The sequence below is a fragment of the Schistocerca piceifrons genome, chromosome 2 (assembly GCF_021461385.2).
Source record: "Schistocerca piceifrons isolate TAMUIC-IGC-003096 chromosome 2, iqSchPice1.1, whole genome shotgun sequence".
NCBI lineage: Eukaryota > Metazoa > Arthropoda > Insecta > Orthoptera > Acrididae > Schistocerca > Schistocerca piceifrons.
Genome location: NC_060139.1, coordinates 361,754,425 through 361,898,603, shown reverse-complemented (window position 1 = coordinate 361,898,603; position 144,179 = coordinate 361,754,425). Strand labels below are relative to the sequence as shown.

The window sequence follows — 144,179 nt, the reverse complement described above, 5'->3', positions numbered from 1 at the left end:
ATAAATGGTTTCATAAATTGACATACAGATTGTGAAGAATTTTTAAGAATTAATTATGTACCTCATTCAGTAAATTTATTCCAGAGAAGGAAAGATATTTTTGTTACTGAAATTATTGCAACATTAGGGATATTTATTCACGAGAATCATTGTATGCTGATGTATTTAACCTACAGAACGTTTCTTAGAATATAAAACTGAATTTACAAGCACTTTTTTCATAATTTAATTTCAAGTAACATTTATAATAATTATGATATACATCATATGAACAATAACTATTAAAACCAGTTGCATAAATTAACTCAGTTTTGAAATTCTCAAATAATTCCGAAATAAGGTCGTCTTATTAACTTCTATTTTATATCAAAATATACTATAACACTTTAAAAAAGCAATAACCATAATGTATATTATATTCACTATGAAACATGTTTAAATTTTCAATAACTGACCTCATTTGTGTATAGTATATTTTGTAGGTTAATTTTATTTTGTGGTAGCTAGAGCAGCTTTATAAAATGACTGTCTTTATCGATCCAATTATTATTTGTGTTATCAAATCCTAACCATAAACTCTATTATCTTTCTTTTTTCAAACGTTTTTCAAGAGGAAAAATTCGTTTTCAGTAGTTCTTGTTCCTAAAAATTTCCTGTTATTTCATCATTTAAGTGCTTTTATTTATGTGTGATTAGATTAGAAAGTGTAACATCTTCAATTTCAAAAATTTCTGTTGACAGATTTGCTATATATTCTTTTTTGAAAATTCTTTTAATTTACTTATTCTTACTTTCGCACCAAATATATATTTGGCATTAGTATCTAACAAAATTATACGTAAGAATTTTGAAATAGTTTTTCATTTTCTTTATTTATCTTTTGGTTTCAATTGTTATTGTTGAATGTTATGTGTTATTATATTCATCAACAAGATTTTTAACTGTTTAACCCATTTATATCTCCTTGTAAATAAAATTTCCAAGATCGTCCATCGCTACGATAAGTGCCTTAATTTAAATGGCAACTATGTAGAAAAGTAGTATTTAAGTGTGGCTTTCATCTGTATATAATAGAAAATTTTTCCAATACTTTATTTATTTTTAATTCCAAAACGCAATGTACTTTGTGGATAGTCCTCGTAGCAATGTGACTTGTGTATAAGATTGATAACATTGCTAGATGCGTTTGCAATGGGATGTAGCTACGCGCAGTGAAGTGCAAGTCAAATGTGACATATGGTCTGCTAGAACCGCTAAGAAGAAAGCAGGTTCTGCTATTGTGGAACAGAATTCTGCAGCGTTTTAGCCGGACCACAGTTAGAGTGAGGGTAGCGAGGAACGCCGAACACGCGTGGCTCTGCTTGGAGTGCGCACCCTGTAAATGAGCCCCCGGTCATTAACGGCGCCTACAAACAACTTCGGCCTGCATTCGGTTGCAGCTCGCGGTTGTGCTCCTGCCCGATCACGTCAGGACGTATGGGTAGGTGAACACGTATTTGGATAGGAATTTCTCAGGTGTTACGTATGAATGGGGGTGCCACCATCTCATGGTTGCGAGATCCTGGCGTGGGGCCTGTGTGGTTTGACTGCTGATGGCTTTGTCGACTGTACGTGTGATTGCATCATTATTGGTGTATAGCAGATAGGAATTTCTCATGTGTTGAGTACGAATGGAGATGCCGCCACCTCATGCTTGCGGAAACCGAGCAGGGGCTGTGCGCCGTTTGACATCTGATGGATGTGTGACTTATCGCTATCTCCTGTGTACTCTACTGGACAGGGGGCGGTGGACTGTGCTTGCACGTGTTGATTGCATTATTTCGCGAGTGGCTCTGTAGGCTCTGCTATGCACTATTTGGGCAGCTTATGAGCGTATCTACACATCAGCGTGAAGAATTATTTAGGAGCAGTTTGCTATTGTGCACTGAAATTACGAGTTGGTTGCATGTCTGTGGGCTATGCAATATGACCCCAGGCACATCAGGGTGGATGTCTTGTACGAGTGTGACAGATATACTCTATCCTTAAATAAGTTGTTTAAAAATAAATAGAGTGCACTCTATCCTTACTCTCCCCAGCAGCCCAGAGCAGGCTGAGTCGTTTTCCCACCATTTTCCCTCGTCATCTTGGTTTACATAACAAAAAGGACGACAGCGTCCTCTGCTGGTGGTACTGAGTACTAGACCTCATGGAGAACACACTGTTTCCTGCCATCATGGATAACTGTACTTGCGCCATCAGCTGGTGTCACGGAGGCGTCCTCTGACGACGCCGACATGTACTAAGACAGCTGGGGTCTAGAGCTTGTGGTGAACCCACTAGGTGGTGGCATCTTAGATTACAGCACTTGCATCATCACCTGACATCACTACCACATCCTCTAGTGGCATCAGTATGAACTACGTCAGTTGAGCTCTGGACTTTGTAGCGAATACACTGGGTGGTGGTGCTGCGTCTAATCCTTTAAATAAAGGCTGGTGTATCATTTCGACAGTTGACGTTTAGCAAGCAGAGTGTTTTAGATGGATTATTATATTGACATTTTTCGGGTTGTTTGATTGTCTTGACGTAAATGCATTGCATTATTTACGAGTGGTTCGCATGTCTCTAGGCTGTGCAGTGCATTATTTTTAAGTTTACAATATGCTGTGGGGGCATGTCAGAGCATGTGTTCTGTGATACATGTACTCCATCTGTAAATAAATCCCCCCCCCCCCCCCCCCAAATAAATAAAGTACACTCCTTCCTCTCTCCATCAGCCTAATGTGGGCTGAGTCCTTTTACCAGCAACCCCTAGGAAGAGGTTGTGCGCTGGAGCCTTAGGTTAGAGGTGGTGAGCTTCATTTGCAACAATTTTCTTAGGTTGGTAGCGAAAGCAGAAGTGACCTTTCTTTACAGCCAGAATTCAAACTCGGCACCGGTTCCTAGGAAGAGGTGGCGGTCTGGACCTTGAAAAGTAGTTGAAACTAGGTTGTTGAAAGTATAGTGAACCCCATTTCTTACCTGCTTGAAATTGGTTAAATAATAGAGTCAAGTACTTTTTCCCACCTTTTTCCTTGCTTCGTAGAAATAACAGGGTTGTGACGAATTATCCTGTTGGAATTTGAACTTGTCGCCATCTTGGATTTTGTCACAGATGAGAGCACCCTCTGGTGGTGGTGCTGTGTACTAAGTCAGTTGGAGTCCAGTCCCAGTGGAGAACACACCTGCTTGAAATTGGTTAAATAATAAAGACAAGTCCTTATTTCCCGCCATTTTCTTTGCTGAGTAGAGATAAGAATGGTGTGGTGCATTATCTTGCTGGAATTTGTACTTCGCACCATTTTTCTTGGGGGGGGGGTGTGGCACTTTCTCGCCAAAATTCAAACTTCCCCCCAAAATCCGCCATCTTGATTGACGTCACTTGGTTTGTGTCAGTGACATCACGGCCGCCATCTTGAATGACGTCACTGGGGTGTGTCTGTAACGTCACGGCCGCCATCTTGGATGACGTCAAGGGGGGGGGAGGTGTCTGTGTCGTCACGGCCGCCATCTAGGATAACCGTACTTTGGGGCACAATCGGTGTTTCTCTAATACTGACCACAACATGAACAACATGCAGTGTACCATTTTCAGCGTAATTTATTTTGCCTATGTTAGAAACATGATTGCCCACATTCTCCAGTAATAACCAGAAATTAAAGCGTTCGTCAGTTAGTCTCGTCCTCCTCACTAATAGTTGAGGCATATTAAGCGCTTTGGAGGAATCCATATTGTCATTTTCTGCTGCAACAGAATACAGAACGGATGTGGGTGTCAAGCCTGCTATTGTACTCTAAAGATCTAAGATGACGGCACTTCCGGTCACGTGATCTTTCGGTCATACATTCTTAAACTGGTTGTACTAGCAATCCAATTGTAAAAATCTAGCCCAATTGTGATAGTTTATGTGCAAAGTGTCCATGCTAGGGAGGGAGACATGCATATTGCTTCAAACACAGCGTGTGTCGAAATCTGGCTACCACTGGGATATATAAAATATCTGCATTTACTGTTCATAGCGCTGGTAAGTAGCCATATGTGGGAGTCCTGGTCGAAAAGAAGGATTGGCGCGTGTTTACTACATTAAAGGACGCACAAAAAACTTGTTTATAAAGCTTTAATAACAAGTATACTGTTTTTGTTCTACTGATTTTTCTTTATCTCGATACAATTTTCGGCTTATTAGGCCGTCTTTAGGGAACAAATGACTAGCGTCTGTGAGGGATACTGGTTCTTGGGTAACCAAACATTATAGATGAAGATATAAAATCACTTTCATAGAATGTTGTGCATCAAATTTGTTCCTTAATGTTGAAATTACGCATTACACACTGGACGATGTTAAGCACAATAAATAATTAATCTACACAATATTTCAGGTTAAATGGATTTTTTTCTGTGATATCGTTAAACTGAGTACTTTCCGTTTATATTGTGTAACAAACATTTTTTTCCCATTGCACACTAAACTCTAGGCAATGGACGCTATAATACACTGCTTACAAAGCTTCGTTCTCGCCTGGATCTACTTAAAAAGAATGGTTACACTGTATCTAAGAGTGCTGGACTAGATGTTGTGCATCTAGCAACAGTAGAACCGTTTGCAGTGCTTAAAACCTACTGCTTAGCAACATTTAATGACTAGACTTTTGCAAAAGTTGTAAATATAAAGTTCTATACTGAAATTCCACAAGAATGTGCAGCGGAGTAGCTGGTAGCGTACTCCCAGAAAGATGTGGAGTGTTACAACAGTAATGCTATGCAAGAAATAAGAGGTAAGATTAAAGTTACCGATGTTCTCGTCTAGAACTGCTGGAAGAAACAGAGATATCCGTTAAAGCCATACAAGAGATAGTTTACACGAGAAAACTCAGGTATGTACTTGAATTCGAGAACATACCTTCTTTATACCTGTCACATTACTAGCTGGAGAAAGAATTAGAAGAGTCCAGTGTAGATTTAACTTATAAGATAAAAATTAAGGTGGATGTTATTAAAACCACGCCAATCAAAATTAAAGAAAGCGTTGTTTTCTGTGAGCAGATGTATATGTAGAAAGTAATGAAGATTTTGTATAACAATATACATTTTCAGAGTCTCTCTACCCCACCAAAAACCCAAAAACAGACTCCTGTTTACAGTTATTTGCATGTATGGGAAGCAGATAATGACATTGACAAGTAGTTGAAACTAGATAGTTGAAGGCACGGCAACGCTCATGTTGTAGCTATATGAAGAGGGAGGTTGTCTACTGAGTCCACAGAAATTGAAGAAGCTGGTGTGGTAACCAGGAAGCTGGGATTATGTTGTGTGTTATATCGTTTGTTTGATTATCTTTTGTATGATTTTCGCACTACTGTGTAGCAGTTAAAACGTGCCTGTGTTGTGCTCGTTTGAATTACACAACAACAGTTAGTGTTGGACGACCACAACTGTTTCAAGTCTGTGCAAATGCATTGCCGCAAATATCACCATCCTCCATGGGAAAAATTGAGGGGTAGTAGGAGGAAATGGGAGCACAAGAACTTGAAGTGATTTGTGCATCAAATTCCGTGTTGACTGAGATCTAGGAAGCATTGTGTCAGGTACAGTTAAGGAGTTAAGATGGATCATAATGTTAACTGGTCTGTTATTGTGTAAGGTAAGGAAGCTGAAGTGTGGTTAGATAGCAGAATTCGGTTGTGAAAGTATTGTTGTCTTGTGATTGGTGTATATTATTTAGTTACTTGTTTCTTTCTGTGTTTATTGGATGGCAGACATTTCCAAAGGGGGGAGGGTGAATGACGGCAGCTGTTTGATCCCAGGCTGTCAGTTGTCTGTGGCCGCGATGAGGGGTATCCTAGTCGTGGCAGTGCTTCACTTCTTCACCAGAAGTAGCGAGGGGGTGCTGCAAGTGCAACCTTTGAAGACAAAGTTCTTTTCGCTACAAAAGAGGACATGATTCTCACCAGTCACCGAAAGATGCTGTAAGTAATTTTAAATGCATGGGAGATGTGTAAAAACATGAGAAGTTTGGAAGAAGTATTTGTGGGGCTATAGTGAGCAGTGGAATGCAAGAAGTTGTTAGAACAGATGTGGGGTGAGCACATTAAGTTGTGCAAATCCTGTGAGCTGTTATGGGACAGATGCCACATACCCCACGTTGCTCCTAGAGAGGTTGGCTTGATGGTAGAGGGAGCATATTAAAAACAATGTTCGGGACTGCAAACGTTGATAACGTCTGCGAGGTACATAGTACCATTGGAAGAATAAGGGATATGGCAAGAAGTAATAAAGCAGCTGTGGAATGGCATACTATGCAACTATCTGGCTTGGAGCAAGGAATTTAAATAACATATGCACATTACGAAACTTAACTACAGAGGTGACGCATTTCGTAAAGCCAGTGGTGGATGCCGTGAACTGGCACCTGGGTGTTGGGAGCATTGAACACGAAATTAACAGTCACGAGGCTGATAAAGTTATTACCCGATAGTATATGGGATGCAGAAGTAGTGGTGTCGGGTATGCAAGAAGCCATTCCCCATGTTGTGCATGGGCAACTGAGTCCAGCGTTGCTAGCAATGGATTAGTTCTCGTTAAGCTTATAGAAAGTACAGTTTGGGATACTACCAGAATTGGAACTCATTGCAGAATTGAGCAAGCAGAATCTATCGTTGTACTACCACAAAGCAAAATTTGAGGTTAAGACAGATGTGGCACTCCTTTAGGTGTTGATTCGATTTCTCATTACCCGTAGTCACACACTGTTTATGTTTTTCACATTTGTCCTTACTTGTTAAGATGTGAGATGTTAGGGAAGTTCGGGCCTTTGAAGCAGGGGAAGTACTGCTGATGTCAGAGGATGGAGACAGATACAAAATGATGTCACTGGGAGAACTTCAGGACTGTCAGAGAGAAAGGGTTACAATTTGCCTGAACAGGCAAGGGCACATGAGAAATTCAGTTGTGCATAGGTAAGACAGATGGCCAGGTTTGTCTGGGTGACATCCTAGAGCTGCGAAACTACTTACACCAAGATGGGGCTACACTGAGTTTATTCCGTAGTGGTAGTAGGTAACTGCTAAGAGCAAAGAAACTCGCAGAAGCAAATTAATTGGGGAACTGCATGGCAGTGAATTGGTAATTAACGGTTAATGGAACAGATTGCGACATTAAGGGCTGACATTTCATCTGTCAGTTATTGTTATAGAAGTGACCGAGTTAAACGTTGAGGAACCATAGTTGAACTATCCGGCTAAGCTGCTAAAAAAACGCTGTGGTCAAGGCACCCATTTCGTTTACGGTGGACAAGGACGTCGAGGAAGTTCAATGCATTAGACGAGTTTTTGGAACACCTCAATGGCATCAACAGTAATATCCAGTTCACCATGGAGGTGGAAAAAGATAATGCATTGAACTTCCTCGACGTCCTTGTCCACCGTAAACGAAATGGGTGTAGTTTTAACCAATTGACGCGGTTGGAAACCCGAGAACATTTTATTCAAATGAAAAATTGATTAGAGTTTTTTTGTATTTTTAATGGATCGTCTGTTCAAGAGAAGCAGCTTCACAACTGAACAAGTGAATAATGCGTTGATCACTCTCTGGTCCTTAGGTAAGCAGTCATTCGGCTTGGCGTTGCTTGATAGAGTTGTGCCGAGTTATTTGGAACTGGCGTGTTAGATTGACAAAATCTCGAGATGGTTGGTGGGCCCTACCCATAATGCTTCAAACTTTCCCAGTTGGGAGAGATCCGGCGATCTGTCCGGGCAAGGTAGGGTTGCAAACATGAAGAAAAGGAGCAGAAACTCTCGCGTTGTGCGTTTCAGCATTATCTTACTGAAGTATAAGCCCAGGATGGCTTGCCACGAAGGACTACAAAACGTGGTGTAGAATATCGTTGACGTACCGCTGTGCTGCAAGGATGCCGCAGATGACAACCAAAGGGGTACTGCTATGACAAGAGATGGCACCAAAGACCATAACTACTGTTTGTCTCGCCATATGGTAGGCGACAGTCAGGTTGACATGCCACTGTTGTCCGCAGTGTCTCCAGACTCATCTTCGCTGGTCATCGAGACTCATTTCGAAGGAGGACTCATCACTGAAGACAATTCTACTCCAGTCGACGTGATTACAGGTCGAATGTGCCTGACAGCACTGTAAACAGGTTTTTTGGTGTACGAAGATCAATGTCAGTCGCCGAAAGGGGCATTGTGAACTCAGCTCCCTTTCTGTTATCCGCCTGTTATTGGTTCTTGTGGTCACTGAATCACCAGTCAGATTGGTGATAATGGTGAATCCACAGCTCTGAGTGACTTTCTGACGATTGATGAGTCCTTACATTCTCTTGTCTTTCTAGACCGAATGCTTCCTTCTTGATGCTGTGTTCAGCCATGGTTCACACATTCCTGCCATTACCCTCGAATAGATGCATTCCTCCTATTCAGATGTCGAGTGACTCACAAAATTCTCCAACCAGCTTCTTTGAGCCCAATTACACATTTTCTCTAAATTCTGAATCTGCCTATATCTGTGAGGCATCGTTACTGTCCAGCTGAATACACGGAACGAAATTGACAAAGCCTTTATGCCCTGTTGTTGACGTGTACCATCCTTGCCAGCTGCAAGGTGAAATTGCTCTGCAGCTTAACACATTCATCAATCGGCTGTAAAAGTTTACAGTTTCTCATTTACCGTCGGTACCTGTATGAGTATCAAATTGTGACAGATTTGAATAACTTCTTCCTGATCTGTTTTTCTTTGTCTTAGCGTTTATAGCTAAAATAGATGTCTATTCTAGCATTAAAAGTGTGTGAAACTCAGAGGTCATGAGGACCTGAGGAAATTGTTGGTATGGGCACTGTTGGTTGCTTGAATGGAGAATCGATGTGATGGAACAGGGAGTGAGAAATGATGTTAGTAGTTGTTGTATCTTGTTATAAGGGATAATTTGTGGTTAGCAATAAGAGAGGAGGTTCTATGTAATGATGTATGAAAGGGTGAATGAGAATGGATGTGCAACAGCAATTGGGCTGGAACTGTAAACTGAATGTCTGGCATCTGAATCTTGTGGTTCAAGTCGGATAAATTTAAGAAGTGATCTATGAATAATGTATTATATTGCATTCATGTATGTGGAGTTTTTTGTTATATACGAGTTACAACTAGAGACCCAGCGGCCAGATTTTCCTAAAGGGGGGAGGTGTGTAGTACCACAGTTAAATTTTGAGCAGTATCATAGAAATAGCGGGCATGTGAATATTATAGGAAGCTGAGGGGTGTTAAAACAGTGATATGCCGATACCATCAAGATGGACCTAGCCACACTTTACAGTTCTTGCAGCGTAGCAGATGTGCAGTTCAATTCAGGATGGGACAGGGGTGTCTACATCACTGAGCCACAGGGATATTGATTCATATGTGTCTGGAAGCTGTGCATCGGTGTAACAAATATATCGTTATTCAATATGAGTACTCACTGATTTGTGATGACTGGGTGTTGTGTGGTGTCCTTAGGTTAGTTAGATTTAAGTAGTTCTAAGTTCTAGGGGACTGATGACCATAGATGTTAAGTCCCATAGTGCTCAGAGCCATTTGAACTTTTTTTTACTCACTGATTTAAGCAGAGAGAGAGAGAGAGAGAGAGAGAGAGAGAGAGAGAGATGTGTGCAGTCTGACAGAATGCACCACAACATGTGGGCCACACCAGTGATCAATAGGTTATGGGACAGCAAGCAGATGCCATCAGATGGGGTCACCACCTGCACCAGGCTAGCTCAAAGTGCTGTCTGTCCCATGCAGAATTGGTACCATGCAATGAATAAACGGTTCCCAGGTTTCTACAGCAGCAGCCGACTTTCTGCCGTGAAGGGCAATAGTTTGCAGGCATGGTGGTGTGGTGCTGCACACTCTGCCACTTGGACGTGCATTCCAGCATCTGACACCTTTACCCACAGGAGCAAGCTCTTCTTTGGGATCTTGACACCTCCACGAGAATGCTGGTAGATGGATGCACTACTGCCTCTTGCCACATGCCACCGCCCTGGAAACTGGGGAACATGTCGCTGAGCAGGCGAAACAAATATTAGCCAGTCACGCCACTGCCAATCAGCTTCCACAGGATCAATAGGGCCTCTACAACACACACACGAGAGGGCGTGACTGTGGCGTCACCACAGTACAAATATTGTATGACAGGTTGAATAAAGGTGTTTCACCTCCCATCTGCATTTTTCTAGCCTCCAATGGCCACACCACCGTCTCTACCCACTGCCACAACTCAGACTCTACACTGTAGTAGCCTCTCACCCCAGGGCTGTGGTACTCCTTAACTCTTTTCGCACACATGTTGTCAGGAGCTCCATTCTGAGATTACTGAATAAAAGAAAGGGATATATTTTGTCAGACATAATTGTGTAACATACTTATGTTGCAGCTACAGTTCTTTCAATTTCACTTCTTTGTCTTTGTCTCTTTGTTGGATGCAGCAGCTGCCTGTATTTGGAAATGATGTTGATGTTGCTACCACAGATTTCTCTTTGTTGGATGCAGCAGCTGCCTGTATTTGGAAATGATGTTGATGTTGCTACCACAGATTTCCTCTAACACAGTTTCAAAGTATCATACAGAGTATTGTAATCTTTCGGTACTTTTTAATTGTTTACACAATGTGTTACTGTGTGGCATTGTATTGTGTGTGGAGAGGCACGGCACTTCACTGCCCATCACTTGACTGGAACGTGGGTTCTCTGCTGGGAGTGAGGAAGAAGATGATGAGGATTGTGTATATTCCCGGCGGTGGAAAATGTGACCAGCAGATGCTCACATATGTGCCCACTGATGTGGTTTCTGGTGCGGTGGTGTAACAGGAATCTGCTGCATTGGCAGCAGCACTATGACCTTGTTGGATCATACCACAGCTGCTGGAACTGCATGCCGCAGACCTCTGTTGTGATCGCAACTTAGGGAGGGGGGGGGAGGGGGGGGGCGTGGCGGTTGAGGCAATGGGATAGGACCATGGCCTGTCCCAGCGACCATCACCGATGGCGGCTGTCGGCCGTCAGTGGGCAAAGGTCCCCAGCAGGTGATGAGTCCCATTACAGGTGGCTGTCTACTGACAGGGTGTGACAGTGATGACTACAGTAGCAGCTCACTCTGGAGCCTCCTAGGCGACGACCTGCATTACGACTGTGACTATTATGATGACTGCAAGACACTGATGACTCCGAACTGGTGGCACCGCTGAGTGGCACAGGCTCTGCATCACTCCAACACCTCACGACGCTCGATGATGACAAGCTGGCTGCCAGTCCTTAAATAAGGCTTTCTGCCTCTGATGTTTGCAGTTTGTTCTCCCCAGTAGGCGAGTGGAATATTCTAGTGTAAATGGCCAGACTACCGCCCTTAATGTTGACACCCTGGTGTGTATCGAGCTGCTTCTTGTCATGTCCTCCACTGGTTGGTGACACAGTTTTTTCCTTCGTGTTGCTTAACTTAGCGCTCTGCCAACCCACTCGCATCATGGTACCATACCACTGAGCTGTGCAACAGAGTGTAACACACATATGACTTCTGGCTCCCAGTATCCTTCACATTTTAACTAACGTTATTACTGCAAAACTCCCACCTTTAACTAACTTCATTGCTCTAATCATTCGACCCTCTACTCCCCCCCCCCCCCCCCCTCTACTGAAAGAATATGTCACCCATTCTGCCTCTATTTCCACTTGACTCTATTTACATGGTTTTGAACCCTCTACCAGTACTGGACTTGTAACATATTTGCACGGTTCACTTCCTCTGAAATTCTGTACTGTGGCTTGTTACTACTAATTACAGCACAGTTCTCCCTCCTATATACCACTGAAATGCCTGGGCTAGCAGGACAAAGCGGATTAGGTTATGGAAAGGGGCCAAAATAAGTTACTGTTCTGTTGCACTCAACATACAAACTTTATTCATCAACATACAGTATTACTACAAGGATACAAAACACTCAAACTTTAATCGACCTCCTTTGATTAACTTTAGATCGGCTGAAGGTCACGCTCAAAATCCAAGACACAAGGCCTAAGCATGAAATTGAAATACAAGGTTCTTCTGGAGGTTTTACCCAAGAATATTTTCTAAATCTTCAATCTAAACAGGCTGAAGAGCTTAGCAATTTAATTTTAATGGAACTTGGCTGGAGGCCACAAGTTAAGCAATAAGAAAAGTTTCAATCAAAAGGCAGAAGGCCTTGTCTTAAAACATGTCTCATGCCTTAAGGGCAAGACAAGAACATTAATTTAAGAGATATTGATACTCGGCTGAAGGCCACACATCAACCAAATAACTAAAACGCAAACAGGGAAATTACTATGTAACACACAAGGAACGCCGCTCAGAAGTTTCCAAGGGTCGGCCTGGGATTGTAACACTAACGCCCTTCTAGATGAGACAGGCAGCCTGTCCAACTACTTCTTAATCTGAAGGCAACCCAATCGACAGACAGCTGACTGACCAATCAACAAAATCAGTTTCGCTCCATGCAACCAGCAAAACGACCACAAGATTTTAATACAACGACACACAGAATATTGGCGACCACAATGGATATTGGCGCCCACAACGACCAACAACACCACAGCTGTCGAACTACACCCCGCGCTGGACAGCAACAACACGACGAGGAAAATACACTACCGAAAATTACGTCAACGACCAGGGCAGGTAACCGGAACGTCAACGGCCACAGGGCAGAAGATACCGCTGGTCAACTTCAATAACAGGGAAAATTAAGTTAAACTCCACAGGAAAACGGCTGGAATCTTGGCCGACTTGAATACACACACGTTGTTGCTCGCGGGAATGTCCCAAAAGCGACATCCAGGATCAAACGAAGAAATGTAAACAGTTGAGGCCCGATAGTAGGTTAAGTGAGGACTCAACTTTCATGTCCAAGATCGCTGGGCGACGAACTTTGTAGCACTCGCAAGCAGTACCTCACACTCTAACCGCGCGTGCACACTTCCATCGGCCCCGGCCAGAGTACGCGCGACGGAGACTTCCTTGCTGCTCCACGCCAACCGACCGACTGGTCGCACACTGCCCAGCCGGAAACTATATCCGCCACACCAAAGATAGTACGGCAGTACTAGTATCGGTACACGGTGCTGCTGCCACTCACGTAGAGGACAGCAACATTATTACGATAACCGCGGTAGAAATAAAAGCACAGGGCTGCAACCAAGGTTTAACCCAAGACAAGCATGACACGAGCAAGCCACGCCTCAACCATTGTCCATTATGGTCCTTGAGTACACTTGGTCTTTGGTCTCAGCCTTCATGACTGTTCACTCATGACACTCAACCATTTAAACGCGTAGGCTGAAGGTTGGAAGCGGTGCAATTTGGGCAGCTCTTCTCTTGAATGGGAAGTGTAGGACTCTTATCACCACAAGGAATGCATAAGTGGTTTACGTCGATGAACCAATGACTTCCAACTGCTCCTGCTGCATAGTTCTGTAGCTTTTCACGTGCTCTGAGAGATGTTTCATGCTAACACGACCATGTTTGGTGACGGTCATCTAGTCCAGTTATGAAAATATTTTATGTGGGGTCAAAATCCGTAACAACTCATCAGTGGTGCCATTAGGAAACTCTTGTCTTTCTAGATCGACTGCTTCCTTCTTGATGCTGCGTTCAGCCATGGTTCACACATTCCTGCCATTACCCTCGAATAGATGCATTGCTCCTATTCAGATGTCGAGCGACTCACAAAATTCTCCAACCAGCTTCTTTGAGCCCAATTACCCATTTTCTCTAAATTCTGAATCTGCCTATATCTGTGAGGCATCGTTGCTGTCCAGCTGAATACACGGAACAAAATTGACAAAGCCTTTATGCCCTGTTATTGACGTGTACCATCCTTGCCAGCTTGGACAGTATTGATGGACAGTTAATTATTGCTACATTACTGTGCACCCTTGCTGACAGCTTGATGGATGCTTGTATTGAAACTGTGGAGTTGCAGGAAGCACTGTTGCACTCCATGCAAGGGCACCTTACACTAGTTCTACCACCAACGCTACGATTGTAGGTCCGTTTGAGATAAATCCAGACTGTTGTGCCACCATCTTTGGGTCTTATTAAACAGGCAAGGAAGGAGTACTTGGTATGTACTATCGCTTGGCTACCATTACGAGCCATCAGTGGATACAGTACCGAAGTCAAGTTCACGTTGTTTCGTTCCGAGAAGGGGTCGTGGAATGTCCTAAGGAAGTAATGTCAGAGGAAGGAGAATACCTCCAGTGGGTAGGACAACACTTGCAGTGATAATGGATTACAGGAAGCTCGGAAGGAGGCGGTGAATTTGTACTCAACTTGGTCTGCCTGTTTAGAAAGCGATGAGTTGAGGACCACTCGGCAACGTGATTTCCCTAAATCACTCCAGGCAAATGCCGGGATGGTTCCTCTCAAAGGGCACGGCCGACTTCCTTCCCCATCCTTCCCTAATCCGATGAGACCGATGACCTCGCTGTCTGATCTCCTTCCCCAAACAACCCAAAACCCAAAACCACTCGGCAGCTTTGTGATTTGGCCACTACTTTAAGGTCGCATGTTAGGTCATCTGGGGGGCGAAACCGAGAAAGGGAAGTCAGGTATATAACTTAAGGAATGGACCATACTGACAGCTACGGTTCCCATTATCGTAGCTGGTAAGCAGAAAATCGATCCAGATATCTCACAACGAGTTCCACTGACTATTAAACCTTGCCATGCAGAAGCAACCATTGTGTGCCATCTAATTTGCCCTGCTTATAACGTGTACAAATAACGACTGCAAGTGTTGTCCTACCCACTGGAAGTATTCTCCTTCCTCTGACATTACTTCCTTAGGACATTCCACGACCCCTTCTCGGAACGAAACAACGTGAACTTGACTTCGGTACTGTATCCACCGATGGCTCGTAATGGTAGCCAAGCGACAGTACATACCAAGTACTCCTTCCTTGCCTGTTTAATAAGACCCAAAGATGGTGGCACAACAGTCTGGATTTATCTCAAACGGACCAACAATCGTACCGTTGGTGGTAGAACTAGTGTAAGGTGCCCTTGCATGGAGTGCAACAGTGCTTCCTGCAACTCCGCAGTTTCAATACAAGCATCCATCAAGCTGTCAGCAAGGGTGCACAGTAATGTAGCAATAATTAACTGTCCATCAATACTGTCCAAGCGATCACCAATAACACGCAAGTCCCGATTGGTGGGTTTGGCAGATGACCTAATATGCGACATTAAAGTAGTGGCCAATCCACGAAGCTGCCGAGTGTTGTTCAGCACATCGCTTTCGAAACTGGTGAGATGAGCTACGTGCAAACTCACTGCCTGCTGGTTGCTTTCCTCCTCCTTCCGAACTTCCTATAATGCCTTATTGACGTTAGCTATACCACACAAATCGGCTGTACCAAACACTGTCTTTAGAATCTTACCACCTGCGTCCAATCACCTCTTTTCCATCTGACCTCCTGGATCAACTCTGTAAGGTATCAGATAGATTATATAATGGTAAGACAGAGATTAAGGAACCAGGTTTTAAATTGTAAGACATTTCCAGGGGCAGATGTGGACTCTGGCGACAATCTATGGGTTATGAACTGTAGATTAAAACCGAAGAAACTGCAAAAACGTGGGAATTTAAGGAGATGGGACCTGGATAAACTGAAAGAACCAGGTTGTACAGTTTCAGGGAGAGCATAAGGGAACAATCCACAGGAATGGGGGAAAGAAGTACAGTAGAAGAAGAATGGGTAGCTTTGAGGGATGAAGTACTGAAGGCAGCAGAGGATCAAGTAGGTAAAAAGACGAGGACTACTAGAACTCCTTGGGTAACAGAAGAAATATTGAACTTAATTGACGAAAGGAGAAAATATAAAAATTGAGTAAATGAAGCAGGCAAAAATGAGATCGACAGGAAGTGCAAAATGGCTAAGCAGGGATGGCTAGAGGACAAATGTAAGGATGTAGAGGCTTATCTCACTAGGGGTAAGATAGATACTGCCTACAGGAAAATTAAAGAGACCTTTGGAGAAAAGAGAACCACTTGTATGAATATCAAGAGCTCAGATGGAAACCCAGTTCCAAGCAAAGAAAGGAGAGCAGAAAGGTGGAAGGAGTATATAGAGGGTCTATACAAGGGCGATGTACTTGAGGACAATATTATGGAAATGGAAGAGGATGTAGACGAAGATGAAATGGGAGATACGATACTGCGTGAAGAGTTTGACAGAGCACTGAAAGACCTGAGTCGAAACAAGGCCCCGGGAGTAGACAACATTCCATTAGAACTACTGATGGCCTTGGGAGAGTCAGTCCTGACAAAACTCTACCATCTGGTGAGCAAGATGTATGAGACAGGCGAAATACCCTCAGACTTCAAGAAGAATGTAATAATCCAATCCCAAAGAAAGCAGGTGTTGACAGATGTGAAAATTACCGAACTATCAGTTTAATAAGTCACAGGTGCAATATAGTTACGCGAATTCTTTACAGACGAATGGAAAAACTGGTAGAAGCCGACCTTGGGGAAGATCAGTTTGGATTCCGTAGAAATATTGGAATACGTGAAGCTTTGCAAACTCCAATATTAGACGATATTCTCCTTGTGTATAGTTATACCCTGACTGGTTATTCATCATGGTGTGCAATTTCCAAGATGTCTCATCCAGTCTCCGAATATCGTTCCTGAATGTCCAGTTGCTGCAATTCACCCTTAATGTCTACTGGTGATCCGACATAATCGCGTTCCTTTGCCTGGAAAAAATGACACCTCCCGACACAGAACGTACCTTAACTGCTTCGGCCACACGCGCGTAATACAGTAGGCCTAACACGATAATACTCCGTACTCTGTCCCTCCTCAATGGACCGAATGTGCTCCCGGATGGTGCTTCCATCTTCTTCCGTCCCGGCGTAGGAACGTGCATCCTGAGTTGAAACGAAGTGATAATGGATTACAGGAAGCTCGGAAGGAGGCGGTGAATTTGTACTCAATTTGGTCTGCCTGTTTAGAAAGCGATGAGTTGAGGATCACTCAGCAGCGTGATTTCCCTAAATCACTCCAGGCAAATGCCGGGATGGTTCCTCTCAAAGGGCACGGCCGACTTCCTTCCCCATCCTTCCCTAATCCGATGAGACCGATGACCTCGCTGTCTGGTCTCCTTCCCCAAACAACCCAAAACCCAAAACCACTCGGCAGCTTTGTGATTTGGCCGCTACTTTAAGGTGGCATATTAGGTCATCTGCCAAAAACTCTAATCAGGACTTGCGTGTTATTGATGATCGCTTGGACAATATTGATGTACAGTTAATGATTGCCACATTAGTACGCTGTCTTGCTGACAGCTTTATGGATGTACATATTGAAACTCCAGGGTTGCAGGAAGCACTGTTGAACGCCACACACTGGCACCTTACCATTTTCACTACCACTGGAATGATTGTTGACGTGTTTACAAGAAACCCAGGCTGTTGTGCCACCGCATTTGGGACTTATTAAACCGGCAGGGGAGGAGTACTTGACTGTGTACTATCGCTTGGCTACTATTAAGAGCTGGAAGTTAGCATACAAATACCACTGACTTGTAACGACTGCTATTTGGAGTGGAATGCGTTACACACATACCCAGAAGCATGGGAGACCATTTGGAAGTAAGTTCGACTAAAGATCTAAAGGTGCAAGAGATCTTACTAGTGGCACCAGAAAGACCCAGTCATGCATTAATGTTTACACAAGAGTTGTTATGCTGTCACACCGGACATGCCACTGCCAGCCAGCTTCCATGAGGCCAGTGGGGCCTCTACAGCACACATCCATGGGGGTGTGACTGTGGCGTCACCACAGTACCGGCCAGCACCATTATATCCCGCCGCCGCCCCCCTCCCCCCGCTACAATTCAACCTCTAACCTCTACACTTTAGTCGCCTCTCACCCCCTGGCTGCTGCAGTCCTCAACCCCTTTCTCACACATGTTGTCAGAAGGGCCGTTTTCAGCTTACTGAATGCAAGAAATGGACATATTTTGTCGGAAATAGTTGTGTAACATACTCATTTTGCACCTACAATTATTTGAATTTCACTTTTTTGACTTTGCCTCTTTGCAGGATGCAGCAACTGTCTGCTTTCGGAAACCGTGTTGATGATGCTACCCAGCTTAGCTCTATGGCACTTTAAAAGTGGACTACCCGGTGTTGTAATCTTTTGGTATGTTTTAATTGTTTGTTTAATATGTAAATGTGTGGCATGGCATTGTCAAGTATAAACAGCCAAAATCGAAATATTGTGTTATCTAATTTTTAGACAGATTCCTCAAGCTCGACTGGTCGTAGTACTCTAGTGAGATGCAAGCTCAATTTTCCCATGCAGCCTATTCTAAAAACGACTTTTTTCACAGTCCTTGATAATAAATTCCATCTCGTTATGGTAATACGCGGGACTTGCCAGTTCAGTAGCTTAATTAGCATTGCCGTTCGCAGAGAAAAACAACAAAGAATGCTGAATCTCACTTACGCCAACAAAAGAATCTAATATCTGTATTCTGACTTGTTGCTTGAACGAAAATCAGAGTCAAATTATGAGCATAAGAATGGTAAAAACAGGGATGTTTAGAGTGTTGTACCAGGAGAGTCTGTACGCCTGAATGACGACTACTTACAACAAAAGAATAATCACAGTTGTGGGAAGTTACTTTATCTGAATGAAACACAATACCGAGTAAAATTTCTCCAGCAAGCAAACTACAATACCTTTTTACACATTTACCCCAACACAGAACATATTAAGTGACTGTGAAATTGTTGAAATATATGTCTTGTCAGTGCTAACTGATACATCAATCAGTAGTAGTAATTTCCTTTCTTTCATGGTAACGGCAAAATGCAGCAAAGAGGGAAGTAAGTATTTTTAGAGTTGCTGTTTAAAACAATAACCCTGGAGATGCGATCACTAAGCGTAGCATTGAATTCAGGTATGAAATAAGACATCGGCTAAGTTCCTGGATTTGACGAGTCACTATGTTAGTCATGTTCACAAAATGCTAGCTCAAATGCACCCCAAAATGTAATGCAATTCACAGTTATGCTTTCTAACTAGGCGGGGGCGGGGTGGGGGGGGGGTGGATGCAAAGTTTTTAATGTTTTGCAAGATGAATGCCGATTTGTGAGTAGGCATAGAAAATTTGCAGTTCAATCCCTGTTAAAAACCTGTGTAATTCCGACATCATTTAAATAACTTTCTTGAAATAAAACACCTCACTACATTATGTTTCTTCGAGTGCATTTCACTGTCTATAAGGGCCTTACAGTTGCTAACTAGTTTTATGTTCCCTTAAAATAGTGTACTCTAGCTGTGCAGTCATAGGAGATTGGCAACGCCCATGTTTTCTTAATCATCTATGAAAAGTCTCCAAGACTGCCAAAACCTATTTATGTCCATGTCGTGAAGCATCCCGCACTCTTTCTTGGAAACGGAAACTACAGAAAACAGCACAATTTGTTTGTAATATCACCATCACCCAGTTTCTTTTGTTATACATTTGTGGACAGAGAGTTCTTACTATTTCTTTAATTTTGTCTCGAGTTTTCATCACTAACTTGGTTTTGGAAGTCCGTCTTCTAGGTCCTTAACATGGGGCTTATCTTCAAGGGAGAGTGAAGGAAAATCAGTTTCCCGAAGCATTTGCAATGAACGTCCGCACGATTTGCCTTCCTCTGTAGACCTAAGAAATGACAAATTCATACTCAGAGCTAAATCCTCCATCACATCACACAGTAAAAGCCAGTCACAAAATTGGCAACGTAATTGCAATAAATGAGAGATAACTCCTGTTTAAAGTTGCTTCTACTTCAGTTTCACAATATAAAAGGTTGTAAGGAAGAATAAATATGTTGTAATTCGCGAATATTGTAGATATTAATTTATTTATAAATCTACTAAAATCTGCTATCTATGTCTCATAGTCGCGGACTCGCGAAGAGGAACCGCATTATGGTGGGCTTCAACAGCAGGAAGGGGGGAGGGGGGAGGAAGATTTGACGGATGCACGCCTGATGATTACACCATGATTTCGCTAGGTGGTGCACTTAATTATTGGCTAACAAGAAGCTGGGTAGTTTGTATGCCAAAGCTCTCACATGGTGTAATACTTGGAGTGAGGGTGACAGGATTTCTGGGCTGCATCAGTGTATTTGTGCGCAAGCTGGCTGCTCTGCAACTTTTCTCAAACGAATTTAGAGAAAATATTGACGAGAAAAATTTGATTCACTCGTATTTCATAGCCTCATTCGTCAATTTCATGGTGAGCTGCATATTATTTAGTTAATGGTCGCAGCTACTGCGATGTTTCTAAATTATGTAACCATCTGCACGAAACTGGAATAGTCTGGAATGAGAAATAGTGGTCCCTATGTGTTTGCTTTTGGTTCATGTTAGGACACAAAGTTGTTGTTGTTGTGGTCTTCAGCCCTGAGACTGGTTTGATGCAGCTCTCCATGCTAACCAATCCTGTGCAAGCTTTTTCATCTCCCAGTTAAATCAATACTCGATGTTAACAAATGTTTCTTCTTCAGAAACGCTTTCCTTGCCATTGCCAGTCTACATATTATATCTTCTCTACTTCGACCATCATCAGTTATTTTGCTCCCCAAATAGCAAAACTCCTTTACTACTTTAAGTGTCTCGTTTCCTAATCTAATTCCCTCAGCATCACCCGACTTAATTCGACCACATTCCATTATCCTCGTTTTGCTTTTGTTGATGTTCATCTTATATCCTCCTTTCAAGACACTGTCCATTCCGTTCAACGGCTCTTCCAAGTCCTTTGCTGTCTCTGATAGAATTACAATGTCATCGGCGAACCCACATCCTTCTGAATCTGCTTAGTGTATTCACCTCTTGGTCTCCCTCTACGATTTTTACCCTCCACGCTGCCCTCCAATGCTAAATTTGTGATCTCTTGATGCCTCAAAACATGTCATACTAACCGGTCCCTTCTTTATGTCAAGTTGTGCCACATACTACTTTTCTCTCCAATTCTATTCAATACTTCATCATTAGTTATGTGATCTACCCATCTAATCTTCGACATTCTTCTGTAACACCACATTTCGAAAGCTTCTATTCTCTTCTTGTCTAAACTGTTTATCGTCCATGTTTCACTTCCATACATGGCTACACTCCATACAGATACTTTCAGAAACGACTTCCTTACACTTTAATCAATACTCGATGTTAACAAATTTCTCTTCTTCAGAAACGCTTTCCTTGCCATTGCCAGTCTACATTTTATATCTTCTCTACTTCGACCATCATCAGTTATTTTACTCCCCAAATAGCAAAACTCCTTTACTACTTTAAGTGTCTCATTTTCTAATCTAATTCCCTCATCATCACCCGACTTAATTCGACTACATTCCATTATCCTCCTTTTGCTTTTGTTGATGTTCATCCTATATCCTCCTTTCAAGACACTGTCCATTTCGTTCAACGGCTCTTCCAAGTCCCTTGCTGTCTCTGATAGAATTACAATGTCATCGGCGAACCTCAAAGTTTTTATTTCTTCTCCATGGATTTTAATACCTACTCCGAATTTTTCTTTTGCTTCCTTTACTGCTTGCTCAATATACAGATTGAATAACATCGGGGACAGGCTACAACCCTGTCTCACTCCCTTCCCAACCACTGCTTCTCTTTCATGCCCCTCGACTCTTATAACTGCCATCTGGTTTCTGTACAAATTGTAAATAGCCTTTCGCTCCCTGTATTTTACCCCTGCCACCTTTAGAATTTGAAAGAGAGTATTCCAGGTAACATTGTCAAAAGCTTTTTCTAAGTCTACAAATTCTAGAAATGTAGGTTTGCCTTTCCTTAACCTTTCTTCTAAGATAAGTCGTAAGGTCAGTATTGCCTCACGTGTTCCAATATTTCAAGGGAATCCAAACTGATCTTCCCCGAGGTCGGCTTCTACCAGTTTTTCCATTCGTCTGTAAAGAATTCGCGTAAGTATATTGCACCTGTGACTTATTAAACTGATAGTTCGGTAATTTTCACATCTGTCAACACCTGCTTTCTTTGGGATTGGATTATTACATTCTTCTTGAAGTCTGAGGGTATTTCGCCTGTCTCATACATCTTGCTCACCAGATGGTAGAGTTTTGTCAGGACTGACTCTCCCAAGGCCATCAGTAGTTCTAATGGAATGTTGTCTACTCCCGGGGCCTTGTTTCGACTCAGGTCTTTCAGTGCTCTGTCAAACTCTTCACGCAGTATCGTATCTCCCATTTCATCTTCATCTACATCCTCTTCCATTTCCATAATATTGTCCTCAAGTACATCGCCCTTGTATAGACCCTCTATATACTCCTTCCACCTTTCTGCTCTCCTTTCTTTGCTTGGAACTGGGTTTCCATCTGAGCTCTTGATATTCATACAAGTGGTTCTCTTTTCTCCAAAGGTCTCTTTAATTTTCCTGTAGGCAGTATCTATCTTACCCCTAGTGAGATAAGCCTCTACATCCTTACATTTGTCCTCTAGCCATCCCTGCTTAGCCATTTTGCACTTCCTGTCGATCTCATTTTTGCCTGCTTCATTTACTCAATTTTTATATTTTCTCCTTTCGTCAATTAAGTTCAATATTTCTTCTGTTACCCAAGGAGTTCTAGTAGTCCTCGTCTTTTTACCTACTTGATCCTCTGCTGCCTTCAGTACTTCATCCCTCAAAGCTACCCATTCTTCTTCTACTGTACTTCTTTCCCCCTTTCCTGTGAATTGTTCCCTTATGCTCTCCCTGAAACTGTACAACCTGGTTCTTTCAGTTTATCCAGGTCCCATCTCCTTAAATTCCCACGTTTTTGCAGTTTCTTCGGTTTTAATCTACAGTTCATAACCCTTAGATTGTCGCCAGAGTCCACATATGCCCATGGAAATGTCTTACAATTTAAAACCTGTTTCCTTAACCTCTGTCTTACCATTATGTAATCTATCTGATACCTTTTAGTATCTGCAGGTTTCTTCCATGTATACAACCTTCTTTCATGATTCTTAAACCAAGTGTTAGCTATGATTAAGTTATGCTCTGCGCAAAACTCTACCAGGCGGCTTCCTCTTTCATTCCTTAACCCCATTTCATATTCACCTACTACGTTTCCTTCTCTCCCTTTTCCTACTATTGAATTCCAGTCACCCATGACTATTAAACTTTCATCTCCCTTCATTATCTGAATAATTTCTTTTATCTCATCATATGTTTCATCAATTTCTTCATCATCTGCAGAGCTAGTTGGCATATAAACTTGTACTACTGTAGTAGGCGTGGGCTTCGTGTCTATCTTGGCCACAATAATGCGTTCACTATGCTGTTTGTAGTAGCTTACCCGCATCCCTATTTTTTTATTCATTATTAAACCTACTTCTGCATTATCCCTATTTGATTTTGTGTTTATAACCCTGTATTCACCTGACCAAAAGTCTTGTTCTTCCTGCCACCGAACTTCACTAATTCCCACTATATCTAACTTTAACCTATCCATTTCCGTTTTTAAATTTTCTAATCTACCTGCCCGGTTAAGGGATCTGACATTCCACGCTCCGATCCGTAGAACGCCAGTTTTCTTTTTCTTGATAATGACGTGCTGTTGAGTAGTCCCCGCCCGGAGATCCAAATGGGGGACTATTTTACCTCCGGAATATTTTACCCAAGAGGACGCCATCATCATTTATCCATACAGTAGAGCTGCATGCCCTCGGGAAAAATTACGGCTGTAGTTTCCCCTTGCTTTCAGCCGTTCGCAGTACCAGCACATCAAGGCCGTTTTGGCTAATGTTGCAAGGCCAGGTTAGTCAATCATCCAGACTGTTGCCCCTGCAACTACTGAAAAGGCTGCTGCCCCTCTTCAGGAACCACACATTTGTCTGGCCTCTCAACAGACACCCCTCTGTTGTGGTTGCACCTACGGTACGGCCATCTGTATCGCTGAGGCATGCAAGCCTCCCCACCAACGGCAAGGTCCATGGTTCATGGGGAAGTGGTCACAAAGTAATGCATACGAAATAAGGCTAAAATACCGAACTATTCTTTAAAATTAGGAGGGGATCTATATCTGTCACCAACGTTGAGGAAATGGATTGCCTGTAGCACACTCGGTTCTGCTCATGTGTGGAAAGTATTAAGCAAGAATGAAATATTCATAACAACCCTCGTATCTCATAAATGGCTTGAGATACAGAAACGTGGTTTTGGCAAGTGGTAGCACGCCATATGGTTAATACAAAACAATGCGTTATCTACCACAGTAAAAGAGGGACTTCAGATTTTTTCCATTGTAATTATGTAATTTTTAAGGACCACCGAGAGCCTGTGAAAGATAAATGCAGTGTGCTTTGCAACAACATAAATGAAGAAATTACACGATTATTTTTACACCAAGAATGGGATTTTCATAAACTTTTGACCTGTCCTGCTCTCAGTTGCTAGTTTAGTAATGTACTGTTTCAGAATTTCATTGCTGTTTTAACTTCAAGAGGATGTTAGGTGAATCTTTGTAAGCTCTGCTGTTCTTGGCCAAAGAAGGAAAGGTTTACGTGGTAGCAAAGGAAGTGTAGGTGTCACTCAGAGCACGTCATTGCTGGCACTTCCCTGAAGAAGAAAAAAGAGTAAGGAGTCTGGGGAATTTGAACTGAATCCTATTACCCAGTGCCTTTTTAATAATGAGTAAGTGGGACTGATGCTTGTCAAAGGATTTTATTTCTATATCATAATGCTCTGAGAAGAAATATGAAAGCAATTTAGAGCATGTAGCGTGCCATATTTTAATTCCTATCCCGATACAGAGTGAAGGACTGTAAGCTTTCACCTCCAATATCTCTTACTTCGTCAAAATTATTGATAGTCAACTTTTAAAAAGGAGCATAGTTCTTTCAGAAAAAATAGGGTTGCTTCCTTTTGTGTGGTACTTGCAACTACTCATCAAGATGAAAACAGTTCATATGTTTAACATATCAACAGCTGTTTAAGATGAAAGACGTAATAAGATCTCTTTCGATGGAGATAGCATGAGAAAGATGTTACACTATGTTCTGTGAATTTTTTACATGTTTATCAGATCAGTGAGATGTAGAAATAAAGTCCTTTGATAAGTTCCATTCCCAGACAATCACTATATAAAATAGTAACACCTGCACTTCTTTTGCTACCTAATTAAAATTACATTCTTTTTCCAAAACACTGCAGAGTTTACAAAGATTCATCTCACTAGCATTCTGATGCAACTGAAATTGCGACATAATCGTAAGCAGTGTATTATTAAACTATCAACTGAAGGCAAGACAGGCCAATAGTTTGTGAAAAAAAATCAGGTCTTGGCGTAAAAACAAACGTGTAGTTTCTTCACTTACGTTGTTCAAAATCCACAATAATTCTCGTTTCACCAGCTATCGATGGCCCTTAAAAATCACATTATTCCACTGAAGAAAATCTGTAGTTACTTGCCTGTTGTGGTAGGTAATGAAGTTCCACATATTAACGATGTGGTAAAATACTCTCCTTTTTCCACGCTATCATTTGCCAAAATCTCGGATAGATATCTAAAAATTTGATTGTGGTGGTGTTGGCCTGTGCAAGCCCTTGTGGCCTTAATCACGCTGTTTGCTACAATCATCACACCCATGTCAGTACACTGGCAAAATCACAAAGGTCAATGATGAAGGTACTGCCAAAAGCTGGGATGCTTTAACAGTATTGCGGCAAGTAGAATACATGACACCTGGGATTTCTGCTCAACAACAACACCGACTTGACATGTGTAAATACTGCCGTGTGGCTGGCAAATGATATTGTATTGATGACCGGCTGTCTCCACTTGCCATCCCATGGGAACACCTACTTGAGGCCTAGCTGTGGCACTGATGGGCTGAGGGTCAGTCTAATGCCATCTCAGCTGCCAGTCCACTAGGGCAACAGATGCCTCCACGTTCCTAGCGGTCTAGCTGGGTCAGACAGCTGCACCAGCATCTAACACAGTCATACACAGCCACCAAAGAAAGTCTGCCTTGCGAGGTCATCACATCACGAATCACATTGTTGAATCTTGTGCTCGTATTCTGGTAAACATACTGGTTAAAGTACATGTGGAATGGGTGACATGGATAACAATTACCTTACAGCTGTACAATCAGACAACATGTTGAGCATATTCTGTCACCTAACTGTGTTGTAACCAGCATATGGTTCAAAATGGCTCTGAGCACTATGGAACTTAACATCTATGGTCATCAGTCCCCTAGAACTTAGAACTACTTAAACCTAACTGACCTAAGGACATCACACAACACCCAGTCATCACGAGGCAGAGAAAATCCCTGACCCCGCCGGGAATCGAACCCGGGAACCCGCGAGCGGGAAGCGAGAACGCTACCGCACGACCACAAGCTGCGGACGTAACCAGCATATGTCTAGGTCTATACGAAATGCGATATAGGTCAGGAACGAATAAAATTGTGTCCAAATGAAAGATATCATTGTTTTTCTTGAATGGTTCCTATCTGTTTCGTATCTCATATGACCAACTTTCTATTTAAAAATTAAGAACTGAATACAGAATAGTGGCTTCCAAAGTGGCCATCATGCTGATAACATAGCCTCACAAGTTTTTCTCTTCTCCCATTTTTTACTAATTAATTTTAATTAATGTTTATCCACTTGTTTTTGGTTTAGAAAGGTGTCCTACACCTATGAACCATTCTATAAAACTGTCTAGAAAATGGTAAGATTGTTTTACGTGCTGATGGTGTACTTATCGGGTACTATAAATGAAGCTACGCATACCGATCGTTCCACACAAATCAACTAAGGAATAGAGAAGCTAGAGACATTACCTTCAAAGAACAACTTTCGTGTGGTTTTTGTCAGTTGTGTGACGATCTCAAAGCCCCTGTGGGAATGTGTGAGGCCAAACTCTGTTTGATAAAGGAACTGGCTTGGTTCAAATGGCTCTGAGCACTATGGTACTCAACTGCTGAGGTCATTAGTCCCCTAGAACTAGTTAAACCTAACTAACCTAAGGACATCACAAACATCCATGCCCGAGGCAGGATTCGAACCTGCGACCGTAGCGGTCTTGCGGTTCCAGACTGCAGCGCCTTTAACCACACGGCCACTTCGGCCGGCGATAAAGGAACTGTGTATAGATTAAATGTAGGTAGGAAACACGTTAAATCTCGAGAAAAATGAAGCACCATTGGATCGACCCTATTGAAGCTACTAGATGTAAACTAGAATTGTAGCGTATTAGGCCTGCAAGATTCTGTCAGTCCAGACTCTCACAAGATGTAATCAAATACTCTGTACCACTGAAAAAAAGATCATCCTTCAAAAGAGGAAGATAATAGCCCAAGTGTAGAAGGAAGGAAAGAGGGTGGGGTTTAATGCCATTAGATATGGAGCACCAGTTCAGCACTGGGGAAGAAAATCGACCACATCGTTTGAAAGCAACCATCCGTGTATTTACGTTCACTGAGTCATGGGAACCATGAGAAATCTACGTATTAATGGCCAGACTTAGGCTTGAGCCGCTCTCCTCCTGACTATGATCCCTGAACCTTACCAGTGTGCCACATCGTTTGGTCCCAGCTGAAGACAAATGAAGAGACTACAGAGAAGATGACCGTGTGAAATACATGGAAGAAATTCTTGTTGTATAAACTTATCATGAGAGAGAAATGGCCAGCATTATGATGGAATATCGTGTGAAATTCCTAGTGATTTCTTTACAAGTATCGCTAAAGGAAGGAAATAAAATGGGGTCCACAATGTCAAGAGTCTCGTTGCCAGTTATTATAAATATAATGATGATAAATGAAAGGTAAAAACATAGTAATGCGACTACGTGATGTAAATGTTCGATGAACCCAGAACATGTGCAGATCCAGAGCTCTGTTCTGGAGGGTGGAGTTGAGGTGGTGGGTGGGCGGTATACTTTGTTACTGTTTCCCTGCCCATAAATATAATTCACTGTCATCACAACTTTTAACATGTGACTGATGTCTAGTATTTTGATAAGAAAATATATAAAATGTTTTAATAGAATAATAATTATAAATTATGTACAATTATGTACAATATGACTTATGGAATGACTCTCAAATAAAAATAATAAAAATTATTTACTTCATTGATTAGTGTAGTGCTTTAACATAACGTCCAAGAAAATGCAGTTCGGAGAAATATAGCATTTGAAAAGCATTCATTTCAAAATTTGAGAAGTACATGTATCATGCAGTTTAAGAATTATGATAGCAACAAATCCTCACAACTTTGACAACATCATAGTTTACACGATGTAAAATCGAAAGATACCATTAATGTTATCAGTATTTCATTTAGCTCTATGACTGTAACAAGAGGAATGCAGACTACGGAAATGTGGGCAGATCAATGAGTGGAGTGTTGTTTCTTTCAGTAGATTCTGTCCACGTTCAGGAACTCAGCCATTCTGTTATTTATTTTTCTTACGTGGAGATTCTCCTCCCCTGTGTTGCCTTACTCGACCTCTTCTGGTCTGTCAGTTCTACCTGTGGACTCACGAACTGCATTAGATTTGCTGACAGCAGAGGCAGTAAGCCTATGGACGTGGTTAGAATCTTACCAGTGACACCGCATGAATATCCACGTGAGCCAGAACTTTAGTTTAAACTACTTAGATATTTTACTAAAAGAAGAGGATGACACTGTAATGTAGCTGTGCTACTCAATAGAAGGAGGAATAAGAAAATTAATAGTATTTTTGAGTCATATAATAGTGACTGTTGTTCTAATATTTAGTTTCACAGGCACCTTCTAAACGACGGCACTAAACCCAAACCTTATTTTACTTTAAACGTCAGTAAGTTTGCACGTTTCGCAACTCAGAGAAAGTGAAAAAAAAACTATGCAATGGGTCCAAGAAAACCATCAGTGAGGCTGAGAAACTTGCAGTAATGCTAGTTTTCTTCTCAGTCCCACAAATTTGTGTCTAAAATTGTTTAAAAAAGAAGTTTCCTCTTTCTCACTCAGAGTTTTAATAGTATGAATATAATTAATCACAACGTTTTTACACAGCAGAGGAGTTCGTGTAATTTCTCATCTGTCGTTAAGAGCCAATGTTTCCCAGTAGTAATCGAACCACTCTCTCTTGCACGTCGTATATCTGCTCTAAAATGAAGATAATGGCATGTTTTAAAGAATAACATTTATTGGCACTCTTACATATTATTTAGTAATGTAGTAATGCAGTAAAAATTATTTTATAGACACACAAAGAAAAAGTTTTGCATCACCTCGGTTCCGAGAGTTCTGGAACCTGTACAGAAAATTGGAATAGTGAAGTTTCGAGAACATACCTTCATCGAGGAGTCAAGCAGTATATTGCTCCCTCCTACGTATATCTCGCGAAGAGACCATGAGGATAAAATCAGAGAGATTAGAGCCCACACAGAGGCATACCGACATTCCTTCATTCCACGAACAATACGAGACTGGAATAGAAGGGAGAACCGATAGAGATACTCAAGGTACCCTCCGCCACACACCGTCAGGTGGCTTGCGGAGTATGGATGTAGACGTAGATGAGCATAAACATCATTTCCGCCCTTTTTATTTATTGCTCATGAAAACCACACATTGCATGTTGTATAACCGTACAGCGAGTCCTTCAGAGGTGGTGGTCCAGATTGCTGTACACAGCGGTACCTCTGATACCCAGCAGCACGTTCTCTTGCACTGATGCATGCCTGTACTCGTCGTGGCATACTATCTATAAATTCATCAAGGCACTGTTGGTCCAGGTTGTCCCTCTCCTAAACGGCGATTCGGCGTAGATCCCTCAGAGTAGTTGGTGGGTCACGTCGTCCATAAACAGCCCTTTTCAATCAATCCCAGGCTTTTTCGATAGGGTTTATGTCTGGAGAACATGCTGGCCACTCTAGTCGAGCGATGTCGTTATCCTGAAGGAAGATGTGCTCGAAGGGGGCGAGAATTGTCGTCCATGAGGACGAATGCCTTGCCAATATGCTGGCGATATGGTTGCACTGTCGGTCAGAGGATGCTATTCACATATCGTACAGCCGTTTGGGGCCTTCCATGATCACCAGTGGCGTACGTCGGCCTCACATATTGCCACCCCAAAACAACAAGTAACCTCCACCTTGCTGCACTCTATGGACAGTGTGTCTAAGGCGTTCAGCCTGACCGGGTTGCCTCCAAACACGTCTCTTACGATTGTTTGGTTGAAGGCATATGCGACACTCTTCGGTGAAGAGAACGTGATGCCAATCCTGAGCGGTCCATTCGGCATGTTGTTGGGCCCATCTGTACCGTGCAGCATGGTGTCATGGTTGTAATGATGGACCTAGCCATGGACGTTGGGAGTGAAGTTGCGCATCATGCAGCCTATTGCGTACAGTTTGAGTCGTAACACGACGTCTTGTGGCTGCACGAAAAGCATTATTCAACATGGTGGCGTTGCTGTCAGTGTTCCTCTGAATCATAATCCGTAGGTAGCGGTTATCCACTGCAGTAGTAGCCCTGAGCGAGGCATGTCATCGACAGTTCGTGTCACTCTGTATCTCCTTCATATCCAAAAAACATCGCTTTTGTTCACTACGAGACACCTGGACACTTTTCTCGTTGAGAGCCCTTCCTGTCACAAAGTAACAAAGCGAACGTGATCGAACCGCGGTATAGCCCTTCTAGGCATGGTTGAACTACAGACAACACGAGCCGTGTACCTCCTTCCTGGTGGAATGACTGGAACTGATCGGCTGTCGGACCCCTCCGTCTAATAGAGGCGCTGATAATGCATTGTTGTTTACATCTTTGGGTGGGTTTTGTGACATATCTGAGCAGTCAAGGGGACTGTGTCTGTGGTAGAATATACACAGTCATCGTCTATCTTCAGGAGTTCTGGGAACTGGGGTGATGCAAAACTTTTTTTGATGTGTGTATAAAAAAGAGGAACATCATGCTCCTAAGACTATCAGCCTCAGATAGAATAACTTCAGTTTGTTTTGACATAGTCTGAAACTTCTTGCTTTCCATGTTTTCCATTTGCATGACCATCACTAAATTCCATATTTTTATTCTTTTCACTCCCCTAAAATAGTAGGGTGGAATCTCAGAGTCATACCCGTGCTGCATGGGAATACATCATTGTCATTATCCTTCCCAGTTGCCTCTAGGTACTTCATTTTGCTTTCATCAAATACTCCTTCTCTTTCAGCCTATCGTTTTTTAGAGCAGGACGTGCATTTTATCCTTGGAACTCACCTTATTCCTCTGTGTAAATCTGTGGCCATGGGATGAGGATGTTGATTCATCCACACGGAAGCTGCATGGTCATTGCAGCTTTACCCGCAGTTACTTGAACTTAGGTAACTAGGCTATGCACGGCTCCGTTTAAAAGGAATTGATCAATGAAATCGTATGGTCGAGCTGCACATTTCTGCCTTCATGCCCAGCAGCTAGCTTGCTCCAAACAATAAACCTGTAGCTGTGATCCTACAGTCAAATAGTATACCAGTTGGCTGTAATTGCGAATTAATAAAATAACCAAAAATTATTACATAACAGACAAATGAATAATTAATAAAGGGGTTTCTATTATAAGCTCTCAAATTGATGTAGACGACATTAGCGAATTATGTTGAATAATGTTTAGTTAAATAAGCCAAATCAAATTAACAAAAAGTGGTCATACGATTACCAATTATAAAAATGCATAGAAGTTGTGCCAAGTGTGTTATAGGACTGATAGCTGAACCTCCAAGCTAAACAATCATCGTAGACCCATGAAAAACTAAGTCCGTATCCTGGTGACAATACATGAAAAATTTGCCCGCTCAAAATAATTCAAAGTTCAGTTTAACTAAATATCCATTAACACATGAGAGGTAAGAAGTTCAAACTCATTCTCTGCGTATTCTAAATTTCATAATGCAAGTGGAAAAGTTAAAATCAGAACTGGAGCACATTCCGACCTCGCAAAAGTTAGAGTCCCATTGAAAATCAAGTATCCTTCCTGCTGTTCAGCACCCAGAATTAATCATCCACAAGACCAAATCTCACACGCTACCTCAGGCAGGTGAGACTCCTTCCAGAACTCGACATAAAGTGTCTAGAATCGCTACCTTGAGCTTTCCACTCAAAAGTGTTTCTCTCCACTTGACTACGGTAGTGTTCTCCACTGGCTGAAGGCGTTCTTCACTAAAGATATATCGTTCTTATGTTTCACAGACATGATTTAACTCAACTCGACCACTTTCTGCATTAAACTAATACATTAGAAAAATATTAACGCAGAAATGTTATAAACATTCATTCACATTCAGACAAAATACAATAAATATAGAAAAATAATTGGTTCATAAATAAATAAACCTGCATTTTTGCACTTGTGGACTCATGTTAAATGACGTCGAAATTTTACTAAATGTTATTTAAACAGTTATTTATGCCTTCTTATTGAAGTGTCTTTTGGTTCGCTTTTCTAACACATGTGACTGGCCACTTTTAAATTATCACAGGTCTTAACATCGATTGTAATCTTATTAAAATAACGTTACTGGTAAAAGTGGTAACACATTTATTAAATAGTTACTCATTTGTGACAAGATATGAGATGTTCACACTGCATTCAGTTGCTGTGTCATGATGGAAGACACGATGTTTTGACAACTGCTTGCATGATGAAAAAGATATAAATACATAATAAATCAATAAATAAATTAGATACATATGAGTAGTTTTCAGGAATGCTATCATCTGAGAAATAGTTTGTTGAAATCGCATGAAGTGTTTAAGAATTGTTAATTCTAAAGTTCATTGTGAAAGTATTCACTGGCTGTAAAGTATTAAGTTTTGAAATTTGTACGATATTGAAAATATTATTGTTTCATTGAATGTGTCTCAATTTTCGAGACTGCATACGTATTCAGATTTGCTTTGCAGTGTAACTGTGATTCATTATTGAATTTTTAAGAGCTTTAAGTAGCCATATTTCAGATTGCCTTAATATCTCATGCGTGTATTCACACAGACCATATGACCACTGTCAGAACTTCGTGCTCTGGGATTTACCCATTTCCAAATACACACTGATCGCTTTTGTACCTGGGCTGCATGGCATCGGCCACTCAACCGAGCTGGCTAGTGCTGAGCCACACAAATTTACCTTATCTCAAACCAGCTGTTGACGGTCGAATCGCTCGCCAAAATATGTGGAATGTTATATCATCTAACGTAGGTTCCATATCTTTCGTCTCAGAGTTTTTATGATTAAGAGATTCAACTTACGTATTGCCTCCAGAACTTGTCACAGGGTACTGTTTGTCTTTTCTCCCAATTGAGATAGATCTGGAAAAAAATACTTCTTGTTGTACTTCGTTAAATGTATCGATGACGGACCAAATTTATTATTCCCAATCTCAATGACACGAAAATTATTGCCAGATAAAAACAGTACGCTTAATATGAACATGATATGTTGATATCGCCAAAATATGTATAATGTTATATCATCTAACGTAGGTTCCATATCTTTCGTCTCAGACTTTTTATGATTAAGAGATTCAACTTACGTATTGCCTCCAGAACTAGTCACAGGGTACTGTTTGTCTTTTCTCCCAGTTGAGATAGATCTGGAAAAAAATATTTCTTCTTGTACCTCGTTAAATGTATCGATGACGGACCAAATTTATTATTCCCAATCTCAATGACACGAAAATTATTGCCAGATAAAAACAGTATGTTCTTCTAATAATTTCCGGGTATGCAGCCGGATCCCGTCGACATTCTGCCACGATATTTCGGCCCAGAGACGTCCGGCCATCATCAGGTGAGTACACAACTACTGAAGAGCCCAGGTGCAGTCGACGTATTTATGCCGAATGTCGCGCTTGTGAAATGTACTGGCATCCTACAGCGCATGCGTCAGGTGTTGACATGCGCAGCATAGCCGAGTTGTACGTGCTGCCCTCGGTGGTGGAAATAAAGGTTCATCTAGTCATTGAGTATCGAATGACACTGTCGATTCCGCTGTGATTGTATAATTTTAATAACAGGATTCCAATTTTTATCCAGCTGAAAGCCGTTGTCACGATTTATAAGATTATTGGCAAGACGTATTTCCACTGATTCCTTGATTACGGAATCCCAAAAACCGGAAACCGGGGATAAAATTTTTGTTACATTGTATTCCATTGAATGTCCCAAAGAAATGCAGTGCTCTGCTACTGCCGATTTTGACGGTTGCTGCAGACGGGTGTATCTTTCATGTTCTATACATCGTTCATGGACAGTTCTTGTCGTCTGGCCAATATATGCAGCGCCACATTCACAGGGAATTTTGTAGACGCCTGCCTTCTTCAGTTGTAAATCGTCTTTAACGGATCCAACCAGGGCCCGGTTCTTTGCTGGTGGACGGAAGATAACCTTGATTTTATTTTTCTTCAGTAATCGGCCTATTTTCGACGACACATTCCCGGCGTATGGAAGGAACGCAGTTGATTTAAAGTCATCATCTGCGTCCTCAGTGCGTTGCTTCTTGTTATGATAGTTGCGCATGGCCTTCCTTATTTGGCGAGAAGTGTAGCCATTCTCTTTGAAAACCTTCTCCAAGTGTTCTAATTCTGCGTGGAGGTTTTCATCATCCGATATTATATGCGCTCGATGTACAGGGCGTTTCAAAAAGAAAGAGCAGATTTCAAACATTTATTTCTCAAAAACTACAAATGATAGAAACACAATTCAAACGTTTCTTGTCAGAGAAAGGTTCAAAGTTTTTCAATGGTCCGCGCAGAAGTTCCATGCAAATCCGCAGTGGCGCTGGCGTTTGTTTGTAGGAAAATGGCGACGACACCACAGGAACGATCATTTTGTGTGCTGCAATTTGCAAAGTTAGAGTCCATTGTTGGTGTGCAACGTGCATTCCGCCGTCAATTCAACAAACAGCCGCCTCGTCATAAGCAAATTTATGAGTGGCATCACAGATTCGTAGAAGATGGTTGCATCTGCAAGCGAAAAAGCACGGGTCGTCCACGCACATCGGATGAAAATGTCGAGCGTGTCCGTGCAGCTTACGAAAGGAGCCCTAGAAAATCCACGGCACGGGCAAGTCACGAACTAAACATGTCTAAAACAACGGTATGGCGCGTTCTGAGTAACCGTCTGCACATGAAGCCGTACAAACTGCAGTTATTGCAAGCATTGCGTCCTGACGACCACAACAAAAGGTTCGAATTTTCAACTGCAATTCTACAGGACATGGAAGAGGACAATTTTGCCGAACGATTAATTTTTTCAGATGAATCAACGTTTCACATTTCTGGTAAAGTTAATCGGCATAACGTACGAATTTGGGCGAGTGAAACTCCGAGGGACGTTATTCAACATGAAAGAGACTCACCAAAGGTTAACGTCTTTTGTGCAATTTCGGTAAACAAAGTTTATGGACCTTTCTTTTTCATGGAGAAAACTATCACAGGAACCATTTACCTGGACATGTTAGAAAACTGGCTATTTCCTCAACTTCAGGAAGATTCAAATCACTTCATCTTCATGCAAGATGGCGCCCCACCACACTTCTCTGAACCTGTACGACGGTACCTAAATAACACCATTCCAGGACGGTGGATTGGAAGAGCAGGAGCACAAGATCAATGTCATCGTCTGTGGCCTCCCAGGTCACCAGACCTTACTCCCTGCGATTTTTATTTGTGGGGGTACATAAAGGACTGTGTTTATGTCCCACCTATGCCCGCTACTCTTCAAGAGGTACGACATCGAATTGTTGCGGCCGTGAATTCGGTAACTAAAGACCAGTTGCGTCGTGTGTGGCAAGAAATGAGATACCGGTTTGATATTTGTCGTGTAACAAATGGTGCTCATATTGAGGTACAGTTTTGATATTTGTTGTGTAACATTTGGTACTCATATTGAGTGAAGGACCGTTGGAATTGTGTTTCTATCATTTGTAGTTTTTGAGAAATAAATGTTTGAAATCTGCTCTTTCTTTTTGAAACGCCCTGTATTAAGGTACTGAGAACACCGGCTGTTTGTGCTGGGTGATGGCAGCTTGACGCCTGGAGATACAGATCTGTGTGAGTCGCTTTCCTGTACACAGAATGTCCTAATGACCCATCATTTTTACGGCGTACTAGCACGTCTAGAAATGGTAAAGTGCCCTCTTTTTCAATCTCCATCGTAAATTTGATGTTCTCATGTAATGAGTTTAAGTGATGAAGGAATTTCTCCAGTTCCTGTCTGCCATGAGGCCATACAGCAAAAGTATCATCTACGTACCGCCAGAAGACCGTAGGCTTTAAAACAGCAGACTCAAGTGCTTTCTCCTCAAAGTCCTCCATAAAGAGATTAGCTACCACAGGCGACAAAGGGCTCCCCATGGCGACGCCGTCTGTTTGTTCAAAGAATTCGTCGTTGAATAAAAAGTACGTTGAGGATATTTCGCCCAGAGACGTCCGGCCATCATCAGGTGAGTACACAACTACTGAAGAGCCCAGGTGCAGTCGACGTATTTATGCCGAATCTCGCGCTTGTGAAATGTACTGGCATCCTACAGCGCATGCGTCAGGTGTTGACATGCGCAGCATAGCCGAGTTGTACGTGCTGCCCTCGGTGGTGGCCTCATTACTAAAGCCGTATGTGGGTAAGTGTTGCCACCATATACGTAATTCCGAGGATTTTGTCAGTCGCTTGAAGGAAGTTAAGCTTAGCAGCTCGGATTTATTAGTCAGCTTTGATGTGGTCTCACTTTTTACCAAAGTGCCTTTAATGGAATCATTACATCTTATTGGTAACTTATTCAGTGCAGAAATGACGGCCTATACTCTCCTCAACGTACTTTTTATTCAACGACGAATTCTTTGAACAAACAGACGGCGTCGCCATGGGGAGCCCTTTGTCGCCTGTGGTAGCTAATCTCTTTATGGAGGACTTTGAGGAGAAAGCACTTGAGTCTGCTGTTTTAAAGCCTACGGTCTTCTGGCGGTACGTAGATGATACTTTTGCTGTATGGCCTCATGGCAGACAGGAACTGGAGAAATTCCTTCATCACTTAAACTCATTACATGAGAACATCAAATTTACGATGGAGATTGAAAAAGAGGGCACTTTACCATTTCTAGACGTGCTAGTACGCCGTAAAAATGATGGGTCATTAGGACATTCTGTGTACAGGAAAGCGACTCACACAGATCTGTATCTCCAGGCGTCAAGCTGCCATCACCCAGCACAAACAGCCGGTGTTCTCAGTACCTTAATACATCGAGCGCATATAATATCGGATGATGAAAACCTCCACGCAGAATTAGAACACTTGGAGAAGGTTTTAAAAGAGAATGGCTACACTTCTCGCCAAATAAGGAAGGCCATGCGCAACTATCATAACAAGAAGCAACGCACTGAGGACGCAGATGATGACTTTAAATCAACTGCGTTCCTTCCATACGCCGGGAATGTGTCGTCGAAAATAGGCCGATTACTGAAGAAAAATAAAATCAAGGTTATCTTCCGTCCACCAGCAAAGAACCGGGCCCTGGTTGGATCCGTTAAAGACGATTTACAACTGAAGAAGGCAGGCGTCTACAAAATTCCCTGTGAATGTGGCGCTGCATATATTGGCCAGACGACAAGAACTGTCCATGAACGATGTATAGAACATGAAAGATACACCCGTCTGCAGCAACCGTCAAAATCGGCAGTAGCAGAGCACTGTATTTCTTTGGGACATTCAATGGAATACAATGTAACAAAAATTTTATCCCCGGTTTCCGGTTTTTGGGATTCCGTAATCAAGGAATCAGTGGAAATACGTCTTGCCAATAATCTTATAAATCGTGACAACGGCTTTCAGCTGGATAAAAATTGGAATCCTGTTATTAAAATTATACAATCACAGCGGAATCGACAGTGTCATTCGATACTCAATGACTAGATGAACCTTTATTTCCACCACCGAGGGCAGCACGTACAACTCGGCTATGCTGCGCATGTCAACACCTGACGCATGCGCTGTAGGATGCCAGTACATTTCACAAGCGCGAGATTCGGCATAAATACGTCGACTGCACCTGGGCTCTTCAGTAGTTGTGTACTCACCTGATGATGGCCGGACGTCTCTGGGCCGAAATATCGTGGCAGAATGTCGACGGGATCCGGCTGCATACCCGGAAATTATTAGAAGAAGAAATACGCCGGGAAAATTTCAGAAGTCACATCAAAAACAGTATGCTTAATATCAACAAATTTACTTAGTGCCTTCCACGTTGCACTGTCTCCAGGAAAGCCAAGTGTTTGGGCAGAATCCATTCTTTGGTTTTGCCGAGCATTTGAGCTTGTTCCATTTTTTCTTTCACCATTTATATCTCCGATGTGGGTCCAAATGTTTCTCCATCTGTTTTATCATATTTCACTTAAAATGCCATAAAAATATAAGTTTATTAAAAATAAAAGTATATAAGGTTAATAAATCTTTTTCAGGTTATTATCAACCGGAGATATTTACATATCTGTAGCATTTTCTTTCCGAATCTCTATGGGATACATTATTAGAATTGTGGAAGAAGTACTGTCTGCACTTGTCTACAGTCTTCTTCCAGCCTGTGTGTCACTTCCTTTAATAGAGAAACTTTTGAAACAAGACAAAATGGCAGTTTACCAACAGCGTCGGTGCTACAGGTGGCAAGAACTTAAGGATGATTCGGCCACATAATTCTGCCTCCACTCATTACAATCACCATAAGTACTTTTCTACAGTTCTCTCAGCGAGTTTCGATTCAAACTATAAGTCTGTAATGGTAAAAGTGGATTATATGGGAAAGATGGAGACAGCAGAATTTTTCAAAAATCAGAAATAGGCAGCTTACTTAGCCGAACGGCGTTTTATTCTCCGCCAAATAACCTTTCACATTCTTACATTCTGACGCCATACGTGACGCAGCATTCCATCTTGCCAAGCACATGGTGAAACCATACTCAAAGAGATTTTTCAATTACATATCGTGGCGCATCACAGGACTCTTGAAAAACTGTTTTGAACTTGTGGCCCAAGTTTTTAGAGTATTCTATCAACAAACTGATGCGAATTTGATTAATTAGTTATTACAGCAAGACGTTTACACAATCTGTTGAGGGACACCTACCTTGAAAGAAAATAACTAACCATATTGCACACAGCACAAAAAACTTGGCCCGCATCTCGTGGTCGTGCGGTAGCGTTCTCGCTTCCCACGCCCGGGTTCCCGGGTTCGATTCCCGGCGGGGTCAAGGATTTTCTCTGCCTCGTGATGGCTGGGTGTTGTGTGCTGTCCTTAGGTTAGTTAGGTTTAAGTAGTTCTAAGTTCTAGGGGACTGATGACCATAGATGTTAAGTCCCATAGCGCTCAGAGCCACCACCACCACCAAAAAACTTGTACAAACAACCAAAACTTCGTTGGTTTCACACCTGGTGGTGGTTTTCCACAGCTTTAAGGTTTCATTGTTAGATAGAAATTTACAGTTTACTTCAAAAACGAAGTTTCTATTCGCTGGCAATATTGATGTTTAAGTCAGACAAGCGTCTCAAGGTGCGCACCGAAGTTGTGAGGGATCGCAATGTGATTGTGTTGGCTTGTCGCTTCGAGAGTGGGGAGGTGCGCGCACTGCAGTGCGCCGTGCTGGGTGCGCAGTCGTCGAGTGAGCACATCAACAGCTGTGTGTCGCTGGTTGGCTTGAGAGAAAATGGAAACTCTGAGTGGCTTATGGAATTGCATTGAGGCTCGGTAACCCTAACACTCGGTGCACTTGCCTGCTGAAACGATCGCCAGAGCTACCGAACGATACAGAATAGGGCTGCTGGCATACCTGGCGTAATGTATGTTGTATCTGTTGCAGAAAAGATCGAAACAACTTTAATTTATGACCACGCTGCAACATAATTGGACGCTGCAGTTGCTCTTTATGCCGAACGTTTTGATGATAGGTCTCACGCAACTATTCGTCGTGTTGTGCAACAATTTACTACCAAAGGAAGTGTGACGCTTAGAAAACGAACTTGTCCAGCGATTGTAACGTGGAAGGTCAATAATAAAACTCAGTACTAGCTTCAGGGCTGATAATCCACTTGCAGGTACTTGAGATATTACAGCAGTCTGGAATTGCTCATGCAAGTATTTGGTGATCCTACTCCACCACAAATACCAGTCCTACCACACCTCCATGCATCAAGAACACCATGAAAATGATTTTCAGAATCGGATGCGATTTTGCAATTGGGCACTCATACAAATACAAAGAGAACTGCAATTCTTTTGTCAGGTAATGTTCTATGACGAATCAACATTTACGAACAACGGCGAAGCTAATCAGGCTACCACCCATAAGTGGTCTGTTGAACACTCACACTGAATAAGTGAAATTACTTGTCATTGTCCTTGGTTTGTTAACGTTTGTTGTGGTATCATGGCGACAAACTAATCGCCCCCTTTGTTATGGAGTGCACAATAAACGGAAAAAGATATTATAAGTTATTGCAAGATTAGAGTCCTATTTTGTTGAAACATGCACTCCTTGTAGTGTGGCAGAACATGTGATTGTAACGTGATGGCTGTCCAGCACAGTACTCCGCTCGAGCCAAAGAAGCATTGAATGGCGATTCCAATGGACACTGGATCAGCTGAAGTGGTCTGGTAACATGACCTGCCAGATCACCAGACCTTACGTCGCCGGATTTTTTCTTGTGGGGTTAGCTGAAGGACAAAGTGTATGCAGAAGTACCAAATACTCGACAAAACATGATAGAATGTATCAGAAATGCTTGTGCAAACATTCCACCAGACATGCTTTTAAGTTAGGTACGCGCATTCCACGTGCGAATTATTAAATGTATCTAAATGAAAGGTCGTCAGTTTGGGCATGTATTGTGAACTACAGATATGGAGGGAGGCAAGGGGACTTACAGAAATCAGCACCACTGTGATGAGAGGCAAGGGCAGTCACCGGTATCAAGCACCCCAATGGGAAGAGAAAACTGTTACATCCAGATTGTTTTTCCTGGGCCACGCTAGATGTAGTTTCTACCAGATATTGAAATGGCTTACCATATTGTACTGTATAGTCAAATTTGCGACACTAGATTTAGAACATGAATACCAACAGCTGGAACACAGGTTTATATTTAAATCGTATATGAAAGGTAGAATCAAAGGCGTCGGCTCGTAACTGCAAAAACAGAAACACTTGATATTTGTAGATTACAGCGCCATTTACTGAGAACGGAAAAAGTGGTTTGAGTGAACCTTACGTATATCTTGGTGCAGAATCCGAATATGCAATAAAAGTGGCGGATTCCCGTTTGAAAGTACAAAGGAGGGGTGGTTTGGAGGTGCTCAGCTGTAGCACAGACAGATGTCTCCTTTACTAATACTAACTTTTCACCTAGAATATTTTTGTCAAACGATGTGTCATTTTCGAGACATTTAGTTGTATAAAGTTAAGACGAACACCATGTATATTTAACTTACGTGACAGTTTCAACTGAGCACCAATTTCTTCCCAGATGTCCTTGTACTTAAGATCCCTTATATCGTAGCAGCACTGACGTTATGTCACTAACTCAAAGAGTATTACGCCCTATGAGTGGCTCATTTCCAGTTTTCTTTGCCCTGATACTTTCCAGCAATTCTACATGGCTCTGGGTCGCACCCTTTCCGTCGCAGTACTGGTCACTGGTGCAGTGCTGCGGCCGCAGCTGCAGCAGCTGCGCATCGCAGCCCAAACCCAAAAAAATGTTCAAATGTGTGTGAAATCTTATGGGACTTAGCTGCTAAGGTCATCAGTCCCTAAGCTTACACACTACTTAACCTAAATTATCCTAAGGACAAACTCACACACCCATGCCAGAATGAGGACTCGAACCTCCGCCAGGACCAGCCGCACAGTCCATGACTGCAGCGCCTAAGACCGCTCGGCTAATCCCGCGCGGCGCCCAAACTCAAACTAGGCAGGCATGACCAGGCACTACCAGACACACCAGGGTGTCTTGTTGCAGCCACAGGTAACAGTCGCATTTTGGACAACGCATCTTGAAACACACCACTGAGAAACGCCACAATTTGAAGACCTACGTTAGTACAGGATGATGATTAGGAGAACAGGAGGAAAGGAGGGAACAATTAAAGCTGCCCGAGGAAGACCCATTCATGGATAAAATTTATTTTTCATAAATAAAGCTCAAAAACTGTCTTCCTTTGTGATAAATAACACAATTTTACTAAAAAAGTGAGCTGACCGGTTTTGAAAATAAATCAAATGGGATGCATGTTTTCCATGAACCTAAATACATCCATATTCTCATGTGAAACTAGGATTTCCAGAGTTAAATTTATAATTTTAGGTGATTTTATCAGGATGGCAATTATGAAAAAAAGCATAACTGATCAGTACCAAAACACATTTATTTTTTTGACAATGCAAAACCTGAAATATTTCTCACAAGTTTTCGATATAAGATTTGAAGATGTCTTTGACATACCACACATACATTCTATGAAGTTTTCTAAGGCATATACGCCCCACTACATACAAATCATGTACAAACCAGCAGAACTGCTAAGGTGTGCAGTAATGTTTCAAAACAATATCTATGAAGTATAAGAAAACACTGTTAGTTGCTTCAGACATTCTTGGAGTGGAGAAGATGATGATGCGATCTGATTTTCATGAAAAAACTCAATGCTACCTACAGATACATTCTGCCCCATCTGATCGCTCACGTCCTCCTATATATCCATCCAATGCTCTGTAGTATTTTTCTCCAAGCTAGAAAGGCAACTCGCTATATGCTAGCACTAGACAGATATGAGATATAGACGTCCCAATGCTAAAAACTACGTGTTACTTTGGTGGGACATATGTATCCCGTTAACCACGAAAGGAAACCCTCATGTAAACAAGAATTCTGTTTACTGTTCAAGTTCAGAATTTGCCGACACGAGGGCGTACACTGTTATTCAGCTCTCTAGCACTATCTGTTAACTTGTGGCAGTCCATTATACCACAATTTTTAAAACCAATATCTGCATGTGTCACAATGTAGCCCATGTGGGTCTCTGATAAGGACCCACTTCGTCATGTGCTATCTACACTTTCCCACATCAACTAAAATGCTGTTTATTGTATTCACACCCTTTAGAGTAGTTAAAAGCCAGATTGATTAGTTGTAGCACCAATTCGATTACAAACCATCTTCATCCAGCAGTTTCTCTCTCTCTCTCTCTCTCTCTCTCTCTCTCTGTCTTTTGGAGCAATGAGAGTTAGATACACGCAATGTGGTATTCAGGAGTTAACGTGGCTATTGTGCTGTAGAAACTGACGAACTGATAAGTGTAGCCTTTAATGAATGACGTGCCCTATTCTACCTAATGTTCGTAGGTGTCTTAGAGGGTGATGACCTATGTACAGTAGCCAAAAGTGCATAAAATTTGATTTAAATTTCTCCAGATGTTCCGAGACCCTCATGGAACAGTTCCTCCCACTTTCACGTAAATCTTTTTTATGGATGCATATAGATGCTACACTAATTTATAAAGAAGGCCACAAAAAGAACCATTGAAAAAATACAGAGCAAATGCTACATATTTTATGAGCACTTAGCAATTACTTTTTGTATAAGAGATACCTTGTGCCCCGCTGGCCAGTAGGTGTAATTTACTAAGGGAACAGTCTGGATGATTGACTGATCTGGCTTTGTAACACTAACCAAAACGGCCTTGCTGTGCTGGTACTGCGAACTGCTGAAAGCAAGGGGAAACTACAGCCGTAATTTTTGCCGAGGGCATACAGCTTTACTGTATGGTTAAATGATGATGGCGTCCTCTTGGGTAAAATATTCCAGTGGTAAAGTAGTCCCCCAATCGGATCTCCGGGCAGGGACTACTCAGGAGGACGTCGTTATCAGGAGAAAGAAAACTGGCGTTCTTCGGAGCGGAGCGTGGAATGTCAGATCGCTAAATAGGGCAGGTAGGTTAGAAAATTTTAAAAGGGAAATGGATAGGTTAAAGTTAAATATAGTGGGAGATAGTGAAGTTCGGTGGCAGGAGGAACAAGACTTCTGGCAAGGTGAATACAGGGTTATAAATATAAAATCAAATAGGGATAATGCAGGAGTAGATTTAATAATGAATAAAAAAATAGGAATGCGGGTAAGCTACTACAAACAGCATAGTGAACGCATTATTGTGGCCAAGATAGACACGAAGCCCACGCCTACTACAGTAGTACAAGGTTATATGCCAACTAGCTCTGCAGATGATGAAGAAATTGAAGAAGTGTGTGATGAGATAAAAGAAATTATTCAGGTAGTGAAGGAAGACGAAAATTTAATAGTCATGGGTGACTGTAATTCGGTAGTACGAAAGGGAAGAGAAGGAAACGTAGTGGGTGAATACGGAATGGGGGTAAGGAATGAAAGAGGAAGCCACCTGGTAGAATTTTGCACAGATCATAACTTAATCATAGCTAACACTTGGTTCAAGAATCATGAAAGAAGGTTGTATAGATGGAAGAAGCCTGGAGATACTGGAAGGTTTCAGATAGATTATATAATGGTAAGACAGAGATTTAGGAACCAGGTTTTAAACTGTAACACATTTCCAGGAGCAGATGTGGAGCCTGGCCACAATCTATTGCTTATGAACTGTAGATTAAAACTAAGGAAACTGCAAAAAGTTGGGAATTTATGGAGATGAGACCTGGATAAACTGAAAGAACCAGAGGTTGTAGAGAGTTTCAGGGAGAGCTTTAGGGAACGATTGACAAGAATGGGGGAAAGAGATAAAGTAGATGAGGAATGGGTAGGTTTGAGAGATGAAATAGTGAAGGCACCAGAGGATCAAGTTGGTAAATAGACGAGGGCTAGTAGAAATCCTTGGGTAACAGAAGAAATATTGAATTTAAATGATGAAAGGAGAAAATATAATAATGCAGTAAATGAAGCAGGCAGAAAGGAATACAAACGTCTCAGAAATGAGATCGACAGGAAGTGCAAACTGGCTAAGCAGGGATGGCTAGAGGAGAAATGTAAGGATGAAGAGGCATATATCACTAGGGGTAAGGTAGATACTGCCTACAGGAAAATTAAAGAGACCTTTGGAAAAAAGAACCACTTGTATGAATATCAAGAGCTCAGATGGAAAACCAGTTCTAAGGAAAGAAGGGAAAGCAGAAAGGTGGAATGACTATATAGATGGTCTATACAAGGGCGATGTTCTTGAGGAAAATATTATGGAAATGAAAGAGGATGTAGATGAAGATGAAATGGGAGATATGATACTGCATGAAGAGTATGGTAGAGCACTGAAAGACCTAAGTTGAAACAAGGCCCCAGGAGTAGACAACATTCCATTAGGACTACTGATAGCCTTGCGAGAGCCACACCTGACAAAACTCTACCATCTGGTGAGCAAGATGTATGAGACAGGCGAAATACCGTCAGACTTCAAGAAGAATATAATAATTCCAATCCCAAAGAAAGCAGGTGTGACAGATGTGAGAATTACCGAACTATCAGTTTAATAAGTCACGGCTGCAAAATACTAACATGAATTCTTTACAGACGATTGGAAAAACTGGTAGAAACCAACCTCGGGGAAGATCAGTTTGGATTCCGTAGAAATGTTGGAACACATGCGGCAATAGTGACCCTACGACTTATCTTAGAAGATAGGTTTAGCAAAGGCAAACCTTCGTTTCTAGCATTTGTAGAATTAGAAAAAGCTTTTGACAATGTTGACTGGAATACTCTCTTTCAAATTCTGAAGGTGGCAGGGTAAAACACAGGGAGCGAAAGGCTATTTACAATTTGTACAGAAACCAGATGGCAGTTATAAGAGTCGAGGGGCATGAAAGGGAAGCAGTGGTGGGGAAGGGAGTGAGACAGGGTTGTAGCCTGTCCCCGATGTTATTCAATCTGTATATTGAGCAAGCAGTAAAGGAAGCAAAAGAAAAATTCGGAGTAGGAATTAAAATCCATGGAGAAGAAATAAAAACTTTGAGGTTCGCCGATGACATTGTAATTTTGTCAGAGACAGCAAAGGACCTGGAAGAGCAGATGGACAGAGTGTTGAAGGGAGGATATAAGATGAACATCGACAAAAGCAAAACCAGGATAATGGGATGAAGTCGAATTAAGTCGGGTGATACTGAGGGAATTAGACTATAAAATGAGACACTTAAAGCAGTAGATGAGTTTGCTATTTGGGGAGCAAAATATCCGGCGATGGTCGAAGTAGAGAGGATATAAAATGTAGATTGGCAATGGCCAGGAAAGCGTTTCTGAAGAAGTGACTTTGTTAACATCGAGTATAGATTTAAGTGTCAGGAAGTCGTTTCTGAAAGTATTTGTATGGAGTGTAGCCATGTATGGAAATGAAAAGTGGAAATACATGGTTTAGATAGGAAGAGAATAGAAGCTTTCGAAATGTGGTGCTCCAGAAGGATGTTGAAGTTTAGATGGGTAGTTCACATAACTAATGAGGAGGTATTGAATAGTGGTGGGGAGAAGAGAAATTTGTGGCACAACTTGTCTAGAAGAAGGGAGCGGTTGGTAGGACATGTTCCGAGGCATCAAGGGATCACCAAATTAGTATTGGAGGGCAGCGTGGAGGCTAAAAATCGTATAGGGAGCCCAAGAGATGAATACACTAAGCATATTAAGAAGGATGTAGGTTGCAGTAGGTACTGGGAGATGAAGAAGCTTGTACTGGATAGAGCAGCATGGAGAGCTGCATCAAACCAGTGTCTGGACTCAAGGCCACAACACCAACATAGGTTATTTTTATAGATATGCATTCATGTCTAAAAAGTTTATTAAATTAAAAACAGAGCTTAATGATGATGGTGTGCTGTGAGAGCAGATTAATCTGCTACTGACTCTAAATTAAAGGGTATTTGTTCGAATCATGGAGCTATAAGAAACTGACATCAACAGAGTTTGGTCACGAAGTCAGATGTGACAGCGTCCAGGTTTTACTCCCTTTCCCTGGGTGCACAGTAAAAAACAGCATATCGGATGAAATGTAGTCATATGATACTTTAGATAAGTAATATGATTTTTGAAAAGAATTTAAATTAATCGCTCAATTAGTATTACGATTTAATAAACACATATGCAAGTATCACTCAGTTTTATGAACTCATTGATTGAATTTTCGTCACTAGACTTCGAAGGAAATTAGAAATGAACGTGATTGCAATAGAAAATCAAATAGAAAGGCATTATATCAAGAAGTCCTCTATATCTACGCTCCCCAATCTAGTAGGTGAGAAAATGAAAGGCAGATTTGAAATGCTCGTTTTCAAGAAAGTTGACATTAAACACGTTTCTGTGAAATGAGAAATATGATCTGACCTCTCAGTCTACTCTCACTCTCTACAATATGCTGATTTATAGCTGTTCATTAGAGATCACGGGCCCTTATTTTTTATTTGAAGTTATATTTAGATGAACGATTGTACAAATTACTGTGTGATTGCCTCCAAGGAAATTTCAATCACCAACTTTCTAAATAATGTTTTGAATCCCACTACAGAGAGAGAAAAGACCATCATAAGAGAAATCCGTACTCGCATGGAATGATTTTGTTTTTCATGTTTCTCACTTACTATTCAAGGAGCAACAGCGGAGAAATAGTCTGAAAATGTTAGTATGAAACCTCTGCCAAACACTTACGTTTGAATTGCAGAGTAATCGTGTCGTTGTAGGTAAGCTGACTGAGTGCTTAACTTCTCTTTCCTTTGCTTCAGTGAGAAAGCTTTGATGCCCTGTGGTACTACTCTTGTCTGCTGATACTTAGCCTAATATTCCAGACCCACGAAGACCTCTTCTAGCCAGATTCCTAACCCTTCCTCTGCCCCCCCCCCCCCCCCCGCCTTCATTCCTTGGATTCTTGATTTATATATTTTATTATTCAGCGATAGCGAGGAATGTTGGCTCCCTCCTCATCCCTCCCAGTATAGTTAGTATATGGTAAATGCCACCCTCCTATGAGAATGTATCAGTTATGCTAGAACGTCATCTCGATTACAGCAAGAATTTTTCACCTAGCTTTCTGTAAGAAAGCAACAGTAACTTCATAAAATTTGTTCCGAAAACTCAGCTCACATGTAGGCTATTAAATATAGCTCTTGACGAATATTGATAAGTAGCAAGAGAGTCTAATGATAATAATGGTTGCTGACTTCTATAAATGTGATTGATGAACTCTGTGAATAAACTATCAGCAATGATATATTTAGCAGTGTGTACAGAGTCTATTCAGTTATATCCCGCTCTCGCCCTTTCCACCAATACGGTACAGCTAGCGCCCATCACAGAAGCCCCTTACTCTCGAAGTGACGGGTGATGTACTTCATGTAAGGCTGCGAGTACTCATTGTCATAGACGCCATAGAGCAAGTCCGGTGATATGTTGAGGTCATGCAGTGCCTGCGAGAACTTGTATCCGACACGTTCCCAGGAAAGCACGAACCCACTGAGGGTGGATGTGAACAGCGCGAAGGGCTGCAGGTCCTCTATATCCCTCAGGAGTTCGTCCAGCGGGTAGGTGTCCGCCGCAGCTGTCATCCCCAGCGCGCGCAGCGACGCCTGCAGCTGTGAGTGGTAAGTCTCCAGCAGCGAAGGTAGGCGCTCGTGCACGTCCACACCAGTGTTCGCGAACAGGAAGTACACCAGGTCGCGCGCAGGGCTGGACGCGTGGGTTAGCTGCGGATGTGGACACAACGTCAGTGCAACAGAACAATATGGAAAGTCTCACTACAGATTGAAGGTGTTGCTAAGATCACCATTCCCGCCACAAAACCTTCGTGAGTAACAACTCACTTGTAGCACTGATTCATCGCAGCAAGCGCGGCGCTGCCTGTACATAATGAGCAGGCATGTAAAGAAAATAGAATGAGAGACACTGGTGACCCCGGGAGGTAACTTCTAGAGAAGAAGTTGATATTGGACCATAAGAAGAACAACATAATGAGAAAATTTTTAAAATCAGCAATATAGCAATTTAAACAAAATGAAGAAATATCCATTGTTACTGGGTTATATAGAAAATATGGTAGCCAAACCGAAAATGGAAATGCTCTCTTCAAGGAAGAAGGATGAGAGGATCTGTATCTAGGACAAGGGGAAGGTGCTACGAAGCAATGATGACAAGAGACCCTGAGGAAGAAGGCTGGCTCAATAGAAAGAGATGGACAATGGTGTGAAAAAAGGGGTGACGGCCACGATACTTGTGATATGGTCATAATGTAAATAAAATAGTCTCTAAGTCAGAAAAAAAGACGCACCGCGAAGGTATTATCCGAATGTGACGGAAATCGATAGATACAATGAAGATGTACAGACAAACAAATGATAACAATTTCAGAAGACCTGGATGATTTATTCAAGATAGTAATATGTTGGTCCACCACTAGCCCTAATGCAAGCAGTTATTCAGCTTGGTACTGATTGAGAGAGTTGTTTGGTTCCTCCTGAAGGATATTATCCCAAATTCTGCCCAATTAGCGCGTTAGATCGTCGAAATCCCAAGTTGGATGAAGGGGCCTGCCATTAACGTTCCAAATGTTCTCAGTTGGGCAGATATCCAGCAATCTTGCTGGCCAAGATAGGTTTGGCAAACACAAGCAGTAGAAACACTCGCCGTGTGCGGGAGGAAATTATCTTGCTGAAATGTAAGCTCCTATGGTTTGCTATGAAAGGCGGCATAATGGACATAGAATATTTTCGACGTACCGCAGGGCCGTAGTGGTCCCGCGGATGACAACAAAAGTGGTCCTGCTACGGAAATTAGTGGCACACCAGACCATCACTCCTGCTTGTCGGGCCTTATGGTGAGCGACAGGTTGGTATTCCACAACTGTCAGGAACGTCTCCAGACACATCCTTATTGGTCACCACGATTGAATTTGAAGTGGGATTCGTGACTGAAGGCACTTCACTCAATGAAGTTCCAGGCCGAAGACGTGTGTGGATACATCCCAGACAGTAGTGCGACACGAACAATACTGTCACCCACCATAGAGCCTGACAACCAGGAGTGATCGTCTAGGGTGCCATTTCTTTTCATAGCAGAACCTCTTTGGTCGTCAACCGTGTCACTCTTACAGCACTGTGGTACGTCGATGATATTCTGCGCCTCGTTTTTTGCCCGGAATGGCAAGGCATCCTGCTTTTACATTTCAGGAAGATAATGCCTTGCTCACTTACGGCGAAAGTTTCTACTGCTTGTCTTCGTGCTCACCAGAACCTACCTCAATCCGTAAGGGCGCCATATCTCTCCCCAATTGCGAACGTTTGGAGCATCGAGGGCAGAACCCTCCATTCAGCTCGGGATTTTGACAATGTAACTCACCAGTGGACAGAATTTGGCACGCTATCCCTCAGGATGACATTCAACAACTCTGTCAATCAATGCCAAGCTGAATATCTACTTGCATAAGGCTCAGAGGTGGACCAACGCATTATTGAATACAAATATATACAATACATTATTGAATCCAAAAGTTGAAGATGAATAGCTCAGTTTGTGGAGCTCTTTCTCTTGAATAAATCATCCAGTTTTTCTGGAATTATAATAACGTACATTCGGATCGTCGTCCGTCGTCTTTTTAAATTAGAGTGCACTAAAGTGGGTCGCAAAACTGTGAAACAATCAGAAAGAGATAGAAGAACGAAAGAGAGAAGATGAGAAACGCTGAAAAGTTCTTCGGCGTTATTAATAAAGCTAAACTGATGAGAAGTAAATGAAAAATAAGGGATAACATCCTAACTGTGAATTAATTTCACGTTATGCTGTTACAAATGTGTACTGCATCAACACTAAACAATCACAGAAAGAAAAAATGATCTCCTACTACCATTATCAAAGTTTACCATTTACAGTTAAGTTTTTTATGTTTGAGTAGGTCACGCTAACTCAAGATGAAGACGAGAACAGTCTTAAGAGCCACTTAAGGCATCTACAATATAAACTGTATTATGACTATTCATATATTTCGTGTAACACAAACTTCATAGTGTTTGCATGTGTGTGTACACGTATGTGTATGTGTGTGTGTGTTTGCAAAATACAAGGGATCTGAGTAACTAAGTTAATTGGTTGAATTCGCTCATTAGCAGTGTCATTTCCAAAAACATAATTAACTGTAAGAATTATTCAAACGATACACTCCACACTTCACTCCATTACCAGTTTATGGATTTCTTGGTACTTCTGTATGTGTTCCACCAACCTATCTGTTCTTTTACTCAAGTTTTGTCGTTGTTTTTCGCCTCTAATTCCATTCAGTACTTCTTCATTGGTTATTTCATCCATCCCTCCAGCCTTCAGCATTGTTCTGCAAAAACACATTTCGAAAGCTTTTATCCTCTTCTTGTCCGTTTCTTTATCATCCACGTTCCACTTCAAAATAAGGCTGTACTCCATACAAATATTTTCAGAAAAAACCTGCTAACACTGAAACTTATATTTCATGTTAATATATCTCTCTTCAGCAGAATAGTTTTTCTTGGTATTGCCAGTATACATTTCATCTCCTCTTTTCTCCTGCTTTAGTCAATTATTTTTCTATCCAAATAGCGTAACTCGTATATTTCTTTCAGCTTCTCATTTCCTAATCCAATTAGTATTAATTTCTGCTATAACAACACTCTCTACGCAGAGATACAGGCGACATTGTCAACTCCTTTTAATACACTCCTGGAAATTGAAATAAGAACACCGTGAATTCATTGTCCCAGGAAGGGGAAACTTTATTGACACATTCCTGGGGTCAGATACATCACATGATCACACTGACAGAACCACAGGCACATAGACACAGGCAACAGAGCATGCACAATGTCGGCACTAGTACAGTGTATATCCACCTTTCGCAGCAATGCAGGCTGCTATTCTCCCATGGAGACGATCGTAGAGATGCTGGATGTAGTCCTGTGAAACGGCTTGCCATGCCATTTCCACCTGGCGCCTCAGTTGGACCAGCGTTCGTGCTGGACGTGCAGACCGCGTGAGACGACGCTTCATCCAGTCCCAAACATGCTCAATGGGGGACAGATCCGGAGATCTTGCTGGCCAGGGTAGTTGACTTACACCTTCTAGAGCACGTTGGGTGGCACGGGATACATGCGGACGTGCATTGTGCTGTTGGAACAGCAAATTCCCTTGCCGGTCTAGGAATGGTAGAACGATGGGTTCGATGACGGTTTGGATGTACCGTGCACTATTCAGTGTCCCCTCGACGATCACCAGTGGTGTACGGCCAGTGTAGGAGATCGCTCCCCACGCCATGATGCCGGGTGTTGGCCCTGTGTGTCTCGGTCGTATGCAGTACTGATTGTGGCACTCACCTGCACAGCGCCAAACACGCATACGACCATCATTGGCACCAAGGCAGAAGCGACTCTCATCGCTGAAGACGACACGTCTCCATTCGTCCCTCCATTCACGCCTGTCGCGACACCACTGGAGGCGGGCTGCACGATGTTGGGGCGTGAGCGGAAGACGGCCTAACGGTGTGCGGGACCGTAGCCCAGCTTCATGGAGACGGTTGTGAATGGTCCTCGCCGATACCCCAGGAGCAACAGTGTCCCTAATTTGCTGGGAAGTGGCGGTGCGGTCCCCTACGGCACTGCGTAGGGTCCTACGGTCTTGGCGTGCATCCGTGCGTCGCTGCGGTCCGGTCCCAGGTCGGCGGGCACGTGCACCTTCCGCCGACCACTGGCGACAACATCGATGTACTGTGGAGACCTCACGCCCCATGTGTTGAGCAATTCGGCGGTACGTCCACCCGGCCTCCCGCATGCCCACTATATACCCTCGCTCAAAGTCCGTCAACTGCACATACGGTTCACGTCCACGCTGTCGCGGCATGCTACCAGTGTTAAAGACTGCGATGGAGCTCCGTATGCCACGGCAAATTGGCTGACACTGACGGCGGCGGTGCACAAATGCTGCGCAGCTAGCGCCATTCGACGGCCAACACCGCGGTTCCTGGTGTGTCCGCTGTGCCGTGCGTGTGATCATTGCTTGTACAGCCCTCTCGCAGTGTCCGGAGCAAGTATGGTGGGTCTGACACACCGGTGTCAATGTGTTCTTTTTTCCATTTCCAGGAGTGTAGTATTCTATTTAAAGACTTTAAACGATTGTATATACACTACATTATGTGCGTTACTACCTTTAGTAATTATTTTTGAATAGGTTGTCAGTAAACTGTAAAAGAATGTTGTAAAAGTTGGGTAATGTAACTTCTCTGGTCATGAAATACTTTAAGTGTACAGCGTCTATAAAAACTGATATGTCACTGAGGGAAAATACAATAATTTTTTGATCGTGGTCTTCTACCACAAAATGAGGGAAACGCTACTGCTTGTGACATGTCCAGCCTTGGCCCTTGTGGATAGAGTCGGTCAAGGTTTAGCCGTCGTTGAGGACAGTCAGCTTCAAAAAGTTGCAGTGATAGAGAGCAGGGAAAATCTGAGTACAACTGTCCCTGAACTGCGAATATTAAACTACCTCAGTTGAAAGAATATGGAGACAAGCAGATCTCATCGAATCTCCATCCAGGATTTGGTGCTGAAAGGCCAAATTAAATATGATGGGAATGCTACAAGTTGGGAACCACCAAATAGTTGTGTTAAACTGGGACATGGTTTGTTTTGGAAAATTTAAAAATGCTCAGGTTTACTGACTAAACGCTGTACTTGTACACCATTTCTCTATAAGAAAATATCACTCATTGTTCCTTCTAATTTTGGAAAAGGGAGATTAATTTCTCATATTTTGTCTACGTTTGAAAAAGTCAATTAATATATCTGTTATAGTCTTCTCACTCTATTTGCAGTTACTGAAATCTGATTTCTTGTCATAATCATTTTCTCTTTAATATTGTTTTAAAAAACTTTATAGTATAAATGCATATTTGTCAAGTGTACTAGTGTCACTTCAATGTTCTGAGGTACAGGACTAATTTAAATGTGACAACTAATTTTCCAGAGCATGTGTTGTTAAGACTAAACTACGAGAGCCATAAGCCACAGCAATATTTTCTTGAATGCCTTAGTAAAATCAATTCTGATATCTACTGCTGCTTCACAAACGATTTTTGTAGAAAATTCGAAGGATATTGTAGCGGTACATAGAAAATTACCTAAGTTATGAAATAACGAAAGATACTCAATACAGATGTAAAGATAGGAAACTACTACTTGTTCCACTGTTGTGATCTTCACTAAAGTAGAGAAGCTGAACAAAGGAAAATATTTATAATTAATTGGTTAAAACAGGAAATAAAAAACCTTCCTATTAGAAGCAGTGTCTGATTTTAAATTTCACTTGGGAATTCACAAGGTGAGCTGTGAAGGACCTTGCCCAAGATTTAAATACTGGCACTGTAGCTCTTAGAAAAAAGCATGCAGTTAAATAATTATACAGGTAAGCAGTAAAAATATCAGTGTTCATGTGCATCAGATACAGCCACGCAGCTGTGTATTAAATTCTTTGGAATTACAAAAGCTTTGAAAGTAACAAATGTAATAGCATTGTGTCTTTATATATATTAAATACTATACATTGATATTTCAATACAACAGTACTGAGTTGTGTGCATGCGTTCATATCGATTCTTTAGCATAGGGAAACTCTTTAGGTTTCATTACCTAGCTTTGTCTTTTCTGGCGTCTCGGCAGGTTGCAGACTTGCGGCGCCCCGAGCAGTTTTAAGTGCTAACTTCAAAGACTTTTTTAAAAGTTTATAGTGATATTCATGTTGTGCTTGTAGTAACATTGATTTTCAAGCAGCCAAATAATTGCGTCCATTGAGTGATTCTGGGGGGCGATTTTCTATATTTATCAAGTTCAAAGGTTTTGCTTTGGCACGAATTGAAAAAAGGAATGCCCTGTAGTATTCAAAGGACAGTGACTTAAAGTTTTACTAACTTACTGAGATGTATTGTGGTGTCCCCTTTAGCTTAATTGTTCATCATTGCTTCTGTTGCTAATAAATACTGCTCGTCATTGTTCATTTTAAATTTGGCCCCTGTGGCAAATAAAAATGTTGAAAATGACAAAACATGATCCGTTGCTTTCAACTGATCATTGCCGTATTTGCAAAATTGCCAACATCGACAAACCTTAAAATTTGCATTTCTTCTCTCTGAACTTTAATCCTCTTTCCTAATTCCTCCTTAATTTCTTTTGCTGATTGCTCCATGAACAGATGAAATAATGTGGCGAATAGGCTACACCTATGTCTCATGCCGTTCTGAATTATTACTTTCCTCTCACGTCCTTCGACTTTCATAAATGCAGACCGGATTTTCTATAAGACGTAGACAGCTGTTCGCATCCTGTATTTTACCCCTCCTACCTTCAGAACCTCAAACAGTGTTTTCCACTCGACTTACACGAGAGCTTTTTCTAAATTGAGAAATTCTATAAATGTCAGTTTAACATTCTTCAGTCTGTCTTCTGAGGTATGTCACAGGTTCAGTATTGCCTCATCTGTTCTCACATTTTCGTGGAACCCAAACTGATTTCCCCCGGGTCAGTATTCACGCAGATCTGGAGGATTTCTGACACTGACTGTAGGTTTCACATCTAAATGATTCGCTATTTTAGCAATTTTCATCATTGCCCCTCTGTTTCTTCATGCCCCGCTGACTCAGTCGTTTAGGAAAATTGATGTCAATTTGGACGACCAACTAACTTAATTTTAACCATGTTAACCTCCATATATTTTATTTTTATTTTGGGGCCAGTATTTTGACAAAACTGTCTCTTATCGTTTTATGAATGACTTTGAGGAATACGTCCATGAATCTGTGGAATGTATGGTGAGTGAATAACACCTTTATTATCAGGCCTTATCACACTGAGAACTTGCAGATTGTTTTTCAACGTTTTAAGTCTATCTACCTAAAATTTCTCGTTGCTGCGGAAGTGGAAAAGGGCGCTACCTTCCATACCATAACGTGTAGATCTGGAAGAAGCATTATAACTCGCTAGGGCATTTTGTTTATAGGTAGCCAAATTACACGGTTTTGAACCTTAGTGCCGATAGTGTTTTCTTTCCTTCTGGTTCAATGCAGAGGAGTACTGTTGGATCCTGAAAAGCTGCCAAGTCAGTTGACACAATTCGAGTGTAATTTTCACCAGAACCGTTATAGAGGGAGACAAACTGGACATACCACACACTTCCTAACCACTGTCCAGAGTGTGAGGAGACTGAAGAAGAGGTTCCACGACTTAAAAAAATGGATTGCATCCTGAGGAAATATGATGTGAAGCGTGCTTTTCCCATTCTCCCTCTAAGACAGCGAAGTATCGTTCATATTAACAAAAGGCAGGAATTTGTTAAATATCCTATCTTTCTGACTTGGAAGAAATCCACCATACCACCAGAACTACTGAAGACAGTTGTGTAGAAAATAAGGGAGAGAAGTCTACAATAACCAAACAAACTGCAGTTCTTGAATACTGTTTGGACGCTGGACATTCCTTGAGTTCAAAGATTTTGGCCTTACGTTACAAATACTGAGACCATTTTCCAAAAGAATCCATCGAAATATAATTTGTGGATAGTCTTATAAATACGGTGAGAGAGTTCCCATTAAGTTCTGCATGATGTCTAACAAAGGGACGGGCTTGAGTTGGGATCTTCCCTCTGTATTTCAGTGTTTACTATATACGACGTAGCTGGTTCTGGTTGGCTGGTGGTACTAATGTGTAACATATTAATCTTGGCCTCCTGCATACTCTATTATACTATCAGGAAACATACAGCATAACACATAAAAGAGTTTGTCATATTTTATCTACGTGGCTTGCTGCAGTTCTTCCTTTAGACTGACAGGGAGATTACCTATGGAAAAGTTAGCTTCTCTTTTTAACGATTCTGATGAAGTGTTTGAACTGTCGGAAGGTCACAAAACGTTTAGGGTTAACGTATTTTGTAGAATTTTGAAACACGTGTTATGTTCGAGTATAATGACTTTTCTGGAGACTAGAAATCTACTCTGTAGGAATCAGCATGGGTTTCGCAAATGACGATCGTGTGAAACCGAGCTCGCGCTATTCGTCCACGAGACTCAGAGGGCCATAGACACGGGTTCCCAGGTAGATGCCGTGTTTCTGGACTTCTGCAAGGCGTTCGATACAGTTCCTCACAGTCGTTTAATGAACAAAGTAAGAGCATATGGACTATCAGACCAATTGTGTGATTGGATTGAAGAGTTCCTAGATAACAGAACGCAGCATGTCATTCTCAATGGAGAGAAGTCTTCCGAAGTAAGAGTGATTTCAGGTGTGCCGCAGGGGATTGTCGTAGGACCGTTGCTATTCACAATATACGTAAATGACCTTGTGGATAACATCGGAAGTTCACTGAGGCTTTTTGCGGATGATGCTGTGGTATATCGAGAGGTTGTAACAATGGAAAATTGTACTGAAATGCAGGAGGATTTGCAGCGAATTGACGCATGGTGCAGGGAATGGCAATTGAATCTCAATGTAGACATGTGCTGCGAATACATAGAAAGAAAGATCCCTTTACATTTAGCTACAATATAGCAGGTCAGCAACTGGAAGCAGTTAATTCCATAAATTATCTGGGAGTACGCATTAGGAGTGATTTAAAATGGAATGATCATATAAAGTTGATCGTCGGTAAAGCAGATGCCAGACTGAGATTCATTGGAAGAATCCTAAGGATATGCAATCCGAAAAAAGGAAGTAGGTTACAGTACGCTTGTTCGCCCACTGCTTGAATACTGCTCAGCAGTGTGGGATCCGTGCCAGATGGGGTTGATAGAAGAGATAGACAAGATCCAACGGAGAGCAGCGCGCTTCGTTACAGGATCATTTAATAATCTCGAAAGCGTTACGGAGATGATAGATAAACTCCAGTGGAAGACTCTGCAGGAGAGACGCTCAGTAGCTCGGCACGGGCTTTTGTTGAAGTTTCGAGAACATACTTCAGCGAGGAGTCAAGCAGTATATTGCTCCCTCCTACGTTTATCTCGCGAAGAGACCATGAGGATAAAATCAGAGAGATTAGAGCCCACACAGAGGCATACCGACAATCTTTTCATTCCACAAACAATACGAGACTGGAATAGAAGGGAGAACTGATAGAGGTACTCAAGGTACCCTCCATCACACACCGCGGAGTATGGATGTAGATGTACTCATGAAGCTGTATATGTTTGTATTACCTCATTATTCATTACTACATACAGACACTTTCCAGTCCCATTAATGTTACAACCTGGCTGAGAAACCGCCTTTTGCAGCGCGGTGCTTCTTGGGAGAGGGTCAGTGAGGTTCTGGAAGATATCGACAGAGATGTGGAGCCATGTCGACTAAAGTACCGTGGCCAGCTGCGCTACGTTTCTCGGCTGAGGATCTATGGCGCGAACAGCCCGATCGAGGTGGTCCCACAAGCTCGCAATTGGCTTTTAATCCGAGGAATTTAGTGTCCAGGGCAGTACGGTAATTTATCCTGGTGCCCTTCGAATCGTGCACGTACACTACGAGTTGTGTGACATGCTGCACTGCTAGACGCCATCACGCTGAGGAAAATCAAACTGCATGTTAAAAAAAATGGTTCAAATGGCTCTGAGCACTATATGACTTAACATCCGAGGTCATCAGTCCCCTAGAACTTAGAACTACTTAAACCTAACTAACCTAAGGACATCACACAGATCCATGCCCAAAGCAGGATTCGAACCTGCGACCGTAGCAGTCGCGCGGTTCCGGAGTGAAGCGCCTGGAACCGCTCGTCCACCGCGGCCGGCTAAACTGCAAGTAAGGGTGGATACAATGCCGAGGACAGATGCATACTTGTGTTGTCCTATTATGACATCCATAATTACGAGCTCACCCAACCAATGTCACAAAAATATTCCTCAGACCCTAATACTCTGTGTTGGTTGTAGGGCGTTTGATTTCAGACATTTCACGCCTTACATGCCAACAGATGTCCAGTGTAGCATTAAACGTGATTCATCCGAAATGGCCACCTGTCGCCACTCAATGAGCGTCCAGTTGCGATACTGGGGTGCAAATTCCAGCCTTCCTCATCAATAAATATCGGTCAGCATAGGTGCTTGAACTAGGTGCCTGCTTATGTGCCCAGACACGTCTCCACAGGCATCGGCTAATCATTGTTGTTTATGGCGCGTGGTGAACCACAGTTGCCTCGGTGTAGTGTTTTGGATAGTGCCATTTGCCATGGGCTATGTCCTTCAAGCATGGAGATGCGCGAGCGGTTTACAAACTTCGCCATTTTGGAAATGCATCCACCCTTGGCAAAAAAAAGCCGGTGATCATGCCCTTTTGGACGACAGATAAACCGCTCCGCTTCGACATTCCGACGACGACTGCACTGTTTGCCTTGTCACACCAGCACACTTTATATAACATCCACTGCTACTGTTGCTGCCCGCCGTTTGTCATCGGTTATTGCACGCTGATGTCCAACACAGTCTGTGGTCATGTTAACGTGACTGGCCAATGCCGAGTAATTTATATGGTCTTCATCAGCGTAGAACAAGCTCAGTGCTTTTCTGAATTCATTATGTGCAAGTAGACCAAGATTCCAAATAAACAGAGAGAAAAAAATGTTCAAATGTGTGTGAATTCCTAAGGGATCAAACTGCTGAGGTTATCAGTCCCTAGACTTACATAGCACTTAAACTAACTTATGCTGAGAACAACACATACATCCATGCCTGAGGGAGAACTCGAATCTCTGGAGGAAGAGGCCGCTCATTCCGCGACATGGCACCTCAAACCACACGGCCACTCCACGCAGCGAATAGAAAGAACTGATAAGTGGTAGAACCACTCATTTACATACCTGGAAATCTACAAACCGCACATCAGCAACCTTCTCTTCTGAGTACTTGAACATCATATTGTTCTTCCAGCAATCAGCGTGAACCAAAACCTTCAGCTTGGTATCTTGCATTTTACGGATCAATGAGTCTTTCACTCGTGGCATTATGGTGTTCGCAAGGTCGACGTACTTCGGTGCATATTCTTCCCAGCCGGGTACCCTTTTTATGAAATCTGCAATAGCAGAGCACGTGCAGCGTATCATCTGACGAAACAAATCCTCCATGGTCTCAGCTGCAAACATGTCCATATTCAGTTGGACGCCGTGGTCAGGGCGCTTGCTGAGGACGTGGGCAGTGCCGGCGTGGAGGCGCGCGTAAGCTCGCATCACCACCTCGCAGTGCTGGTAATCGAGCGGTCGATCGGCGTCTGCCAGTCGATAGCCGGCGGCCACCAGGTCGTCCAGCACGAGGAAGGCCCTGGGCGTGGCGCCGTGGTGCAGGCACGTGGCCGCCAGCGGACGGAACGACGCGCCCTCCACCCCCCGCAGAGCCTCGTGCGCTGTGGGCATCACCTCCCCTAGTATTAGCGACTCCGTATCGAACGCCTCCAGCTGTGAAATAAAGTATTTTGTTAGTGGCACCATCCAGTTTTCTACATTAAAAAATTTTCCAAGATTTTCCACATATAAGTGTGCACATGCTCTATTATTTACCTTTACAACTACGAGATACCTACACTTGAGTAGTTTGGACCTTCCTTCTTTCCAACTTGACAGACACCAAAGTCTGCACTAGGCTAACATTGACTCACTTCTGTCATCTGATCCAGGAATTCACACCAGAATCTGTTCTTTCTATCACATACAGTTCCTCCATTCCATATTCTCTCCACAAAGCAAGACTCCATTACCTACACTTTCATCACCCAAGTTGTGAAATCTAACTACCAAGCAACAATCTTTACAACAAATGATAATTAACTGAAAACCATCAGCTGCCGACAGGTGTTGCTGATTTACCTCGATGTGGACAGCTGAAAATGTGTGCCCCAACTGGGACTTGAACACGGGATCTCCTGCTTATATGGCAGACGCTCTGTCCATCTGAGCCACCGAGGGCACATATGAACAGCGCGACTGCAGGGACTTATTCCTCGCACGCTTCCCGTGAGACCCACATTCCCAACTGTCCACAATTCTACATATGCAATGTACTTTATAGATATTTGCCAATCCACTCATTACTCGCGCACACTTGGGCGATTACCATAAGAGTTTGGGCAACCTGTGCGCATTCGCACAGACGAAGGTCAATGGCTGGGTAGCCTTTAACTATATATATAGAAACAGTAACTGTTCTCGAAAGAACAGATACTGTTGATGACCGTGCAGCTTTTCCCTGTAATACATATAAAGTGTATTACATATGTGGAATTGTGAACAGTTGGGAATGTGGGACTCACAGGAAGCGTGCAAGGGATAAGTCCCTGCAGTCGCGCTATTCATCTGTGTCCTTGGTGGCTCAGATGGATAGAGCGTCTGCCATATAAGCAGGAGATCCTGGGTTCGAGTCCCGATCGGGGCACACATTTTCAGCTGTCCACATCGAGGTAAACCAACAACACCTGTTGGCAGCTGATGGTTTTCAGTTAATCATCATTTATTCCAGGGAAAAGCTGCACGATCATCAACAGTATCTGTTCTTTCGAGAACAGTTACTGTTTCCATATACATAATCTTTACAACATTCCCACAAGTTTTACATCAAACTCTCGATTAGTTCTCTTCATTTCCAAGCATCTACCCAACAACTCATTAACTTATACTGGTATCACTCAATCATCAGAATTACGAAGTGCCACATCACTATGAAAAGTGTCCTAATTTTAATCTCTCTAAGTATAAAAAATATTCACATTAGAGAAGAAAATTAAGTGGAATGAAGAGTGCCGATGTGGCTATTAACAGCTCTCCCACCTGAGGATTATATTATTCAATTAAGCAGTAATTTGATAACAAATGTTAGCAGATTTCAAAGAGATTGTTATTTTGTGCTAAGTATTTACACACCTATACTACATTAAAAATAAATTTAAGAGTAAAAAATTGTCATCAAGGACTATTTTTTTCGGCTTATGTCACTTATTTCATTTGGTATGTGATTCCCTACATTTCTGTTGGAGAACTTCTGATATCATGACATTCATTTTGCAGAAGATGACAGTAGTTGTAAATGACTGAAGCAGTTTAGAAATTAAAACTGATGTTCCACAGGGTTTAACCATCAGAAATCTGCTTCTAGCAGGATGTGAATGTTCTGCCTTGTGTGAAAGAAGAAGCAGGAATATTTATTCCTATTGGTAGCACAAATAATATTGATAAGCAAAAGTAAGATGAAGAAGGACAGTTGTAAGTTTCTTTTTACAGATCTCCTTGTGCTGATTTAGAAAAGGATGCAGTTTATTAATCTTGCATTGAGAAAAGTGTAACATGTTGTTCAAACTAGGATCAGTAGCAACATAATATATTCTAAGTTTTTATGGCAAATAATGAGAAAGGTTAAATTAATATAATGGGCCTTTAAAGCTACTGCCCTCAGATTGTTTTACTATAAGGAAAAGTGTAAATGTTGGAGACATATATATAATGTAATTTCCCTATTTACAGTGATTAAGTGTTACTATCATGTAAATGTAATTAAAATGATATTTAAGGTTAATGTACATACATCACATACACATCAAAATCATCTCACAGGTTATTGGTAAAAGATATCTTCACTGTCTGCCGATTTTAGAGGAGAATCTTTAATAAACAAGCGTGGAATGGTAAGATAGACATCACCTAACATAATTACTGCTTTTGAAAAAGATTTCATTTATAGAACTGGGAATATGAACAGACCAATCGAAAATGAATGCACGAAACGCCCTATGCACTGGCTGATGTATCTACAACAAAAAATGGAGAGACACTTCTGTGTTTTTTTTAGGCTGAAGACTTCTGACTAACTCTGCTACATAAATACTCTCTTACATTTTGGTATTTAACATTGAATATCATCAGAACAATTAATATAACCTCTATAATTCTCTCTGAAATTCTCATTTAAATATTCACGTTGAGCTATATAATTGATCTTGCCGTTGATGGGAGGCTTGCGTGCCTCAACGATACAGATAGTCGTACTGTAGGTGCAACCACAACAGAGGGGTATCTGTTGAGAGGCCAGATAAACTTGTGGTTCCTGAAGAGGGGCAGCAGCCTTTTCAGTAGCTGCAGGGGCAACAGTCTGGATGATTGACTGATCTGACCCTGTAACACTAACCAAAGTGGCCTTGCTGTTGTGGTACTGCGAAAGGCTGAAAGCAAGGGGAAACTACAGCCGTAATTTTTCTCGAGGGCATGCAGCTTTACTGTATGGCATGGAGAGCTGCATCAAACCAGTCTCGGGACTGAAGACCACAACAACAACAACAACAATTAAAGTAATCGAAGCAAATTTCGCCTTAAATGCTCTCAGAGACTGAAGCTCCAAAATTCTCGTGTTTCATTTCTTTGTGCCAGCTTGTGCTACCATTAGAGATTTACCTTGTATTTTTTTTTTTGTGCTTCAGACTAACGTAATCGAGTCGGACTCTAACGCAGTAGAGTCGGATTTTACCTCATACACTCTCAGTACAAAGCACGAATTCCAACAACCTCCAAGAACATTCGAAAACACTGCTATAATTTCTTAGACATTTGAGAACATTCAAGAACTACTTCTGCTCCTTCCCCTTCTTCTATTCAGGTATTAGGCAAAATTGCCTGTTACAGTACCTATCTTTGCTGGGGTCTTAATCTATCTCTTCTTCCTTGGCACTTATAATTTCTGACATTTAAGGGAAGTCTTTCACTCCCATTCCTTCTGTGTGTTCATTCCATTTTCTCCTGACTTGACATTTTTAGTTCTTCTCTAATATCTTGATACATTAGTCTGAATTCTACTGTGAAACCTTTAAAATACGGCTTCCTTGCTTTTTGAAAATTACTCAGGTCATGCTTCCACAGAGCAGTGAGCGGAATGCAACAATTTGATAGAATTTAATTTGAGTACCTCCCCTAGGTTTGTTCTTAAGATTTAAGGAACTGTTGCACCTAAAATTTACAGAAAACTAGAGAACAGTCCTGGAATATAGCAAAGTAGTGCACCAGGACATAATCTGCGTATATAATAACCGGATTTTAAGGGGACAACTACTTGGAAATCACAGATATTTAAATACTGTACACAAACATGTTAAATGTCAAGCACTGGCCAACAACAAAAATGATATTGTCTCTAAAAATATACTGTGGGAGAGGATATTTCAATAGGAGAAGGGCAGATCCAGAGAGAAATGATTACATAATGTTACAAAGAACTTGAAAGTAACGAATGTAGTGCCTATATAACTGGGAGAGGAAGAAGGAAGGGGAGTGGTAAATAAATATGAACCTATTGAAACGGCTGTAACACCCTTAGATTTTATAAGTACTCGGGGATACGAGTTCTAGCAGTCTCTATCCTTAAATATTTGCCACTTTGACGGGAAGGAGACTGTTTCATTTCGCCTTTTGCCTGAACATAGTATTTAACCATGAAAGAGCAAGAGGCGGTAGAAGATAGAAAGTGGAAAACAGAAAGAGAAAGAGAGAAGGCTAGAGTGGGTAGGTGGCATGAGATGGAAATGATGGTGTGTATTTATTTTTGAGCCAGAGGAAATTTTGTTCAGTGTTTCTTGTGAGACTGTTAAGAGAACCATTAGAGAATACAGAAAGTAATCTGTTATGTTGAATATCTGTCTGTTCTTTCAGCGCCGGCCGCGGTGGTCTCGCGGTTCTAGGCGCGCAGTCCGGAACCGTGTGACTGCTACGGTCGCAGGTTCGAATCCTGCCTCGGGCATAGATGTGTGTGATGTCCTTAGGTTAGTTAGGTTTAAGTAGTTCTAAGTTCTAGGGGACTAATGACCACAGCAGTTGAGTCCCATAGTGCTCAGAGCCATTTTGTTCTTTCAGCATATGATTGGGCTCCAGATCTGTTGTGGGTATATTTCAAGTGCTTCTAGTAAACTAAATATTGTAACTGAAGGTTGTTTATGACAAATTGTAAGACATTTATTGATGCCTGGACCGTTGTGTTTGCTGTCATAAAGGTGAGTTGTCACTGCAGATTTGAGATGTACATTTAGCCAAAGAGCTGATATTTGTTCATTATTTTGTATGGAAAATGATCTGTCTCTCCTACTTATGTACAAAAACTGGGATAGTCTTGATATGTAATCTTGCAAACTCCTGGTTGTTTACGTTTGTCATATTTCGTACAACTGTGAGGCAGGACATGCTTTATCTTATGAAATGTGTCATAGCTCATTTTGTTGCCGTATCTTTTGAACTCAGTGACAATTTTATAAGAAGCTCTTCCAATGAATAGAATACTGAAATACTTTATGTTTTTTGTATCTGTTGATAATAAGTCTGTTGTCACCTTTCTATTGTCTTTGTTTTTGTATGTGATTAAAGAGGTGATCAGTTGTGGATAGTGAATACCAGTTATTAGTGGCTATTTGTTTCATTAATGCAGTTTCATTACCAAGTTGATGTGGTACCATTGGATGGTCACTGCCCTATTAATCACACTTCTGTATGCTGCCAGCATGGAGTGAAACTGACTGAAAGGGTTGCATAACTGTTCTACTTCAGTTTTGTTGCCCTGCAAAAGTATGGCGATGTCATCAACATATCTGTAATAGTAAATTATTTTACTAGCTAATGCATAATTAGAACAAAGAATTTGGGTTTTTAAGTGATCAGTATAAATGTCAACTAAGAAGCCAAAGAAACTTGACCTCATGGCTAACCCATCTGGCTGTTCATAAAATTTGTTGTTAAGCTACAAGTAACTATGTTTCAGTACATGTTCAAGGATATTCTAAAACTCTTTAATTTTTGTTGCTGTAACAGGTTTAAATTAATTGAAATTTTTATAAATGATGTCTACTGTTGTCATGATTAACACACTGGCATACAAACTTACAAATCATCAGTCTTCTTGAGGATGATGAACAATTTCTTGTTTAGTTGCAATGCTGGGCTTTTCCTTGGGTTAACAACAGACATGACAAGGACGTTTTCTCTGTGGACCTAAGGCTGGACTCTTAAAACATGTGCTAAGGGTTCACCATGATTATGTCTTAAGTTTCTTGAACTCTGAAGAGGAAATGCTGCTGTTCATTGTTTCTTTGATCTGTCTCTGGAAACAGAATGTGGAATGTTCCCTAATTCCTTAATGTTTTGGTAAAACGCTCCTCTTTTCCATACAGTAGTAGGACAACAAGAGCACCAGTGTGTTTTGTTAGTGTGGGTTGCCTACATAAGGGCAAGCATGCACTCAGGAGCAAACCTATTTGTCTCTTTTAATTGACAGGTAATGACTCCTTCCTTTTGATTGACAGGTCTTTAACATGGTGTTCCCTCACCCCTCCCTCTCTTTCTCCTCCTCCCAATCACTCAGGAAACCTCCAACCCATCCCCCTATTCCTCATTGATAAAGGTACACTTTCAGGCCTGAGTTATTCGAATAGCCCCGTCACTCTTATATCAATTTGGTTGGCTACTTAATTAAGTTGATCAATTAATTAACTCCTCCCCCTCTGGTAAACCCCTCAACACTCACCATCCCCTCTCCCCTCCCAACCCCAACCTGGGCATTGGCGGCACTGTGCTGGAGAGGATCTAATCATAGGTAATTCAATACATAGCAGAGGATATATTGTTTATTTATAAAAAATTCAGTTTGCAGGGGTTGAATTTCTCTTGCTCATCATTTTCTGCTGATGGGAAGATGCAGGCCTTGTAAGAAATAATTACACTGATCGCGTTTTTCTTATTCCGATCCCACAAGGAATACCGTCATGAAACACCCATCACACGTAATTATGCTGTTAAAAGTCTTTCGATCGTGAAGTACGCACCGTCCGCCACCTCCTGTCCGCTGGACCACACCCAATGCCACCTCATACCACCGCATATGCAGCTCACTGGGGGTTCTGCGAAGCGCAGAGGCACCATGCATCTATCTGTGCAAGAGTGACCGCTTGGGGTCCGCGACTGACACACAGGATGTCACACTAATACTGAATCAAAAGAATATGACAAAATCCAGTGAAACACATGTTCTTTCTCGGTTTTCCTCATGTCCTGCTGGGCCTGCATGCACCGTCAATCACAGTCGGACCACCCTGCAAACAAAGCAGTGTTACAGTGTTTACCTGGTAAACCCCTGCAGACTACTGATGCAACTGAGATGCCTTCCTTCCAAGGCAAATTCTTGACTGAGGATGGATACTGCCATCGGCTCTAAGCTGCCATTTGTGCTGGACAGAAAGGAACTCACTATAAGAAATTCAATTATATAGCATAGGATATACTGTTTATTTATAAAATTCGATTTGCAGGGGCTAATCTCACTTTCGTTTTGTGGGAATACCTCACATCAGCAACTACATGTCCTAATTACACAATTACACTGTAGCAGACTGATGCTGTTGTATTACTGGAAAATTTTCCTTCGTGTGCTCATCTTGACATGCAGGGATCGACTGAGCTAGTGCACAGTGCCAACACCAGTGGAGGTTCCACCTCCTGTACCCCTCGCCCCCTTATTTCCCACCACTCCCAGAAAAATTGATAGAGTGACGACTCACTCTGTGCTGGAGAAGAAGGATCTCATGACACGAAATTCAAATCAAAGTCAATAATATATTGATAGATATTCTTTATTTAATAACTTTGTGGTAGATGGGGTTCCCCCACTTGGGCAGACATCGTGACAGCACCCCCCCTCCCCCCCCCCACACGCTTGCTCTCCATGACATAATAACTGTAATCACAAGGGAATGGAATGAAATGCGATATAGTAACCACCGTTTGGGCTCTCTCCCGCGCATGTGTCTATCGTCCGGGCGTCGCACGAAAGTCCTAATTACGGATCATGTCACTAACTACCACAGAGCACAGACCGTATATCGGCCGCCTTTGATCTCGTGGCCCCCAAACAAAGCATCAAGTGGCAGCATTCTGTTGATCAGCAAATTCTAGACTCGCTTCCGTCTCTGTCGCTCCCAAGACGCCACTCCATGCTTGTCTGCTTGTCTGCGTGAACCAACGTCTCCAAACACGAAGATGGAGGTTTTCATCTTTCCTCAGTGTACTGTATTCTCATTATCTATGCTGGAAACAAAGGGAAAGCTGATGAAATTTCGACATCAAAAATAATCCGCCGCGCATTATATCCAGAGCGATGTTGGGATGCAGATCTACAATATACCATATCCAGGATAGGATTTGAAGGTTGATCTGCCACACATAATATCCGGAATGAGGTTCAGAGGCGGATCCAGACTCGAAAAACTCGAACCTGCTCCAGGTCATGGGAGCCATCCAGGTCACATGCACGGACACAGAAATACAGCAACATAGCAAATGCGCTGCAACTGTAGAATATATGGTTGGAGGTGACTGGATGCATTCGAGTACAGTGATATACTATGCCGACCAACCGGAAAATAGTGCATTTGCGGTAGGTGTTGGCAGCTGTACAACTTTTACAAGCAATTTTACAATACGGAACGAGAACTGATGTCATGATCGCATGGGTAGAAATGATATAAAATTTATAAAATTACGAGAAATAATAGAAAATTCGTATAAATTGAGGAAGAATACAACAAAATGCGTGGGAGTTGAGGGAGTACTTGCATGTCTTCTGCTTGATGCAAAACAATCCTTGTACATGAGAACGATTATGTGACAGTAAGAGGAATGCAAGAAAACGGTGACATGGATGCACTGGGAACCAGGGAAAGAGTCTTTTTTGTCGAGGCAATGTTCTAATGTATGTCTATTGAGGTAATAGTGATACACGCGAGTTGACTGCTGTCTCTGATGCTTTCCTGGAAAAAGGAGGACCATCTACCTCTAACCATACTCGCATCTGGGTTAAATGATTATCGAGAGTGGATGAAGAGATCGGTTGAGATGGAGAAATAACGAGGTATGATTTAATGGTAGAGTAATTAGGAGATAGAGGGCGATGTTGCACCAGATCATTTGATCATTTTTTTCCGTTGTTCTGTCATGGTGCATGTTGTGTGACATAACCTGCGTTCGACTCGTATAAAACTGCATATTCTGTGTGTGACTTACAGCACTGTCAACTTGCAGTCCTTAACAGTAAACCTCTCAGTCATCAGAGGACTTCCATCTCATGAGTGTGAAAGGTGTGCATCCTGTTTCGACACATTCCTCTAGAAGAACGATGATTTATGCGACGTTCTCCATCCCCCTGCCGCATCTTAGGCATAAAATCGAGTATTCAGTTTCATAACTGCAGTGATTCTAAGTTAACGATAAGTGTTTGTGAGGTACTGCACTCACTGTGTATACATCTGCTTGACAGATGTCCTGTTTACGGAGTTAGTGGCGGCATGACGTATAATTTCACATGTCAAACACCGTTGCTACGCGTTTAGTTCTTTCTTTGTAGGAGGTACTCTCCGTTACTAATGATTATTTTACATAGGACTGACGCGAGCATAGTACAATTTCTGAACCGTGATCGGATGTGAACAGTGGGGGCTATACACCTCTGGAAAGCTATATTGAGTTTGTATCATAAAGAATCGATGTTTTACAGAAACAGGTATTTCATTTCACAGTTTCTCTCCATAGTTTGTCATACAGAAACCTACAAAAAATGTTTTGCATCACCCCAGTTCCCAGAACTCCTGAAGATAGACGTTGACTGTGTATATTCCACCACAGACACAGTCCCCTTGACTGTTCAGATATGTCACTAAACCCACCCAAAGATGTAAACAACCATGCATGAGCAACGCCTATTAGATGGAGGGGGTCTGACAGCCGAACAGTCGCAGTCATTCCACCAAGAAGGAGGTACACTGCTCGTGTTGTCTGTAGTTCAACCACGTCTAGAAGGTCAATTTCGCGGTTCGATCGCGTCTGCATTGTTACTTTGTGCCAGGAAGGGCTCTCAACAAGGGAAGTGTCCAGGCGTCTCGGAGTGAACCAAAGCGATGTTGTTTGGACATGGAGGAGATACAAAGAGATAGGAACTGTCGATGATATGCCTCTTTGAGGCTATCCAAGGGCTACTACTGCAGCGCATGACCGCTACCTACGGTTTATCGCTAGGAGGAAGCAACGCCACCATGTTGAATAATGATTTTTATGTAGCCACATGACGTCGTGTTACGACTCAAACGGTGTGCAATAGGTTACATGATGCGCAACTTCACTCCCAACATCCATGGTGGGGTCCATCTTTGCAACCACAACACCATGCAGCGCGGTACAGATGGGCACAACGACATGCCTAATGGACGGCTCCGGATTGGCATCATGTCCTCTTCCCCGATGAGTGTCGCATATGCCTTCAACCAGCCAATCATCAGAGACATGTTTGGAGGCAACCTGGTCAGGCTGAACGCCTTAGACACACTGTCCAGCGGGTGCAGCAAGGTGGAGGTTCCCTTCTGTTTTGGGGTCGCATTATGTGGGGCTGACGTACGCCGCTGGTAGTCATAGAAGGTGCCGAAACGACTGTGCGATACGTGAATGCCATCCTCTGAACGATACTGCAACCATGTCGGCAGCATATTGACGAGGCATTCGTCTTCATGGACGACAATTCGCGCTCCCATCGTACACATCTCATGAATGACTTCCTTCAGGATAACGACATCGCTTGACTAGAGTGGCCAGGTGGCCAGCATGTTCTCCAGACATGAACCCTATCGAACATGCTTGTGATAGATTGAAACGGGTTGTTTATGTGCGACGTGACCCACCAACCCCTCGGAGGGATCTACGCCGAATCGCCGTTTAGGAGTGGGACAATCTGGACCAACAGTGCCTTGCTGAACTTGTGGATAGTATGCCACGACGAATACAGGTATGCATCAGTGCAAGAAGACGTGCTACTCGGTATTTGAGGTACTGGTGTGTACAGAAATCTGGACCACCACCTCTGAAGGTCTTGCTGTATGGTGGTACAACATGCAATATGTGGTTTCCATGAGCAATAATTCCAATTTTCTGTACAGGTTTTGGAACTCTCGGAACCGATGCGATGCAAAACTTTTTTGATGTGTGTACGTTTATTACATTTGGATAGTAGCAGCGTTGCATTCCACACGACTGATAGGTCAGAAACCACACCACTTTAATTTTATAGCCTGTTTTAAGTGCAGAACAAAGTATCTTTAGAAGTGTATGTGTTTATGTTCTCTCTTACCAACACCTTTTTCGACTGACCCCAGACACTAGAAGAATACTAGGAACTGAAGGGCAGTCATAAGGAGTCGGCAACCGGAAGTACCGGATTAGCTCAGCCTTCGACGTATACAAAGGATGCAACTACCTGTCTGAACTTGCACGCAGCAACAAGTACTGGCGAAGAGACCAGTGTGATGGGTGAGCGCGACAGAAGCGGACATGTGTGTGTTACATGAGCGAAGATTCAGAATGATGGACGTTTGTGCTGGACGTATTGATAACATACGAATTCCTGCCACTCCAATCATCCCAGGATACCCTCCGTGGCCGGGGGTGGTGCACTCTGACCTACACACACGTCCACGACTGCGACTGCAGCCCGTAAGGTAGCGTTCTCGCTTCCCGTGCACGGGGTCCCGGGTTCGATTCCCGGCGGGGTCAGGGATTTTTCCTGCCTCGATATGACTGGGTGTTGTGTCGTCTTCATCATCATCATTCATCCCCATTAGGGTCGGAGGAAGGCAATGGCAAACCACCCCCACTAGGACCTTGCCTAGTACGGCGCTGCGGTTCTCCCGCATCGTCCCCAACGCTCCTCGGAGTATGGGACATCATCATCATCATTATCATCTTTACGTTGGCGCTGGCAGTGTACATGTGAATGATTGCCGCGTGGGGCGCGTAGCGTATGGACCTTGGGACAGGAGCGCCCGGGATGTGTGAGTGCTTCCAGCTGTCTGCGGCATGAAGCCCAGACAGCTTATTGCTGCGGACTGGATCATAGTTTAAGTGTGTCGTGTTTAGTGCTTCTGAATACATCGCAGTGGACACTGTCTTACAGTGGTATTTGCTGTTGTCTATTCTATCACGCTGTAGAGCCTTCCTCTGTCCTTCCGAGAGTAGCAGAGAGAATCAATTTAGGAAACTTCTAAAAATCCAATCGCAATGTTAAATTCACGATTGATCAATTTATTATTTTCGATAGTTGCAATGCGTGCAAGCGTGCATCCAGTGCGGGCAGGCATGGTCGGCGGGCGACAGGAAACAAGAGGGGTTCTCAGAAGCAAGTGGCACGTGCTTCATGATTGCGAATTTGGGTGATCATAAAGATATTTTCAACAGATACGTTTAGTGGAAATGTTGTGGTGGATGAGATTGCGTATAACACTTCGGATATGTTTAATGCTACAATTTATTTGTGGCGCAAATTTCATTACGTGATTTACATAATGTTTGCATGTGATACTCAAACGTTGAAAATATGTTTTATTACGAAGTAGGATCATTATAAGGTGGAAGTGAGCGTTTTAAGCCATCTATTTGACTCTGGTAAATTGTTGAACAATTAATTTGACAGGGTAGTGCAAATAGATTATTTCACTCTATTTTTGATATCGAAATTTCGTCAGCTTTCTCTCTGTCTCCAGCATGAGCCAATAGAGGTACAGTATTCTGGGGAGAGATGAAAACCTCCATCTTCGTGTCTGGAGACGTTCGTTGACGCAGACAAGCATGGAGTGGCTTCTTGGGAGTGATGCTTTGTATGGGAGACTCGAGATCCAATCCATGGTCGGTGATATTTAGTAACATGATCTGTAATTAGGAAACTGGACTGTTTTGACTTTCGTGGCGGTGCCCTGACGATAGACACAAACGCAGGAGAGCTTAAACAGTGGCTAATATATTGCACTTCATTCCATCCTCTTGTGATTGCAGTTATTATGTTATGGAGAGCAAGTTTGGGGGGGGGGGGGGAGTGCAGTCACGCATCTCCCACAAAGTGATTAAATAAAGAATATGTATCAATATATTATTGACTTTGATTTGAATTTAGTGTCGTGAGATCCTGCTTCTGAGTCGTTTTCCTACCAATTTTTTCTGGGAGTGGTGGGGAGTGAGGAGGCGGGGGTATGAGGTGTGGAGCGTCCCCTGGTGGTAGCATTGTGCACTAGCTCAGTCAATCCCTGCATTTCAAGGTGAGCGCAGTGTAATTATGTAATTAGAACATGTAGTTGCTGGATGAGAACTTTTCCTACCAAATAAAAGTGAGATCCAGCCCCTGCAAATTGAAATTTATACATAAAAAGTATATCTTGTGTTATATAATTGAATTTCTTGTAGTGAGATCCTTTCGCTCCAGCACAGGCGGCAGCTTAGAGCCTGTGACGGAATATATTCTCAGCCAGGAATTTGCCTCGGTTGGAAGGCATCTCGTGTGCGTCAGTATTGTGCAGGGGTTACTGGGTAAATACTGCTTTGTTTTCGGTGCCATCCGACCTTGATTAACGGCGCATGCAGGCCCAGCAGGACATGAGGAAAACAGAGAAAGAACATCTGTTTCTATTGGAATTTGTCATATGCTTTTGTTTCAGGATTAGTGAGACATCCTGTGTGTCAGTCGCGAGGCTCGAGCGGTCACTCCTGGAGAGATGCATGGCGCGGCCGCTCTTCGCAGAACACCCAGTGAGCTGCATGTGCGGTGGTATATGGTGGCATTGGGTGTGGTCCAGTGGACAGGTGGTAGCGGACAGTGCGTGCCTTGCTATCGAGACTTTTAACAGTATAATTACGTGTGATGGGTGTTTCATGACGGTATTCCTCGTGCGATCGGACTAAAAAGACACAATCGATGTAATTACTTCTAACAAGACCTGCATCTTCCCAAACGGCAGAGAATGATGAACAAGAGAAATCCAACCCCTGAAAACAGAATTTTTTTTATAAACAATATATCCCCTACTATGTACTGAATTACCTATGATTAGATTCTTCCTCCCCAACACAGAGCCGCCAATGCCCAGGTAGGGGTGGGGATGGGAAGAGGGGAGGGGGAGTGTTGGCAGGTTTACCAGAGATTAATTGATCAACTTAATTACGAAGCCAATCAAATTGATAAGAGTGAGGGGTCTATTCGAATAACTAAGGCCTGAAAGTGTACCTTTATCGGTGAGGGGGAGGAGGAAGGGTTAGAGGTTTCTTGAGGGGTTGGGAGGAGGCGAAAGAAGGGGACAGGTGGGGGAACAACAGGTTAAGGACCTGTCAGTCAAAAGGAAGGATTATCCAAAGGGAGTCATTACCTGCTCCTGAGTGCATACTTGCCCCAGATGTAGGCAGTCCACACAAACAATACATGCTGATGTTCTTGTTTCCCTACTACTGTAGCCATCTAATTTCGTTATGACAAGACATTTCCTTAATCAGACTCGACTGCAATGGGTTACCATTAAATTATAGGCAAGCAGTCTGTGCAAGTGCTTCTTCAATTGATATTTCGGCCTGGTATTATCCAGCCATCCTCAGAGTGATAAGACAGTGCTAAGTGCGTCCGTTTGTGTTGCACTGCAGTGGTATTACGCATACGGGTCACAGATGCCGGTCGGCGGCAAAGAGGTACACATACACATGCGTTACCGGAGGTAAAAGCGTTCCGACATTCGATTTGTTTGTCGACGCATATTCAGCGGCAGTAACACCTTGACGACTTCTCTGCAGTTTAATTACACCAAGAGCCAGATTCTATGCCTGACCCTAATTTCTGTTTATTAAATTACGTTTATTAAATTATCAGTTAATCTGATTTCTATGGCTTCCTTGAAAATAGAATCCCAAAAGTAAGAGGTGGATGTTAAAATCTTCATGTGACTGTAGTCATGACCTGTATCTATGCAACGTTCAGCCACAGCTGACATATCTGGCTGTAGTAAGCGTGTGTACCTTCGGTATTCCACGCACCGCTCATGAGCGATGCGTGTTGTCTGACCTTCATATGATTTATTAGAATTTCTGCATGGGATCTGATATATATCCGCCTTACGAAGCAATAAATCATCTTTCACAGAACCGAGTAAGGCTGCAGTCTCCGTAGGAGGCTGAAAGATCACCTTAACACGACGTTCCTCGAGAATATGGCTTTTCTTCGATGAAAGAGCACCCACGTAAAGTAAAAACGCTTTTGATCTGAAAGTAAAACTTTCTTCTTCCAAGGCATGTACTTGCATTCTAGGGTTCACATTGAATGCTCTGTGGATTTGTTTCTGAGAGTATCCATTTGCTTTAAAAATGCTTTGAGACGTGTGAGCTCTTCCTGCAAATTATCATTATCGGATATACAATGTGGTCTGCGCGCTATGGTCTTAAAGGACACCTATGATGTGTGATGGGTGATGTCAGCTATTGGCATTTAAATATAGATTCGTATGAGTTGCTTGACGATATACAGCATGTGCTGTCAATTTTACGACGAACGAGAGCACCCAAAAAAGGGAGTCAGCCATCTTTTTCTATTTACATAGTAAAATTTAATGCTGCATAGAAAGAATTCAAATGCTCAAGAAAAATGTAATTCATCCTGCCCTTGAGGCCATACTACAAAGATGTTGTCCACGTACATCCAGAAGACTGGTGGTTTAAAACTTGACATGTCCGGTGTCTTGTCCTCGAAGTCTTCCATAAAAAAATTAACTACCAGAAGAAAGAGGGGGCTTCTCACAGCATCTCCATCAGTCTACTCATAAAATTCACCATTGAACGAGAAATAAGACGACAGGAGTAAATGTTCAAATAAGGTTGTGATGCTTTCGTCGAAATGCTGGCCGATAAGAGACAAAGAATCCCTTAAAGGTATGAACGCTTTCACCACTATTCGGGCGTGTGTAAGTTTACCTCTTTGCAACCGACCGGCATCTGTGATCCGCATGCGCAATATCGCCGCATGGAGTAACTACACTAACGCCATGCTTGGCATCTTGTCGTCAGTCTTGTGATTCGCTCTGGTAGCGGCCGGACGATACGCGGTCGAAATATGAGTTGAAGGAACGGTATTTGCGCTGCAGCATGCCCAAAAATGGTTTACTCATTATGCCATGAGAAGTTATTTTCTTTCAATTTTTGACTGATATTACTGGCTGTTTACGTCTCTTTAAATGTGACAGTCTGTTGCTGGTCTTCCTGAAGTGCTTAAGTGATAAGTTTGCCTTATGAGTCACTATTACCTGTTTTAATGTTACGACTCAGGCCTTTGTCAAGAAGACAGACTTCATCCTTTTCAAAGTGGATGTCTCTTGTGTTGTTGACTGAAGGCTGAAACTACCCTATGGCAACTTTTACATGAAATGTTAATGGATTTTGTTATGTTTCTTGGAATGGGCTTCTTCTACTTTTTTCATTGTTTCCAACCCAGTTACACGCTGAATGAGAAGACATATAATGAAGTCTCAAGAGATTCCGAGATATATTAACATTTACATTTACACGAACTATTTTATCACGGTCATTGTTTAGTGACATCTCTCACCTGTTCTGTCAGCTCCTTGATCCCACCACGATCGTGATCAGCCTTCACGATCAGCGACTGGTGCTCGACATCCCCACTCTCGCCAAGTGTGAAGCTGACCTGCACCCTGTACATCTGACTACCGTAGCCAGCACCAGTTTTGCACGCTAGTTCCACTGAAATGGACTGCACTGTTACAGCTTCGCACGACCGATGTTTCTTCAGCGCCGTCTCTATCATGGGGTTGTCGATCCATTTGGCCGATGCTGACGTAGTGCTTCCTGATGCATCCATTCACCTTCTGTAAACAGACTGAATATGGACTGAAGATATGAAGTAGCAGTGAGCTTTTCTTTATTGCCAAACATCTGTACCAATAAATGAACAATATATGAGATGTCTTCCAGAACGCACATTTCGTTGGTAACTCTAAGAAAGACTATATTGCAGTTAACATTCTATGTGTGCACCACAAAAGGTGGCTTCCTTGGTATTGGTCACGGTTTTTGTATTTTGTTGAAGGCACTTATAAAAATAAAATCATGAACATTGTGTGAACTTCCTGCAATGTTTCCTTTTCTGAAGACATGTAACACGGTAGCAGGAGACAGTGTGTGGTATTTATATTGCCAAGACAAGAACTGAATCATTATTAATTAGTTAGTGGGTACATTCACTTCTGGTGGGTGGGGTTAGTCAAAACCGAAATTTTTAAATCAAATACTGGTTAGTAATGGTTACTTAAATGTGTACATGAGTGTGACAGTAGCAAATCGACAAATAGAAACAACTAGGTAAGCCAACTGCAGGGATGGATTGGTGATCTATTGCAGTTAATTTCATTCTGTGTGAGGTATTGACTTTCGAGTTAAGACTGAAGTTCTTTTTATCTCTGTTGCCCGTTTGAAGAGCTCCACTAACATAGACAAACGCTTTTGAAAACATTTAAAAAATTAAAATGTTGCCAGAATTAATTAACATTTAATCAGTTCTTTTTCGATACTGGCTACTGTGAAGTCTGGCTGCAGGAAGTTGGTTCAAGCCGATGTAGGTTGAGGTAGTCATGCAGTGATAAAGAGCCTTGAACAGGACAGATTAGCGTGAAGTGCTTCAGTCTCTGGACTGAAAGCAACAAAATCATGTTGAATTACCTGGATTTTCATTTATTATCGATTTTAGATAAGACTGAAGCATTAGCAGGCTGAGATAGTGTATTATGACTGGGCTGCAGAGCATGTGTAAAATAACATGGGGAATGTGGATTCTGCAAAACAAGTACAGCACATTGATATCAGGACTGGTGTTACCTATCAGCTGCGGACTCCCATTCTAGAAATAGCTTTCCAACAGGTGGCGGTAATATTTAGATCCCATTATCACAGACGTGAACTAAGACTCTTCATAAAATGAAGCTTCAACCAGAAATCTCGAATACAAGTAGAAACCAAAACATTTTTCACATGTATTTCCAACCGTTAGTTGTAAAAGAACCGTCACATTAGGTGACTCACTCTCCCAATCCATGCTGTATTATAAGACATTCTTCTTTGAATGCTTCCTACAGCAACAATCCATTTCAGCAGTATCATTTTTGCCATCCACGTCGCTTCGTCAGGGATGTGGTCAAACGCTAATAAATATTTGAATTTCAGCTGGTTTCTTGACTACAGGCTTCCAGTGTCTCAGCTAGTTTAGAACGGATATAATCCTCATATAACTTCTTTCCTCCTTTCGATTTTCAACAACGTAGATTGTTGTCAGTCAGTCTAGGTAAACTGGAGTGCAATAAACGTTCCATTGAAACAAGTTGTCTGATATTATGTGGCCAGATGCAGAGCCTCAGTGCTCTCTTGACCTTCCATATCGTACAGTTCCCACAGAGAGAAAATGTAGCATGTTCCTTCTCTACTAATTCCTCGACTTTTTTTTTATATTGTCATCCTCAGGTTCACCTGTTAAAGGAAGCCGAAGTTTCGGCTACAGCACTTAATTTCATGAGGACGACGAAGTGAAAGACACTGTTATTAGGTTGCTCTGGTTGAAGACAGAAAATTTCCACATTGATTATAGACGTAAATTAGTCACAAGGAGGACCACTAATCTAAACAATCCGAGTATTGATGGTATAGATAGCCACAATAAGAATATTTTCAATTTACCATAAAGTAGATATACTGTCAAGACTGATCTGTAAAACCCCGCGAATGGGGAATAGGAGGGTTGTCCAGAAAGTAAGTTCCGATCGCTCGCGAAATAGAAACCACAGTGAAAACCAGAAACGCTTTATTAGCAACAGTCAGGTACACCTTCCACCTAGTTCCCTACATAGTCGCTGCTCCAACTTCATGTTTTGTCGTAGTGTTGTATCAGCTTGCCAATATCCTAGTCATAGAAAGCAGCCGCCTGTGCTTTCGGCCAGTTATCTGCACTGGCCTGCAGCTTGTTGTCTGTGGAAAATTTTTGTCTCCATAGCCAGCGGTTCTTGTGAGCAGAGATGAGACTCGGGGGCAGCCAATTACGGACTGTATTGTGGGTGATCAAACACTTCTCAACGGAAACGCCGCAGGAGCGTCTTCATTGCCCCTGCACTGTGCGGCCGAGAATTGGCATGAAGAAGGAACTGCTCGACAGTTGTGTTATGTGGGCTGCATGACACAGGCGAAATCTCTAACCAGGCCCTCATACTTGGTGGGAGGCGCTATTCCCTACGCAGCTTTACGTGCTCACCGTTCACTCAAAACTGAAAAGAGCGACGCGACACGATCGACGGGCATACTAGAGACATTGCCCAACACATCTGTGCGAAGCTTTACCGGATTTTCCCAGTGGTTTCCATTTCGCGACCGATCGGAACTTACTTTCTGGACAACCCTCGTAATTTAAAAGTCTTCTGTACCTGTTCCATAGTAGTGATAAGGCAGTTTCAATACAAAGGAAACGAATTCCCAGTAGTTATTGTAGTCAGACCATGAGATGGTGAGCTGAGAACCACCACACCTGATTAGGCTTGGCAAGCTCATACTGGGTGGTTATAACTAAAGTTCAGCTATTCACTGAGGTCCAGCGTGGGCTCTAAGTATCCTATGGCAGCAATACGTGGTAATGAGCTAATGCATTAATGTGGAACCGACTTACACTAAAAAACAGGTTCCAATTTTGGTCGCCAGGTGCAAATCTGGCGCTGTACGCTGTATGACGGTATGACATCCACGTTATCATTTGACAAGCCATACAGTGATGAACAGAGTAGCTGTGAATAAGAGAGACTGTGCTCTGTTAGTGAAGCTATTTTATGTGAACAGCAGCAATTACATCAACATCTACATACATCTACATGACTGTTCTGCAATTCACAGTTGAGCTCCTGACAGATGCTGGTTCAACAGCAAAGTAAAATGTCTCAACTGTATGAGAATGTACATAATGGATGTACGAGTACAGGTAGCAGATTCATGGATGATAGCCAAGTGGGAAGGCTACAGCTCGCGATAAGCGAGAAGTCCAGGTTCGAGACACGGTCTGCCACAAATTTTCATCGACGTCATTCCATTCCACAGCTGTTGGTTCTCTAACCTTAACGTAAAACACACTTAGGTTGATTACCACAACACATCAAGTCACTTTACTGTGGTGTTGGGTTAGTGCGACGTACTATGTCACGCGCCTCCATCTTTCTTTTAAAAAAATTGCAGTCTATAGTGTCTTTATAGGCAGAAGAATACGGGGGACGGCGCCATTGCCCTATAAATAATAAAGCGAGAATGGTGGGTGCTGTGTAATACAGAGCACATATATGTGACTAAAAAAAAACCAGAAAAACAAAAAACAGGCAGCTACTCATTAAGCTCTTAAGCGCAGTTGGAGTACATTGACCCAAACATTACGTATTAACCAGGTCGAGGTGATCACGCATTGACAGTTGCCTCAGTAGCTATAACCATGCAAAACAGTCATAGGGTTGATAGACAAGTATGCTACAGATCTCCGACTGCGAATCGCAAGCATCGAAAACACTTCAGACAGACTTGCTTTTGTGATGTGTACTTGTTTATGGGGTTCAAATGGTTCAAATGGCTCTGAGCACTATGGGACTTAGCATCTGAGGTCATCAGTCCTCTAGAACTTAGAACTACTTAAACCTAACCAACCTAAGGACATCACACACAGCCATGCCCGAGGCAGGATTCGAACCTGCGACCGTAGCGGTCGCGCAGCTCCAGACTGAAGCGCCTAGAAGCGCTAGGCCACACAGGGCGGCTGTTTATTGGGCAATGATGCAATGTAGCTGTAGCTTCAGTAAATACATAATGCTAGATTTACTGCCTAAGTACGTGTTTTTGGGAGGATAGTAATGGCATGTGTACCAAAAGACAGGTATGCTGCTTATAGCAGCGCTGGTAGAGTGTAGCGATCGGGAGAGGGTCGATGATTAGTACAGAGACTGGGAGTGGTAGAAGGATGTAAATACATGTGACATAACGTCTACATGGAGGTCGTTTATTTGTAAAAGAAGTTACCATTTCACTTGTTTTCTTTTGTCCGACTTATTGTGCAGATCAGTTAGATTACTTCTCACAATTTGTCCGTCTCTAATGACGAGATGTTAAACCCAGTCTTCCTTCCTTATCACATTTTTTGTGTAACTGTATACCGGAGACCATCAATTGTAGAAGGGGGGGTGGGATATGTCAGGATGTTGGCTTGTTAATAGCGACGTTTCATTCCTAACACACTGGCTTGGGGTTTGTGTACAGGAGTAGACTTTCCAACTAATTTGGAGAATGCTGTATCGAATAGGCACATAATGTTCACGTTTAAATTATTTGGGTCGTTTGTCAGCTTAGCGCGAGAGTTTATGTGTGTGTGTGTGTGTGTGTGTGTGTGTTTGTGTGTGCGTATGTGTGTGTTTGTGAGTGAAGAAACGTAGAATATTTCACCATCACCACCACTTAGTTCTGTATGTGAACTACCATTGCTGAGATCCAATGCGTATAATGAACACAAATAACATTATGCTGATAAATCGTACAGCTTCTTCCTCGAGTGTCCGAAAAAAACTTATAATATTTCATAACCGTCGCTTAGTTGTGCATGGAGTTGAAAGTTGTCAAGACATCATTGTACAATAAGGGTATATAGTGTTTTGCCAAAGTATCATGCAATCTTTTTTTCACATGGAACCATAACGTGAAGCTGCTAGTGCGCGCCACGGGCTGCTAGCTGATATCCAATGACACCACTCTTGTCCATTGCTGACAGAAGGACTGTGCTGTGGGCCCCGTCGGAAAAGGCGGTTCGTGAGGCAGAGCGTTTCAGATCGTGGTAGTCTCATGTCAGCCATCCAAGATACTAGTAAACGGTAATGGAGGGATGTGATCGTTTGTCAGTGCGCTTACAGAAGGTATACGCAGTGCTGTATTTGTCGTTATATTTGTCCCAATAGGTCTGCTGGTGATTCGGTATAGTTCACTTGTAAGGGAATAAATCAGTTTCGTCCCTGGAATCGCAACGCTTCACTCCCGCACATGTTTCCTACAGGTTAACATTACCGGGGTGACGAACGCAGAAAAGAATTCTGCGGACGTGTTTCCTTGAAGCAATAATTAATTTGCTGTACAGTGTCGTACTCAGAGCGGATTTCTGCAGAGTGCTTACAGAAAGATGCCGAATACTTCGCTGCACAGGACTCGCAGCATAATTTTCCCCAAAACAGGGATATTTATGTTTTTGTACATTCGTCCCTTATTCGTCATCGAAGCGCAAATGTGGTGCCTTAATAAAGTGATTATGAAACACAGTGCAAATGAACAATGTGGTCACATTAACATGGACACGTTAACATGGACATGTTAACGTCATTTTTGGTGTACCTGCACTGCAGGAGTATAATATGAAAAAAGCCACAGGGGTAACATTACCCAGTTAATGTTAACTGAAATGTTCGTTTTGACTAATTACAGTCTTAACTGCAACTTGACTGCTAAACAGTTACACTAATCTTTGCTTTTAATTGTGTGAAACAAACAGTACGCCTTACTTTTGACGAAAGTATGAAGTAGGTCTTTGGTGCAGACAAAAACTTAAAACTGAAATAAAATACCAGAAATTCTTAGATGCTTTGGAGTTTAGAATAAAGTGCCAGGTGGTTATAACTGTGCAGCTACTCAGAGAGGTCCAATGTAGGCTATAATTATTGTATGGCAGCGGAACTTGGTAGATATGCTAGTGTGTTAATGCAGCCAATGTAGGCTATAATTATTGTATGGCAGCGGAACTTGGTAGATATGCTAGTGTGTTAATGCAGAACCAATTTAAGTTAGGAAAAAATTAATTCCAACTTTGGCTATCAGGTGCAAATCTGGTGCTGTGAATGCAAGAGAGACATAAAGAAACGTTTCCGTATGTGATGGATTAAGAATGGGACATGATCAGAAAAGGTCAAAACAAGGGAGAAATGCATAATATTGACTTTTTTATTAAATGCCGTTTATACAGTTTGGTCAATATGAAAATGGAAGATGTCGACGAGATGCTGAATCGATAAAACGACGTAATCAACACTTGCCCACAGTAGTTCCGGTGGAATTTGGTAAACGTGTGAGTTAAGGAGCATTTCGCTCTCATTTAAATATATGGCCGAAAGAGTCTGCCTTCAGGAATTGTGAAAAGAACCCTGTCGTCCAGGACCGTGTGCCACAAAGGGCGCAGATTCGGCACGAGATGGGGAAATTCACAGCTGTCTGTTGTGCTGAATGAGGCCTAGGCACTGTAGTGTGCGAGTGAGGCAGACGAGAACCTGTGTCATAGGGAAACCCCATAGAAGCCGTTTGCGGCTAGGGAGATGTAGCAGCTGTAAATATGGCGGACCTAAGATCGCCCACAAAGAAAAACATTTATGAAAACTTTAATTCTGTAGTAGTTCAGGGAATAGAGCCACAGTAACTTCAATCTACCATTCCTTATAAATTTTCATGGTGATCCCAATAGAACTTGAATATTGATCATATCTATAATAGTTTAGGATTTCTGTTAAAGTGAAATTAACAAGTTTTGTAACAAAGACCTGAATGCTAACATCTGAATGTTTTGGTCCATCTTAACGATCGACATTTCCTGTAGAAGCGCACCATTAAAATGACAAATGTTGTAAATACCAACTCTGCAACTTTATTTGTTTAAAAGATATAGTAAATTTAAATGAACAGTATTTTCAGTTAAGCATGAGATCATCATTTCCCCCACACTAAACACATTGAACGATGACAACATGACACCTTATTGAATCATTAGGTAATAGAATGTTTGTTGTAAAGCTTAGTGCATAATAATTACTTTTGTTCTTTATATAGAACTGGATCAACAGTAGGGGGCGTACGGCTGTATCGTCGTCTTAGCCCTTTCACATCTGGACACTTCTCTCAGAAACACCTTTGTCAACACAATTCTTGCTGTTGAAAGAAACCCTTATAAGCAATCACACAAATGGAGTTCTGTTTTACACATACGAGTAGAATGCATGGACTGTAGTAGAATGACTGATGCTCTTTTTCCTCCACCCTTATCACCTTGCCATCAATTTCCCTCTATAAATCACAGCTGTTGCATCCTGATCAATCTACAGTTATATGTCTACGATATCAGAACTCCACATTCTTGGCTGGATATATGTCTGGCGCTAATTTGACCTGAGTCGGAAATGTATGAAACTACTGTTTTTCCAATATGCATCTAAAGCTGTAAAGCAGTTTGCTGAGTTTTAAAACCGACGGAATTACTATATTTAATAATCAGCCGTTTGCTAAAGGTGGTTAACCTGTATGTAAACTACGTGGGTTCTGACAGCATTTCACATTCCGACAACCATCACCACCAGAGCTCTTTCAGGATCTCATCTAACAAAGGTGACATCTATTTTACTTACCCCTGGACCGAGTGTGTGCGTGGCGTGTGTGTGTGTGTGTGTGTGTGTGTGTGTGTGTGTGAGTGAGTGTGTGTGTAAACGGATACCCTATAACACTGTTCGTTTTTTGCGTAAGTGTATTTAAAATCGGCATACCCGTAGTGGAACTTTTCCCACCTTAATCACCTTATCTCACACATCTCCCTATAAATGACGGCTACCGCATTCCAGCACAGCGTTACTCTACACGCCAAAACACCTTCTTTGGGAGAAAACTCCATTGTATGCTCATTCTCCATTGCTATTTACAGTAACCACAGATTTTTCCAAACATGGTGTGTGAAGTAATTTGCAAGTTTTTCTGCCATTGCAGGCTGGTTCACATTGAACAGACCTACCGTTGCTTGCAATAACGTTACCGTCTCGCAGGACAAACACGTCATGGCTCCCTGTTAGTTAGTCACACACATCCATTTCATAATTCCTTGCATTTGACAATATTGTGACGAACAGTGCTTTGAAATGAGAAAAAAATATGTTTCTTCAGCTATAACACATCCTCACTGCTAGCATTTAATACGTGTATATTTCAACATGCCTCCACAGCGTCAGACACATAATTCATTCCATAAATAGAAATCATAGTCCGTAGTACGACAATACCATGATTATTAGCCAAGGAAGATGTAACAGTGTCAGAGGTCTTTACAATAACATTACCGCCTGTCTTGGCAGTTTTCCTCTTGCACACGGAAGTTTAGGCTTGATATTAGATAGTCACACATTCACAACGTTTTTATAAAAATTGCCGGCCAGTGTGGCCGAACGGTTCTAGGCGCTTCAGTCTGGAACCGCGCGACCGCTACGGTCGCAAGTTCGAATCCTGCCTCGGGCATGGATGTGTGTGATGTTCTTAGGTTGTTAGGTTTAAGTAGTTCTAAGTTCTATGGGACTGATGACCTCAAATGTTAAGTCCTATAGTGCTCGGAGCCATCCGAACCATTTTTAATAAAAATACCACCAAAGTCTTGCTTTATATCTACATCCGTAAAGTGACGACAGTCGGCATGAAGCTGTTTCTGTAGTCCAGGCACTTGATCCACTAGAACATGTAACTGAACGCCCGGCAACCTCTCTTTATATAACACAGCCACAAGCTTTTCATATTCCCTCGAAATGATTTCTAGAACTTCCCTGCTGAAAAGCTTTTTTTTTTTTTGTATATATATTCACCTATTGCTGATGTATTGGCCACATGTAAGGGAATATAGCACTTTCGTCTTGACACTGCGTCACCAGAATGCGACGTCACCAGAGTTGTGACGAAGGGTAAAATATTCATTAGTAAAATATTAAGCTTAAGCAGGGGCGGTGGCAAGGGGGGTGCTATGGGGGTTATAGCCCCCCTCTCCGCCCCCACGGAGTATCATATTACACCGGATAAAATGATGTCAGAAATCAGCGAATATCTTACTCCAACGGATTCAATGTTTTTTTTTAATAATTATGTAGTAATATAGGTTACAATGTATTTCAAACAAATTTTAACAAATGAATAAGAGTGGAAAATAGCTTGCTATCTAAACCAATAAATATCATTTAACTTAAAATAGGCGTCTTATTATTTATTAAAACACATTTTTTACCCTGAACTCCAAAACAGTTACCATAAACTACTTTAAGCAACACTAAATTTTACCAATTTGTCGCCAGAGGACCCAAACTCTCCTTTTGTTAAGCGATATTCCATTCCCCCAATCCCCCCCCCCCCTCCCCCATTAGCGGCGCCCCACCGCCCCGCAACCCCTTGCCCCCCTCCCCACATGACTAACTTATAGAATCGCCCCTGAGCTTAAGATAGTAATAAAGTTGGGAAATCGTCTCTTGGCAAGAGGAAATGAAATATTTGTGTGACGAGTTAGATGCAGCTAACAAGAAGGGACATTGGAACGTCACAAGGCTAACAGCGAGCTAAGCAACTTGACCCTTGAACGGTACAGGCACCAGCGCCGACAAGTATACGACGGAAAAGTACGGCGGACGACATGCGGCAACCGCATGACTGTCGCAGTCGACACAATCATCTTGGAACACGCCAGAAGGCTGGTGAAGTGTGCAACGGCTCCTTACAAATAGGCCAACCACCGACTGGAGTGGAAGAGCAAATCGGAAGTTGTCTGGGACACTACCTCTGTGTCGCTCTGTGTCAAGGGCTGGACGTGTATTATTTGGAACAGGCAGTACTTAGAAAGATTCACTAGCCTCCACTTGTACTTTGAAGACAAAAGTAGTACGATCTAATATGAACTGATCTGCATACTTGTAAATAGTAATCTGTGCGCAGGGAATGTTTTGGGGTGTGCTTTCAGGGAATGAATTCCTTCCTACCAATATATGATTTACATCCAGTTCCCGACCGATCCCTACCAATTCCCACCACTCAATAGTCTACTTTCAGCCAAGGCCGGGGCAACAGTACGCGGCCCACAAGCAGTTCCTCACCGAAGTCTTTGAACGAGGTAAGTTTCCGTGTAGCGGTTTGTGCGTTCTTTCTAACTCCCTCTTCCACTAGTAAAGCACATGTATGTGGTGTCATTCCTCTCCTACATCTAATGCATACGCTGAAGTCCTACAGCTAACGACACAAATCAGATTTCGATTACTGTCTCTACAGCTTGACAACGAATTTGGCATCAAATAAAACTACTGATACACACTCCAGTGACACACCTGGGTTGAATTTCCCGAAACTCTCTTACACTTAGCATTTTCTCCAGTACAGAATTACAATTTTTATTTTCTTGATGCTAAGTAAAATATAATTACACAGGGCTATTCTCACATTCACAATGTTGCCAGAAATAATTAACATTTAAGCAGTTCTTTTTCGATACTGACTACTGTGAAGTCTGGCTGCTGGAAGTTGGTTCAAGCCGATGTAGGTTGAGGTAGTCATGCAGTGATAAAGAGCCTTGAACAGGACAGATTAGCGTGAAGTGCTTCAGTCTCTGGACTGAAAGCAACAAAAACATGTTGAATTACCTGGATTTTCATTTATTATCGATTTTAGATAAGACTGAAGCATTAGCAGGCTGAGATAGTGTATTATGACTGGGCTGCAGAGCATGTGTAAAATAACATGGGGAATGTGGATTCTGCAAACAAGTACAGCACATTGATATCAGGACTGGGGTTACCTATCAGCTGCGGACTCCCATTCTAGAAATAGCTTTCCAACAGGTGACGGTAATATTTAGATCCCATTATCACAGTCGTGAACTAAGACTCTTCATAAAATGAAGCTTCAACCAGAAATCTCGAATACAAGTAGAAACCAAAACATTTTTCACATGTATTTCCAACCGTTAGTTGTAAAAGAACCGTCACATTAGGTGACTCACTCTCCCAATCCATGCTGTATTATAAGACATTCTTCTCTGAATGCTTCCTACAGCAACATTCCATTTCAGCAGTATCATTTTTGCCATCCACGTCGCTTCGTCAGGGATGTGGTCAAACGCTAATAAATATTTGAATTTCAGCTGGTTTCTTGACTACAGGCTTCCAGTGTCTCAGCTAGTTTAGAACGGATATAATCCTCATATAACTTCTTTCCTCCTTTCGATTTTCAACAACGTAGATTGTTGTCAGTCAGTGTAGGTAAACTGGAGTGCAATAAACGTTCCATTGAAACAAGTTGTCTGATATTATGTGGCCAGATGCAGAGCCTCAGTGCTCTCTTGACCTTCCATATCGTACAGTTCCCACAGAGAGAAAATGTAGCATGTTCCTTCTCTACTAATTCCTCGACTTTTTTTTGATATTGTCATCCTCAGGTTCACCTGTTAAAGGAAGCCGAAGTTTCGGCTACAGCACTTAATTTCATGAGGACGACGAAGTGGAAGACGCTGTTATTAGGTTGCTCTGGTTGAAGACAGAAAATTTCCACATTGATTATAGACGTAAATTAGTCACAAGGAGGACCACTAATCTAAACAACCCGAGTATTGATGGTATAGATAGCCACACTAAGAATATTTTCAATTTACCATAAAGTAGATATACTGTCAAGACTGCTCAGTAAAACCCCGCGAATGAGGAATAGGAGGGTTGTCCAGAAAGTAAGTTCCGATCGCTAGCGAAATGGAAACCACAGTGAAAACCAGAAACGTTTTATTAGCAACAGTCAGGTACACCTTCCACCTAGTTCCCTACATAGTCGCTGCTCCAACTTCATGTTTTGTCGTAGTGTTGTATCAGCTTGCCAATATCCTAGTCATAGAAAGCAGCCGCCTGTGCTTTCGGCCAGTTATCTGCACTGGCCTGCAGCTTGTTGTCTGTGGAAAATTTTTGTCTCCATAGCCAGCGGTTCTTGTGAGCAGAGATGAGACTCGGGGGGAGCCAATTACGGACTGTATTGTGGGTGATCAAACACTTCTCAACGGAAACGCCGCAGGAGCGTCTTCATTGCCCCTGCACTGTGCGGCCGAGAATTGGCATGAAGAAGGAACTGCTCGACAGTTGTGTTATGCGGGCTGCATGACACAGGCGAAATCTCTAACCAGGCCCTCATACTTGGTGGGAGGCGCTATTCCCTACGCAGCTTTACGTGCTCACCGTTCACTCAAAACTGAAAAGAGCGACGCGACACGATCGACGGGCATACTAGAGACATTGCCCAACACATCTGTGCGAAGCTTTACCGGATTTTCCCAGTGGTTTCCATTTCGCGACCGATCGGAACTTACTTTCTGGACAACCCTCGTAATTTAAAAGTCCTCTGTACCTGTTCCATAGTAGTGATAAGGCAGTTCCAATACAGAGTATAAGGAAACGAATTCCCAGTAGTTATTGTGGTCAGATCATGGGATGGTGAGCTGAGAACCACCACATCTGATTAGGCTTGGCAAGCTCATACTGGATGGTTATAACTAAAGTTCAGCTATTCACTGAGGTCCAGCGTGGGCTCTAATTATCCTATGGCAGCAATACGTGGTAATGTGCTAATGCATTAATGTGGAACCGACTTACACTAAAAACAGCCTCCAATTTTGGTCGCCAGGTGCAAATCTGGCGCTGTACGCTGTATGACGGTATGACATCCACGTTATCATTTGACAAGCCATACAGTGATGAACAGAGTAGCTGTGAATAAGAGAGACTGTGCTCTGTTAGTGAAGCTATTTTATGTGAACAGCAGCAATTACATCAACATCTACATACATCTACATGACTGTTCTGCAATTCACAGTTGAGTTCCTGACAGATGCTGGTTCAACAGCAAAGTAAAATGTCTCACCTGTATGAGAATGTACATAATGGATGTACGAGTACAGGTAGCAGATTCATGGATGATAGCCAAGTGGGAAGGCTACAGCTCGCGATAAGCGAGAAGTCCAGGTTCGAGACACGGTCTGCCACAAATTTTCATCGACGTCATTCCATTCTACAGCTGTTGGTTCTCTAACCTTAACGTAAAACACACTTAGGTTGATTACCACAACACATCAAGTCACTTTACTGTGGTGTTGGGTTAGTGCGACGTATTATGTCACGTGCCTCCATCTTTCTTTTAAAAAAATTGCAGTCTATAGTGTCTTTATAGGCAGAAGAATACGGGGGATGGCGCCATTGCCCTATAAATAATAAAGCGAGAATGGTGGGTGCTGTGTAGCACAGAGCACATAATATGTGACTAAAAAAAAGCAAACAAAAGACAGGCAGCTTCTCATTAAGCTCTTAAGCGCAGTTGGATTACATTAACCCAAACATTACGTATTAACCAGGTCGAGGTGATCACGCATTGACAGTTGCCTCAGTAGCTATAACCATGCAAAACAGTCATAGGGTTGATAGACAAGTATGCTTACAGATCTCCGACTGCGAATCGCAAGCATCGAAAACGCTTCAGACAGACTTGCTTTTGTGATGTGTACTTGTTTATGGGGCTCAAATGGTTCAAATGGTTCAAATGGCTCTAAGCACTATGGGACTTAACATCTGAGGTCATCAGTCCCCTAGAACTTAGAACTACTTAAACCTAACCAACCTAAGGACATCACACACAGCCATACCCGAGGCAGGATTCGAACCTGCGAACGTAGCGGTCGCGCGGCTCCAGACTGAAGCGCCTAGAAGCGCTAGGCCACACAGGGCGGCTGTTTTTTAGGCAATGATGCAATGTAGCTGTAGCTTCAGTAAATACATAATACTAGATTTACTGCCTAAGTACGTGTTTTTGGGAGGATAGTAATGGCATGTGTACCAAAAGACAGGTATGCTGCTTATAGCAGTGCTGGTAGAGTGTAGCGATCGGGAGAGGATCAATGATTAGTACAGAGACTGGGAGTGGTAGAAGGATGTAAATACATGGGACATAACGTCTACATGGGGGTCGTTTATTTGTAAAAGAAGTTACCATTTCACTTGTTTTCTTTTGTCCGACTTATTGTGCAGATCAGTTAGATTACTTCTCACAATTTGTCCGTCTCTAATGACGAGATGTTAAACATAGTATTCCTTCCTTATCACATTTTTTGTGTAACTGTATACCGGAGACCCTCAATTGTAGAAGGGGGGTGTGATATGTCAGGATGTTGGCTTGTTAATAGCGACGTTTCATTCCTAACACACTGGCTTGGGGTTTATGTACAGGGGTAGACTTTCCAACTAATTTGGAGAATGCTGTATCGAATAGGCACATAAAGTTCACGTTTAAATTAGTTGGGTCGTTTGTCAGCTTAGCGGGTGAGTTTGTGTGTGTGTGTGTGTGTGTGTGTGTGTGTGTGTTTGTGTGTGCGTATGTGTGTGTTTGTGAGTGAAGAAACGTAGAATATTTCACCATCACCAGCACTTAGTTCTGTATGTGAACTACCATTGCTGAGATCCAATGCGTATAATGAACACAAATAACATTATGCTGATAAATCGTACAGCTTCTTCCTCGAGTGTCCGAAAAAAACTTATAATATTTCATAGCCGTCGCTTAGTTGTGCATGGAGTTGAAAGTTGTCAAGACATCATTGTACAATAAGGGTATATAGTGTTTTGCCAAAGTATCATGCAATCTTTTTTTCACATGGAACCATAACGAGAAGCTGCTAGTGCGCGCCACGGGCTGCTAGCTGATATCCAATGACACCACTCTTGTCCATTGCTGACAGAAGGACTGTGCTGTGGGCCCCGTCGGAAAAGGCGGTTCGTGAGGCAGAGCGTTTCAGATCGTGGTAGTCTCATGTCAGCCATCCAAGATACTAGTAAACGGTAATGGAGGGATGTGATCGTTTGTCAGTGCGCTTACAGAAGGTATACGCAGTGCTATATTTGTCGTTATATTTGTCCCAATAGGTCTGCTGGTGATTCGGTATAGTTCACTTGTAAGGGAATAAATCAGTTTCGTCCCTGGAATCGCAACGCTTCACTCCCGCACATGTTTCCTACAGGTTAACATTACCGGGGTGACGAACGCAGAAAAGAATTCTGCGGACGTGCTTCCTTGAAGCAATAATTTATTTGCCGTACAGTGTCGTACTCAGAGCGGATTTCTGCAGAGTGCTTACAGAAAGATGCCGAATACTTCGCTGCACAGGACTCGCAGCATAATTTTCCCCAAAACAGGGATATTTATGTTTTTGTACATTCGTCCCTTATTCGTCATCGAAGCGCAAATGTGGTGCCTTAATAAAGTGATTATGAAACACAGTGCAAATGAACAATGTGGTCACATTAACATGGACACGTTAACATGGACATGTTAACGTCATTTTTGGTGTACCTGCACTGCAGGAGTATAATATGAAAAAAGCCACAGGGGTAACATTACCCAGTTAATGTTAACTGAAATGTTCGTTTTGACTAATTACAGTCTTAACTGCAACTTGACTGCTAAACAGTTACACTAATCTTTGCTTTTAATTGTGTGAAACAAACAGTACGCCTTACTTTTGACGAAAGTATGAAGTAGGTCTTTGGTGCAGACAAAAACTTAAAACTGCAATAAAATACCAGAAATTCTTAGATGCTTTGGAGTTTAGAATAAAGTGCCAGGTGGTTATAACTGTGCAGCTACTCAGAGAGGTCCAATGTAGGCTATAATTATTGTATGGCAGCGGAACTTGGTAGATATGCTAGTGTGTTAATGCAGAACCAATTTAAGTTAGGAAAAAATTAATTCCAACTTTGGTTATCAGGTGCAAATCTGGTGCTGTGAATGCAAGAGAGACATAAAGAAACGTTTCCGTATGTGATGGATTAAGAATGGGACATGATCAGAAAAGGTCAAAACAAGGGAGAAATGCATAATATTGACTTTATTATTAAATGCCGTTTATACAATTTGGTCAATATGAAAACGGAAGATGTCGACGAGATGCTGAATCGATAAAACGACGTAATCAACACTTGCCCACAGTAGTTCCGGTGGAATTTGGTCAACGTGTGAGTTAAGGAGCATTTCGCTCTCATTTAAATATATGGCCGAAAGAGTCTGCCTTCAGGAATTGTGAAAAGAACCCTGTCGTCCAGGACCGTGTGCCACAAAGGGCGCAGATTCGGCACGAGATGGGGAAATTCACAGCTGTCTGTTGTGCTGAATGAGGCCTAGGCACTGTAGTGTGCGAGTGAGGCAGACGAGAACCTGTGTCATAGAGAAACCCCATAGAAGCCGTTTGCGGCTAGGGAGATGTAGCAGCTGTAAATATGGCGGACCTAAGATCGCCCACAAAGAAAAACATTTATGAAAACTTTAATTCTGTAATAGTTCAGGGAATAGAGCCACAGTAACTTCAATCTACCATTCCTTATAAATTTTCATGGTGATCCCAATAGAACTTGAATATTGATCATATCTATAATAGTTTAGGGTTTCTGTTAAAGTGAAATTAACAAGTTTTGTAACAAAGACCTGAATGCTAACATCTGAATGTTTTGGTCTATCTTAACGATCGACATTTCCTGTAGAAGCGCACCATTAAAATGACAGATGTTGTAAATACCAACTCTGCAACTTTATTTGTTTAAAAGATATAGTAAATTTAAATGAACAGTATTTTCAGTTAAGCATGAGATCATCATTTCCCCCACACTAAACACATTGAACGATGACAACATGACACCTTATTGAATCATTAGGTAATAGAATGTTTGTTGTAAAGCTTAGTGCATAATAATTACTTTTGTTCTTTATATAGAACTGGTTCAACAGTAGGGGGCGTACGGCTGTATCGTCGTCTTAGCCCTTTCACATCTGGACACTTCTCTCAGAAACACCTTTGTCAACACAATTCTTGCTGTTGAAAGAAACCCTTATAAGCAATCACACAAATGGAGTTCTGTTTTACACATACGAGTAGAATACATGGATTGTAGTAGAATGACTGATGCTCTTTTTCCTCCACCCTTATCACCTTGCCATCAATTTCCCTTTATAAATCACAGCTGTTGCATCCCGATCAATCTACAGTTATATGTCTACGATATCAGAACTTCACATTCTTGGCTGGATATATGTCTGGCGCTAATTTGACCTGAGTCGGAAATGTATGAAACTACTGTTTTTCCAATATGCATCTAAAGCTGTAAATCAGTTTGCTGAGTTTTAAAACCGACGGAATTACTATATTTAATAATCAGCCGTTTGCTAAAGGTGGTTAACCTGTATGTAAACTACGTGGGTTCTGACAGCATTTCACATTCCGACAACCATCACCACCAGAGCTCTTTCAGGGTCTCATCTAACAAAGGTGACATCTATTTTACTTACCCCTGGACCGAGTGTGTGCGTGTGTGTGTGTGTGTGCGTGTGTGTGTGTGTGTGTGTGTGTGAGTGAGTGAGTGTGTGTGTAAACGGATACCCTATAACACTGTTCGTTTTTTGCGTAAGTGTATTTAAAATCGGCATACCCGTAGTGGAACTTTTCCCACCTTAATCACCTTATCTCACACATCTCCCTATAAATGACGGCTACCGCATTCCAGCACAGCGTTACTCTACACGCCAAAACACCTTCTTTGGGAGAAAACTCCATTGTATGCTCATTCTCCATTGCTATTTACAGTAACCACAGATTTTTCCAAACATGGTGTGTGAAGTAATTTGCAAGTTTTTCTGCCATTGCAGGCTGGTTCACATTGAACAGACTTACCGTTGCTTGCAATAACGTTACCGTCTCGCAGGACAAACACGTCATGGCTCCCTGTTAGTTAGTCACACACATCCATTTCATAATTCCTTGCATTTGACAATATTGTGACGAACAGTGCTTTGAAATGAGAAAAAAATATGTTTCTTCAGCTATAACACATCCTCACTGCTAGCATTTAATACGTGTATATTTCAACATGCCTCCACAGCGTCAGACACATAATTCATTCCATAAATAGAAATCATAGTCCGTAGTACGACAATACCATGATTATTAGCCAAGGAAGATGTAACAGTGTCAGAGGTCTTTACAATAACATTACCGCCTGTCTTGGTAGTTTTCCTCTTGCACACGGAAGTTTAGGCTTGATATTAGATAGTCACACATTCACAACGTTTTTATAAAAATTGCCGGCCAGTGTGGCCGAACGGTTCTAGGCGCTTCAGTCTGGAACCGCGCGACCGCTACGGTCGCAAGTTCGAATCCTGCCTCGGGCATGGATGTGTGTGATGTTCTTAGGTTGTTAGGTTTAAGTAGTTCTAAGTTCTATGGGACTGATGACCTCAAATGTTAAGTCCTATAGAGCTCGGAGCCATCCGAACCATTTTTAATAAAAATACCACCAAAGTCTTGCTTTATATCTACATCCGTAAAGTGACGACAGTCGGCATGAAGCTGTTTCTGTAGTCCAGGCACTTGATCCACTAGAACATGTAACTGAACGCCCGGCAACCTCTCTTTATATAACACAGCCACAAGCTTTTCATATTCCCTCGAAATGATTTCTAGAACTTCCCTGCTGAAAAGCTTTTTTTTTTTTGTATATATATTCACCTATTGCTGATGTATTGGCCACATGTAAGGGAATATAGCACTTTCGTCTTGACACTGCGTCACCAGAATGCGACGTCACCAGAGTTGTGACGAAGGGTAAAATATTCATTAGTAAAATATTAAGCTTAAGCAGGGGCGGTGGCAAGGGGGGTGCTATGGGGGTTATAGCCCCCCTCTCCGCCCCCACGGAGTATCATATTACACCGGATAAAATGATGTCAGAAATCAGCGAATATCTTACTCCAACGGATTCAATGTTTTTTTTTAATAATTATGTAGTAATATAGGTTACAATGTATTTCAAACAAATTTTAACAAATGAATAAGAGTGGAAAATAGCTTGCTATCTAAACCAATAAATATCATTTAACTTAAAATAGGCGTCTTATTATTTATTAAAACACATTTTTTACCCTGAACTCCAAAACAGTTACCATAAACTACTTTAAGCAACACTAAATTTTACCAATTTGTCGCCAGAGGACCCAAACTCTCCTTTTGTTAAGCGATATTCCATTCCCCCAATCCCCCCCCCCCCCTCCACCATTAGCGGCGCCCCACCGCCCCGCAACCCCTTGCCCCCCTCCCCACATGACTAACTTATAGAATCGCCCCTGAGCTTAAGATAGTAATAAAGTTGGGAAATCGTCTCTTGGCAAGAGGAAATGAAATATTTGTGTGACGAGTTAGATGCAGCTAACAAGAAGGGACATTGGAACGTCACAAGGCTAACAGCGAGCTAAGCAACTTGACCCTTGAACGGTACAGGCACCAGCGCCGACAAGTATACGACGGAAAAGTACGGCGGACGACATGCGGCAACCGCATGACTGTCGCAGTCGACACAATCATCTTGGAACACGCCAGAAGGCTGGTGAAGTGTGCAACGGCTCCTTACAAATAGGCCAACCACCGACTGGAGTGGAAGAGCAAATCGGAAGTTGTCTGGGACACTACCTCTGTGTCGCTCTGTGTCAAGGGCTGGACGTGTATTATTTGGAACAGGCAGTACTTAGAAAGATTCACTAGCCTCCACTTGTACTTTGAAGACAAAAGTAGTACGATCTAATATGAACTGATCTGCATACTTGTAAATAGTAATCTGTGCGCAGGGAATGTTTTGGGGTGTGCTTTCAGGGAATGAATTCCTTCCTACCAATATATGATTTACATCCAGTTCCCGACCGATCCCTACCAATTCCCACCACTCAATAGTCTACTTTCAGCCAAGGCCGGGGCAACAGTACGCGGCCCACAAGCAGTTCCTCACCGAAGTCTTTGAACGAGGTAAGTTTCCGTGTAGCGGTTTGTGCGTTCTTTCTAACTCCCTCTTCCACTAGTAAAGCACATGTATGTGGTGTCATTCCTCTCCTACATCTAATGCATACGCTGAAGTCCTACAGCTAACGACACAAATCAGATTTCGATTACTGTCTCTACAGCTTGACAACGAATTTGGCATCAAATAAAACTACTGATACACACTCCAGTGACACACCTGGGTTGAATTTCCCGAAACTCTCTTACACTTAGCATTTTCTCCAGTACAGAATTACAATTTTTATTTTCTTGATGCTAAGTAAAATATAATTACACAGGGCTATTCTCACATTCACAATGTTGCCAGAAATAATTAACATTTAAGCAGTTCTTTTTCGATACTGACTACTGTGAAGTCTGGCTGCTGGAAGTTGGTTCAAGCCGATGTAGGTTGAGGTAGTCATGCAGTGATAAAGAGCCTTGAACAGGACAGATTAGCGTGAAGTGCTTCAGTCTCTGGACTGAAAGCAACAAAAACATGTTGAATTACCTGGATTTTCATTTATTATCGATTTTAGATAAGACTGAAGCATTAGCAGGCTGAGATAGTGTATTATGACTGGGCTGCAGAGCATGTGTAAAATAACATGGGGAATGTGGATTCTGCAAACAAGTACAGCACATTGATATCAGGACTGGGGTTACCTATCAGCTGCGGACTCCCATTCTAGAAATAGCTTTCCAACAGGTGACGGTAATATTTAGATCCCATTATCACAGTCGTGAACTAAGACTCTTCATAAAATGAAGCTTCAACCAGAAATCTCGAATACAAGTAGAAACCAAAACATTTTTCACATGTATTTCCAACCGTTAGTTGTAAAAGAACCGTCACATTAGGTGACTCACTCTCCCAATCCATGCTGTATTATAAGACATTCTTCTCTGAATGCTTCCTTCAGCAACATTCCATTTCAGCAGTATCATTTTTGCCATCCACGTCGCTTCGTCAGGGATGTGGTCAAACGCTAATAAATATTTGAATTTCAGCTGGTTTCTTGACTACAGGCTTCCAGTGTCTCAGCTAGTTTAGAACGGATATAATCCTCATATAACTTCTTTCCTCCTTTCGATTTTCAACAACGTAGATTGTTGTCAGTCAGTGTAGGTAAACTGGAGTGCAATAAACGTTCCATTTAAACAAGTTGTCTGATATTATGTGGCCAGATGCAGAGCCTCAGTGCTCTCTTGACCTTCCATATCGTACAGTTCCCACAGAGAGAAAATGTAGCATGTTCCTTCTCTACTAATTCCTCGACTTTTTTTTGATATTGTCATCCTCAGGTTCACCTGTTGAAGGAAGCCGAAGTTTCGGCTACAGCACTTAATTTCATGAGGACGACGAAGTGGAAGACGCTGTTATTAGGTTGCTCTGGTTGAAGACAGAAAATTTCCACATTGATTATAGACGTAAATTAGTCACAAGGAGGACCACTAATCTAAACAACCCGAGTATTGATGGTATAGATAGCCACACTAAGAATATTTTCAATTTACCATAAAGTAGATATACTGTCAAGACTGCTCAGTAAAACCCCGCGAATGAGGAATAGGAGGGTTGTCCAGAAAGTAAGTTCCGATCGCTAGCGAAATGGAAACCACAGTGAAAACCAGAAACGTTTTATTAGCAACAGTCAGGTACACCTTCCACCTAGTTCCCTACACAGTCGCTGCTCCAACTTCATGTTTTGTCGTAGTGTTGTATCAGCTTGCCAATATCCTAGTCATAGAAAGCAGCCGCCTGTGCTTTCGGCCAGTTATCTGCACTGGCCTGCAGCTTGTTGTCTGTGGAAAATTTTTGTCTCCATAGCCAGCGGTTCTTGTGAGCAGAGATGAGACTCGGGGGGAGCCAATTACGGACTGTATTGTGGGTGATCAAACACTTCTCAACGGAAACGCCGCAGGAGCGTCTTCATTGCCCCTGCACTGTGCGGCCGAGAATTGGCATGAAGAAGGAACTGCTCGACAGTTGTGTTATGCGGGCTGCATGACACAGGCGAAATCTCTAACCAGGCCCTCATACTTGGTGGGAGGCGCTATTCCCTACGCAGCTTTACGTGCTCACCGTTCACTCAAAACTGAAAAGAGCGACGCGACACGATCGACGGGCATACTAGAGACATTGCCCAACACATCTGTGCGAAGCTTTACCGGATTTTCCCAGTGGTTTCCATTTCGCGACCGATCGGAACTTACTTTCTGGGCAACCCTCGTAGTTTAAAAGTCCTCTGTACCTGTTCCATAGTAGTGATAAGGCAGTTCCAATACAGAGTATAAGGAAACGAATTCCCAGTAGTTATTGTAGTCAGATCATGGGATGGTGAGCTGAGAACCACCACACCTGATTAGGCTTGGCAAGCTCATACTGGATGGTTATAACTAAAGTTCAGCTATTCACTGAGGTCCAGCGTGGGCTCTAATTATCCTATGGCAGCAATACGTGGTAATGTGCTAATGCATTAATGTGGAACCGACTTACACTAAAAACAGCCTCCAATTTTGGTCGCCAGGTGCAAATCTGGCGCTGTACGCTGTATGACGGTATGACATCCACGTTATCATTTGACAAGCCATACAGTGATGAACAGAGTAGCTGTGAATAAGAGAGACTGTGCTCTGTTAGTGAAGCTATTTTATGTGAACAGCAGCAATTACATCAACATCTACATACATCTACATGACTGTTCTGCAATTCACAGTTGAGTTCCTGACAGATGCTGGTTCAACAGCAAAGTAAAATGTCTCACCTGTATGAGAATGTACATAATGGATGTACGAGTACAGGTAGCAGATTCATGGATGATAGCCAAGTGGGAAGGCTACAGCTCGCGATAAGCGAGAAGTCCAGGTTCGAGACACGGTCTGCCACAAATTTTCATCGACGTCATTCCATTCTACAGCTGTTGGTTCTCTAACCTTAACGTAAAACACACTTAGGTTGATTACCACAACACATCAAGTCACTTTACTGTGGTGTTGGGTTAGTGCGACGTATTATGTCACGTGCCTCCATCTTTCTTTTAAAAAAATTGCAGTCTATAGTGTCTTTATAGGCAGAAGAATACGGGGGATGGCGCCATTGCCCTATAAATAATAAAGCGAGAATGGTGGGTGCTGTGTAGCACAGAGCACATAATATGTGACTAAAAAAAAGCAAACAAAAAACAGGCAGCTTCCCATTAAGCTCTTAAGCGCAGTTGGATTACATTAACCCAAACATTACGTATTAACCAGGTCGAGGTGATCACGCATTGACAGTTGCCTCAGTAGCTATAACCATGCAAAACAGTCATAGGGTTGATAGACAAGTATGCTTACAGATCTCCGACTGCGAATCGCAAGCATCGAAAACGCTTCAGACAGACTTGCTTTTGTGATGTGTACTTGTTTATGGGGCTCAAATGGTTCAAATGGTTCAAATGGCTCTAAGCACTATGGGACTTAACATCTGAGGTCATCAGTCCCCTAGAACTTAGAACTACTTAAACCTAACCAACCTAAGGACATCACACACAGCCATGCCCGAGGCAGGATTCGAACCTGCGAACGTAGCGGTCGCGCGGCTCCAGACTGAAGCGCCTAGAAGCGCTAGGCCACACAGGGCGGCTGTTTTTTAGGGAATGATGCAATGTAGCTGTAGCTTCAGTAAATACATAAAACTAGATTTACTGCCTAAGTACGTGTTTTTGGGAGGATAGTAATGGCATGTGTACCAAAAGACAGGTATGCTGCTTATAGCAGTGCTGGTAGAGTGTAGCGATCGGGAGAGGATCAATGATTAGTACAGAGACTGGGAGTGGTAGAAGGATGTAAATACATGGGACATAACGTCTACATGGGGGTCGTTTATTTGTAAAAGAAGTTACCATTTCACTTGTTTTCTTTTGTCCGACTTATTGTGCAGATCAGTTAGATTACTTCTCACAATTTGTCCGTCTCTAATGACGAGATGTTAAACCCAGTCTTCCTTCCTTATCACATTTTTTGTGTAACTGTATACCGGAGACCCTCAATTGTAGAAGGGGGGTGTGATATGTCAGGATGTTGGCTTGTTAATAGCGACGTTTCATTCCTAACACACTGGCTTGGGGTTTATGTACAGGGGTAGACTTTCCAACTAATTTGGAGAATGCTGTATCGAATAGGCACATAAAGTTCACGTTTAAATTATTTGGGTCGTTTGTCAGCTTAGCGGGTGAGTTTGTGTGTGTGTGTGTGTGTGTGTGTGTGTTTGTGTGTGCGTATGTGTGTGTTTGTGAGTGAAGAAACGTAGAATATTTCACCATCACCACCACTTAGTTCTGTATGTGAACTACCATTGCTGAGATCCAATGCGTATAATGAACACAAATAACATTATGCTGATAAATCGTGCAGCTTCTTCCTCGAGTGTCCGAAAAAAAAAACATATAATATTTCACAACCGTCTATTAGTTGTGCATGGAGTTGAAAGTTGTCAAGACATCATTGTACAATAAGGGTATATAGTGTTTTGCTAAAGTATCATGCAATCTTTTTTTCACATGGAACCATAACGTGAAGCTGCTAGTGCGCGCCACGGGCTGCTAGCTGATATCCAATGACACCACTCTTGTCCATTGCTGACAGAAGGACTGTGCTGTGGACCCCGTCGGAAAAGGCGGTTCGTGAGGCAGAGCGTTTCAGATCGTGGTAGTCTCATGTCAGCCATCCAAGATACTAGTAAACGGTAATGGAGGGATGTGATCGTTTGTCAGTGCGCTTACAGAAGGTATACGCAGTGCTGTATTTGTCGTTATATTTGTCCCAATAGGTCTGCTGGTGATTCGGTATAGTTCACTTGTAAGGGAATAAATCAGTTTCGTCCCTGGAATCGCAACGCTTCACTCCCGCACATGTTTCCTACAGGTTAACATTACCGGGGTGACGAACGCAGAAAAGAATTCTGCGGACGTGCTTCCTTGAAGCAATAATTTATTTGCCGTACAGTGTCGTACTCAGAGCGGATTTCTGCAGAGTGCTTACAGAAAGATGCCGAATACTTCGCTGCACAGGACTCGCAGCATCATTTTCCCCAAAACAGGGATATTTATGTTTTTGTACATTCGTCCCTTATTCGTCATCGAAGCGCAAATGTGGTGCCTTAATAAAGTGATTATGAAACACAGTGCAAATGAACAATGTAGTCACATTAACATGGACACGTTAACATGGACATGTTAACGTCATTTTTGGTGTACCTGCACTGCAGGAGTATAATATGAAAAAAGCCACAGGGGTAACATTACCCAGTTAATGTTAACTGAAATGTTCGTTTTGACTAATTACAGTCTTAACTGCAACTTGACTGCTAAACAGTTACACTAATCTTTGCTTTTAACTGTGTGAAACAAACAGTACGCCTTACTTTTGACGAAAGTATGAAGTAGGTCTTTGGTGCAGACAAAAACTTAAAACTGAAATAAAATACCAGAAATTCTTAGATGCTTTGGAGTTTAGAATAAAGTGCCAGGTGGTTATAACTGTGCAGCTACTCAGAGAGGTCCAATGTAGGCTATAATTATTGTATGGCAGCGGAACTTGGTAGATATGCTAGTGTGTTAATGCAGAACCAATTTAAGTTAGGAAAAAATTAATTCCAACTTTGGTTATCAGGTGCAAATCTGGTGCTGTGAATGCAAGAGAGACATAAAGAAACGTTTCCGTATGTGATGGATTAAGAATGGGACATGATCAGAAAAGGTCAAAACAAGGGAGAAATGCATAATATTGACTTTATTATTAAATGCCGTTTATACAATTTGGTCAATATGAAAACGGAAGATGTCGACGAGATGCTGAATCGATAAAACGACGTAATCAACACTTGCCCACAGTAGTTCCGGTGGAATTTGGTCAACGTGTGAGTTAAGGAGCATTTCACTCTCATTTAAATATATGGCCGAAAGAGTCTGCCTTCAGGAATTGTGAAAAGAACCCTGTCGTCCAGGACCGTGTGCCACAAAGGGCGCAGATTCGGCACGAGATGGGGAAATTCACAGCTGTCTGTTGTGCTGAATGAGGCCTAGGCACTGTAGTGTGCGAGTGAGGCAGACGAGAACCTGTGTCATAGAGAAACCCCATAGAAGCCGTTTGCGGCTAGGGAGATGTAGCAGCTTTAAATATGGCGGACCTAAGATCGCCCACAAAGAAAAACATTTATGAAAACTTTAATTCTGTAGTAGTTCAGGGAATAGAGCCACAGTAACTTCAATCTACCATTCCTGATAAATTTTCATGGTGATCCCAACAGAACTTGAATATTGATCATATCTATAATAGTTTAGGATTTCTGTTAAAGTGAAATTAACAAGTTTTGTAACAAAGACCTGAATGCTAACATCTGAATGTTTTGGTCTATCTTAACGATCGACATTTCCTGTAGAAGCGCACCATTAAAATGACAAATGTTGTAAATACCAACTCTGCAACTTTATTTGTTTAAAAGATATAGTAAATTTAAATGAACAGTATTTTCAGTTAAGCATGAGATCATCATTTCCCCCACACTAAACACATTGAACGATGACAACATGACACCTTAATGAATCATTAGGTAATAGAATGTTTGTTGTAAAGCTTAGTGCATAATAATTACTTTTGTTCTTTATATAGAACTGGTTCAACAGTAGGGGGCGTACGGCTGTATCGTCGTCTTAGCCCTTTCACATCTGGACACTTCTCTCAGAAACACCTTTGTCAACACAATTCTTGCTGTTGAAAGAAACCCTTATAAGCAATCACACAAATGGAGTTCTGTTTTACACATACGAGTAGAATGCATGGATTGTAGTAGAATGACTGATGCTCTTTTTCCTCCACCCTTATCACCTTGCCATCAATTTCCCTCTATAAATCACAGCTGTTGCATCCCGATCAATCTACAGTTATATGTCTACGATATCAGAACTTCACATTCTTGGCTGGATATATGTCTGGCGCTAATTTGACCTGAGTCGGAAATGTATGAAACTACTGTTTTTCCAATATGCATCTAAAGCTGTAAAGCAGTTTGCTGAGTTTTAAAACCGACGGAATTACTATATTTAATAATCAGCCGTTTGCTAAAGGTGGTTAACCTGTATGTAAACTACGTGGGTTCTGACAGCATTTCACATTCCGACAACCATCACCACCAGAGCTCTTTCAGGGTCTCATCTAACAAAGGTGACATCTATTTTACTTACCCCTGGACCGAGTGTGTGCGTGTGTGTGTGTGTGTGTGTGTGTGTGTGTGTGTGTGTGAGTGAGTGTGTGTGTAAACGGATACCCTATAACACTGTTCGTTTTTTGCGTAAGTGTATTTAAAATCGGCATACCCGTAGTGGAACTTTTCCCACCTTAATCACCTTATCTCACACATCTCCCTATAAATGACGGCTACCGCATTCCAGCACAGCGTTACTCTACACGCCAAAACACCTTCTTTGGGAGAAAACTCCATTGTATGCTCATTCTCCATTGCTATTTACAGTAACCACAGATTTTTCCAAACATGGTGTGTGAAGTAATTTGCAAGTTTTTCTGCCATTGCAGGCTGGTTCACATTGAACAGACTTACCGTTGCTTGCAATAACGTTACCGTCTCGCAGGACAAACACGTCATGGCTCCCTGTTAGTTAGTCACACACATCCATTTCATAATTCCTTGCATTTGACAATATTGTGACGAACAGTGCTTTGAAATGAGAAAAAAAGATGTTTCTTCAGCTATAACACATCCTCACTGCTAGCATTTAATACGTGTATATTTCAACATGCCTCCACAGCGTCAGACACATAATTCATTCCATAAATAGAAATCATAGTCCGTAGTACGACAATACCATGATTATTAGCCAAGGAAGATGTAACAGTGTCAGAGGTCTTTACAATAACATTACCGCCTGTCTTGGTAGTTTTCCTCTTGCACACGGAAGTTTAGGCTTGCTATTAGATAGTCACACATTCACAACTTTATTATAAAAATTGCCGGCCAGTGTGGCCGAACGGTTCTAGGCGCTTCAGTCTGGAACCGCGCGACCGCTACGGTCGCAAGTTCGAATCCTGCCTCGGGCATAGATGTGTGTGATGTTCTTAGGTTGTTAGGTTTAAGTAGTTCTAAGTTCTATGGGACTGATGACCTCAAATGTTAAGTCCCATAGTGCTCGGAGCCATCCGAACCATTTTTTATAAAAATACCACCAAAGTCTTGCTTTATATCTACATCCGTAAAGTGACGACAGTCGGCATGAAGCTGTTTCTGTAGTCCAGGCACTTGATCCACTAGAACATGTAACTGAACGCCCGGCAACCTCTCTTTATATAACACAGCCACAAGCTTTTCATATTCCCTCGAAATGATTTCTAGAACTTCCTTGCTGAATAGATTTTTTTTTTGTATATATATTCACCTATTGCTGATGTATTGGCCACATGTAAGGGAATATAGCACTTTCGTCTTGACACCGCGTCACCAGAATGCGACGTCACCAGAGTTGTGACGAAGGGTAAAATATTCATTAGTAAAATATTAAGCTTAAGCGGGGGCGGTGGCAAGGGGGGTGCTATGGGGGTTATAGTCCCCCCCCCTCCGCCCCCACGGAGTATCATATTACACCGGATAAAATGATGTCAGAAATCAGCGAATATCTTACTCCAACGGATTCAATGTTTTTTTTAATAATTATGTAGTAATATAGGTTACAATGTATTTCAAACAAATTTTAACAAATGAATAAGAGTGGAAAATAGCTTGCTATCTAAACCAATAAATATCATTTAACTTAAAATAGGCGTCTTATTATTTAATAAAAACACATTTTTTACCCTGAACTCCAAAACTTTTACCATAAACTACTTTAAGCAACACTAAATTTTACCAATTTGTCGCCAGAGGACCCAAACTCTCCTTTTGTTAAGCGATATTCCATTCCCCCAATCCCCCCCTCCACCATTAGCGGCGCCCCACCGCCCCGCAACCCCCTGCCCCCCTCCCCCCTTCCCCACATGACTAACTTATAGAATCGCCCCTGAGCTTAAGATAGTAATAAAGTTGGGAAATCGTCTCTTGGCAAGAGGAAATGAAATATTTGTGTGACGAGTTAGATGCAGCTAACAAGAAGGGACATTGGAACGTCACAAGGCTAACAGTGAGCTAAGCAACTTGACCCTTGAACGGTACAGGCACCAGCGCCGACAAGTATACGACGGAAAAGTACGGCGGACGACATGCGGCAACCGCATGACTGTCGCAGTCGACACAATCATCTTGGAACACGCCAGAAGGCTGGTGAAGTGTGCAACGGCTCCTTACAAATAGGCCAACCACCGACTGGAGTGGAAGAGCAAATCGGAAGTTGTCTGGGACACTACCTCTGTGTCGCTCTGTGTCAAGGGCTGGACGTGTATTATTTGGAACAGGCAGTACTTAGAAAGATTCACTAGCCTCCACTTGTACTTTGAAGACAAAAGTAGTACGATCTAATATGAACTGATCTGCATACTTGTAAATAGTAATCTGTGCGCAGGGAATGTTTTGGGGTATGCTTTCAGGGAATGAATTCCTTCCTACCAATATATGATTTACATCCAGTTCCCGACCGATCCCTACCAATTCCCACCACTCAATAGTCTACTTTCAGCCAAGGCCGGGGCAACAGTACGCGGCCCACAAGCAGTTCCTCACCGAAGTCTTTGAACGAGGTAAGTTTCCGTGTAGCGGTTTGTGCGTTCTTTCTAACTCCCTCTTCCACTAGTAAAGCACATGTATGTGGTGTCATTCCTCTCCTACATCTAATCCATACGCTGAAGTCCTACAGCTAACGACACAAATCAGATTTCGATTACTGTCTCTACAGCTTGACAACGAATTTGGCATCAAATAAAACTACTGATACACACTCCAGTGACACACCTGGGTTGAATTTCCCGAAACTCTCTTACACTTAGCATTTTCTCCAGTACAGAATTACAATTTTTATTTTCTTGATGCTAAGTAAAATATAATTACACAGGGCTATTCTCACATTCACAATGTTGCCAGAAATAATTAACATTTAAGCAGTTCTTTTTCGATACTGACTACTGTGAAGTCTGGCTGCTGGAAGTTGGTTCAAGCCGATGTAGGTTGAGGTAGTCATGCAGTGATAAAGAGCCTTGAACAGGACAGATTAGCGTGAAGTGCTTCAGTCTCTGGACTGAAAGCAACAAAAACATGTTGAATTACCTGGATTTTCATTTATTATCGATTTTAGATAAGACTGAAGCATTAGCAGGCTGAGATAGTGTATTATGACTGGGCTGCAGAGCATGTGTAAAATAACATGGGGAATGTGGATTCTGCAAACAAGTACAGCACATTGATATCAGGACTGGGGTTACCTATCAGCTGCGGACTCCCATTCTAGAAATAGCTTTCCAACAGGTGACGGTAATATTTAGATCCCATTATCACAGTCGTGAACTAAGACTCTTCATAAAATGAAGCTTCAACCAGAAATCTCGAATACAAGTAGAAACCAAAACATTTTTCACATGTATTTCCAACCGTTAGTTGTAAAAGAACCGTCACATTAGGTGACTCACTCTCCCAATCCATGCTGTATTATAAGACATTCTTCTCTGAATGCTTCCTACAGCAACATTCCATTTCAGCAGTATCATTTTTGCCATCCACGTCGCTTCGTCAGGGATGTGGTCAAACGCTAATAAATATTTGAATTTCAGCTGGTTTCTTGACTACAGGCTTCCAGTGTCTCAGCTAGTTTAGAACGGATATAATCCTCATATAACTTCTTTCCTCCTTTCGATTTTCAACAACGTAGATTGTTGGCAGTCAGTGTAGGTAAACTGGAGTGCAATAAACGTTCCATTGAAACAAGTTGTCTGATATTATGTGGCCAGATGCAGAGCCTCAGTGCTCTCTTGACCTTCCATATCGTACAGTTCCCACAGAGAGAAAATGTAGCATGTTCCTTCTCTACTAATTCCTCGACTTTTTTTTGATATTGTCATCCTCAGGTTCACCTGTTAAAGGAAGCCGAAGTTTCGGCTACAGCACTTAATTTCATGAGGACGACGAAGTGGAAGACGCTGTTATTAGGTTGCTCTGGTTGAAGACAGAAAATTTCCACATTGATTATAGACGTAAATTAGTCACAAGGAGGACCACTAATCTAAACAACCCGAGTATTGATGGTATAGATAGCCACACTAAGAATATTTTCAATTTACCATAAAGTAGATATACTGTCAAGACTGCTCAGTAAAACCCCGCGAATGAGGAATAGGAGGGTTGTCCAGAAAGTAAGTTCCGATCGCTAGCGAAATGGAAACCACAGTGAAAACCAGAAACGTTTTATTAGCAACAGTCAGGTACACCTTCCACCTAGTTCCCTACATAGTCGCTGCTCCAACTTCATGTTTTGTCGTAGTGTTGTATCAGCTTGCCAATATCCTAGTCATAGAAAGCAGCCGCCTGTGCTTTCGGCCAGTTATCTGCACTGGCCTGCAGCTTGTTGTCTGTGGAAAATTTTTGTCTCTATAGCCAGCGGTTCTTGTGAGCAGAGATGAGACTCGGGGGCAGCCAATTACGGACTGTATTGTGGGTGATCAAACACTTCTCAACGGAAACGCCGCAGGAGCGTCTTCATTGCCCCTGCACTGTGCGGCCGAGAATTGGCATGAAGAAGGAACTGCTCGACAGTTGTGTTATGTGGGCTGCATGACACAGGCGAAATCTCTAACCAGGCCCTCATACTTGGTGGGAGGCGCTATTCCCTACGCAGCTTTACGTGCTCACCGTTCACTCAAAACTGAAAAGAGCGACGCGACACGATCGACGGGCATACTAGAGACATTGCCCAACACATCTGTGCGAAGCTTTACCGGATTTTCCCAGTGGTTTCCATTTCGCGACCGATCGGAACTTACTTTCTGGACAACCCTCGTAATTTAAAAGTCTTCTGTACCTGTTCCATAGTAGTGATAAGGCAGTTTCAATACAGAGTATAAGGAAACGAATTCCCAGTAGTTATTGTAGTCAGACCATGAGATGGCGAGCTGAGAACCACCACACCTGATTAGGCTTGGCAAGCTCATACTGGGTGGTTATAACTAAAGTTCAGCTATTCACTGAGGTCCGGCGTGGGCTCTAAGTATCCTATGGCAGCAATACGTCGTAATGTGCTAATGAATTAATGTGGAACCGACTTACACTAAAAAACAGGTTCCAATTTTGGTCGCCAGGTGCAAATCTGGCGCTGTACGCTGTATGACGGTATGACATCCACGTTATCATTTGACAAGCCATACAGTGATGAACAGAGTAGCTGTGAATAAGAGAGACTGTGCTCTGTTAGTGAAGCTATTTTATGTGAACAGCAACAATTACATCAACATCTACATACATCTACATGACTGTTCTGCAATTCACAGTTGAGTTCCTGACAGATGCTGGTTCAACAGCAAAGTAAAATGTCTCAACTGTATGAGAATGTACATAATGGATGTACGAGTACAGGTAGCAGATTCATGGATGATAGCCAAGTGGGAAGGCTACAGCTCGCGATAAGCGAGAAGTCCAGGTTCGAGACACGGTCTGCCACAAATTTTCATCGACGTCATTCCATTCTACAGCTGTTGGTTCTCTAACCTTAACGTAAAACACACTTAGGTTGATTACCACAACACATCAAGTCACTTTACTGTGGTGTTGGGTTAGTGCGACGTACTATGTCACGCGCCTCCATCTTTCTTTTAAAAAAATTGCAGTCTATAGTGTCTTTATAGGCAGAAGAATACGGGGGATGGCGCCATTGCCCTATAAATAATAAAGCGAGAATGGTGGGTGCTGTGTAATACAGAGCACATATATGTGACTAAAAAAAAAAAACAGAAAAACAAAAAACAGGCAGCTACTCATTAAGCTCTTAAGCGCAGTTGGAGTACATTGACCCAAACATTACGTATTAACCAGGTCGAGGTGATCACGCATTGACAGTTGCCTCAGTAGCTATAACCATGCAAAACAGTCATAGGGTTGATAGACAAGTATGCTACAGATCTCCGACTGCGAATCGCAAGCATCGAAAACACTTCAGACAGACTTGCTTTTGTGATGTGTACTTGTTTATGGGGTTCAAATGGCTCTGAGCACTATGGGACTTAACATCTGAGGTCATCAGTCCTCTAGAACTTAGAACTACTTAAGCCTAACCAACCTAAGGACATCACACACAGCCATGCCCGAGGCAGGATTCGAACCTGCGACCGTAGCGGTCGCGCGGCTCCAGACTGAAGCGCCTAGAAGCGCTAGGCCACACAGGGCGGCTGTTTATTGGGCAATGATGCAATGTAGCTGTAGCTTCAGTAAATACATAATGCTAGATTTACTGCCTAAGTACGTGTTTTTGGGAGGATAGTAATGGCATGTGTACCAAAAGACAGGTATGCTGCTTATAGCAGCGCTGGTAGAGTGTAGCGATCGGGAGAGGATCAATGATTAGTACAGAGACTGGGAGTGGTAGAAGGATGTAAATACATGTGACATAACGTCTACATGGAGGTAGTTTATATGTAAAAGAAGTTACCATTTCACTTGTTTTCTTTTGTCCGACTTATTGTGCAGATCAGTTAGATTACTTCTCACAATTTGTCCGTCTCTAATGACGAGATGTTAAACCCAGTCTTCCTTCCTTATCACATTTTTTGTGTAACTGTATACCGGAGACCATCAATTGTAGAAGGGGGGGTGGGATATGTCAGGATGTTGGCTTGTTAATAGCGACGTTTCATTCCTAACACACTGGCTTGGGGTTTGTGTACAGGGGTAGACTTTCCAACTAATTTGGAGAATGCTGTATCGAATAGGCACATAATGTTCACGTTTAAATTATTTGGGTCGTTTGTCAGCTTAGCGCGAGAGTTTGTGTGTGTGTGTGTGTGTGTGTGTGTGTGTGTGTGTGTGTGTGTGTCTGTTTGTGTGTGCGTATGTGTGTGTTTGTGAGTGAAGAAACGTAGAATATTTCACCATCACCACCACTTAGTTCTGTATGTGAACTACCATTGCTGAGATCCAATGCGTATAATGAACACAAATAACATTATGCTGATAAATCGTGCAGCTTCTTCCTCGAGTGTCCGAAAAAAACATATAATATTTCACAACCGTCGCTTAGTTGTGCATGGAGTTGAAAGTTGTCAAGACATCATTGTACAATAAGGGTATATAGTGTTTTGCCAAAGTATCATGCAATCTTTTTTTCACATGGAACCATAACGTGAAGCTGCTAGTGCGCGCCACGGGCTGCTAGCTGATATCCAATGACACCACTCTTGTCCATTGCTGACAGAAGGACTGTGCTGTGGACCCCGTCGGAAAAGGCGGTTCGTGAGGCAGAGCGTTTCAGATCGTGGTAGTCTCATGTCAGCCATCCAAGATACTAGTAAACGGTAATGGAGGGATGTGATCGTTTGTCAGTGCGCTTACAGAAGGTATACGCAGTGCTGTATTTGTCGTTATATTTGTCCCAATAGGTCTGCTGGTGATTCGGTATAGTTCACTTGTAAGGGAATAAATCAGTTTCGTCCCTGGAATCGCAATGCTTCACTCCCGCACATGTTTCCTACAGGTTAGCATTACCGGGGTGACGAACGCAGAAAAGAATTCTGCGGACGTGTTTCCTTGAAGCAATAATTTATTTGCCGTACAGTGTCGTACTCAGAGCGGATTTCTGCAGAGTGCTTACAGAAAGATGCCGAATACTTCGCTGCACAGGACTCGCAGCATCATTTTCCCCAAAACAGGGATATTTATGTTTTTGTACATTCGTCCCTTATTCGTCATCGAAGCGCAAATGTGGTGCCTTAATAAAGTGATTATGAAACACAGTGCAAATGAACAATGTGGTCACATTAACATGGACACGTTAACATGGACATGTTAACGTCATTTTTGGTGTACCTGCACTGCAGGAGTATAATATGAAAAAAGCCACAGGGGTAACATTACCCAGTTAATGTTAACTGAAATGTTCGTTTTGACTAATTACAGTCTTAACTGCAACTTGACTGCTAAACAGTTACACTAATCTTTGCTTTTAATTGTGTGAAACAAACAGTACGCCTTACTTTTGACGAAAGTATGAAGTAGGTCTTTGGTGCAGACAAAAACTTAAAACTGAAATAAAATACCAGAAATTCTTAGATGCTTTGGAGTTTAGAATAAAGTGCAGGTGGTTATAACTGTGCAGCTACTCAGAGAGGTCCAATGTAGGCTATAATTATTGTATGGCAGCGGAACTTGGTAGATATGCTAGTGTGTTAATGCAGAACCAATTTAAGTTAGGAAAAAATTAATTCCAACTTTGGCTATCAGGTGCAAATCTGGTGCTGTGAATGCAAGAGAGACATAAAGAAACGTTTCCGTATGTGATGGATTAAGAATGGGACATGATCAGAAAAGGTCAAAACAAGGGAGAAATGCATAATATTGACTTTATTATTAAATGCCGTTTATACAATTTGGTCAATATGAAAACGGAAGATGTCGACGAGATGCTGAATCCATAAAACGACGTAATCAACACTTGCCCACAGTAGTTCCGGTGGAATTTGGTCAACGTGTTGTAACCTCCCCCCTCACTTATCGAGCTTAATGACAGTGAAAAATTAAACCGCGTGTACCTAATGGAAATTTGGGAAAAGCAATCGTCACCGAAGTTAATCTATCGGTAAAGAGGGAGGAAAGGGTCACATCTATATGAAAGGAAAAATGCAAATGAAACTGGTGGAAATTAATTTTGAAAAGGGGTAAAGTTAATAAGGAAAGTAAATGTGCGGCCGTTACGTTAACAATTAACTAGCGGTAATTAGATATTTGAGATTTGGGGGAAATCACGGTCGCCAGTCCTAAGGACAACTACTATAGTAACTGAAAAAGAAAGGTTATTACACATATAATTAACACTAGAAGCGTGGCAACTGAAGGTTGACACGTGTAGTGTGAAAACTGAAAGTTTGTCAGAAGTAATAAATTTCGCTACACTCTGACTTAATTTAGCATAAGAATTAATAAAACCGGAAAACCGAAAGTTAATTTAGTGACTGAAGTTAATAGTGAGCTTTCTTTCTGAAGCACATCGAAATCCAGTAAAATACGGTTAGTCTTGGACTACCTCAACAATCATTTCAAAAGCAACTTGACTCTACGCAATTTAGAAACAAGAGATTTAACTTTGAACTTGAATTAAATGATTCTGAACTATTAACAATAGTAAAATTTAGTACGTACCAAGCTGAGCTGCAGTCACAGGTAAGCTAAAATATGCTAACAAAACTCGCACTCTAAATTTGTGCTCGTGTAACCTAAATATTGTAGCCAGCTACTGAACTTTGAAATTAAAGCAGTGAAATCTAATTATATTATTTTAATGCTGGCGTTTGAATTTCAACGACACTCGGGTTCATTTCGGAAAAGGAAGGGACCCTGCTTGGCAATGCAATTGGGACAATGAGCAACAAAGGTTCATGCTAAGTTGCTGTAATTTTGCGAGGCAAATGGAACAATTTGAAAAGCTGAGGTCTGCCATACAGTTCTGAAACTTTACGTGCTTTTAGTCTTCCTTGTTGGTTGATTGAAGGTTTGAAGCCGTCGATCGAGGAGGTGGCGACAGTCACTCATTGTCAGCCGTCGCTGTTGCAGAAGCTGGATGTTGGCGCGCCTTCTTCTCGACACGGTCACCAGGCGAAACGGGCTCTTGATGTGCGCCAGCTAATGCTTCCCGTCCGCGACACCATGTCAGAAACTACCATCGCGAGTCGAGCGCAATTACATGCTACCAAACCCCGAAAGCGCGGCAACTCGCGGGAGCGTCACACAACACCTGGTCCACTCGCTACTCCCGCCAGACTCCCACTGTTCTGCCCGCGCTCCACGCGGCAGAGTTAACACTACCAAAGATCCTACACACTTTGATTCGTCACACGACCTATCGACGTAATCGTTCGATAGCAGTTTTCCCTAGGCAAGACCCAGCGTAAAAATACAAATAATATTTACGAAACAAACCAATTATACATTGACATGAGTGCATAAATATATATATACAAACAGTAAAACAATTACAATATATAAAGAGACAGAAATGTCATATCTTGAGGTAACAAAACAAGGAAAAAAAATAATAGTACAATAGATGGAAATAGGAGTATATGCATTTCCGGCGTTACACGTGCCCCACATTGTCTGAGGATGTTCGTGTAACGTAAACAGACTCAGAAAATGTCCCAAAAAAGAAACAGCGGAAATGCATATGCTCAAAACATCAACAAAATTTAGCATTCGTCTAATTAATCATAAATCAATTTTTTAGACCATAATAATTGAGTGGGGACACTCCTAATCTTATTCCACTCTGTCATCTTGCACAAAATAAAACAGGTTGACAACATATTAAAATTCATAGAAGATATAGAAAATGGTTTAGCTATTCCAAAATCATTAAAATTCGTAACACTATGAGAAATGGAATACTATTTGCAAAATTAATCAGAGTACATGGTCATAAAAACAGGTAGATCAAAATACGCAAATTAATAATTAATTACATAGAATACACATTTTTACATAACCTTTTCATAATTAATATCTCGTCATGAGATTCCACTTAACGCTAAACAAGAAAATAATATTCAGTAGATCGAAAAAAACATAAATATTGACAGCAGAATTCTTTCACATCAGCTGTCCGGGAAGAAAAACTATTCCGCCTTTCGTACTCGCAAGTACAAAGAATGCCGACAGCGGCACAAGAGCCAACAGCGGCACAAGAGCCGACAGCGGCTCGCCTCGCCAGTATTGTTGCGCCCGCGTGTGCGGCACGCTTGATCTCACTCGCCCTTGTGACGGCGTTTCCAGAACGTCCGTTTCACTGAATTCTTTAGGAAAAACTCACTCCCGAGTAATCTCAAGGAGTCCCTTAATACTATCACAGTGGATAACTCAACACTGTCCATCATCACACGCATGTACTAGCCTGAAACTTAAAACAGCGTCTAAGTACATCGGCAATGACTAGTAAAACACATATTCATGAAATCTTACAGCTAGTTACAAAATCATATTTACGTTGCTTAATCTACTGTGACTCAGCTGAAAACTTAAATTAGCAGCTTGGATTTTTCAGATGATTACTAATCAGTTACTCTTAAATCATTTAATCAACATAAATTACTTATTAATTACAACTTCTTTAATGACCTCTAGGTCAGGCAAAAGCCTCGCCACATGGCACATCCTTAAATCTTACACTCTATATCTACATACTGTACAAATTACCCTATCTGTGGTACTAATCAATCCTTGGTTGGTACAATTTCAGGTCTACAATGGTCCATTATAAACAAACTTAAATTTAGAGATTTCATTGTCTATCTCGCTCGATTTCTCATGAGCTTTTACAAGTACTACGTCTCCGATTGCAAACTTAGCAAAACGCGCTTTAGCGTCATGACGACGTATGCGAGCATCGGCTTTTAGCTTCACTACTTCTCGCAAACGATCTTTTTTCACACCAATACTAATGTTAATCCGTGGAGGGAATTTGATTATCTCTTCCAATTTACTTTCTACACTTTTGTCAATGCCGAAATTCCTCATGTTATGGCAGTTCAAACTCATACCTACGTCAATACCATTCGGCCAGTTAACAATGTGTATAGGCTGGTATTGCCTATGCACACCGTCTCCTGCCTCGTCAAAACTAACTACTATTGTTTTATCTTGGGACGTACATGTCAACGTTTTGCTTTCGCAGTTAATCACTGCACGGTACTTTAACAGCCAATCTAACCCGATAATTACTTCCGTAGTTAAGTCTGGCACGACGACAAACTCTTGTTCAAATCGTGCCCCACATATCTCGAAGTTGACAAAAATCTGTTTTGTGACCGGTTTACTGGCCTTCCCAGTAGCACCGATAATTTTCACTCCTGTTACTGGCATAACTACGATGCCAGGTCTGTCTTTCAGTAACTCAAATATTTTCCCAGATACAGCACTCAATTCTGCACCGGTGTCAATCAACACGTTTAGTTGTAGGTCGTGCATATTAACAGACACTACTATCTGTCTACACTTGTCCTCGACTGTTTCTTTATTTTCCCACAGTAAATCCTCGTCTATATCCAGGTCATTCCAGAAAAAACCATCCGGCTTTGATCCTAAATCCGGTTTATCTGGCGGCTTTTTCAGCCTCTGTTTACATACAGTTTTAATTTCAACACGTTTGTCCTGAGGCTTAGACTCTAGCTTCGCCTCCAATACCGAAACCTTTTCCTGTAACTCGTCAACTAGTGAGTGTTGCTTTGCTATCAATTCACTAATTGTCACCTTCGTTGATTCCACTTTGGTCAGATTGATCTCATCTGCCAATCTACCTGGAGGAATGTGCCCAGTAGCATCTGAAATTACTTCCTCTGGATCTGCGCAACCCACACTGCTACCGTCTGACCGCATAACGTCAGCTCTAACCTCATACACGCTGAAATCTATGTGCTTTTCTACCAATTGTGTCCGGCTATCACTAAAATTTTCGTAATCTTTCCCCTTAATACTCTCGCAATGTTTAAACTGGAGGTTTGCGTCGGATGGGTCGGCTACTTCTACCACTATAACTTTCGGTAAAGTCTGCCCGTTAGGGCCAGAACTTTCCGTTACTCCTTCAACATCTAACTCCTGCGGGACGAAACACGACGAATCTTGCTCGTGCTCCCCATTAACATCAACTATTTCTGGTAAAGTCTGCCGGTTAGGGCCAGAACTTTCAATCACTTCACAAATACTATCTTCCTGTGGGACGAGACGCGGCAAATACTACACGCGCTCCCCATAAACACTTTTCCCATACAGACCCCTATAATCTCTTAGTTCGTCGTATAAGCGACCGAACTGCCTTAACCAGACCTCATCCCTCTCTGCATCCCCTCGCTCGATGACGGACGTTTTATCCGACATCTGATCTTCTCTCAACAATTGCGAATCATTCTTAAACTCAATCTCCAGTTCCGCTGTGGGTATTACAGCTGGCACCTTATAATCGATTTCCGGAACACTACTTAAATTGTTCTCACTGACAGTGAATGTACCTTCTACTGCCGTGTATACAGCTGATCTACTACTTGTGGGCGCACTCCTTTCTCTTAACACTGGCACACTCTCCCGCCGTTGATTATTCCACACGGAATTTTCATACCGACGACACCTGGGTTTTCTCCTGCTATTGGGCCGCCAAAATTTCTCCACGCCCGGTCGGCCCCTCACCGGCGCGGCTAATGGTTTCCCTGTCTCGTCCCAGCAGATACGCTCCCCGGATGCTGCTGAGGCGGCTGATCACACCCTCTGGCGTTATTACTATTCTGTGAAGCCCGTATCACGTTAGTATGATACTGGTTTCCGTCATTCCTGTTATTATTTGCATTGTACCGATTGTTATTACGGTCCGAACCATTATTGTTATTGCTGCCATGGTTGCAGTATGCATTATTCCCGTGGTTATCGTTGTTGTGGTTGCTGTGGTACCCGTTGTTGTTACCACGGCCTCTGCCACTGTCGCGATTATTGCGCCAATTGTCCTCGTCCTCCACTCTTTCCAGGAAATCATTGATTGTCCTGTAATTGCTTCCTACGTATCGTTTTGTATCATCTGGAAGCTTCTTGTAGAGTTCCCAGACTATTTCGGATTCCGAGCGGCGGTCACGCAAATATTCCAACTTGCGGATCCAGCCCTCACAAAACTCCTTCATTGAACCGCGCGAATTCGCATCGAAAGGCCTCGATACGACAAATTCGCGCCAGACACTTTGCTGTTTTTGCTCTGACCAGTATTCAGCCAGAAACAAATTTTTAAATTCGTCAAAAGTCAGGTTCGTAATGTTGAGGTTTAAGCCCCAACGCTTGGCATCACCAGCCAACACATCAATAATCGCATTAATTTTTCTCTCATCAGTCCATGATCTGGGTAAAACTCTTTCACAATTTTTAATGAAATCCGTCGGGTGTATACCGCCTTTTTTCAAGGGGTCGAACCGCTCCTCTTTCGTCAACAACTCCGAACTATGTGCACAGATTGGCACATAGCTCTGTTTTTCGTCAAGTTTCCTTTCTAACTCCGACACCCTCGTAATCACTTGGCAAGTGGTTGTCGCAAGCGTTTCCACTTCCCTCTTTTTCTCTTCGCAGGTGTTAGCCTGCTTCGTCACTTTGGTATCTACTTCGGATACTAAAGCCTTTAAAGTTTCCACCTTCTGTTGATCCTCTTTTTTCACTAATTGAATTTGTTCCATCACCTTATTCTCGATGATCGGAGCAACTGCGTCTCCTACACTTTTCTCGATTCTGCTAATTTCGGAATCAAAACGAGTGTTTATGCTAGCAATTTCCGCCTGAACGCCTATCATTTCCTGTTTAAGGTTGCCGATTTCGGTATTAATCACGACAATATCGTCTTTGATTTTATCAACTTTTGTGTTAACAACTTCAACATTGTTGTTAACAACATTAAGAGCTTTGTTCTGATTGTCTAGCATTCGTTCAATTTTTTCAGACTGAGCTACTTGCTTGGCAGCCTGAGCTGCTTGCTCGGCAGCCTGAGCTTCTTGCTTGGCAGCCTGATCTTTAATTTCTGCCGATTGACTCTTGATTTCGTTAATCAAAACATTCAATAAATCAGTTAAATTCCCGGAAACCACCGGTTTTACTTCCGTAGCGGCTTCCTCTTTCATTGTCCCCCCGTATTCGTCATCAAGGGATTCAGATTTGATTTTCACTTCCGATTCCGAAACATTTTCTAACGTCTGGAATTCCATTTCTGCTCTTTGTTGCGTTTCGGCGGTCGCATCTTTCATGCTAGCCGCCTGCCCCGGAACAATGGGTACCGCTGTGCGCGTTTCCCACTGTTCGACCGATTGTTCCGTATCTAAGTCTACCAAATTTTGGTAATTGTTGCCTTCACTCATTTTAATAATTTTCAATATAAATGCAAAATCTCAACTCTAATTACGATTCCTCACACGAATATTCTCGCCGACGTATCGACCATTTCGTAACCAGTACTTTGTTACGAGATTTGCACAATGCAAAATTCGTGTCCAGAACAACCTCAAATTTGAAGATTGTCCTGTCACGGTCGCCACGTGTAACCTCCCCCCTCACTTATCGAGCTTAATGACAGTGAAAAATTAAACCGCGTGTACCTAATGGAAATTTGGGAAAAGCAATCGTCACCGAAGTTAATCTATCGGTAAAGAGGGAGGAAAGGGTCACATCTATATGAAAGGAAAAATGCAAATGAAACTGGTGGAAATTAATTTTGAAAAGGGGTAAAGTTAATAAGGAAAGTAAATGTGCGGCCGTTACGTTAACAATTAACTAGCGGTAATTAGATATTTGAGATTTGGGGGAAATCACGGTCGCCAGTCCTAAGGACAACTACTATAGTAACTGAAAAAGAAAGGTTATTACACATATAATTAACACTAGAAGCGTGGCAACTGAAGGTTGACACGTGTAGTGTGAAAACTGAAAGTTTGTCAGAAGTAATAAATTTCGCTACACTCTGACTTAATTTAGCATAAGAATTAATAAAACCGGAAAACCGAAAGTTAATTTAGTGACTGAAGTTAATAGTGAGCTTTCTTTCTGAAGCACATCGAAATCCAGTAAAATACGGTTAGTCTTGGACTACCTCAACAATCATTTCAAAAGCAACTTGACTCTATGCAATTTAGAAACAAGAGATTTAACTTTGAACTTGAATTAAATGATTCTGAACTATTAACAATAGTAAAATTTAGTACGTACCAAGCTGAGCTGCAGTCACAGGTAAGCTAAAATATGCTAACAAAACTCGCACTCTAAATTTGTGCTCGTGTGACCTAAATATTGTAGCCAGCTACTGAACTTTGAAATTAAAGCAGTGAAATCTAATTATATTATTTTAATGCTGGCGTTTGAATTTCAACGACACTCGGGTTCATTTCGGAAAAGGAAGGGACCCTGCTTGGCAATGCAATTGGGACAATGAGCAACAAAGGTTCATGCTAAGTTGCTGTAATTTTGCGAGGCAAATGGAACAATTTGAAAAGCTGAGGTCTGCCATACAGTTCTGAAACTTTACGTGCTTTTAGTCTTCCTTGTTGGTTGATTGAAGGTTTGAAGCCGTCGATCGAGGAGGTGGCGACAGTCACTCATTGTCAGCCGTCGCTGTTGCAGAAGCTGGATGTTGGCGCGCCTTCTTCTCGACACGGTCACCAGGCGAAACGGGCTCTTGATGTGCGCCAGCTAATGCTTCCCGTCCGCGACACCATGTCAGAAACTACCATCGCGAGTCGAGCGCAATTACATGCTACCAAACCCCGAAAGCGCGGCAACTCGCGGGAGCGTCACACAACACCTGGTCCACTCGCTACTCCCGCCAGACTCCCACTGTTCTGCCCGCGCTCCACGCGGCAGAGTTAACACTACCAAAGATCCTACACACTTTGATTCGTCACACGACCTATCGACGTAATCGTTCGATAGCAGTTTTCCCTAGGCAAGACCCAGCGTAAAAATACAAATAATATTTACGAAACAAACCAATTATACATTGACATGAGTGCATAAATATATATATACAAACAGTAAAACAATTACAATATATAAAGAGACAGAAATGTCATATCTTGAGGTAACAAAACAAGGAAAAAAAATAATAGTACAATAGATGGAAATAGGAGTATATGCATTTCCGGCGTTACAGTGTGAGTTAACGAGCATTTCGCTCTCATTTAAATATATGGCCGAAAGAGTCTGCCTTCAGGAATTGTGAAAAGAACCCTGTCGTCCAGGACCGTGTGCCACAAAGGGCGCAGATTCGGCACGAGATGGGGAAATTCACAGCTGTCTGTTGTGCTGAATGAGGCCTAGGCACTGTAGTGTGCGAGTGAGGCAGACGAGAACCTGTGTCATAGGGAAACCCCATAGAAGCCGTTTGCGGCTAGGGAGATGTAGCAGCTTTAAATATGGCGGACCTAAGATCGCTCACAAAGAAAAACATTTATGAAAACTTTAATTCTGTAGTAGTTCAGGGAATAGAGCCACAGTAACTTCAATCTACCATTCCTTATAAATTTTCATGGTGATCCCAATAGAACTTGAATATTGATCATATCTATAATAGTTTAGGATTTCTGTTAAAGTGAAATTAACAAGTTTTGTAACAAAGACCTGAATGCTAACATCTGAATGTTTTGGTCTATCTTAACGATCGACATTTCATGTAGAAGCGCACCATTAAAATGACAAATGTTGTAAATACCAACTCTGCAACTTTATTTGTTTAAAAGATATAGTAAATTTAAATGAACAGTATTTTCAGTTAAGCATGAGATCATCATTTCCCCCACACTAAACACATTGAACGATGACAACATGACACCTTATTGAATCATTAGGTAATAGAATGTTTGTTGTAAAGCTTAGTGCATAATAATTACTTTTGTTCTTTATATAGAACTGGTTCAACAGTAGGGGGCGTACGGCTGTATCGTCGTCTTAGCCCTTTCACATCTGGACACTTCTCTCAGAAACACCTTTGTCAACACAATTCTTGCTGTTGAAAGAAACCCTTATAAGCAATCACACAAATGGAGTTCTGTTTTACACATACGAGTAGAATGCATGGATTGTAGTAGAATGACTGATGCTCTTTTTCCTCCACCCTTATCACCTTGCCATCAATTTCCCTCTATAAATCACAGCTGTTGCATCCCGATCAATCTACAGTTATATGTCTACGATATCAGAACTTCACATTCTTGGCTGGATATATGTCTGGCGCTAATTTGACCTGAGTCGGAAATGTATGAAACTACTGTTTTTCCAATATGCATCTATAGCTGTAAAGCAGTTTGCTGAGTTTTAAAACCGACGGAATTACTATATTTAATAATCAGCCGTTTGCTAAAGGTGGTTAACCTGTATGTAAACTACGTGGGTTCTGACAGCATTTCACATTCCGACAACCATCACCACCAGAGCTCTTTCAGGGTCTCATCTAACAAAGGTGACATCTATTTTACTTACCCCTGGACCGAGTGTGTGCGTGTGCGTGTGTGTGTGTGTGTGTGTGTGTGTGTGTGTGTGTGTGTGTGTGAGTGAGTGTGTGTGTAAACGGATACCCTATAATACTGTTCGTTTTTTGCGTAAGTGTATTTAAAATCGGCATACCCGTAGTGAAACTTTTCCCACCTTAATCACCTTATCTCACACATCTCCCTATAAATGACGGCTACCGCATTCCAGCACAGCGTTACTCTACACGCCAAAACACCTTCTTTGGGAGAAAACTCCATTGTATGCTCATTCTCCATTGCTATTTACAGTAACCACAGATTTTTCCAAACATGGTGTGTGAAGTAATTTGCAAGTTTTTCTGCCATTGCAGGCTGGTTCACATTGAACAGACTTACCGTTGCTTGCAATAACGTTACCGTCTCCCAGGACAAACACGTCATGGCTCCCTGTTAGTTAGTCACACATATCCGTTTCATAATTCCTTGCATTTGACAATATTGTGACGAACAGTGCTTTGAAATGAGAAAAAAATATGTTTCTTCAGCTATAACACATCCTCACTGCTAGCATTTAATACGTGTATATTTCAACATGCCTCCACAGCGTCAGACACATAATTCATTCCATAAATAGAAATCATAGTCCGTAGTACGACAATACCATGATTATTAGCCAAGGAAGATGTAACAGTGTCAGAGGTCTTTACAATAACATTACCGCCTGTCTTGGTAGTTTTCCTCTTGCACACGGAAGTTTAGGCTTGCTATTAGATAGTCACACATGCACAACTTTATTATAAAAATTGCCGGCCAGTGTGGCCGAACGGTTCTAGGCGCTTCAGTCTGGAACCGCGCGACCGCTACGGTCGCAAGTTCGAATCCTGCCTCGGGCATGGATGTGTGTGATGTCCTTAGGTTGTTAGGTTTAAGTAGTTCTAAGTTCTATGGGACTGATGACCTCAAATGTTAAGTCCCATAGTGCTCGGAGCCATCCGAACCATTTTTTATAAAAATACCACCAAAGTCTAGCTTTAAATCTACATCCGTAAAGTGACGACAGTCGGCATGAAGCTGTTTCTGTAGTCCAGGCACCTGATCCACTAGAACAAGTAACTGAACGCCCGGCAACCTCTCTTTATATAACACAGCCACAAGCTTTTCATATTCCCTCGAAATGATTTCTAGAACTTCCTTGCTGAATAGATTTTTTTTTTTTGTATATATATTCACCTATTGCTGATGTATTGGCCACATGTAAGGGAATATAGCACATTCGTCTTGACACCACGTCACCAGAATGCGACGTCACCAGAGTTGTGACGAAGGGTAAAATATTCATTAGTAAAATATTAAGCTTAAGCAGGGGCGGTGGCAAGCGGGGTGCTATGGGGGTTATAGCCCCCCCCCCCCCTCCGCCCCCACGGAGTATCATATTACACCGGATAAAATGATGTCAGAAATCAGCGAATATCTTACTCCAACGGATTCAATGTTTCTTTTAATAATTATGTAGTAATATAGGTTACAATGTATTTCAAACAAATTTTAACAAATGAATAAGAGTGGAAAATAGCTTGCTATCTAAACCAATAAATATCATTTAACTTGAAATAGGCGTCTTATTATTTATTAAAACACATTTTTTACCCTGAACTCCAAAACAGTTACCATAAACTACTTTAAGCAACACTAAATTTTACCAATTTGTCGCCAGAGGACCCAAACTCTCCTTTTGTTAAGCGATATTCCATTCCCCCAATCCCCCCCCTCCCCCATTAGCGGCGCCCCACCGCCCCGCAATCCCCTGCCCCCCTCCCCCCTTCCCCACATGACTAACTTATAGAATCGCCCCTGAGCTTAAGATAGTAATAAAGTTGGGAAATCGTCTCTTGGCAAGAGGAAATGAAATATTTGTGTGACGAGTTAGATGCAGCTAACAAGAAGGGACATTGGAACGTCACAAGGCTAACAGCGAGCTAAGCAACTTGACCCTTGAACGGTACAGGCACCAGCGCCGACAAGTATACGACGGAAAAGTACGGCGGACGACATGCGGCAACCGCATGACTGTCGCAGTCGACACAATCATCTTGGAACACGCCAGAAGGGTGGTGAAGTGTGCAACGGCTCCTTACAAATAGGCCAACCACCGACTGGAGTGGAAGAGCAAATCGGAAGTTGTCTGGGACACTACCTCTGTGTCGCTCTGTGTCAAGGGCTGGACGTGTATTATTTGGAACAGGCAGTACTTAGAAAGATTCACTAGCCTCCACTTGTACTTTGAAGACAAGAGTAGTGCGATCTAATATGAACTGATCTGCATAATTGTAAATAGTAATCTGTGCGTAGGGAATGTGTCGGGGTGTGCTTTCAGGGAATGAATTCCTTCCTAACAATATATGATTTACATCCAGTTCCCGACCGATCCCTACCAATTCCCACCATTCAATAGTCTACTTTCAGCCAAGGTCGGGGCAACAGTACGCGGCCCACAAGCAGTTCCTCACCGAAGTCTTCGAACGAGGTAAGTTTCCGTGCAGCGGTTTGTGCGTTCCTTCTGACTCCCTCTTCCACTAGTAAAGCACATGTATGTGGTGTCATTCCTCTCCTACATCTAAGGCGTACACTGAAGTCCTACAGCTAACGACACAAATCAGATTTTGATAAAACTCTCTACAGCTTGACAACGAATTTGGCATCAAATAAAACTACTGATACACACTCCAGTGACAGGCTGGCTCTTGTATACACCTGGGTTGAATTTCCCGAAACTCTCTTACACTTAGCATTTTCTCCAGTACAGAATTTTTTTGATGCTAAGTAAAATATAATTACACAGGGGTATTCTCACATTCTCTGACATTGTAATTCTGTCAGAGACAGCAAAGGACTTGGAAGAGCAGTTGAACGGAATGGACAGTGTCTTGAAAGGAGGGTATAAGGTGAACATAAACAAAAGCAAAACGAGGATAATGGAATGTAGTCGAATTAATCGGGTGATGCTGAGGGAATTAGATTAGGAAGTGAGACACTTAAAGTAGTAAAGAAGTTTTGCTATTTGGGGAGCAAAATAAGTGATGATGGTCGAAGTAGAGAGGATATAAAATGTAGACTGGCAATGGCAAGGAAAACGTTTCTGAAGAAGAAAAATTTTATAACATCTAGTATAGATTTAAATGTCAGGAAGTCGTTTTTGAAAGTATTTCTATGGAGTGTAGCCGTGTATGGAAGTGAAACGAGGATGATAAATAGTTTAGACAAGAAGAGAATAGAAGCTTTCGAAATGTGGTGCTACAGAAGAATGCTTAAGATTAAACGGGTAGATCACATAACTAATGAGGAGGTATTGAATAGAATTGGGGAGAAGAGGAGCTTGTGGCACAACTCGACTAGAAGAAGGGATCGGTTGGTAGGACATGTTCTGAGACATCGAAGGATCACCAATTTAGTATTGGAGGGCAGCGTGGAGGGTAAAAATCGAAGAGGGAGGCCAAGAGATGAATACACTAAGCAGATTCAGAAGGAGGTAGGCTGCAGTAGGTACTGGGAGATGAAGAAGCTTGCACAGGATAGAGTAGCTGGAGCAATAAGCTGTATGATGGATGGTTCACTTACAATCAATAAAAATATATTTAGCTTGATTTTAGAGAAATATTAATAGTGCCTCAAATTTACTAGTGACGAAGTAAGTGGCACAACACTCGAATACAAAATTATCTTCCCTTTCTGCTGATACAGTCAGTTTTCTCGGAAATTTTGTGGAATTTAAGTTACAGGTTATTTTAGTTACTAAAACTTGATTGGCAAAAATATCTTAATAAAAATGTGAAATGTTTAATATACAAATAGCGTGTGGCGTGTAGGACTGTATCATAGCAGATGCTACCTTGCTATTCCGTGAAGTTGTGTTCTTGTATTAATTAAGTAGACTTCTGATTAAATTTATGTAAAATGTATTTCATAAGAGAAATGTGACATCGCTGACAAAAGTGATTATCTCAGCAAATGGGTCGCGCCACGCTCTTTAATCTTGAACCTTCATTGTTACTGTATCCTGTTGGTTATATACGGTATAATGGGTATAAGTTCAGATATTTGTATATGTGGTATCTTAATATGTACACAAATCAGTGTATTGCCTGCTTTTTCTGGGTCGAACAGTCTTCATGCAAAAACGTCACATAATTTGCTACCTGATGTTTCCTGATGGTCGAAACTGTGCCACTAAATGGACTACGCCTATCAGTATAGACTAACCCTTTTGCTTCCAAGCAACCACATATCAACACCTCACCTGCTGCCCCAGGAAAAATAAGCGTTAATGGCTTGCTCTTGCCACATGTACTTTGCGGTACTACTATACCTAAAAGCATAAGACTTGTAATAGCTGTAATTATGTCTTCAAAAGATGTAAATACTGATGTAATGATGTTCAGTACACCGCCTCCAGTCACTAGTAGAAATACATGTACTTGTACCTGTTACATCCTGTGTAATCATTAATTTTACGAAATAAATTAATTACCATTTTCTTCACATGAATGGTTATCGGTTAATTTGCATGGTATAGATATAAATATGATCTCGAAGTGCTCGGCGTTTTGCACTCTTTGTAAAGATGTGCTCACTGTTTCCCAGTACGGTTGCTTTGAAAAGAAGCCCACAGATTTCCTTCCTCATGTTCCCGGCCACAAGGACATTTATCAATTTAGACTTGAATCTGCTGGAATAACTGTTAACATCTATTAGCAACTTACCGAAAATGGATGTAGACCAATACCATATGCCTTTCTGTACAAAAGTCAAGAAAGTGGAATCTAGGAAGAGAATTGGAATCCCGTCTGCTATTAACTGAGTCAGAACTGTTAATTCTTGGGAGTAAATTTTTATCGTTAACGTGTTAACAAAAAACAACATTAAAGAAAATATACAGGGCGTCTGGGTTAGAGGTATACAAAACCATTTTATGTTTCAGTACCTATTAAGGCTTATAACTTTGTTTGCCCAGTATTGTGCAAAGGAGCTCAATTATTTTTATGTATGTTGGTATTTTTCATAGTGGGCACTATTCGTAGCTCGACAGATATCGAAACGATACTCCACTTCTCGTCATATGGTCATAAGCGTGACAGGTGTTATGGCCTACACTGCGGCGTAGGTAATTAATGCAACACATTTTTTTCTCAGAATAGGTTGGTTTTATTCAGGATTCCTTACACCACATTATCCTCACTCTTCTGGCTACGAAACCCTACTGTTCAACATAATCTCCGTTCAGTGCGACGGCCTTATGCCACGTTACTAGTTAGGCATGTATGCCCGCATGGTACCACTCTAATGGCCGACGTCGGAGCCAAAGTCTTGCTGCGTCAATACCTTCCTCATCATCCACATACTGTTTCCCTCAGAGTGCATTCTTCATTGGGCCAGTCAGATGGAAGTCGGAAGGTTTGAGGTCTGGACTGTAGCATGGATGAGGAAGAACAGCCCAATGAGTTTTTCTGAGCTTTTCTCGGGTGCGCAGACTTGGGTGAGGTCTTGCGTTGTCATGAAGAAGTAGAAGCTCGTTTGCATTTTTGTGGCGACGAACAGCTTGAAGTAGTTTCTTGAAGTTCCTGAGAGTAGTACAATACACAAAAGAGTACCACAACACAGCGAGAACATCAAACAGAATTACCCCTCAGAGTTGCAGAATACTGTCGCCATGACTTTGCCGACTGAGGGTGCGACTTTGAACTTTTGCTTCAGAGGAGCGGTGTTGTGGCGCCACCCCATGGATTGCCGTTTCGTCACCGTTTGGAAGTGGTGAATCCATGTTCCATTGCCTGTGACGATAATCGACAAAAAGTTGTCACACGGATGGCCCTTCGTTGCTCTTATCGTCTTCTGTTAGATGGTGAGGAACACAGCGGGCACACACCTTTGAGTAACCCAACTGGTGGACGAGTGTCTCAGCGCTATCAGCAGAGACGTGGAGTTGTGCAGCGAGGTGTTCGATTGTGATCTGTGGATCACCACGAATGAGAGTGTCCACATGTTCCAACACTGCCGAAGTCGCAGATGTGTGGCACCGGCCGGCACACAGGAGTTCAGGCAGGTTTGCACTACCTTGCTGCAAAGATGACAGACGTTTCGCCTAGCGACTCACCGTGCTTTTCTTCACTGCTAGGTCTCCGTAGACATTCTGCAAGCGCCTATGAATATCTACGATGCTTTGTCTTGCTGCCACAAAAAACTCAGTGACAGCTCTCTGCTTGGAAAACACCTCCGTTACAGAAGCCATTTTGAAGGCTACGTCTAGCGCCACCACCTGTCGGAACATCATGAAACTATCTATTACGTCACACAACAAATTTCACATTTCTTAAACCGAAATAGACCGAGAAAAAACGTATTGCATTACTTATTGAACGACCCTCGTATCAAGAGGTCAATGATAGTATTCCCAGACTCTTGAACAGTGGTTCGGAACTTACACCACATATTGCTGGGACTGACTCAAAAATAAGCTTTGCGAATGGGAAGAGCTACCCAACAAAGCCGTGTGTCATACGTGAACGATTAACACTCCGATCACAGCACAAGACATTAAACTTATCCTCTGGTCCAAATGCAACACGGCTCCTGGTCACGACTGTGTCACCTACCGCCACCTTAAAGAAAGCCCCTTCTCCTTCCTGACTGTCCTTGGCCATCTCTACAACGTCATCCTCTCTATCGGCTTCTACCCCAACCTGTGGAAGACTTCCCATGTTCTCTTATTCCTCAAACCCAACAAACCTCCATCTGTCACCTCTTCCTATCGTCCCGTCAGCCTCACCTCCGTCTTCAGTAAGGTCCCATCCTCTCCCATCATATCCATCAGCACCTTAACACCACCTCCTCCCCGTTACCCAGTGGGGCTTCCAACCCTCCTTCTCTGCTGATGACCAACCCCTTAACCTCATTCACCTTCTCTCCCTCCAGCTTAATTCCTGTCGCTCCGCCATTTTTGTTTCCCTCGATCTCTAAAATGCCTATGACAGTGTTTGGCATCCCAGTCTCCTCTTTAAACTCCAAACCGACGCCCTGCCTGTCAACTTTGTCCATCTGGTCGCTTCCTTCCTTCAGCGCCGTCCCTCCTCTGTCACCCTCCACAACACTGACTCCCATACCTTTTATCCCACTGCCGGCATCCCCCAGGGCTCCATGCTCTCCCCTCTCCTTTATCTCTTGTACATGGCTGATATGTCCAAGCCACGTCCACTTGTCCCCCTTCTCCAATACGCTGATGACACTGCCTTCCTGGCTCTCTACCCTACCCTTCAACAGTCCCAACGTACCCTCCAAACCCTCCTTGACTAGTTCACCACTTGGTGTAACCAGTGGTTCCTTTGTCTCAACCCCTTCAAAACCCAGGCAATCATCATAGGCCACACCACCTGTTCCTTCTGTCTCCATGATTTCTACCTCACCCTTTATGGTCATCCCATACAGCTCACCCCCACCCTGAGATACCTTGGCCTCACCCTTGACCAACACCTCATGTGAACCCCTCACCTCCTGACCATCCAGCGGAGAGCCCATTCCTGCCTCCGCCTCCTGAAACTCCTTTCTGGCCAGATGTGCAGATTGCATCCTTCCACCATCCTCCACACCTACAAATCCCTTATCCATCCTATCCTCTGTTATGCCAGCATTGCCTGGCTCTCCACCCCCAGCCGCTTTTACAAGGCCCTCCAAATCCTCGAACACCACATGCTCTGCCTTGCCTTCTGTATCTGCCTTCCTTCCCCCACACGGCTCCTGTATGACCTCATCCCCTTCCTCCACCTCCTCCTTTTCCTCCAACATCTCCACATCGTTTACACTGTCCACAAGCTTGATCCCCCCACCCCCTGGTTTCCTCCTTTCTCTCCACCCCCCCACCCATTGCCGCACCTCTATCACTGTATCCCTCCCTCTCTACACCTCCACACCCTCCTTCATCAGGGCGATTTCCAGCACCTCCCCAATGCTGAACTTTGCCATGACATATACCCTTCCTTCCAACTGTAACCCTGCCTTGCTCCCTCCCCTCCCCAATTCCCTGCTTTTCCTCTCCCCTCCTTCTCCCAGAGTGGATTTTCCTGCTTCCCCCCCCCCCCCCGAGTCCCTGCACCACCTTCTCACCTGTGTGTCTCCCACGTCCATCCCTCCCCAGTCCTCATCGACGCACCCCCACCCGTCTTCCCCCTCTCTCCCCCTCTCCCACCCTTCTCCCTCATCTCAATGCCCCTGGCAGAACCTGTGGTTTGCTCATCGTCATCAGTTCAAAATGGCTCTGAGCACTATGGGACTTAACTTCTGAGGTCATCAGTCCCCTAGAACTTAGAACTACTTTAACCTAACTAACCTAAGGACATCACACACATCCATGCCCAAGGCAGGATTCGAATCTGCGACTGTAGCGGTCGCGCGGTTCCAGACTGTAGCGCCTAGAAGCGCTCGGCCACTCTGGCCGGCTCGTCATCAGTGTGCTACATCAGTGTTGTGTTTGGTGCTGTTCTCCTGTCCGTCGTAGCTCTGATTTTAATTGAGTTCTGGACTTGAACATAGTGTTACTGTCACTGATCGTTATGTGCTATGCTGTCCCTCAACATTTTTATGCTGCAGCCATACTGTGCCTTGTGTTCTTTTAATTGTCCCAGTGTGTGTTTTTTGTGCTCAATACTTTTTAAGGTTTTTGTCTCCGTTTTACAGTGCCCCCCCCCCCCTTTTCTCTGTTCTCGTCCATTATGTTCCCCCTTTCTTTATTTTATTTTTCTATCCACCATATTTTCTCCTTTGTCATTTTAAATGTCTTCTGTTGTATCCTTATTGTCTTTTGGCTGAAGAGCACCGCATATGCTGCTGCCAGCCCGCCCCAGATGGGGAACTGAAATTCAATAAAGAAAAAAAAAGTGAGCGAATATAAGGAAAGTGGACTGGGTTTCTTGGTGGACTAGCACTCACAGTAGATACTGTTCTAATAATGAACATAGTAGCGTTCAGTTTTTGGACAAGAACTTGAACGTGGGCTTTCCATGTGAGCTTACCAGCTGCCTGCACACCCAGAAATTTGTGTTGTTCAGACTCACAACCATATGCCCATTCTGTGTAATCGATATGCCAGTTTTAGCTGAATTATCTGTTATGACCTCGTCGAAGAAACTCATGTCAATGATAATCTTTCTTTCTTATGAGGCGGTCGATCATAAATGCTTTCTAAGATGTATCAACTGATGGTGCAATGCCTGTGGAAGGCAAATGGCGTGGTTTGTGACTCTGCATATAGTTAAGCTGGATCAGCTCTTAGATGTTGTGTTAATTCATACTAGTAATAGCGCCTTGTAACAAATTCTCTTCAGTGTTCCCTGACTTTGATCACACACGACTGGGTTTTGTGTTCCGTGTTCTACACTGATAACGAAGTGCAAGAAGTACTGTATGCCACTACCTTGTGCATTGTTGCTCTGGTACATTTAAAATATTAATCGATTTCATATTTTTGCTCTAAGTAACACTCGTCCAGTAATTGAACTCCTTTAATGTCCTTTGCTGAAACTGATGAAAAACAAGAGTAAGTGCACTTTAAATCGTACTGAACACTAATGTTCTTCACTTCATTAGCAAATGGTAATCATAGTCAATGAATCATTAGTACGCAATGCACAAATACAAAGAAGCTAGAGTATATTCTGGAAGATAAGTATTAACATTTTTTTACGTGGAACATATAATGGATACTGGCTAGTAGAAAGTGTACCCTGAGGCATTTTGAACCATGTGACGTCAGATATCAAACTATTTTGTCATACAATGTGAAAGTAATTTGGGTGCCCCGCTTGCCCCCTCCCCACGTAGCACAGATCTGCGTACTCTCTTGAGCGAATCCTATTCTGTCTGACACTACACATTTTTTTTGTTTATTTCACATCGACATGACCTAAATGCCACAATTTGTGTGGGATTATTTTCGTATGAACGCCCATTGGATTTTAATATAATTTGCATAGTTAGAAAAACATTTGTCCAGTCAGTGAGGTGAAACCAACAAAGTAAGTACACCAAGCAGACGTAACATATTTATTTCCAATAAATTGGTAATTTGTTCCACAATAAAAAAAAATAGAAGACACCTCTTCTAGAGCAAGAACTATCAGGGAAAGATGGAAAACTGTTCTCCCGATATATTTGGTTGGAAACTGGACAAGTACTGTGTGTTTTATTCTGTTTACATGAATGTTGAGTGGTGTCTATAAGCACTATTTCATCAAAAATTGCCCGCATCTCGCGGTCGTGTGGTAGCGTTCTCGCTTCCCACGCCCGGGTTCCCGAGTTCGATTCCCGGCGGGGTCAGGGATTTTCTCTGCCTCGTGATGGCTGGGTGTTGTGTGCTGTCCTTAGGTTAGTTAGGTTTAAGTAGTTCTAAGTTCTAGGGGACTGATGACCATTGATGTTAAGTCCCATAGTGCTCAGAGCCATTTTTTCATCAAAAATATTCGGACAGCTATTAGTGGACATTAATATGTGGTGATCCACCCTTTGCCTTTATGGGGGCTTGAAATCATCTGGAGAGACTTTCTGTGCGGTGTTTAAGTGTCTTTGGGGGAACGGCAGTCCATTTTTCCACAAGAGGCGAACCGGAGAAAGTAGAGAAATTGGATACTGGGTTCTGTAGCGAAGTCACTTTCTGACTCATCCCAGAGGTGTTACACTGCGTTCAGATCTCGACTCTGGGGAGGTCAATCCGTTTGAGGAATGTTATTGTCTGCGAACCATTGCCCACCAGATTCCGCTTTATGACAGTGTGCGTTATGATGCTGATATAAAAAATCGTCTCTGAACTGTTCCTGTACTGCAGGCAGTGCGCAACGCTGTGACATTTGTTCACATCCTGTATTGAGCGTTTACATAAGCTGAACAAGAGGACAACATCCTAATCACAAAAAATATCTCCATACCGTAATCCTGCTTCCTCCGTATTTCACTGTAGGCACCATACATGACGGTAGGTAATGTTCTGCAGGCATTCGCCAGGTCCAAATCCTTCCATCGGAGTTGCATAGGGTATAGAGAGATTCATCACTCCAAATGACTCGTTTGCAGTCATCAGTCATGTGGCATCGCTCTTTGCACCACCTCAAGCGCCGCTTAGCAGTGAGGGCTCGGGCGTTGTAACCTGGCCACGGGTGCTTATCGGACAAGTCCCATGCCCAGTCTCTGTGCTGAAGCCGGGGAACCGCCACTTACCATCCGACGGCAGCTCTTACTGGTGCGCCAAGCTTGTAAGTTTCTTGCAGCTCCAACCTCGCCTGCTCACCATATTGTTGCTCATCCACCTCTGGACCGTCTTTTTTCCCACCGTCCCCCGGCTACGTTGCCGTTTGGGATCCGTGTGCAACGTGTGCTAGAGTCACTCGGTGTGGAGTCTGTACGACCCGAAATCCAGGGTTTCAACCGCCTGCCACCCTGGCTACTAGAGAGATAGCACTCCCGCTTCGTTTTTAATCGGGTCTTTTCTCCCGTTTTATCTGAGCACCACGACCATGTAGCTGTTTTTACGGATGGGTCTAAGTAGGGTGACTCTGTTGGTTGCTCTGCCGTATTTTCGGATCGTACCCCTCAAGGTCAGACTGCCTCCCGAATTTACCATCTTTGACGCAGAATTATATGCCATTTTGCGGGCACTGGAGCAGATGAGACTTTCTCCCAGTGTTAGATTTCTCGTCTGTTCAGATACTTTGAGCGCCCTTTACTCTCTCCAGCGTTTGTACCCAGCAGATAAAGGAACCCAGACTCTCCACGACGCCCTCCTCCAACTACAGCGACTGGGGAAGCAGGTGTCTTTCTGCCCTCACCTCGCTGTTGAGGTATAAAGTCCTGTGTCGTTGGGAACCGACAACAAGCTCCGTGTGATCAGGCCCACAACTCGGCTGTGGCGTACTTCCTTCCAGCCACGCCGACGGGACGAGGTCATCCTTACTCGTCTTCGCATCGGCCACAGCCCTACGACGCATGGATTTTTACTCCGGCGCGAGGACCCTCCGATGTGTGGTGCATGTGGCGTGCGGATCACGGTGCACCACATTTTATTGGACTGACCAGCGGACTGCAGCGGATTTGCCGGCGGATCTGCAGTCTAATTTATGCAATACTCAAACGAATGTGGTTCGGGTTTTAAAGTTCTGTGAGTTGTCCCACATTTTAACAAGATTTTGGGGAGACATTTTTAATGTGTTAACGGGGTGGCTGGCTCACCCAAATTTTTTCATTAGTGGTCAGCCAGTCTCATTTCCCTGTGCTGTTCTTTTAGCTCTTTTGTGTTTTGTTTTCCCTGTGGTTTAACTTCTTGATTAGCTATCTTGCTTCCACATTGGTTTTAATGCATGGGAGAGTGCCTGTGCGATAGTCATTGTGTGGTCGTTTCGTGTGCATGCGTGTACGACAGATTTCGTTCTTATCCACATTCGTTTGTTTTCATCGATATCAGGGCGCTGATAACCTCGCCGTTGGGCGCCCGTAAGTTCCCAAACCATACACACACACTTCTAACTACGTACACACAGTCATTGTGCTAGCTCGACTGTTGGTAGAACTTTGAAACTCACGAGTGATTTCTTATGCCAATTTCATCCGCTTTTCTCACAGCCACTCTCCGCAGTTCTCGACAGTCCCTGTCTATCAGAACATGTACTCTGTCTGGTTCTGGTTTAGCTGTGGTTGTTCTTTTTCGTTTTCAGTTCACAATCAGATCGCCAACACTAGGCTTGTGCAGCTTTAGAAATTGGAATGTTACTCAGCTGACAATCAATACTGGGCTACGTTCGAAGACGGTGAGCTGTCCTGACCAACTCATTCTGCTGTTTTTGCTTCTCTATTGACAACACAATACTTTCCGCCCCCTTTCATAATACCGGGTTCACCTCTATTGACATCTGGTGGTCAATGACGCATTACGTAGGAGTGTCCGAATACTTTCGATCAAATGGCGTAATACACATTTTTAGAGAAAAGACCTATCCACCAGTAATGCGAAAAAAACCAAAAGAATTGCTCCCACACAAGTAACGTATTTAGCTCCAGCAAATCCGTAATTTATTACACGTGAAACAGTCATAAATGCAAACAACGATCAAAAAACACAAGACAGACGTGTTTAGAAAGAATGGGGTGTAAGTATTGATTCGACATTTTTAGATTTCCTGAAGGCTTTCGGCACCGTTCCTCACAAGCGTCTTCTAACCAAATTGCGTGCCTACGGAGTATCACCTCAGTCGTGAGACTGGATTCGTGATTTCCTGTCAGAAAGGTCACAGTTCGTAGTAATAGACGGAAAGTCATCGAATAAAACAGAATTAATATCCGGCGTTCCCCAAGGAAGTGTTGTTGTTGTTGTTGTTGTTGTGGTCTTCAGTCCTGAGACTGGTTTGATGCAGCTCTCCATGCTACTCTATCCTGTGCAAGCTTCTTCATCTCCCAGTACCTACTGCAACCTACATCCTTCTGAATCTGCTTAGTGTATTGATCTCTTGGTCTCCCTCTACGATTTTTACCCTCCACGCTGCCCTCCAATGCTAAATTTGTGATCCCTTGATGCCTCAAAACATGTCCTACCAACCGATCCCTTCTTCTAGTCAAGTTGTGCCACAAACTTCTCTTCTCCCCAATCCTATTCAATACCTCCTCATTAGTTACGTGATCTACCCACCTTATCTTCAGCATTCTTCTGTAGCACCACATTTCGAAAGATTCTATTCTCTTCTTGTCCAAACTGGTTATCGTCCATGTTTCACTTCCATACATGGCTACACTCCATACAAATACTTTCAGAAACGACTACCTGACACTTAAATCTATACTCGATGTTAACAAATTTCTCTTCTTCAGAAACGATTTCCTTGCCATTGCCAGTCTACATTTTATATCCTCTCTACTTCGACCATCATCAGTTATTTTACTCCCTAAATAGCAAAACTCCTTTACTACTTTAAGTGTCTCATTTCCTAACCTAATTCCCTCAGCATCACCCGATTTCATTTGACTACATTCCATTATCCTCGTTTTGCTTTTGTTGATGTTCATCTTATATCCTCCTTTCAAGACACTGTCCATTCCGTTCAACTGCTCTTCCAAGTCCTTTGCTGTCTCTGACAGAATTACAATGTCATCGGCGAATCTCAAAGTTTTTATTTCTTCTCCATGGATTTTAATACCTACTCCGAATTTTTCTTTTGTTTCTTTTACTGCTTGCTCAATATACAGATTGAATAACATCGGGGAGAGGCTACAACCCTGTCTCACTCCTTTCCCAACCATTGCTTCCCTTTCATGCCCCTCGACTCTTATAACTGCCATCTGGTTTATGCACAAATTGTAAATAGCCTTTCGCTCCCTGTATTTTACCCCTGCCACCTTCAGAATTTGAAAGAGAGTATTCCAGTTAACGTTGTCAAAAGCTTTCTCTAAGTCTACAAATGCTAGGAACGTAGGTTTGCCTTTTCTTAATCTTTCTTCTAAGATAAGTCGTAAGGTTAGTATTGCCCCACGTGTTCCAACATTTCTACGGAATCCAAACTGATCCTCCCCGAGGTCCGCTTCTACCAGTTTTTCCATTCGTCTGTAAAGAATTCGCGTTAGTATTTTGCAGCTGTGACTTATTAAAGTAGGTCCTCTATTGTTCCTGATCTATATTAAGGACATAGAAGACAATCTGAGTAGCCGTCTTAGATTGTTTGCAGATGATGCTGTCATTACCGTCTTGTAAAGTCATCACATAATCAAAACGACTTGCAAAATGATTTAGATAAGATATCTGTATGGTGGGAAAAGTGGCAATTGACCCCGAATACAGAAAAGTGTGAAGTTATTCAAATGAGTTCTTAAAGAAATCAGCCAAAATTCGATTACGCGATAAGTCTCACAAATCTGAAGGCTGTAAATTCAGCTAAATACTTAGGAATTACAATTAAATTGGAACGTTCACACAGATAATGTTGTGGGTAGAGCAAACCAAAGACTACGATTTATTGGTAGAACACTTAGACGATGCAACAGGTCTACTAAAGAGACTGCTTACACCTCGATTGTCTGCCCTATTCTCGAGTATTGTTGTGCGGTGTGCGATCCGCATCAGGTGGAACTGACGGATGGCATCGAAAAAGTACAAAGAAGGGCAGCTCGTTTTGTATTATGGCGAAATAGGCGAGACAGCGCCACAGACATGATACGTGAATTGGAGTGGCAATCATTAAAACAAAGGCGTTTTTCGTTGCGACGGGATCTTCTCATGAAATTTCAATCACCCGTTTTCTCCTCCGATTGCTAAAACATTCTATTGGCGCCCACCTACATAGGGAGAAATGATCATCACGATAAAATAAGAGAAATCAGAGCTCGCACAAAAAAATTTAAGTGCTCGTTTTTCCCGCGTGCCGTTCGAGAGTGGAACGGTAGAGAGACAGATTGAAGGTGGTTCACTGAATCTTCTGCCAGGCACTTTACTGTGAATAGCAGAGTAATCACGTAGATGTAAGTGATGCAGACACGATTGTGAGAGAATTAGCTTCAAAGTTTTTTTCAAATTTAAAATTCCATGTTCTTTTGTTGTACTGTATACAGTTACGATCATATGCAGTGGTTACAGATGAAGCTGTCCATACAACAACATTGAATTAAACTCAAGATGTTGTGTTCAGTAATGTTTTTGCCAATAATGTGGTTAACACTGACACCGCTCTGCCTCCAAGGATGTCACTTACATCGCTTGGTCTCTCATTTATAGTAGGTTTGGAGTGACCCACAGCAATGTAATACAATATTTTGTCCCATTTTCACGTATTACATACACATATACGTAACTTTTATTGATTATACATTTAATGGAGTGATTAAGGCAAAGAGTAAACAATGTTACATATAGAAACATAGATTTCTAAGGAAGTTCGTAGCACATGTATATGTACAAATACTCCCATTTGTTTTTAGTACGGGAAACGGATCTTCCGAGTTCCAGATAGCATCATCAGAAGCCACAACATCATTATCAGACTTTTGCTTCGTTCACTACTTACTGGTGACCTACTGTATGGTTTGGAAGCAGATGTTTTTGACTTGTATGTGTTCCTGAATCTCTCTGCATCCGGAGAGAAAACTAGTTCTTCGAATAGTCTATGGGAAGCAGCTCAAATCACCTGATACATCTATAGCCCTTTCCTACCAAATAGTTTAGTTCTCCCACAGCAATATGGTGCACATACCTCCAAATATTCGGTTTTGTCACTTATACCCCTCTGCTGCTAACCACATCATATCTGATTGGAAGTTGGACGAGTAAAGCACGCTTCATTCTGTTTACACGAATGTTGAGTAGCGTCGAGTGATGGTCTAAACATTTACAAAATCGATGGAAGGTTTTCTTACCTCAGCTGTTTCGGAGGGAGAAGGTCTGTATGCAGCGACAGGAGCCCGCAGACTGGCGCGCAGATCGCACGTAATGTTTCACTTCCCGCCAATTCAGTCTCAAGGACGAGAGCCTGATGCGTTTTTCCCTGCGAGGAAAGCAATGAAGATGCACACACTGCGCAGTGATGTTACGTATAACTGGATGTAAATAAAGTAGCTCTGTTATCTGACTGTTGTGTCCCAAGTTCTTGTAAGCTTATGTGACACACAATGTGAGGCGTTGTGATCTTCCGCGTAAGAGGTCATAGCTGCCTCATCTCATGAAAGTTATCAGCCAGTGAGAACAGAAAACGATGCTACGTTGGGTACGAATCATGATTCTCCTCCGTACCCTGCTGTATCCTAGTATCAGTGCTTTTAATTGTCTGATATTTAGTGATAGTCGCGACAGTAATTCTGTTAATGAAACACAATTATTCCATGAGGTTTCGCGATTGTGGTCGGATGATGTCGATTTATTCCCTCGATATTTCGACTGACAACCAAGCAAATGCCTTCAGATGCGTTATTGCAACAGGCTAACAGCCGAAATATCGTGGTAAGAAGTCAACGTCATTCGGCTGCAATTCCGAAACCTCGTGAAAATACTCATTACATAGGGGAAACCTCAAGACACGAAGACGTAATTATATTGCTGTTGTTACCAACTCTACTATCATTACCATTTCACTGAGTTGTCTTCCGATGTTTGTTTTAATTTGTTCGGTTCTTAATGTCGAAACAGCAACGCTACTTAACACTGTCGTCTCCCCTTGTGCTATGTGCGAGCTGAGGGCTTTTCTTGAACATGTAGCTCGTCGTTCAAACCTTTGGTCTATTGTTTGATTTCGCGATTCAGTGTCCACCTCTTTGTTACGTATCTTGTCAAATATAGCACTTTAATCTCGTCTGCATTGGTTATATCTAACGGACAAAACTGTGTTGCGTTCACAGAAGAAGAGGAAGACAATATTTCTTATTGCCTGGTGATCATCGCTTCAGCACATGTGTGTGTAATTATACAAAGGAGCTTGGAAATCCATACAATTTGTGCATTATACCACTTTCCTATCTGACTGGAAGACATCACCAAATAAGGCAGAGTGGGACAGGAAAAAAATATATATATGTATATACTGCTGGGGTACAGCTCTTATTATGGGTGAATCTCTTATCACGGGTAAAACTACTTACTCCATACGATCCTCCATTTGTAAGAGACTACAGCCCCACAGGGAGAAGCACCTCACTAATTAACGATATAAAGTAGATAATGATTAAGTTCGCCAGTTGCTACCATCATACATTTCATCGAATTTACAGCTTATGATTTCCCCAAACAGAACACTCTCATTGAGTAAAGCAAACAATTACCCCAACCATGTGTACATATGGAAGACTTTTAATCAACATATTGTCATTTAGTGCACTCGACATACGTACTCAAATATCTATGACAGATGCAAGAATCATTTTGACCTAAAATTTTTGTACGTCAAGCAGATAGCAGGCTATTCGTTCCTCTGTAGAGACAATACATATCGCTTTCCTCTAAACCTACATTTGCCAGGAAGATCAACACCTGGAAGAGTGTCACCCACATGAGATCTGCCTAGAGCAAGCTAGGTGCTGTACGAACGTTAGGCAGTGCTTGACAACAAGACGGCTTCCAGCAGATAGCGAGAAATTTGCCAAAAACAGTTCATTGCATCAGTGTTACATTCTTGCTCAAACTCTACGGTTTGCCAAGAGGGCTGCTTTCTCTACTGTACATCAGTAAATGTCAATGGACAATTAGAGACGGGTGTGTGATACTCCAAGAACAACTGAGTGGCAAAGAGTATACCATTTTCTGTGATTAGAGAACAGTGAAATGTCCTAGATAAAACGTAAACTTCACTATTACACTGCTGGCCATTAAAATTGCGGCCCCATGAAGACAGCACGCAACGAAGGTCAAACTGACATGAAGTGTACTCCAGACTTGGATATGTAAATTACTAGCATTTCAGCACTTCTGACCAAAGTAGAAGTAACCTCCTCTACATTTTCAATATCAGAAAATATTACAGCGTGGGTATATAATGCACAAATCGTATTTGAATGTTGGCTGTGTGTGAGAGGACCGCGTTACGCATCCTGTAAGAAGAAGAAACGTCTAGCAGCAAGTGTCGGAATTCAACAGTGGCCGAATCTGTGCCTGTGGAGACTGCAGGTTATCTTTCCAGGTTTGTATTGGTCGGGATTCCATGACTCTCATGCAATTGTGGAATCGATGGTTTCAGAATAGCCATACTCAACGCAATGCGGAATCTCAATGTCGCTGTACACCTCATGCCTGAGAGGACAGATGTATTGTTCTCTTGATTATGCATGGTCGTACAAGCGGGTATCGTCCTCGAATAAGGAAACAAGCTTGTGTGCAACAAGAGAAGTATCCATGAGGAAAGTGCGACGATGACCAGAGCAGCATGGACTGTCAACATAGCGACCATTGTTGCAGCTTTCCTGGGTGCGATAACAGAGAGAAGGGCGCTGAAAGTGGTATGTCCGGCAACAACACTGAAGTGGCCCAAGCCGCGTTCGAAATAGAGAAGCTAAAGTCCAGGTCGACAATGAAAAGCAAGTCTATTTAAATGAACATGAAACTTCAATTCTTCATCTTCAGAGCGAAATTACACAACACAAGAAATAGTTCACGGTTCGCTCTCGGTCTCTGAAGTGGGTGAGATGCTTATCGACTGGCAGCCACTGAAAACTGAATCACTGTTACCAAAGTGCTGCTTTCAGTGGCGTAGCAATGTAACTAAGAACACCAGAGCAGAAATGAAATTGGGCCCTATTTAACCTAAGCTAAGTGCTTTACAGATGCAAAACTACATCATCGTCAGCTCCTTACCGCCCACGGTATCGCATAAGATGGCAAACCTACTTACTACTAACAAGGGGACCTCCCCATCGCACCCCCCCCCCCTCCCCCCCCCCTCAGATATAGTTAGAAGTTGGCACAGTGGATAGGCCTTGAAAAATCTGAACACAGATCAATCGAGAAAACAGGAAGAAGTTGTGTGGAACTATGAAAAAAATAAGCAAAATATACGAACTGAGTAGTACATACGCAAGATAGTCAACATCAAGGAGACTGTGAGCTCAGGAGCGCTGTGGTCCCGTGGTTAGCGTGGGCAGCTGCGGAACGAGAGGTTCTTGGTTCAAGTCTTCCCTCGAGTGACAAGTTTAATTTTTTATTTTCAGACAATTATTATCTGTCCGTCCGTCCGTCCGATGCGAGGTAGCTGCGCCGTAGTATGGGGACGCTACACCTAAACAAACATCGAAAGGTAGAAGAATCTTTTTACCCATTCGCCAAGTGTACAAGTTAGGTGGGTCGACAACATATTCTTGTCATGTGACGCACATGCCGTAACCAGTGTCGTATAGAATATATCAGACGTGTTTTCCTGTGGAGGAAACGATTGACCTATGATCAAATATTTTCGGTTCCCATTGGAGAGGCACGTCCCTTCATCTACTAATCGCACGGTTTTGCGGTGCGGTCGCAAAACACAGACACTAAACTTATTACAGAGAACAGAGACGTCAATGAACGAACGGACAGATCATAACTTTGCGAAAATAAAGACATTAAACTTGTCACTCGAGGGAAGACTTAAACCAAGGACCTCTCGTTCCGCAGCTGGTCACGCTAACCACGGGACCACTGCGCTCCTGCGCTCACACTGTCCTTTATGTTGCCTATCTTGCACATGGACTACTCGGTTTGTATATTTTGTTCATTTTTTTCATAGTTTCACACAACTTCCTCCTGTTTTCTCGATTGATCTGTGTTCAGTTTTTCAAGGCCTATCCACTGTGCCAACTTCTAACTATATCTGAGGGGGGTGCGATGGGGAGGTTCCCTTGTAAGTTAATTATGACGTGTAATGTAGCAGATAATATTTAATCGTACTTCCTAATAATACAATAAATGTGAAAGTTTGTCTGTTACGCTTTCACGCAAAAACTACTGACTGGATTCGGATGAAATACTGTACACGGATAGTGTTCGACCTGGGTAGAACATAGGCTACTTTCATACCGATAAAAGGATCCTGTGGGATAATTTTCAATGTTGGCCCATACTAGGTGAATGAATTTGCGGACAGAGGCTAATAAAAAAATTAACCATAAAGAAGTATTACTCAACCGTGAAAACATGGCCCCTTGACGCGAAGTACACTGGAAACAGCCAAGTCAAGACTTGCGCGTCCGCGGCGGCTCAGAGGTGAGGCGAGGTGCCGGCTACTCACTCTCGCGAAATTAGTGCGCTGTGAGATCAGTGCGCCGTACCGGTCAGCCTAATTTCGTTTAGAGCTACGATATCCGATCAGAAATTGTCGGTAAGCGTCGGAGGGTGGGGCCATGTTTTCGTGGCTGTAGTAGATTACAGTTAATAATATAGGAAAACAATAAAACGAAATAGACAATTTTATTTTAGCAACTTATTTTACAGTCTTTTCCTGGCTTTAGTTTTGCAAAATCATCAATAAGTACCGTTAACTCTGGACTTGATGAGCCTTGTTTTGGATTGCCATGAGTGCCAAATGTCGGAATCGACCCTGACCCTTAAATAAGTTTTGATTATTTTTAATTTGCTGAATGAACTTTCGGGTGTTGCAGAAGTGGCAGGTATTGTATAAAATAATAAAATTGCTGTAAGATTTCTAGCGTTGCATACTTAGTTATAATTTCCTTACTTAATTGGTAAACAGTCTATGTCAGTCAGTTTAGGTTGCACAGGGTGATAAGTATTAATAAACTGAAGTGAAAAAATAGGGCCTATAATATCAAAATATTTACTTTAGAACTGATTACATTTTTTTAATAAAGTTGCTTAATCTAGAATGGGCAAAAATGATGGTGTGAGGAAACTAAATATTTGACAGACTGCAAAAAAATGTTCAAATGTGTGTGAATTCCTAAGGGACCAAACTGCTGAGGTCATCGGTCCCTAGACTTACACGCTACTTAAACTGACTTATGCTAAGAACAACACACACACACACACACACACACACACACATGTCTGAGAGAGGACTCGAAACTCCGGCGGGAGGGGCTGCGCAGTTCGTGACACGGCGCCTTAAACCGTGCGGAAGCCTCGCGCCGCTCAGACTGCTCTCATGTCAGTAACACATGTATTTAACTGAGCTATTATTATGTCTAGTACATTTCTGAAAATATTAACTTTGTATATTTCTTCCCTATTTCGAAATTGATGGTCAGAACCCAGTTCATCAACATGTTTTTTAACTTTCTTTTTCTGTTTTTCTTGAAAATTGGGATCTATGTCATAACTTTTTCCAGTTTCACTGGCTTTGTACTTGAATGATTCGAAATCATTTCCATAAAATATCAGTTTTGTTTTAACATCTGCTAAAGCTCTACTTGCCTTGTCCAAATCGAGATCGCGTTTTTGTAAAATTTTGGATGCTAAATTTATGTCATTTAATACTTGGTTCATGAATGCACAAAGGAATAGGAACTCGAAATTAACATTTTTGTTTTCGTACATGCTGCTTCGCTCCGCTCATCTTAAGGTGGAATTCTTCAGTACTATTTCTGATAATGCCTCGACTATATAACGAACTTTTATTGCAGATATCGTATGAGCTCTACTAAACCATATAGTCGAAATTAAATTTTTTAGGTGGAACTCTATTATTTCTGATAATGCCTAGATTATATTGCAGTTATCGTATTAACTCTAGTAAACCATCTAGTCGAATTCAATTTTTTTAGAGTATTTCCGATTCGCCAGTCAATTTCGACAGTAGATTCCAACGCTTTACACTATTCCGGGAAAAATTATATGTCTTG

At 42.3% G+C, this 144,179-nt stretch overlaps 1 protein-coding gene across 1 annotated transcript; it reads right to left on the bottom strand.

Moving 5' to 3' along the window:
• Positions 1-48,432: 48,432 nt before the first annotated feature.
• Positions 48,433-138,326, bottom strand: LOC124775389. The gene is made up of 4 exons (XM_047250224.1): positions 138,282-138,326; positions 76,572-76,862; positions 59,981-60,571; positions 48,433-48,825 (listed from the first exon to the last, which is right to left on the bottom strand). The coding sequence occupies exons 2-4, from the start codon at positions 76,842-76,844 to the stop codon at positions 48,433-48,435; spliced, it is 1,257 nt and encodes a 418-aa protein (XP_047106180.1). The 5' UTR covers positions 76,845-76,862; positions 138,282-138,326.
• Positions 138,327-144,179: the final 5,853 nt, after the last annotated feature.

Bases quoted from the DNA above. Each gene is read 5' to 3' on its own strand.
- LOC124775389 (XM_047250224.1), bottom strand. From the start codon at position 76,844: ATGGATGCATCAGGAAGCACTACGTCAGCATCGGCCAAATGGATCGAC. The intron at 60,572-76,571 runs GTGAGAGATGTC...TTTATTTCACAG, and splicing joins TCAAGGAGCTGACAGAACAG to CTGGAGGCGTTCGATACGGA. The intron at 48,826-59,980 runs GTATGTAAATGA...CCACATCCGCAG, and splicing joins TGCGGTTTGTAGATTTCCAG to CTAACCCACGCGTCCAGCCC.